We start from the raw sequence: 144,179 nt of genomic DNA, 5'->3' as shown, positions 1-144,179 counted from the left end.
ATCATTCTACTCTCTATTTCCATGAGTTCAATTGTTTTGATTTTTCGATCCCACAAATAAGTAAGAACATGCAAAGTTTGTCTTTCTGTGTCTGGCTTATTTTATTTAACATAACGATCTCTAGTTCCCATCCACGTTGTTGCAAATGACTGGTTCTCATTCTTTTTTATGGCTGAATAATACTCCATTATATATAGGTATCATTTTTTTATCCATTCATCTGTTGATGGACACCTAGATTGCCTCCAAATCTTATCTATTGTAAACAATGCTGCAACAACAAGAGTGCAGATATCTCTTTGATATACTGATTTCCTTTCCTTTGAATATATACCCAGAAGTGGGATTGCTGGATCACATGGTAGCTCAATTTTTAGTTTTTTGGGGAACTTCCAAAGTGTTCTTCATGTGGTTGTACTAATTTACATTCCTGCTTACAAGGGTCCCTTTTTTTTTTCCTTTTTCTTTCTTTTTTTTGCTTTTCTTTCTTTTCTTTCTTTTTTCTTTTCTTTTTTTTTTTTTTTGAGACAGAGTCTTGCTCTATTGCCAGACTGGAGTGCAATGGCACGATCTTGGCTCACTGCAACTTCTGACTCCTGGGTTCAAGCGATTCTCCTGCCTCAGCCTCCCAAGTAGCTGGGACTACAGGTGCGTGCCACCACGCCTGGGTAATTTTTGTATTTTTAGTAGAGACAGGGTTTCACCATGTTGGCCAGGATGATCTGGATATCCTGACCTCGTGATCTGCCCACCTCAGCCTCCCAAAGTGCTGGAATTACAGGCGTGAGCCACTGCGCCTGGCCAAGGGGGTTCCCTTTTCTCTACATCCTCAACAGCATTTGTTATTGCCTATCTTTTGGATATAAGCCATTTGAATTGGGGTGAGATATCTCATTGTAGTTTTCAATTGCATTTCTCTGATCATATGCCTGTTTGCCATTTTTATGTCTTCTTTTGAGAATGTCTATTCAAATATTTTGCTTATTTTTGATCAGATTACTGAAATTTTTCTATAGAGTTGTTTGAGCACCTTATATATTCTGCTTATTAATCTCCTCTCAAATGGGTAGTTTACAAATATTTTCTCCCATTGTATAGATTATATCTTCTCCTTGTTGATTGTATCCTTTGCTGAGAGAAAGCTTTTTAACTTTGATAATCCCAGTCATCCATTTCTCCTTTACTTGCCTATGCTTGTAGAGTATTGCTCAAGAAATTTTTGCCCAGACCAATGTCCTGAAGATTTTCCCCAATGTATTATTTTAGTAGTTTCATAGTTCAAGGTCTTAGATTTAAGCCTTTAATCCATTTTGATTTTATTTGTGTATATGGTGAGAAATAGGGGTCTAGTTTCATTCTTTTTTTTTTTTTTTTTTTTTTTTTGAGACGGAGTCTTGCTCTGTAGCCCGGGCTGGAGTGCAGTGGCCAGATCTCAGCTCACTGCAAGCTCCGCCTCCCGGGTTTACGCCATTCTCCTGCCTCAGCCTCCCGAGTAGCTGGGACTACAGGCGCCCGCCACCTCGCCCGGCTAGTTTTTTGTATTTTTAGTAGAGACGGGGTTTCACCGTGTTAGCCAGGATGGTCTCGATCTCCTGACCTCGTGATCCGCCCGTCTCGGCCTCCCAAAGTGCTGGGATTACAGGCTTGAGCCACCGCGCCCGGCCTAGTTTCATTCTTAAGATGTGGATATCCAGTTTTCCCAGCACCATTTATTGACTAGACTATCTTTCCTCCAGTGTATGTTGTTGGTACCTTTGTCAAAAGTGAGTTCACTGTAGGTGTGTGGATTTGTTTCTGGGTTCTCTATTCTGTTCCATTGGTCTATGATTTTGTTTTTATGCTAGTACCATACTGTTTTGGTTACTATTGCTTGGTAGTAAAATTTGAAGTCAGGAACAGTAATTCATCCAGTTTTGTTCTTTTTTCTTGGAATAGCTTTGGTTATTCTGGGCCTTTTGTGGTTCCATATGTATTTTAGGATTGTTTTTTCTATTCTGTGAAGAATGTCATTGGTACCTTGATAAGGATTGCATTGAATCTATAGATTGCTTTGGGTGGTATGGACATTTTAACAAGATTGATTCTTCCAATCCACGAACATGAAAATTTTTTTTTTTTCATTTTTTGGCATCCTCTTCAATTCTTTCATCAGTGTTTTATGATTTTCATTATAGACATCTTTTACTTCTTTGGTTAATTTCTGGGTATTTAATATTATGTGTTGCTCTTGTAGATGGAATTGCTTTTTTATTTCTTTTTTCACATTGTTCACTGTTGGCATATAGAAATGCTACTGATTTTTGTATGTTGATTTTGTATCCTGCAACTTTATTAAATCTGTTTATTAGTTCTAATAGTTTTCTGTCATGTCTTTAGGTTTTTCCAAATTTAAGATTCTATCATCTGCAAAAGAGGATAACTTGACTTCTTCCTGTCCAATTTGCATGCCCTTTGTATCTTTTGTCTTGCTGCTATAGCTAGGACTTACAATACCATGTTGAATAACAGTGGAGACAGTGAGAATTCTTGTCATTTTACACATCTTAGAGAAAAGGCTTTCTGTTTTTCTCCATTCAGTATGATACTAGCTGTGGGTCTGTCATATATGCCTTTTATTATGTTGAGGTATGTTCTTTCAATCCCTAGTTTTTTGAGGGTTTTTGTTTTTATCATGAAGGGATGTTGAGTTTTGTCACATGCTTTGTCAGCATCAATTGAAATGATGATATGGTTTTTATCTTTCATTCTGTTGATATAATGTATCATGTTAATTGATTTGCATATGTTGAACCATCCTTGCATCCCAGGGATAAATTCGACTTGGTCATGATGAATCATTTTTCTAATGTATTGTTGAATTCAGTTTGCTAGTTTTTTGTTGAAGATTTTTGCATCAATATTCATCAGAGATATTGGACTGTAGTTTTTAATTTAGATGTATCTCTGTCTGGTTTTGCTGTCAGGGTCATACTTGCCTCGTAGAATGAGTTTGGAAGCATTTCCTCCTATTTTTCAGAATAGTTTCAGTACAATTGTATTACCTCTTCTTTAAATGTTTGGTAGAATTCAGTGAAGTCACTGGGTCCTGGGGCTTTTCTTTACTGGGAGACTTTTTCTTATGGCTTTGATCTTGTTACTTGTTATTGGTATGTCCAGGTTTGGGATTTCTTCCTGATTCAATCTTGGTATATTGCATGTGTCTATGAATTTGTCCATTTCTTCTAGGTTTTCAAATTTATTGGCATATAGTTGCTCATAGTAGCCACTAATGATTCTTTGAGTTTCTACAGTATCAGTTGTAATGCCTCCTTCTTCATTTCTGAATTTATTTATTTGTATCTTCTGTTCATTTACTTCTGATCTGATCTTTATTATTTCTTTTCTTCTACTAATTTAGGGTTCAGTTTACACTTGCTCTTCTAGTTCTTTAAGATGCATCATTAAATTGTTTATTTGAAATTTTTCCTCTTTTTTGGTATAGACACTTATAGCTTTAAATTTTCCTCTTAGTACTGTTTTTGATGTATCCCATATGTTTCAGTATATTGTTTTTCCATTATCATTTGTTTCAGGAGATTTTTCAATTTTCTTCTTAATTTCTTCATTGACCCTGGTCATTCAGGAACATATTGTTTAATTTCCATGTATTTGTATAGTTTCTAAAATTCCTCTTATTATTAATTTCTGGTTTTATTGCAATGTGTCAGAGAAGATGCTTGACATCATTTCAATTTTTTTAATGTTTTACCACATGTTTTGTGACCTAACATGTGGTCTGTCCTTAAGAATAATCCATGCTCTGAGGAAAAGAATGTGTATTCTGCAACCATTGTGTGAAATGTTCTGTAAATACGTTTTAGATATATTTGGACTATAGCGCAGATTAAATCCAATGTTTCTGCCTGGAAAATCTGTCCAATACTGAAAGTAGGGAGTTAGTCTCCAGCTATTATTGTATTGAGGCCTCTCTCTCTCTCTTTAGCTGTAATAATGTTTCCTTTTTGTATCTGGGTGTTCCAGGGTTGGCTGCATATATATTTTAATTGTTATATATTCTTGCTAAATTGATCCCTTTATCATTATATAGTAACCTTTGTCTCTTCTTATAGTTTTTCCTTGAAATCAATTTTGTCTAAGTATAGCTACTCCTGCTCTTTTTTGGTTTCTGTTGGCATGGAATATCCTTGTTCATCCCTTTGTTTTCAATCTATGTGTGTTCTTTATGGATGAAATGTGTATCTTACATGCAGCAAATCCATGGCTCTTGTTTTGTCATCCGTCAGCCACTCTCTGTCTTGTGATTGGATAGTGTAGTCTGTTTACGTTCAATGATATTATTGACAAGTAAGGATTTACTCTTGCCATTTTGTCACTTGTTTCCTGGTTATTTTGTGATCTTCTTCCTTTCATTTCTTCCTGCCCTCCTTTAATGAAGGTGATTTTCTCTGATGATACAATTTAGTTTCTGGCTTTTTTTGTGTGTGTCCATTGTATGTTTTTTGCTTTGAGGTTACCAGGAGACTTGCAAATACTATCTTATAACTCATTATGTTAACCTGATAACAAGTTAACACTGATTGCATAAACAAGCAAACAAGTGAAAAGAAAACTAATAAAGACTCTACACCTGAACTTCATCACCCTGCTTTTTAATATTTTGTTGTTTCTGTTTATATCTTATTATGTCTCAAAATGTTGTCATAGTTATTCTTGGTTGATAAATTGTTTAGTCTTTCTATTTAGTATAAGAGTAGTTACAGTGTTATAATATTCTGCGTTTTTCTGTGTACTTACTGTTACGAGTGAGTTTTTGTATCTTCAGTTGATTACTTATTGCTCATAAATGTCCTTTTCTTTCTGATTGTAATATTTGCTTTACCATTTCTTCTAGGACAGGTCTGATGTTAATTAAATTCCTCAGCTTTTGTTTGTCTGGGAAAGTCTTTATTTCTTCTTCATGTTTGAATGATATTTTTGCCAGATAAACTATTCTGGGGTAAAAGGTTTTTTTTGTTGTTTGCTTGTTTTCATGCCACTCTTTCCTGGCCTGTAAGGATTCCACTGGAAAGTCTGCTGCCAGATGTGTTGGAGTTCCATTGTATGTTATTTGTTTATTCTTTTGCTGCTTATAGGATCCTTTCTTTATCCATGAGAGTTTGATTATTACATGTCTTGAGGTAGTCTTCTTTGGGTTAAATCTGCTTCCTTTTTTATAACATTTTTGTACTTGGATATTGACATCTTTCTCTTGGTTTGGGAAGTTCTTTGTTACAATCCTTTTGAATAAACTTTCTACCTCTGTCTCTTTTTCTATCTCCTCTTTAAGGCCAATAACTCTTAGATTTTGAGGCTATCTTCTATATCATGTAGATATGCTTCATTTTTTAAATTCTTTTTTCTTTTGTTGCCTCTGACAGTATTTTCCAATAGCCTGTCTTCAAGCTCACTAATTCTTCTGCTTAGCCAATTCTACTGTTAAAGGACTCAGATGCATTCTTCAGTATACCAATTGTATTTTTCAGCTCCAGCATTTCTTCTTGATTCTTTTTAATTTATTTCAATCTCTTTGATAAATTTATCTGCTAGAATTCTGAATTTCTTCTCTGTGTTATCTTAAATTTTTTTTTAGTTTCATCAACTTAGCTATTTCGAATTCTCGATCTGAAAGGTCACATATCTCTGACTCTCAGATATGTGACCTTTCATCTCAGACTGGTCCGTGGTGCCTTATTTAGTTCATTTGGTGAGGTCATGTTTTCCTGGATGATGCTGGTGCTAGTAGATGTTCTTCAGTGTCTGGGCATTGAAGAGTTAGGTATTTATTGTCATATTCACCCTGTGGACTTATTTGTACCTGTCCTTCTTGGGAAGGTTTTAAAGATACTTTGAAGGACTTGGGTATTGTGATGTTAGCAGGTACCCTAAGTCCAGAAACACTCTAGTTCTTGCAGACTCATGGAGGAAACACCTTGATGGTCCTCAACAAGATCTGGGAGAATTCTCTGAATTCCCAAAGACTCTTGTTCTATTCCCTTATGTTCTCCCAAACAAAGTCTCTCTGTTCTGAACCACTAAAGCTAGGGGTGAAACCACATAAGCCCCACTGTGGCCACCACCACTATGACTGTGTTGGGTCAGGCCTGAAGTCACCACAGCTCTGGGTTTCACTCAACTCCTGTTGTAACCACTCCCTGGCTACTGCCCATGTTTGATCTAGGCCCTGGGGCTCTACAATCAGCATTTGGCAAAGCCAGCCAGGCCTGTGTCCTTCCCTTCAAGGTGATGAGGTCCCTCAAGCCCCTGGGGGGTCCTAAGGTGCTACCCAGAGGTTCTGTCCGGGAGTCAGAGACTAGAGTCAAAATCTTTAGAAATATACCTGGAGTTCTCTCATACTGAGGCTGACTTGGCAGTCAAAGCACAAGATGCAGTCCCTCCCACACCCCTTTCCAAAGGCAGAGAAGCCTTATTCCATAGCCACCACCACCACAGGTCATGGGGAGTGCTCCCAGACTACCTCTGATATTCTCTTAAAGCTCAAGGGCTAAGTCAGCTTTTGGTGAATGCTATACAGCCTGGGACTTTCCCTTCAGGGCAGTGAGCTCCCCTGTGGCCCAGGGCAGGTTCAGAAATGCCATCTAAGAGTCAAGTCCTTGAATCAGGGACCCCAGGCACCCACTTAACAGTCTACCCTCTGTTGTCATCCTGGTACCTAAGGTGCAAGACAAAGTCCCCTTTACTTTTTCCTCTGATTTTCTCAAGCAGAAGGAGTTTTGCCCATAGCTACCTCAGCTGGTAATGTGCTCAGTCTCACCTAAATCTGGCAAGTCTCAGAAGCTCACCCAAGATCCTTGATGTAGTATCTCGGTATTGCTTTTGGTTATTCTGGACACAAGGGCTTTTCAGTTAGGAGGTGATGTATGCTGCCAAGACTGAATCTTTTCAAGGCAGCGGGTTTCTTTCTGGCTAAAGGTGTGTCTATAAGTAATATCTGGGAGCTAGGGCCTGGAATGGGGGCCTTACCACTCTGACCAGTGCCCTATCCTGCTGTGGCGAACCTGGTATCTAAGATGCAAGACAAAGTCCTCCCCACTTTTCCTTTTTCTTTCCTCAGGTGTCTCTTTTGGAGCCTCAAGCTGTGCAGCCTGGGGTTAGGGAAGGTGTGATGCCAGCACTCCCTTGGCTGCCCTAGCTGGTGTCTGAGTATGCTGTGTACCCCTCCTTCCCAGTCCATTGTCTCTGGGCCTAGTTCAGCACTAGGACTCATCTAAGAGTTGCAGCCCTGGCCGGGTGCAGTGACTCACACCTGTAATCCCAGCACTTTAGGAGGCCAAGGCAGGGGGATCATGAGGTCAAGAGATCGAGACCATCCTGGCCAACATGGTGAAATACCATCTCTACTAAAAACACAAAAATTAGCTGGGCATGATGGCACATGCCTGTAATCCCAGCTACTCGGGAGGCTGAGGCAGGAGAATTGCTTAAACCTGGGAGGTGGAGGTTGCAGTTAGCTGAGATTGCACCACTGCACTCCAGCCCGTGTGACAGAGTGAGAATCATCTCAAAAAAAAAAAAAAAAAAAAAAAAAGAGAATTGCAGTCCTTATGGCCTGGACTGCCTTTCAAGTTTACTTTCAGACAAAGAGCACTGTAGCCCTTGGTGGTGAGGTTTGGGGGAATTCAAGTTAGGAAGGTTGAGATTTGCAATTCTTTTCTGGGTAGGGCTGGTTTAAATGCTTTCTCTGTGGGCAGGCATCAGCTGAGTTTGGTCCAGTTTTCCTTTCTTCTCTAACAGGACAACACTGAGTTCAGTGAATCACAATTGCTGTGCTCTCCTGCCACCAGCAACCAGAGATACTCTCTGTACCACATAGCCACTGTGGAGGGTTTGGGGAGGAGTGACATTGGCAATTCAGGACTGTTGTTTTTCTATCTCTTCCATGCCTTTTGCAGTGATATGAAGTTACAACCAGGTTCTATGAGTGCTCATGTGATTTTTTGGTTCTTATGAAAGTTTTTATTTTCTGTGTATATAAAAATGGTTTCCAGACATTGTCGTTTTTTTTTTTTTTTTTTTTACAGCAGCAATCCAAGTTACTCTGGGTAATCAAAATCAATCACTCCAGCCAGTAGATTAGCTCCCTTTTGGCTCCATTTTTTTTTGTTAGTTAGCTTATTTGTTTAGTGGTGGAGGGAGCCCCATATGACCAGATCAAAACCTCATCTTTCAATTTGATGAAGCCATTGCTATGGACCTATCATGTCCCCCAGGGGAAGCATTCCCCTTGTAGGCTAAGATCTCCATCCAGCAGAGCTGAACATTGTCAAAATGAGAGGCAAAACTTTGCAGGGGGTTATTAGATAATAGAGTAGACATTTTCACTTTCACCCCTTGATTCCAGGACACACGCACTCTGACTGTAGGAAAAACAATGACATGCAGTGACCTCTGATTCAAAGCATAAATGGCACCATATAAAACAAAATCCTGTGCATTCAAAGTGTAATTTATCAATTGACACCATAACAGAGTCTTTATTAAGCCATTTTACCTTTCAATTAGGCCAACTGCTTTTGGGTAATGAGGTATATGGGAAGGCCAGTTGATTCTAAGACATGATCCCATTATTGCATCTCCTTTGCTGTGAAATGCACTTCTGGATCCAACGCAGTACTGTGAGGAATCCCATCATGGTGGGTCAGGCATTATTTGAGTCCATTTATGGTAGTACTAAGATAAATATTACCAGCAGGGAAGATAAATTCATATCCAGATCATATGTGTATTCCAATGAGGCTAAATCGGTCACTTCCTTGATGGAAGAGAGCCAATTCAATCAATCTGCCGCTAGGTGGCAGGGTGGTCCCCAGGGAACGGTGCCACAATGGAAACCCAATGTTGATACCAAAATTGGCAGATAGACAAACGGGACTTAATTAAACTAAAAAGCTTCTGCATAGAAAAAAGAATACAAACAGGCAACCTTCAGAATGGGAACAAATATTTGAAAATTATTTATCCAACAAGGACTAATATCCAGAATTTACAAGGGACTCAACAACTCAACAACAAAAACTAGTAATCCATTAAAAAGTGGGCAAAGAACATTAATAGACATTTTTCAAAAGAAGACATCCAATGGTCAACAGGTGTATGAAAAAAATGCTCAAAATCACTAATCATCAAAGAAATGCAAATTAAAACCACGATGAAATATGATCTAAGACCAGTCGGAATGGTTATTATTAAAAAGACAAAATATAACAAATGTTGGTAGAATGTGGAGGACAGAGAACTCTTATATACTCTTAGCGGGAACATAAAACAGTATGGCGATTTCTCAAAGAACTAAAAATAGAACTACTACTATTTAATCCAGCAATTCCGCTATCTGGTAACTCTCAAAGGAAAATAAATCATTATATCAAAAAGATAACCACACCTATATATTCGTGGCAGAACTACTCACAATAGCAAAGATATGGAATCAACCTAAGTGTCCATCAGTGGATAACTGGATAAAGAAAATGTGGCACATGTCCATATAGTGACACCATTTAGCAGTTAAAAAAAAAAAAAAAAAAAAGTCTTTTGAAGCAACTTTAATGGAACTGGAGGACATTAGCTTAAATGAAACAAGTGAGACACAGAAAGACAAATACTGTATATTCTCAGTTTATAAGTGGGAGCTAAATAATGTGTATGCATGGATGTAGAATGTGGAATAATAGACAAAGGAAACTCGGAAATGTGAAAGAGCGGGAGTGAGGGAAATGATGATAAATCACTTAATGAGTGTAATGTACATTATTTGAGTGATGTGATGCATGCCATAAATTTATATACATTTTTGAAAAGAAACTTTGAAGAATTAAAAGAAAGAAAAAAACATGACAGATCAGGCTACACATTAGTGGTAGCCAGGTCAACCTTAGTAAGGAGTTTCTGTGGAGCCCAGACACAACGTACGTCCCTGTTATTATGGTCACTATGTTCATCAGTCCATTGGGAAAGCACTGGGGTGGCTGGGGAAAGAAAATGACTAACATCCACAGAGATATTACTTTGTTTACTTATTTTTACCCTGCTTTATTGAGTTATTGACAAACAGAGGTCTATGTACTTAAGGTTTAAAATGTGATATTTTGACATACATATACATTGTGAAGTGATTATCACAACCAAGTTAATTAACATACTCCTCACCTTCACATAGTACTTTTTTAAGTCATGAAAACATGTAAGTTCTACTCAAATTTTAAGTATACAGTACATTATTATTAACTACAGCAGATGCCTTTTCTTGAGCATCCATATGGAACAAAAATATCTTCACAGTGTGTGTCCATTCTGAGAGGTCAATCCACATACTTCTTACCCATACACATTTGTTACAAGTCTTCTAAGTTTACTTCTTTGAAAGTCCCTAATTATTCAGCTAAACCATTAATTAGCAAGTGCTCATAAATTACTATAGATCTGCACTCTGGCCACTTCTCACTCCAGATGTAATAGACAACAAATATACTTCATGAAGGTCTGCCACTGGGGAGATTTTCCTTCATCATTGCCAAGAACCACCCCTGACTGAGGCTGTTCATTACTTAATATCAATTAATACAGTAAAATCGAGTGTTATATTGCTTCCTTTTTGGTCTAATATCCTTAAACAATATTCTCACACGTTTCCATGTTTTCTATATATATATATTAGCAAGGTCTTGCTGTTTCACCATGGGTTATACTGTCTGCCACCCCAGAGCCCACTGTGATTTGACCCTAGCTATGGGCCTAGTGACAATGGAGGTGAGGGGTTGCGATGGGTCCCAAGAAGAAGAAGCACTACTTTCCAAGGCATCCAACCCAACTTACTGTCTCAGAGGGTTTTCAGGCTGAGAAAGGCAGACTCCTGGAGTACCAGATGGCCAGCCATTTCTATTGGTAAGAGAGGTTCAGAATGAGTTGAGGGTTACAAGATGATCGGTTTTACCTGGGTTCAACCAGATGTCTTCATGCCAAATTTTAGACTCTCACTACTTTTCAATCAATAGCCTTTAATATAAGAAACTTCGAGAGACTGTGAATTGTCATAATACCCTTGTAATACAATTGTCGTTGTAGTTTTTTACAATTAAAATTTGTGTCTGATTTTCAGCAATATTGGCCCTGCACCTATTATACTAGGAAAAAAAAAAACCAACATTGTCTTAGGTATGTCATGGAGGGCTATTATGAAAGTGGTCTGATTTTCAGACCGTGACTTGAAATGGAAGATGATAGACCTTAGCTTGTCATTTTCTCTTTGTAAGCACTCAAGTGCAAAAGACAAAAACAAACAAACAAACAAACAAACAAAAACAAAAAAAGAGAAAACATTTTACACTGCAGGCTTTGTAGTCGTTACTGCTGCCAAACAGTTAAGGACAGCACCCACTTGAATTCTCAAGGTATGTGTTTCAATTGGCACTTAATTATAATCAGCCACAGATGACGACTTGATTAATTGTAATGTCATTTCATGCCATTGGTTATTAACATCCTGTGTCTCACTGTGGGGTAAAGATCATGCTCAGACCCAAGGGCATGACCAAACCAGTCCTCACACCCTATCTGAGTTAGATTGAAAAAATCCCCCCTAAAAGACCACACGTCTCTCACATCTCACATCCTAATCTCTGAAACCTGTGACTTTTATCTCATGTGGTAAAAAAGAAGCTGAGGAGTGCAAATCAGATTAAATTAAGGATTTTGAGATGGAGAGAATATCCTGAATTATTTGGGTGGTCCTTACATACAATGACATGTATCCCTAGGGGAGAGGCAGGAGAGATTTGATACATACAGAGGATAAGGCCATATAAAGATACAAGATTTCAAGGTTGGAGTGAAATAACCATTAGCCAAGGAATGCCAGAAGCCCCCAGAAGGTGGAACGGACAGGAGCAGAGCTTCCCCTGGATCCTCCAGATGGAGTGAGGCCCTGCCCACAGCTTAACGATGGCTCAGTGATACTGATTTTTAACTTCTAGCCTCAGAACTGTGAGAGCCATGAATTTCTGCTGCTTTAAGCCACTCAGTTTGGGGTAATCTGTCACAGAAGCCCAGGAAACTAATATGTCATCGTCAGGGGCTATATTTTCTGAAACTATGCCTGATAGCAATTCTGTAGCAATCTGGATAGTCAGGAGACAGACACCAGAAAATATGTTAAAAAAGGTAAGTTAAACTGTAAAATTATTAACTATAGTAAAAGACTAACTATAAAATACAAGAGAAGTCTATATAGCAACCCAGGACTGAGAGAGTGCCAAGAGAAGAACAAACTTGAAAAGGAGTTCAGACCTCATAGCACAGGTGGGTTAGCCACCAGATAGCCAAGAAGTTAAATAGTTTCACCAGTCTGGAGCTATTCTTGAGATTCTGGGCAAATAGACAACCCTCTGGATTATAGGTGCAAAAGCTGGCAATGAGTAACCCGTGGCAGCGGGAGTCCAGGTGACAATAGGGAGGGAAGACCTCAGAGTACGCAGACCACTTCAGAGGGAGTGGCAGCTCTGCCTGAATACCTAAGGCATAGGTAGGTTGTGTGCAGACCACATAGAAACTCATAGAACAAGTAGTGTTGTGTGTGTAACACTTTGTGCTATAGGCAGCTTTATGTAAGCCATGCAGGGATATTGATTTCCATGTTAAGAAGTTTGTAGAAAGGCCATTGCTAGGCAGAGGTTGGTAGCTGAGAGATTATGTTACAGGTCTTATGCTGGGGTAGGCTCCATGGCACCAACACTGATCTCTCCACCCCAGGGGCCACCCCTTGGCATGGAAATTGCAGGAGTCCCTTGCTCCTGTAAAAGTCTCTCCAGTACCCTCTACTTAGAAAGCTTAATATTGTGCTCACTTTTTAAAGGGGAAATGTTTAAAGAAATTTCACTGTTTATCACAGAGCATATATTGAAGGGTTTATTAGAAGCTGATAGGCAATGAATAAATGACACCATCGTATATATATATACTGTACAGTTCATGATCAAATTTCCCCAATTGTTCCAAATATGCTTTTTACAGCTAGGATTGTTTGTTTTCCCCTTGATTCCAGATTTAATCAAGGCACACATTACATTTTGTTGTCAAATTCTCTTTATTCTTATTTAACCTAGAATATTCCTTCATATTTTTTCATCTTTCATAATATTGACATTTTGCAGAGTCTAGACTATCATATGTGTTCCACATCTGAATCATCTGACGATTTCCATGTGATATGATTCATTGTAAGCATCTGTGGCAACAGTATCACATAGCAGATATTGCATTCTTTCTTTTGCACCCTATAAGGGGGCCTGTGATGTCAATTTGCTCCATAGATGGCAATGCTAAGTAAAATTGCTGGGTTGAGATGCTGTCTGCCAGATATCTTTACTGTAAAAGTAGATTTCCCCATTTGTATTAAAAAGTAATCTGTGGAGTGACACTTAAAAACCATGAAAATACCCTTCTTCCTTCCTCCCTCCCTCCCTTTCCTTCCTTTCTACCTCCCCTTCCCCTTCCCCCTCCCCTTCCCCTTTCCCTTCCCCTTCCCTTCCCTTCATCCTTCCTCCTTCTTCTTCCTTCCTTCCTTCTTTCCTTCCTTCCTTGCTTCCCTCCATCCCTCTACATTTTTATGAATATCACTATGGATCCAGATTTTTTAATCCAGTGAATTATAATCTTTTTCTGTCATTCTTTTACATATCTTTTTTTATTGAGGTGAAATTCACATAACACAATTAGACATTTCAATTTAGTGATATTTAGTATATTCACAATGTTGTTCAACCCACCTATATCAAGTTCCAAATCATTTTCATGACCCAAAAAGAAAAGCCCATATGCACTAAGCAGCCACTTGTATGTTCTTCCCCCATTAATTTCCTGGCAACTACCAATCTTCTTTGTGTCTCTATTATTTTATCTATTGTGGGGATTTCATATGAGTGGAATAATACAGTAAGTGATCTTTTGGGTTTGGTTTCTTTAGCTTAACGTTTTTGAGATTCACCCTTGGTCCACATATCAGTAACTCTTTTCTTTTTATGGCTGAATAATGGCCATTCTATGTACATATATGACTTTTTATTTATCCATATATTTATGGATGGATATGTGTGTAATTTCTACCCTTTGGCTATTGTGAATAATACTGCTATGAACATTCCTGTATAAGTCTTTGTTTGAATACCTATTTTCAATACTTTTGAGTATATACAAAGGAGTAGAATTACTGGGTCAAATGGTAATTTCATATTTACTTTTTTGAGAAACTGCCAAACCTTTACACAGTGGCGAAAGCATTTCAGATTTCCACTAGCAATGTATGAGGGCTCTTTTTTCTCTACATCCTTGCCAACACTTGCTATTTTCTGTGTTTATTATTGGGGCTATGTTAGTGGGCATTAGTTGGTATCTCACCATGGTTTGGATTAGCACTTTCCTGATGACTGATATTAAACTTCATTATGTGTGCTCAGTAGACATATGTATATCTACCTTGAAGGAATATCTATTCAAATTATTTTTATATTTTTAAAATTGGGTTATTTTATTTTTATTATTGAGGGTAAAATACTATGTTTTCTTATAAGAATTTTATGCTTTAGCTCTTACATTTAGGTCTTTGATCTTTTTTCAGTTAATTTGTGTTTATGCTGTGAAGTCAGTGTCCACCTTAATTCTTTTGCATGTGAAGATCTAGTTGTCCCAGCACCAATTTTTGAAGAGACTATTCTTCCCCCATTCGATGGTCTTAGAACCCTTACCAAAAATCAATTGTTCATAAAGTAAATCCATGAACTCAGAATGATCTTACATTTATTTACATTTTGCATAACTTGTTCAGAAATATTTTTAATTTTCAGTGTACAGGTCTTTCACTTTCTTGCTTAAATTTATTCCTAGGTATTTTATTATTTTGAATGTTCTCATAAATGGAATTTCTTTCTTAATTTCCTTTTTGAACTGTTCATTGCTAGTCTGTAGAAATTTCAGCAAATTTGTGTGTGCTCCTTTTGTGTCTTGCAACTTTTTTGAAATGTTTGTTAGCTCTGCTATCACCTTAGTGGATTCTGTAAGTTTTGTCTGCACATAAGAGTATGGCATATGTGAATTAGGATCATTTTGATTCTTCCTGTCCAATTTGGATATCTTTTATTTTTTTCTTGTTTCATTGATCAGAACTTCAAGCACAATATTGCACAGAAGTGATGAAATTGGGCATATTTGTCTTGTTCCTAGTATTAGGGGGGACATTTTCTGTTTTTTACCATTGTATATGATGTTAGCCTTGAGTTTTTTATAAATGTCCTTTAGCAGGTTGAGGAAATTTCCTTCTATTTCTACTTTGTTAAGTGTCTTTATGATGAAATGGGCACTCCTGTAATACTTAGCTAGGCCACTTATAACTTTAGACCTTACTTCCTGCTTGCACTGAGCCTAAAGATCAGCCAGAGATGAAAGTTTCGGGGTTTCTCAGTTCTCTTCTGAGCATGCAACCTGCTCTGGCATCTATATGTCTTCCTGAATTCTGCAGTACATAGTGCTTCTAAATGCCTCCTTTTCCCAGAGAAACGCACAGCTTTCCTCCCAGGATTTCAGTATGCCAATTTTTTTCCTTGATTTTATTATTTTGCTCCAAGCAACTGCATGTTATTTATCATTGCCTTACTATTTTTTGAATGATTCCCTCTGTGTAGCTGCTTTTTTGCTCGAAGAAAATTTCAAGTTAGGTGAAACAAAGTCAAGCATCTTGTATGAGTCTTTAGGCAGTATTGATTTGTCTCCTCAAGCCTCAGTTTTCCCATTTGTGTTACAGAACCATTTCTCTTTCAGGGATTTTGAGGATTAGAGGTTATATTTGTAAGACAGCATAATATTAGGCATGGAGAATTCGGTAGCTCTCCATTATGATGGTAATCTCAGATCTCCTTCTTGATGTGTACAGTTTCTCTTCTTCCTTAGTTATTAGACACACATTTATTTGCGACCTCTCAGAAGCCAGGCACCCTGCTAGGCATGGGAGATACACCAGGGAACAATACACACTCCTGACTCAAAGTGGTCTGTAGTCTAACGACAAAAAGTCAAGTAAATATGCAAGTACCATATTCAGGGAAGGAAGGGCAAGTATGAGGGGAGAAGTCCAGAACTAAACCTAGTGGAGTCTTGAGGGAGATTAGGGAATCCTTACCGGAGAAAATAGCATTTGAATTTGTACAGGCCATGTTTTCTACAATGGCCAGAAAGAGTAGCAGGTATTATCCATGTTAAGGTGAAGAAAGAGAACACTTCAAGAATTAAAAATTTCATGAACAAAGGCCGCAGAAGCTGTGAAAGAGCAAAAAAAAATCTCTGGAAGCTTCAAGAGGCAGTTTAGTTCTACAGTGAAATAATTGAGAATACAGAAAGTGGAGAATATTGGAGAAAACAATTGTATTTTGAATATTTGTAAGATATTTTAAAAGATCAACCATTAATTGATCCACAGAGAACACTTTTACCTAGTGCAGAATATTAGAAATTGTGGAGGCAGTGATTTTGTTTACAATGCTATAAGAGTAGAAAGTATCTTTAGAAGAAAGAGTGTGCTCCATTATACTACAAATTGTGAAAATGTTTGGCTTGAGTTTGCAATATATATATATATATATATATATATATATATATATTCATATATTTGAAAAGAAAGAAGAAAAAACAGGAAAGAAAGAGGAAGAGAGGGAAGAAGGAAGAAAATTAAGAAAGGAGAGAGGAAGGAAGATGGTAAGGAGAAAGGAAGATGGTAAGGAGAAAGGAAGAAGGAAAAAAGAAAGAAAGAAAAGAGGAATGGAAGGAGAAAGGGAGGGAAGATGAAAAGGGATGAAGAGGGGGACCCAGGAAGCGGGAAAGGCAGGGAGAGAAGGAGATAGGGTAGCGAGGAAGAAGAAAGGGAGAAAATAGAAATAGAGAAAATAGAGGTAGGGAAGGGGAAAAGGAGGAAGGAAAAGAAGGAGAGAGGAAGAGAAAAAAAGAAAAAAAAGAAGAAAGAGAAAGAAGAAAAGAAAGAAGGAAAGAAAGAAAAAACAGAGAAGAAAGAAAGAGAAAAGAAAAGAAAAGGGAAGATTCTGATGAGTTTCTCTTTGTTCACTTGATGGAATGTATTTAATCATTTTTTTCATGATATCTCCAAGATATGAAAGGTAACAGGATGTTTATACCAGAGATAAGATTGGACTGAAATCCTAGTTCACTCTGGGAGCTAATAAAAGTAAAGATTTGAATTTAAGTATCACTTTCTCCTAGAAGCACATGAACAAGGAAATGGGGGTCAAAAGGGCAGTGGCAGTGTTGTAAGCACTTTATCTGAAACATAAACATTACTGGAGTGCATTTTGGACCAAATTACCTCTCTCAGATCTGGGATGTTAGCATTCCTACCCTACTTAAGCATGGCAATTTTACTGTGGCTTTGAGGAGGGCTGAGCTGGGGGCTTGGCTGGACACTTGAGAAAAGGATCTTACCTCAAGGGCTAATATAACTCAAGCAATTAAAAGGCATCCCACCAAGGGGGATCTCATAAAACCCGAATCCATGGAACAGAGCCCTCCCCCTATAAATATCACAGGCGATTGGTGCATATATCACTTCATTCTGAAAGATAATGCAGCCACCTTTCTTTCCCTTGTAAACAGACACAGTTAGTAGATCCAGAAATACTGCACATGAATGAACCATGTCCAATTAAGTCTTGATTTTATCTTATTGAAAATACCATGGGAGCCTCTGTTTTTTTCATCACAGACTACAGAAGAATGGACAACAGAGTTGTGCTCTCTAAAACCAGAAGTAACACCCACATGGAATAGTCTATTTAAAAAAGTAATTTTTAAAAAGATGATGAAGAAAAAAACATAAGGATAGCCACCTGGAAAACTGGGCATTCTGCCTGATTTAAAGGTTCCCAGGAATATTTTATGACCAAAACACACACACACACACACACACACACACACACACACACACACACATAAAATCTATCTATCTATATATAAACATTTATATATATATAAAATCTATGATTTCAGTAAAATGTATCTGGGTCTCAGTTCTTCTAAGGAATTTGCTATCCTGAAATCCACCATGAAATACTGTGATAAAATAGTAGCTCATTGGGTGCAGAGACCATTTTTTAAAAATTAAGTTTATATAGCATTATTCACAATAACCAAAAGGTAGAAGGAATACAAATGTGCATAGATGAATGAATAGATAAATAAAATGTAGTTTATACACACAATGGAACATTATTCAGCTTTAAAAAGGAAGAAAATAGATCCATGCTGAACCTTGGATGAACATGGAGGAAACTTGAAGACATTGTGCTAAGTGAAATAAGCCAGATACAAAAGGACAAATACTATGATTCCACTAATAAGAGGTTTCTAAAGTAATCAAATTCACAGAGACAGAAAGTAGAATGATTTTGCCAGTGGCTGGGGGCAGGGGAGAATAAGAAGTTGTTGTTCAATGAGTACACAGTTGCAGCTGGAAAGAAGAAAATAATTCTGGACATGATGGTAAGGGTGTTAAAACAATGTGAATGTAATTAATGCCACTTAGCTTGCCACTTAAAAATTGTTAATTGTATGTATGTTCTACCTCAATAAAAATAAAGTTAATAATGAAATTACTTCTCTCCATGTTATTTTGGAATACCTCTACTTGCCCTCTTTCAAAAATGTTGTTATACTATTAACTTGAGAAATAGCCTATCACAACAGTCCCTGCCCCTGTATACTTCTTTTTAGAATGTCCCTCGACTAATCAGGCAGTTAGTAGCTATTACAAATTAGAAAGAAGCAAATTAAAATATCAACAGTTGCATTTTTTGTTGTTGTATTGTTGGAAGCTGCCAGCACATAGAGTCTTCCTTCTCCTGAGAAGAATCACCCAGTTGCCAACCTTACAGCCTTGCTAATGGATAAGGAGACAGGGATTGCTCTAAAACCCAAACTTTGCAAAGCTGTAAATTGGTTGTGAGTGTTGCTGCCAGCATTAATAGCCAAAACATTACTCAGCCAGTCTGAATTTTGCTCATTTTGTATGTTTCTAACTCGTTCTCGAAACGCTTCTTGTTGGAACTCTCCTTCTTGGATTAGTAGCTTTGGTTAACCAGGCATTTTACTTGCTCTAAAATATGAATGATCTAGGACAGATGTGAACAAACAAATAAGTGAGGACTTGGCTGAAGGAGGATAAAAATTACCAAGAATACAAATACAAATTAAAATTTAAAATATGCTGCACTTGGCATTTATGAAAATAGGAGAGTTAACAGTTTTTCATATGGTATAGCGTCAAATGACTCTGAGTTGTCTTTAAGATATATTCCCATTTTCAGTCTACTTGCATTTTAGCCACAAGCTTTCTATAGACACTTGTGAAATAAGAGTCATTTTTATACTGCCTTAATAATGAGGGAGTTGAGAAAGTAGTAAACATGCAGCACATTTTCATCATGATTTGATTTTGTGTAAAGATCCATCCACGTGTTAAATGGTTGAAAAATCTGGGCAGAAATATTACACTTAGACTGGTAAAAAATCTAGACCTTTGCTCTCAAACTAACATCAGTTCTTTTCTCCTGTTTTTCTTAGCCTAAAACCTTCTTGCCCACAATAAAACTATGTAGCATCTCTTGTGTGGTCACATTATCAGTCTAAGGGGAATAACAGTGTGGGTTCATCTATTGCTCTTTCTACCAGAAAGTTTCAGAGATAGGACGGCTGGAGATAGGGTACACAGGAGGTTGTCATACATAGAATATTAACTTCCATAATTCGTCATCCTAGTTAAAAACAACAATGGACACTCTGTCTGCCAGTCATCACACCACACAGAAGCAGCCACAACTCAACAAAGTGCTGGTTCTCTCAACCGTTGGGAGAACCAAGTCCCCTGGAATAGTTTCCAGGTTAATTGAAGAATAAAGACCAACACATATGAAAAAGACACGAGAATTTTTCCAAACAAAACTAACAAGTTTAAATCAATGTAAGTAAATGAGAGGGACTGTGGAGCTACAAGAACAACATCAGGGAGAAGAGTGAGGAGGATAATTTAAGACTCATTTTGCTTTGGTCACACTTCTTTCCTTTTACGTGTCTCTTCTTTGATACAGTTTACTTATTTGCATGATTCAATATTAGACAATGCAAATGCACTTGAGAGAATGAATGGTGAATAAGAAATATGACAGCAAAGACAGTTACTGAATAGGTTCATTATATAAAACACATAAAAACCCCTGCTATAACAATATAAAACTTATTTGAAAATCCATACATCTTTGATCAACTAAAAGATTATGCTTTGATATTTTTATGATTAAAATTACTTTAATAAAGTTAAATGTCTCTAATTGAAATTCAGAGAAAACAATTACTTTCTTAAAATACTATGATTCGTAAAAGTATATTTTACCCCCTCTTATGACTTTTAGCTAGCCAAGAACATTTTTAAAGACAATATAGCTTTTCTTAAGTAGTTCACTCCTGTTTTTGCTTAATTTTCTCTTAAATAATTTCTTTGTTTCTTTTCTTTTACTGGCTTGCGTAGAAACCCTTTTTCTAATGATGTTCTAAAACTAAGCCATTGCATACCGGTATCACCAAACAGCTATGATAGGTGGTGCAAATAGCCAGGAAACTAAGAGGAATAAGCTGGTAAGGCCAATATAAAGCTTCATTATTTTGCATAAATGTCAATTATTTGGCATAAGTGACCAAGCTTTATGGATCAGCCCACACATCATGCCATTTCCCAAAATTCTTTTGATGACAAGTGAATATAAGAAGACAACTGAAAGCCCCCATACAAGCACAGCAGCTTTTAAAGCACCAGGGAACCCAAAAGAGAATACGGTAGTAGTCTTGGAGAAAAAAATTATGGGTTTATTAAACTCACTAAACTCAGTAACAGGATAATTCCCAGTGATGGTGTGCACAGATGTATATTAAAACACACTTACATAAACAATATACACATATACACAAAAAGAAAATAGCCCCTTAATATAAGGTAAATACTTGAAACAATATTTTTCCAAATATTGAGAAAAAAAATTTATCTACAAAAATCTATCATTTTTCTTTGATAAGTCACCTTTTTTTGGTAAATGAAAACCCAGGATAAATTTTAATAAATTATTTTATACTATGAAAATATTGGACATTATCTAGTTATAAAATAATGTTGATGAAGATGAGAAGGATGATGATGATGTTATCTCCTAATCTTTGCATTCAAAGAAATCTTGTAAATCCAATCAAAATAAAGCAATGCTGGTTGAACATTCAAATGGCATTCATCTAACATGCATTACTGGGCTAATAAGAGGATGTATTAAAATAATCATAATATTATCTGAACATATTAAAATAATGTTTTTATTTTTTAAAATTTCTGACAGAACACTATGCAAAATTTATATTAAAATCATGTTTGGGTAAAATTTTCAACTGAAGGTAATCAGAAAATGTTTTCAAAATATGCTATTATGGCAACAAGAACATTTTTGCTTTATTTAAAAGTGCTGTTTTTCCAAATAGCATTTTGAATTATGGTATTATAAAATATTAAAACTTCAAAAAAGACTATAGTTCACAAAATATTACTTCCTTATTTTACAGAAATGGAAACTTAGGACACCTGCCCTGAGCCACACCTTTGTTAATTGACCTGTAATGAAGCAGAATAGAAACAGCTATTCAAATGTGATATTGTATGGAAATCAAACTTTGGAGTGATGGAACCCTGCACTCAATGAGGTCTGTTGGAATACTGAGCTTCTAGTTTTCTTTAAGTTTATGTTACCTGACTTCAGTTTAGTACTTTTCCACAAATCCATACGTTAAGCCGTTAGTTTACGTTTATTCATTTTAGCTGCATAACAGGAAGTCATTTTACACACTTGGACGTTAAAGTTTGCTATAAGAAAAAAATCACTAGATAGCCTCAATAGCATATTTTAGCTGAAAGAAGTAAGTATCATTAAAATTAAACATAGGTTGATTGAGATAATATAGACTGGTGAATAGATAGAAAAAAAAGCATTTTAAAAAATGTACAGAGCCTCACAGACTTATGGGACTCTATCAAGCATATCAACATATGCATAGTGTTGATATGCTATCAAGCATATCAACATACATATAGTGGGAATAGCAGAAGGACAGAAAAGAGAGAAATGAACAGAAAGTCTATTTGAAGTAATCATGGCCAAAATGTTGCTAAATTTTTAAAAAAATAAAACTGCAACCAATGCATCCAAGAAGCTCAGCGAATTTCAAGTAGAGTGAACTCTTCCACAATTAACAACTAGGTACACAATAGTCAAATTTTCAAAAACAAAATGAAATTAATAAAAGCAATACAAAAAAGTTACTCGTCAACTTCAAGGGATGCTCAATAAGATTAGCAGCTGATTTCCCATCAGAAACCACAGAGGTCAGGAAGCAGTGGGTTAACATATTCAGATACTGAAAGGCAGAATCTCTACTAAGAATTCTGTATCCAACAAAATTGCCATCACAGAGAGTAAGAGGAACTTTCATTCGTTTATGGTGGGAATAACAACAGCACACTCACTTTGAAAGACAGGTTGGCAGTATCTTATAAAGTTGAAAATTATCTTATACAATCTAGCAATCACATTTCTAGCTGTTTAGCCATCTGTCTGAAAATGTACGTCCATACATGGACTTATATTAGAATGTCTTTACAATTTCTATTCATAATAGTCAAACCTGGAAGCAACCAAGATGCTCTTAAATAGGTGAATGGATAAACGGAACGCAAACTCTGCTATAAACAAACAATGAAGTATCATTTGGTGATCAAAAGAAATGAACTGTCAAGCCACGAGAAGACATAGATTAAGCTTAAATAAATATGGTTAAATGAAAAAAAAAACACTCTGAAAGTCTTAATATTGTACTATTTGAATTCTATGACACTCTGGAAAAGGCAAAACTATAGAGACAGTAGAAAGATCAGTGGTTGCCAGGAGTTTGAGGGAAGCAAGTTGAATAGATGAAGCATAAAGGAAATTTTAGAGCAGTGAAACTATTCTATATTATAACGTACTCATGCAGACAGAACACTATGCATTTGTCAAAACACACTAAATATTAGAGCATAAAGAGTGAATATTAAAGTATGCAATAAAATAAACATTTAGGTGGTTGGAAAAATTCCAGAATAAAATGCATAATGTAACTAAATAAAACAAAACAACCTAGCTGTATTACAAATGTATAAAACAACTTCATTAAAAGAATTGAGAAAAAGGTGTTGGCCTAAGTAACTTTAGAAATACGTGGAGTCTGTGAAACTTAAGGCAAAAACAACAGGTGCAAAACACTATACTGCCGTTGATAACATTGTATTCAATGGGGGTTACAGGTTACTGATTATGACACTGCTAGGTATATACACTAGAATTGATCAATTAAGTAAATGTATGGAAAGGTAGGAGGCAGGTTTCACAACTGGAATAAAAGTTTACAGCAAAGGGAGAAAGTTAGACTGTTCCATATGTAATGGGTTAGAGTGGGAGATGTCAGTTGAAGACTTTAGTATAAACTGATGCTTAGTTTAATATATATTTTGATAGTTACATACAGAAACATTTATAGATATAGGTATATACATGGGCTGGGATACGCATATATATTTCCTGGCTTTGTCAGCTAAGATCACCTAGAAGCAACAAAACTCCAGTAGCGACCAGCACATTTAGCACTTAGATCTCAATTTCTAATTTTATTCTCCAATTAATGTCATCAAGGCTCTTTGGAAAACTGGCTGATTCGAGGATTGGGGCAGAAAATATAAAAGATGAGCCTGGGATATTTGTAGTGACAATAGGTAAGGAGGTTATGAAAAACAAAAACCAAAAATCTTCATAAGAATTGGAATTATTTCAAAGTGAAAAAAAGCCAATTGAAAGAGCTTCAAACGGCCAAAGCTGGAACGAGTGTAAGTAACAAAATAAATAAATTAGTAATGTATTCTATTAGTCAGGGTTCCCTAAAGGGACAGAAAACTAATAGGATATATGTGTATATGTAGGGGAGTTTATTAGGAGAATTGACTCATGTGATAACAAGGTGAAGTCCCACAATAGCCGTCTGCAAGCTGAAAAACAGGAAGCCAGTTGGAGTCCCAAAATCTCAAAAGTAGGGAAGCCAATAGTGCGGCTACTGTCTGTGAACGAATATCAGTCTGTGGACAAAGGCCTGAGAGCCCCTGGTGAACCACTGGTGCAAGTCCAAGAGTCCAAAAGCTGAAGAACTTGGAGTCTGATGTTTGAGGGAAGGGAGGATCCAGCATGAGAGAAAGATGAAGGCCAGAAGACTTAGCAAGTCTGCTTTCCAACTTCTGCCTGCTTTTATTCTAGCCTCACAGGCAGCTGATTAAATGGTGCCTACCCAGATTGAGGGTGAGTCTCCCTTTCCCAGTCCACTGACTCAAACAGTAATCCCTTTGGCAACATCTTCACAGACACACCCAGGAATAATACCTTGCACACTTCAGTCCAATCATGTTGACATTCAGTATTAACTGCCATATGTATTATGACCCAATGTATAAAATAAGTATCATTGTGTCTATCCTGATACAAATGGTTGAATAAATTAATAAATGGGGGAGAATAGACAAATCTCCTGTGCAAATAATTCCAAATAATTTTTATATACACACACTTCCTTTAAGGATATAGAGTAAAAGTTTCCACTCCTCAAGTGTGTGTTGTGAATAGCAATTTTTAAAAATAAATAATACAGTATGATAAAGAAGGATAAATGGCTTTACAGTGGAAAAGCCTGACAAACTCTAGCTCAGTAAGGTGATCTAGGCGGTCATCAAAACTGAAGCCATGTTGATAGCATGTATTCTCAATATTATCTTATAAAAATAGTTCTTTACTTCTGTAGTCTTCATCATAAAACCCATAACTGCCATCTACTTATGAGAAAAATATCAAACAAATCCCAATAGATGTAAATTCTGCAAATTGTACCTGACCAGTATTATTCAAAACTACTGAACTCATCAAAAACAAGAAAATCTGAGAAATTTTCACACCTATGAGGAGTCTAAGGAGACATGTTGAGTAAATGCAATGTAATATTCTGGGTGAAAAAGAATAGAGGGTATTACGTACAAACTATGAAAATCTGAATAAATCATGAACTTTACAAATAATGTATCAATATTGGTACATTAAATGTAAAAAAGGGTACCATACTAATGTAAGATGTTAATAACAGGGAAAAGTGAGTGTAGAATATATGAGAACTCCCTGCACTGTCTTCTCAATATTTTTGTATATATAAAGTTTTAAAAATAAACACAATGAAGAAACGAATGCATTCTTAGACAAACAAAAACTGAGAGAATGTGTGTCTAGTAGACCTGTTATACAAGAAATACTAAAGTGAATACTTTAGGCTTAAATGAAGTGATGCTCTACAATAATTTAAATCCATGTACAATAAAAAAAAAATCCAGTAAACTACACAGGTAGATAGGTAAGACAAGATACATGTGTAAATATATATACACACATATCTATATGTTTCTCTCTCTCTCTCTCTCTCTATACAGTAATTCTTTATCTAACTTTAAAAGGCAAATACATAAAACAATAATTAGGAAATTGTGTTGATGAGTGTGTGATATATAAAGAAGTGATTTGTATTATATTGATAGTATAATGAGGGGAAGAGAATAAAGCTATAGAAGTAAAGTTTTTGTATATTATTGAAATTAGGTTGGTAATAATCTAACAGAATCATATTAAGTCAAGACATTAATTGCAACCCCTAGGGTAACAACTAAGATAATAACTCCAAAAAACATGATAAAAATTGATGAAACAAGAGGATTAATATGACACCCAAAGCGTATCTATTTAACTCAAAGGTGGGCAGTAACGAAGATCAAGAGAAACAAAAAATGTGCAGTTACACACTGAAAATGGCAAAATGGCAGAAATTTCACTTTATCAGAAATTACATTAAATATAAATGGGTTAAATGCTCCAATTAGAGAGTAAGTATTCACATAATGAATTAAAACAACACAATATAAACATATGCTATCTACAAAAGGCACACTTTGGATTCAAAGACACAAATAGGTTGAAAATAAAAGAATGGAAAAAGCCATGCTAAGTAAGCAGTCACCAAAACAACTGAGTGGCTATCCTTATCGAACAAGACAGGTTTTTACAAAAAATTGTCCAAGAGTCATAGAGAGGCATTTTATAATGATGAAGTATCAATTCATCAGAAAAGCACATAGCAATAGTGTCCTAAAATATCTTAAGCAAAAACTGATGGAATTGAAAGCAAAAACAGACAATTCAATATTCATAGTTAGAGATTTCAATACCTAACTTTGAAGAATGAATAAATAACTAGATAGAAAATTAAGAAGGATATAGAACACTTGAACAACATTACAAACCAAAATAAACCATTAAATGTCTATAGAAAACTTCACAGCAACATGATACACTATTTTTTTTCAAGTATAGGCTGTGCACTATGACACAAAATACTTCTTAATAATTTAAAAGGATTGAAACCATACAGAGATTGACTTCTGCAATAGACTCTAAAGAAATTTGGGGAATTTCACAAAAGATATTAGAAAATACTTAGAGATGAATAAAAATACAAGACATTGATTCTAGATTACTTAGATGAAATGGACAAACCACTATAAATGTACAAACTACTAAAACTGACTCAAGAAAAAAATAATTCCAAATCTGAGTTGACATGTAAAGGGATAAAAGGATTGAATTTGTGATATATGAACTTCACACTAAGAAAAGCCCAGGGCCAAATTGCTTCACTGATGAATTTTAACAAATATTTACAGGAGAAATGCCAGGTTTTCCAATTTTTCCAAAGAAAGCAGAAGAAAAAGAATACTTCTTGACACATTCTATGTGTCTCCAAAATGAGACAAAGATATAACAAAAAAAGAAAAACTGATAAATGTTATTTATCAATATAGAAGCAAAAAAATCATCATTAAAAACACTAACTGAATCCAGCAAATATAGACAGAATTATATATCACAACAAGTGGAATTCATCTCAGGAATGCAAGGTTAGTTTAACATCCAAAAATAAATCATATGTTACATCATTTATAGATAAAGGTATATAAACCACAGGATCATGCTAATAAATTCAGAAGAAAATATTTCACCAGTAAGTATAAAAATACTGAACAAATTAAGAATTAAAGGAAACTTCCTGAACCTGCAAAAGGGCATCCTGTTTAAACTCACAGCTAACATTACACTTCATGGTGAAAGACTATATGTGTTACATCTAATATCAGAAAAACTGAATGTTTTACACTAAGATCAGGAATAATACAAGGGTGTTTGCTCTCATCACTTCTATTCAACATTGTTCTGGATGTTGATGCTGTGGAAATCGGGCGTTAAAATAATTAGGTATTTCATTAGGCATGAAATAAAAGTCAAACCAATTAAGGGGAAAAAGGACTAAATGTATTTCCACTGCAGATGGCATAGTATTGCCTATAGAAAACTTAAAATTTTACTATAAAGTTAAAATAACTAAAAAATACACTCAAGCAAGGTTGGAGGATGCAAGCATACAAAATTGCAACTGTATTTCCTGAAATAAGCAATAGATCATATAAAAATAAAATGAAGAAAACAGTTGCTTTTACAACATCATCAAAAAGAATATACCACTTAGAAATAAATTTGACAAAATAAGTTAAATATTTGTATTAAAAAACTACAAGGTATTATTGAAAGAGATAGAAGATATAAATAAATAGAAATACATCCATGTTCATGGAATGGAAGACTTAATATTGTCAAGATGGCAGTTCTCCCCAAATTAACCTAAAGATTCAATGCAATCTTATTAAAATCCCAGCTAAAGTTTTTGCAGATTTAAGAAGCTCATCCTAAAATTCAGAAGGGAATGCAAAAGTTCCAGAAGAGCTAAAATAATCATGAAGAAGATTATTTTAGAACAAGAGGAAGAAAATTGGAAGACTCACACTTCCCAATTTAAAAACTTAACTACAAAGCTACAGTAATCAAGGTAATGTGGTTGTAGCGTAAGCATATATGTATAGATCAATGGAATAGAAGTGACACTCCAGAAGTATAATTTACATTTATGGTCACTGATTTTCAGTAAGTGTAAGAGGACAATTTAGTGGAGAAAAAATAGTCTTTTCAATAAATAATTTTGGAACAATTGAATATCCCCACCTGAAAAAAATATGAATTTGAATCCCTCCCTGACATCCCATAGAAAACTAAACTCAAAATGGATCATACATTTAAAAGTAAGAGCTCACACTTTAAAACTCTTTTTAATTTTTTTTTTTTTTACTTTTTAAATTAGCCAGCCATGGTGGCACATGACTTTAGTCCCAGTACTTGGGAGGCTGAGGTGGGAGGACTGCCTGAGCCGAGGGGTTCAAGGCTGCAGTGAGCCATGATTGTGCCACTGCAGAGTCTTGCCATGTTGCCCTGGCTGGTCTTGAACTCCTGGCTTCAGGCAATTGTACCAGCACAGCCTCCCAAAGTGCGGGGATTACAGTCATGAGCCACTGTGCTTTTAAACTTTTAAACCCATAACACTTTAAAACTCTTAGATGAAACAATGAATACAAATGTTTCTGACTTTGGATTAGGCAAGAGTTTCTTAGATATGACACCTAAAGCACAAGAACCAAAGAAAGAAAAATAGATTAATTGAAATTCAAAATTAAAAACTCTGAAGTTTTAAATAACACTATCAAAAAGTGGAAAGACTACTCACAGAAAATTTGCAAATCAAATATCTTGTAAGAGTCTACTAGACAGAATATATAATGATCCTTTAGAACTCAACAACCAAAGCAAAAACCCAATTTAGAGGTGGACAAAGAATTTCAGAAGACATTTTTCAAAGAATATACACAAATGGCCAATAAGAAGACGAAAAGATGCTAAAAAATCATTAGTCATCAAGAACAATGCAGCCGGGCACGGTGGCTCACGCCTGTAATCCCAGCACTTTAGGAGGCAAATGGGGGCAGATCAACTGAGGTCAGGAGTTTGAGACCAGCCTGACCAACATGGAGAAACCCCATCTCTACTAAGAATAAAAAAATTAGCAGGTGTGGTGTTGCCTTCCTGTAATCCCAGCTACTCAGGAGGCTGAGGCAGGAGAATCACTTGAACTCGTGAGGTGGAGGTTGCGGTGAGCCAAGATCGAGCCATTGTACCCAGCCTGGGCAACAAGAACAAAACTCCATCTTAAAAAAAAAAAAAAAAAAAAAAAAAAAAGATACCATTTTATACCCATTAGGATGGCTATAACAAAAACTAAAGACAGTAACACTATTGAAGAGAATGTGGAGAAATTGTAATCCTCATACGTTGCTGCTGTGAATGTAAAATGCTGTAGTCACTTTGGCAAACAGTTTGGCACTTCCTCAGAAAACATTAAATAGATGCATCCTGTGATCCAGCAATAGCATTCCTAGGTATATACACAAGAGAAGTGGAAACATATGACTACACAAAAAATTTAACACCAATATTTATAGCAGCATTATTCGTAATAGCCACAAAGTAGAAACAATTCAAATTTCCATAAAATGATAAATGGATCAACTGTGTTATAGCCATTGAATGGAATATTGTTTGACAATTAAAAAGGAATCAAGTACGGATAGACACATCTTTAAATGATGCTAAATGTAAAAAGGTAGTCACAGAAGGTTACATATTTTGTCATTCTATTTTTATGAAATATCTAGAATAGGCAAATCCACAAAGGCAGACAGTAGACTAGTATTTGTCAGGGACTGGGTGAGAGAGAATGTGTAATTGACTGCTAATTGGTACAGGGTTTCTTTTTGGAGTGATGAAAGTGTTCTAAAATTGATTACAGTAATAGATGTGTAATCAATATACTAAATACAGTTGGCCTGTCATATGTATGGATTCCACATTCACAGATAAGACCAACTGTATATCAAAAATAGTTGAAAATAAAACAATACAAATAACAATATAACAATAAAAATTAAAATAGGGTATAGCAACTACTTTACATCGTATTTACATTGTAGTAGGTATTATAAATAAGGGAGAGATGATTTAAATTATATGAGAGGATATGTGTAAATTATATGCAATTACCATTCCATTTCACATAAGAAACTTAAGCATCCTGGGATTTTGGTATTTGCAAGGGTTCCTGGAACCAGTCCCCAGTAGTCACCAAGGAACAACTCTAAACTAAAGATCCCTGAATTATATATTTTAAATGGGAGAATTTTATGAAATGTGAACTATATCTCAATGAAGTTCTTAAAGTAAAATGAAACCTATTTATTTATTAAGTTGGCTGATCTATTTGTCTTAGTCCAGTTGTGCTGCTATAACCAAATACTTGAGATAGGGCAATTTAAAAGGAACAGAGTTCTATTTCATCACAGTTCTGGAGGTTAGGATGTCCAAGATCAACGTGCCAACAGGTTTGGTTGTCTGGTAATGTCTGCATCCTCTGGAGGGGAGGAAGACTGTGTCCTCACATGGAAGGAGGTTGAAGAAGAGAGGCAAATACTAAGAAAAACCTCTTTGATAGGGGCCTTAAACTCATTCATGTGGGAGGAGCCCTCATAGTTTAGTCACTTCTTAGTACCATCTCAATACCTGATGCTTGGAAGTGACACATCAAATCACAGCATTACTGCTGACTTTTAAAAAAAGTATTACTGAATATCTAAACTTGCTCATAAATTGTGAAACTGAGGGCATAAGAAAGGGAAATGGAAACCACTTAAACAAATAAGCTGGAATTTAGCAAATGTTCCCATTCTTAATGCATTAAGCTCAGACTACACTTTTTGTAACTATGAGATTCCTCTTCGTACCTCCTTCTCCAGTAACACTATTATGACTTCTAACTCAAGCTACAAGAATAAGAATCCCTTGGGATAATTTTTAAAAATTACCTCAAAGTGATAGTTAAAAATGTTTTGCTTCTCTCTGTGATACCAAGAGACTGAATTAGTAGTGTCAGTTCAAGGCTTGCTACTTCCTTCTGTGGTCTGGAATTAAAAATACAAGAATGGCAGCTACAGAGAGACTCTCTGAAATTACTTCATATATAGCAGAGGTTTTCAAACATGGAAACATTTCATGAAAATATAATTTACCTGTCTTAATAATGTGAGCAGGAATTAAAGAGAACGTTTTAACTTATAGCCAAAGTCCCCATTACTACCATTTCAGAACATGTGGATCTGCTTTGTGGACTTACACAGTTTCCAATTCACAGAGGACAGAAGATGAGAGGGAAAATGCATTCACAAAATGCTGTAGGAAGAACGCATTTTGTAAAAATGTCTGCTTTTCGATAATCTAGAGGAATGCATGCAATAGAATTTATTAAAGCCATACTTTAGGAATAAAACTAATTTGGCCATAAAGCACCTTGCAATGGCAAACTTTATTTAATAGTGAAACTCACTATAAACTCAGACCATTTTAATCCTAGTTAATGAATTATCAGAAAAAATTCATGTGTTTCCTCAAAATCCTGCAGCATAAAAGACATACAACATAAATGTCAATATCAAGTCAAATTGTCTCTAATTAGATGTGCCATAAAACCCCACTAAAGAAAATAACACAGTGGATTCCTGGGTTAATATTTGAGATTTCTCTAACAAATTTTAAAATCACATGACTATATTTTGTTCCAAAAAGTTTGTAACTCTATTTATTCAAATTCTCTCATTCCTTAAAGCTGAGATTTCCCAACTATCTGAGGGTCCTCCGTCCCTCCCTTCCTCTTCTGTTTCTTTCTCCAAAGTCAATCAACAATTGTGTAAGTTGGTGCTTCTCAAACTTTAAAGTGCATACGGATTACCTGAATATCTTATTCAAGTGCAGATTATGATGCAGTAGGTTTATAGAGGGTGTGAGAATCTGCATTTCTTATCAGCTTGTGATGTGACTGATGCTGGTAGTCCACAATCGACGCTTTGAATAGGAAATGTTCAAGCCACTTATTTTTCACATGGAATTATTTCTACACTATTCCTGTGCCCATTCTCAACTAGACTCAGAGTCTTCTGAATATAGAGACAATTTATTTTCCATTTTTTTAAATTTGCCTCCATCTTGTAGCATAGGGATCCTTAACATTCTCAATAAAAGATAGGTATTTGTCAGTTGACTCTGCTAAAAACAGGGCAATAGTTAGCCATTTGTCACAACATTCTCACCCGTTTTCAAGTTAATTTGCGACCAGTATAGGATCACTTGTATTTATTGTCTCAGCGGCATAATCATAGTTGCTTCAAATGTGCTCACTGACCCTCATTAATCTCTCTGAAGTGATGCTTTTAGAGGTAAATAAATTGAGTCAAAGAAAAAGGCAAACTGATGTCTAGACACAGTTGTCCTCCTACTGTTAATACTTAGAAATTATGGGTAATGTAGCCAAGCTTGAAAGAAAGAAAAGACCATTTACCTGTGCCCAGAATGAAAAGATAATTAGTGAAGTAAATATGAGTGATCCTGTGGCAGTATATTTGAGTATGAGAGCAGAGGGAGGCCTTAGTGGGTGGAGCAATGTTTTTCACACAAACCTAGTGACAGCACAAGAGACCTCTGCCACACACAGAGACGCACTCTCAACATCTCCCTTCAAAAAAGAATGTATTGCCCAGCTGCGAGGGGCGTCATTAGCTGATAGCCTTCTAGTGTTAACTCCGTCAGGTTCTCCTCAGCTTTATATCATCATAGGGGTAGCCCTGACCTATGACTAAGTCAGCCTATGGTACAAAGGTCTTACCTTATCTGTACAATGTATTTTGTGAGCCATCATTGTCCTAGGTTATTGGCTTAGCAGAGACTTTATTAGACCTGTATTGAACTCTGACAGCGCCATCTCGCAATCTGCTTCCTCCCTTTTACATTTAAAAATGTTATTCCTCAACAAATCTTTTGCACTCCTAACTTCATCTTATCATCTGCTTCCTGGAAGACCAAAATGATATGCCCGTTGGTGCCCGTGAAGTGGGAGTTAGAACCCACTCCTTGAGAGGAGTGTCTCCCGTTAGTCTAGGTGTGGTCACTCTTAATTGAATTACTCAAGTTGTATTACACTTTCACCCTAATTGGAGGTTTTTGAAAGAAAACCAAGACAAAATAAACATACCAAGAACAAAGATAAAATCAACTACATTTTCCAGACTTCCAGGCAGCTGGGGATGAGAAGAAGCAGTTTTCACCAATCCTTGCACTCACCTAACATTAGAAGGTGGAAAAGAGTTGAGGTAATTTTCAACCACTTTTGCAAGCAAGTCTGTGGAATTGTGGATGTTTCTGCAGCAGCAGTCCAGTGCCTGTCTTTTAGTTTCTTGGGAGTAGACAGATGCTAGTGGCAGTGACAATGAAGTCAGAAGTGAATTCTTGGTTCCACCATAGCACCGATGCTGGTTCCAGGGCAGTATGAGTTTGTTAATCTAGGGATAATTTCTAGAATCAGTTTCTTCAATTCTTCCAACCTAATTCAATATATTAAACATTTTCTTGTACCTTAGGTGAACCTTGACTTATATGCCAGGGAAACAGTAAGAAAACATGCAAACAACCTAGGAACATTATGTTACCCTTTGAGAAATGGAAGCCCAAGGCCAGCATCGTACTCACATGTAGGAACACCAAGTCAAATCAAGCATTGCAACTCACTCAGGACAAGTTAAACTACCCAGGCATTAGCAAAACAAATAAAACATTATTTTATTGACACCCCTCCCATCCACAACCCATAGCAGATAAATATTTCACCCACAGTAAAAGCAAACTGTGCTAAAGGCAATAGCATGTGAGAATTTCTGAATTATATTAGGAATCATATTCCCAAGAGGAAAGGCAGGGGAATGCATCAAACAGGAAAAATAGCACTGCACGAAAGAAAAATTAAGGCAATATGAAATATTTTGGGCAACAGAGAAAAACTCTGTCTCAAAAAACAAAACAATAATATGGAGAAAAAAACAGGTTCAAAAACTTAACAAACAGAATCTCTTTTTCTCTTTTTTTTTTTCCTTTTTTTGAGACAGAGTTTTGCTCTGTCACCCAGACTGGAATGCAGTGGCACGATCTCGGCTCACTGCAACCTCCCTCTCCTAGGTTCAAGTTATTCTCCTGCCTCAGCCTCCTGAGTAGCTGGGACTATAGGCATATGCCGCCATACCCGGCTAATTTTTTGTATTTTGGTAGAGACGGGCTTTCATTGTGTTACCCAGGCTGGTCTCAAACTCCTGAGCTCAGGCAATCCACCCACCTCGGCCTCCCAAAGTGCTGGGATTACAGGCGTGAGCCACCACGCCTGGCAACAAACAAAATTTCTAAGAGTGAAAACCACTAAGTTATAATGTGCCGAAAAAAGTAAAACCATGCCTCTCATACAGATGTGAAGATAAATATATGCCTGAGAGTTTATTTGATCCATTAAAGAAACAAGTAATTATAACCACTCCAAAAAAGAATGTGAAGAACAGATGTATTTAGAGATAGAAAATATTGTAATAACTGCAGAAGAGCTGGGGAAAGATTTTTCACTCTAGGGGGGAAAGTCAACTGAACCTCTACAGGATAGGATAGAATTTGTATGTCAATACACAGAATTATTTGCATTGATATAATCTACAATTCGTCAAGTTATAAAGTAACTTCCATAGAATCTGGATCAAAGAACTTGGAGGGGTGTCATCTAGAAACTAGACAATGTATAGTTTTCCACTGAAGTAACAATTTTTCCCCTACAAAAGTTAAGTCATTGAAAATAAAGCTAAACTAATATTAAAAAAATAGCTAATGAAAGATCTAATACAAACTTGTCTCAAAAATCCCCTAAATACACCATTGTGAGGTGAAGTGATGAAAAATATATAATGAAGTTTGAGAGGTGTAAAGGGTCAAATAAGCAGCTCTGTGGATTAGACCAAACTGTAAGCATTTTTCAAAATTCATAAAACTATGTACTCAAATGGGTGAATTTTAAATATGCAAAGTGTATCCCATAAAATACATAAATAAAATAATATTTAATATCTCCAGTAAGCCATGATAATCTCAAGAATTGGAGAGGATGTGAGGATCAGTGAATCTCATCATCAGCTGGTGGCCACTCAGGAAAACAATATGGAAAGATCAAGGTTAATTGAAATACATGATTACCTGTGACTCGAAAACTTCCCTGCAAGGGTATATGCTAACGAAATTTATACATGTTAACAACGAATGTTTATTACAATCTTGTTGGGTTCTTTTTTCGGGGGGGTGCCGAGGGGGTTCTGGGGAAGGGATTACTTCCAGCCTGGTGCCCTCCAGTATCTTATTCAATTGATTCACTGGTATCTAAGAAAAGAGTGTAGAATCTAAGAGAAGCGTCTTTAGTATCTTGCAGACATGGCTCCAAAGATTCCTAGCTGTGAGACTTTAGCAAATCATTGAATTTCTCAGAGCCTTGGTTTATTCCTCTTTGTTTTTATTTTATTTTTTAAAATTAATTCATTTTTAATCTTTCCATGGGTTATTGGGTTACAGGTGGTATTTGGTTACATGAGTAAGTTCTTTAGTGGTGATTAGTGAGATTTTGGTGCACTCATCACCCAAGCAGTATACACTGCACCGTATTTGTTGTCTTTTATCCCTCTCCCCCTCCCACTCTTCCCCCAAGTACCCAAAGTCATTGTATCATTCTTATGCCTTTGCACCCTCATAGCTTAGCTCCCATATATCAGTGAGAACATACGACATTTGGTTTTTCATTCCTGAGTTACTTCACTCAGAATAATAGCCTCCAATCTCATCCAGGTCACTGTAAATGCCATTAATTCATTCCTTTTTATGGCTGAGTAGTAATCCATTGTATATATATAGTACAGTTTCTTTATCCACTCTTTGGTTGATGGGCATTTCGGTTGGTTCTACCATTTTTGCAATTGTGAATTGTCCTGCTATAAACATGCGTCTGCAAGTAGCTTTTTTGAATAATGACTTCTTTTCCTCTGGGTAGATACCCGGTAGTGGGATTGCTGGATCAAATGGTAGTTCTACCTTTAGTTCTTTAAGGAATCTCCACATTGTTTTCCATAGTGGCAGTACTAGTTTACATCCCCACCAGCAGTGTAGAAGTGTTCCCTGATCACTGCATCCATGCCAACATCTACTGTTTTTTCATTTTTTGATTATGGCCATTCTTGAAGGAATAAGGTGGTATTGCATTGTGGTTTTTATTTGCATTTCCCTGAACAACATAAATGCCCATCAAAATGGAAACAACAAAAAAAGATAAATTAAGGTACAGCTACTGGAACATTCTATATCCACATCAAATGAATTAGATCCACCTACATCAAGCTGGTTAAATTTTGAAACATGGTTGAGTCAAAACCAATTATGGTTACATTTTGAAATACTGTTGAGTTAAAAAAATTATGGTTAAATTTTGAAACATTATTGTTGAGTTAAAAACAATTAAGTTGAAGATGATGATGTACACTTCCATCCTTACCTCATGTACATTTAAAACTTTCCAGGATATTACATTAATTTTAAAACCTGATTGGGAGGAACATATACATCTTGAAGACAGTGGTCAACTCACGGAAAGAGAAAAGCAAGTGGAGTTGGGGAGTGTCTCATTTGCACCTTCCTCTGTGTAGAACATTTTATTTATATTTAAAATATATCTAAAGCAAATTCAACTAAACATTATCATTTGTGTCATCTGTATCATGGCTACATGTACCGGAAGTTATATATTATTTTATGTATTTTTCTTTATATTTGAAATATTTCATGGAAGAAAGGAAGAAGAAAAAAATGAAAGAAAAAAATTTTAAAAAGAAGGGAATGTTATATTTTAGAAAATAAGTCTGAAATCAGAGGTCCTATCTAATGTTCTGGTCAGTCGGTATTTCAACCCCTTTCTCAGCAAAACACATCTCAAGAAACATAATCAGTAAGTTAAAAAATGTAGAATGAAGTGGAAACTGAATTACAGAGAAATTAACAGAAATGCAATGATCAAGGAGGAAAACGGCATAGTATGTAAATCTCCGCCCTTTGGATTTCAAAGGTCTTTAGAAACTATTAGGCAATTAGTCACTTCAAGGACCCTGGAGGCAACAAAGTTGAATCTTTCTCATTTCAGAAACTGAAGAAATAAAGTTAAAAGACTGCAGCATTTGTTCAAGTTTGCAAAGGAAGTGTCTAGTAGGCACTAGCATTAAATTTCCCTTCTTATGTTTTTGATACTTCAGTTCAAATATCTTTGAAATGGTTTCATTGCTGCCTATTTGGCTGTTCTTCCACATGAGAGGCTCATTTGACATTATTTAAGCTCCTCCTTTATTTTATCTTTTCCCAAATTCTTTCTGGAAGTCTTCCAGCTCCTTCATAAGAATACCTATTACAGCCTTCTAACCATGTAATATTTTCATTTGATGCACTGTATCCCAGGGTAAATATTGTCACTTCCCAAAGAACTGGGTTACAGTTAAATATGTAATCTTCCTATCATAAAAAATAACAATCCCCTATCAAGTATAATAAAAATTTCAGTTTCTACTTTTACTATAGTTTTATAAAGTAAACCCATATTTGTAATTTACAGCCCTACATTTGGGCAATAATAGTGAAATACGCTTACTCTTAAAAGAGAAATACGTAAAGTGAATAATTAAGGACACTGTATGTAATTTAAAAATAAAAGAAAAATCAAGAAAATACATGTAATTCACATCATATATTTGTACTACCACCTATATACATTTCGTTATTTGCAAGCTGGTTTCTCTATGGCATTTTATCCATCATGAAATTATAGCTGTAAGCCTTTTAGCCATGGGGAAATAGGAGAATGTGGTGAAATAAAAAATCTTGCCAGAGAAGAGAATATGGATTGTGAAAAAGATTAGAACATTTATACAAATAAAAAAATTGTAAAACATTTTCTTGTATATCTGAGAGGTACTGTTCAAATATGTAACCTCATCATAGTTTCAAAAAAAAGATTAATAGTATGGAATATAGAAAAAAAAAAAAAAAAAAAAAAAAACAAGGTGCAGTGGCTCTCACCTGTAATCTCAGCACTTTGGAAGGCCTAGCTGGGAGGATTGCTTGAGTCAAGGAGTTCGAGGCCAGCCTGGGCAACAGAGCAAGACCCCCATAGCAATAAAAAAAAGAAAGAAAAACAGACCAATTTCCAATAAATAACACTATTATTTAAAATATAAAATACAAATACATATATGTTCAAAATATACATATATATAAATATTTTAAAATATAAAAATACTATTTTCATATTGTCATGTTCATTATTTCAAATAAAAATTAAACATGATCAATTCAAGTAAAAAAGAAAAGTGATAAAAGACAATAAGCACACCCACACAGACATACACTCCCACAGACAATTCCATCATCCAGAATTAATCATCATGAATGTTAAAGTTGCATTATTTCAAACATTTCTTCTTATGGATCGATATATTAAAATACTATAAAATAGGATACTATAAATATCATTTTAATAAAATTCCTTAAATAAAGCTTTGCATACATTGAAGAGAATTTCCTCCCTTCCCTCTTTTTCTCTCTTTCCACCTCTCTTTTTTTCTGTTGGTCTGTCTGTCTTTCAGCATGTCTGTATTTTTCCTTTCTCCCTTTCTGAACTTCCTCTTTTCAAAGTTTATAGCATTAGGTTTTATTCCATTTCCTTTATAATTTTTGATAGTTTTTATTTTGCTGGCTTATATTATTTTTTGGTTTATTTCTCAAGTACTGAAAAAGAGACTTTTTGTAATTTGTCTTATTTCTCAATGTCAACATAAAAATACTTTCAACCTGCTTCCCTTTTATGTATTTGTTATGGTACATACTTTCTGTTTTTTTAAAATCAGTTTTTAAAACTCTCCAAAGACTTTTTGTTAAGAATAAACAAAGGAAGAATTGTAGTTTTTAAGAAAAAGGAAGGAATAGCGCAGACCACATAAACATTATAGAAAAAAATGAAAACTCTATTTTCTTTATAGATATATTTTTTAAATGCCATTTGAAAAGTACCTGGGACTTAAATTTTATTTGGAATTTTATATTTCATAGCATGAAAAGGAGGGACTGTGGAAGTCAGAGAAATGCAATTACAGTCAGCTCTCCGTATCTGTGGGTTCCACATCTGTGGACTCAACCAACCACAGATCAAAAATATTTTATTTTATGTGGACAGCTGGATCTGTCTTGAACATTTACAGGACTTTTTTTGCTCATTATTTCCTACACAATAAGATATAGCTATTATTTACATTACACTTATATTGTGCTAGGTATTATAATCTACAGATTATTTATTTAAAGTGTACAGAAGGATGTGCATAGGTTATATGCAAGTTCTACACCATTTAATGTAAAGGACTTGAACATACATGGATTTTGATATCCACGAAGGGTCTTGGAACCAGCCCCCAGGAATACCAGTGATGACTATACAGATTATTTTTTTAAGTCTCCTGGTACTGTTTGCTGAAGATCAGATGTTCTAGGACAGCTTCTTTTGAATCTCAGTGCCAAAGCTTCACAGTGCCCTCATGGATGGAACCCCAGAACTGTCCATCTTGGCCATTGTAAGCTAATGTAGACACACTATAGTGGAGAACTGATGACAAAATATAACTTGCTTTATTCTTCATTTAAGGACTATATGCCACAGACCTTGTCAAAAGCATTTTAGTTAAAGTTTTTCAAATAAAAAAAAATTAAATTGAGCCTATAGGTATGTTACCAGAAAGTGTTAAATAATCATCTAATAATAATAATTTTGCTCTTCATCAACTTAAGCAATGATTAAAGGTAGATTTGGACATTGAAAGAAACTAAAGTCCCAACATATTTAACCATAGAAAGAACCTAGTTTCATAGAGTTTATATATACATATATACAATATTTAATAAATACATACTTTAGATAAAAATAGATTAAAGTATTTTGTTATATCATTGACTCACTGCTTATATTCTATTCTATAAAATGTTCACAGGATAGGAAAGTCATCTTTTTAAAATTAAACTTGACCCAGCAGGATGTTTGAAAGCTACATGTAAGGACAAACTGTTTAAGCAATTAAAGATCTAGGCCTTGATGGTTTGGTCTGGGAATTCAACTGCCTGTTAAATAATCATCTAATTGAGAGTGTGGAGAGGACACTGAGAAGTCACGCAGGAACAACTCTCCTGCATCTGAAATTGAGATGAATTATGTGCCCGTAAAATAGGAGGTACAGATCAAGTTACCTATTATGTTACACAAAGAATTAAGGAAACAGAGTAAGCAGGGCAGTTAGTTAAGAAAATCCATAAAATTAAGGCTCATCTGTTTGAAAATCAACTTGAACTAGACAGAGAATACCTATCATTATACGTACAGTAGGTAAATTGTGATTTGAGTGGAATGTATTTGTATATAAAGCCTTAGCCAATATAATGTCTTTTCATAAATTTTCACAAATTAGACTCTCTAAACAAAGCTGATTAAGTTTATTCTCTATCATTATCTCAGTGGTATAACAACATGAGATAAATTTTTAAAATTGTGGTGGAGTGGGGTGGAGTAGAGAGGGCCACTGTTGAAGAGCCATACAGTCAGACAGGGTCAATGACTCATATACTTCTCTAGTTATGACTCAGTTTGGAAATTTGGGATACATCAGTTATAAAGAGTTAGAAGAATAAATTTATGTCTTGCCTTTCTGTTCCAATCGAGACCCTGATGCCCTCATGACCTTATCTATTTGGAAACTCCCAGAATAAAAGAGGAAACATTCCATTAACTCCCTTTTAATACAAGCCGTGTGCTTCCTCCCCTGTTCTGATGGGCTTCTGATTCTAAGAACTAATTGGGTCTGACTTATGCAACATCAATTGTTCTAGATATTTTACAGAAATTAATGTCAGCATTTCTCTCAAGACTGGAATTTCCCACCAGCTTCTGAAGACTGGCAGAGGAAACTTAAATTTGAGAAAACATTCTCATTCAAGGGTAAACTTTCAATAGAATCTCATGCAAGCTACATTTTTACACAGTCTTACTAAACCAACAAAAAGGCAATCTAGGACAATATAAGAAAATGTGCATTATATGTGCACATACCTACACATATATGTATACATTTGAAAACACAAATAACATTTTGGTTAAGAGTCATTAGAAACACGTTATTTCAATAATAAAGAACTTGTTTTGTTTTAAAATAATAATGAAGATGATGATGCCGACAGTAACAACAAAAACAAAAATAATTCAATGTTCCCCTGAGATACATATAAATTTTTGAAAAAGAATCATCACCACCAACACCCTAGGTGTTATCGCCTAGGGCTCAGAGATGCCAGTTTGTGGAAAAACCTGGAACTATCCCTTAGAGTCCCACAGCTCCTCCCCTAAAGCTAGGCTGGAGCTTCATGGGCAACTGCTCTCCCCACGGATGTAAACTTATAACCTTGAAGAAGCAATCCCCCAAAGCAATGCTGCTGAACAAGAAAAACCTATACCACAGGGTAAAGGGGCCAGTAGTAGACCTAGTCCAAATGTCCAATAGCATAGGAGCTTATTTCCTTTGTAACAAATAAAGAAGGGAGTCATTTTCCAGGTTTTTCCTGATGGGGAGATGATGCAGATTAAGTGGAGAGGAATACTACTCTAGATCAGTTCCTGGGAGCCAAGACATCTGCATGACTGCAGGCATGGCTGACATCTCAACAGTCACACGTACCATAAAGTCCAGTAGCCATAATTTACCTGTGTCATCCATGTAATGTCCCATTTCCATCGTAAAGCCCAAAATACTGCTAGGACTTGAATACTTATCTCTGAATATACTTCTAGGGGAACCAAAATTAAGAAACTTTTACTATTTTTCAAACCTGCTTGTCCTTAAAGTTTGCTACATTATTGAGGATGTCTCTAAACACCAACAGTGGTTAGAAATTCCTGTTTCAAAGCTCACAAAACTCTGTAATTTTCTTTGTATTTATTATAAGTTAATAGTGTTATTGTCTGTGTAATTATTTGTTTAATACATTAAGATCCATTGCCATATCTTAACAAATGGCTTAGCATAAGGTGAGCATTTAATAGGGCATAATATATCAACTGATTGAATAAACAAATGAACAAACCTGGGAGTTTCCATCTTCAGGTGCTGTCAGTTCTACCTCCAAAATTTGTCTTTTCCACTTGTCTCCATTCCAACATGTTCCAAACCACCATATTTTCTGAAAAATAGATGCGTTCATCAGAGTGATCTGTCTGCTTCAGCCTTGTCCTTAACCAACCCAGACGTCTCCTACAAGTGTCCTCCCATTGCATTTCAAATTAAATAAAAACTCCTTATTCCAACTAACCAGGCTCTGCATGATTTTACACTTGACCGTTCCTTTAAGCACATCTCATGCTACTTTCTCATTTGTTCCTACTGCTCGAGATCCTTGGGTTTATACTCCTTCCTAGAATGTGCCAAGCCCTTTCAAGCCTCAACACCTTGTCCTCATCTTTTTGTCTGGAATCCTTTTGTAAAACCTTCACCTGGTATTTTAAAGAGTCCTCAATTAAAAGTGATGTTGTATGGATTTGTGTCCCCTCCAAATCTCATGTTGAAATGGGATTTCCAGTGTTAGAGTGGACCTAACTCAGTGTTCCAGTGGGACCTTCTGGGAGGTATTGGATCATGGAGGAAGATCCCTCATGAGTGGTTTAGCACCATTCCCTTAGTAATAAGTGAGTTCTTGCTCAGTTAGATCATGCAAGATCTGGTGTTTAAAAAGAGTCTGGGACCTCTCCCTTCTCTGTCTTGCACCTGCTCTCGCCATCTAATGAGCCTACTCCCACTTTGCCTTCTGTCATGATTGCAAGCTACCTCAGGCCCTCACCAGAAGCAATTACCCGTAGAGCCCATGGAACCATGAGCCAATTAAACCTCCTTTCTTTATTAATTACCCAGCTTCAGGTATTCCCTTATAGTAATGCAAATGGCCTAACATAGAAAACTGGTACTGAGGAGTGGGGGGTTTCTATAAAGATGCCTGAAAATGTGGAAGTGACTTTGGAACTCTGAAATGGGTAGAAGTTAGAAGAGTTTGGAGGGCTCAGAAGAATATAGGAAGATAAGGGAAAGTCCGGAATTTATTAGAGACTGATTAAATGATTGTGACCAAAATGCTGATGGAAATATGGACAGTTCAGGCCAGGCTGATGAGGTCTCAAACAGAAATGGGAATTATTGGAAACTGGAGTAAGTGTCACCATGTTATGCCATAGAAAAGAATCTGGCTGCATTGTGTTCATGCCCTAGGAAATCTCTGGAAGTTTGAACTTAAGAGTGATGACTTAGGGTATCTGGTGAAAGAAATTTCTAAGCAGTAAAGTTTTCAAGCAGTGAAGTATTAGAGGTGGTGCTTCTAACAGCCTGCAATCAGACATGGGATCAAATAAATGACTTATAATAATGTTATAGCTTACATTTAAAAGGGAAGAAGAGCATAAATGTTTGGAAAATTTATAAGCTGTCCCTGTGGTAGAGAAAGAATCTAAGCAGACTGTGAGGTAACCACTTGCTAGAGAGTTTATCACAACTAAAAGGGAACCAAGTGCTAATATCCAAGACAATGGATAAAAAAACCACCATTCCAGAGGGCTCAAGCCGTAAGCCTTGGGACAGTGTTCCATGCATCTTGGCTGCTACAGACACAGACACAACTCGAAGGGCCCCAGGAACGGCTCAAGCCACCACTCCAGATGCCTGAAGCCATAAGCCTTGGCAGCTTTCACATGGTGTTAAGTCTGCGGGCATACAGAATGCAAGCATGAAGGTGGCTTGGCAGCTTCTCCCTAGATGTCGGAGGATGTAATAGAAAACCTATGTGCCCAAGTAGAAGCCTGCAGCAGAGGCAGAGGCAGAGCCCCTGCAGAGATACTCTGCTAGGGCAATGCTAAGAGAAAATGTGGGGTTGGGGCTCCCACACAGTCCCTGCTGGGGTACTGCCTAGTGGAGCTGTGTAAAAGAGGAAGTCACCTTTCAGACCTGAGAATGCTAGATCCACAAGCAGCTGGCACCTTGTGTGTGGAAAAGTCATAGGCACTCAACTTCAATTTGTGACAGCAGCCATAGGATCTGCAACCTGCAAAGCCACAGTGGCAGAGGTGTTAAGTCTTGGAAGCCCTCCCCTTAACAACAGTGTGCCCTGGATGTGGGACATGGAATCAAAGGCAGTTATTTGGAAATTTAAGATTTAATTATCTCCCTGCTGGTTTTCAGACTTGTGTGGGGCTTATTTATTCTTCCCTTTTGGAGTGGGAATACATTCCACTCCAAAGAGATGGTGTCCCAAGGCTTACAGTTTGAGCTCTCTGGAGTGTAGCCTTTTCCCCATTTTATTTTGGATATTAACACTTGGATCCCTTTTGAGTATGCTAATCTCTCTAGGCAGCAGCTTCTCCCTGTATTTCAGAGGATGTGAAGCAGTGTCCCAAGGCTTATGGCTTGAGCCCTCTGGAGTGGTGGCCTTTTCCCCATTGTCTTAGATATCAGCACTTGGCTCCCTTTTAGTCAAGCTAATCTCCCTAGGCAGCTTATACCACCATTGTATCTTATGAGTAAACAACTCTTTTTGATTTTATAGGTTCATAGGTGGAAGGAACTTGTCTTCAATTTCAAATGAGACCTTGTACTTGGGACTTTCGAGTTAATGCTGAAACTTGCGGGACTAGTGCAATGGGATTATTGTATTTTGAAATGTGAAAAGAACATAAGATTTAGGGGGTCTGGAGTAGAATGATATGGTTTAGATGTTTGCCCACTCTAAATGTCATGTTGAAACGTGATTCCCACGTTGGAGTCGGGACCTGGTGGGAGGTGATTGGATCATGGGGGTAGATCCCTCATGAATGGTTTAGCACCATCCTCTTCATGACAATTGAGTTCTCTCTCAGTTGGTTAATGCAAGATCTGGTTGTTTAAGAAGAATCTGAAACCTTTCCCTTCTATTCTTGCCTTCCACTCTTGCCATGTGACATTGTCTGCTCTCCCTCTGCCTTCCATGATTGTAAGATCTCTGAAGCCCTCAACAGAGTCAGATGCCAGCACTATGCTTTCTGTACAGCCTACAGAAAGAACCATGAGCCAATTAAACCTTTTTTCTTTATAAATCACCCAGCCTCGAGTATTTCTTTATGATAACACAATCAGCTTAACAGAAAAGAAATATTAATTAGGATATGGCCAATAATCAGCAAATCAGCAAAAAGATATCTGGATACCCAAGGAACTGTTACTATCCCTAGATATGAAGGGACAAAGGGAGGAACTGCTGATACCAGAGCCCACAAATATTTGAAGCTTTCTTTAAAGAGAGAGACATTATTACCAGAACTTCTGAACTGAGATAGAGAATATGCAAGGGAAGGAATACCTTGACATCCCTTCTATTTCCTACCAGCATCTCATTGGTTGAACAGATAGGAAGCCAGGAAACCAGAAACCCTAAGTGATGATTGCAAAAGTCAGTTTCACAGGCTACAAAGAAGGAAAAAGTAGGGTGGGGAAGAGTTGTAGGAGAGCAAACAGGAAGTAATTCGTGACAAAAACCACTAGACAGTACTCAAATCTTATACTCAGGTACCTGTCTTACTCTCCAGGTGTGGAGTTTGGCAATCTTTGCTGAGGTAAAAATTCTTCTGCATAATTTTTCTAAATTACTAAAACTTTAATTTTAACCTAGAGTAGGAATTTAAGTATAGTGTCAATGTCATTTTGTTCAATCCTAGGAAGTTAAAGTCTTCAAAAAAGGCACTGAAATCAAAATGTTCAAAGTTGGATTGCATGTTCATATGGAAGCAGCATTATCATCTAGTGCAGCTTTGAAGATCAGGAGTTTGTGAGTGTGGAAGAAAAATGGTAACAGATGTGATGTACTAAATGGTTTAATCAAATATAGTATACCAACAACACATGTTATGGCTTTCTAAAATATGCCCAAATCAAATGCTTACAAATAACTTGGCAGGATGCTTTACAGAGATACATAATAGGGTTTATGTTAGGGTTCTACTTATCTTTTTACAAAATTCTAAACACAATGAAGATATATTTCAGAGGATGAACAGAGGAGGGATAGTTTTGAGGGTCATAAATGGTAAATACAGGAGTGAAACATTTTCTGGAGATTAGGAGGAGACAATGTCATCTATAACTCATGATTACATTGTTATCTATGACCTAGTCTTTGATCCTAGACACTAAACACCCAAGCAGGGAGAGAATCCAGGGACAGAGAAGTCAAGAGAAAAATAGTGGCAAAATGACTGAGAAGCAAATCAATGCTTTAAGCAATCTTCCAGAGCTGGATAGAAGAATTTAGAATTCAGGACCTGCCAAGGAGAAAGAGAGCTGACGGTTCTCAGACTTTCAGATGAGATCCCTGAAGGCTTAGTTAAAACTTAGTTATTAATCCTGGTCACAAATTAGCAAACTATTATAAGAATTAAACCCAGGTTGACTCCACCCAGTCTCAGGCTAGATGAAGTTTAACCACATCTATCCAAACTATTTGAAAAAGGCAAGCATAAATCTTGTCTGCAGGATTTTCATTCACAAATTCTTGACTGCAATCAAGACTTATTTTACATATCATAAGGCAAGACAAAGTGATCAAAAATCAAGAGAAAAAATAGTTATTAGGAAATATTCTCAATAGTCCTAAATGCTAGTTAATATTTTCAAAAAATAAAATACAAAACAGAGAATTTGCAAATACATTTAGGATCTTTGAAACAAACTAAGTGGAAATCTTAGAACTGAATAACACATTTACTAAAGTAAGGAATTCAATTCAATAAATGCATTTAACAACAGATAAACATAGGTGAAGATAAACATAGAAAATTGTGCAAGAAAAGATAAGCACTAAAAAATACTCAAACTAAAGCATTTAAAAAATAGAATGAAATACATAAAAGAGTATAATGCGTATATAGAAACTTTTATGCAACTGAAATTTCAGAAAAAAGACAGGGAAAGATAATGAAGAAGTATTATATGAACATGTATTGACTAAGAGTTTTCCCCCCAAAAATGAAAAGCATCAAGCCAAAAGTTCAAAAAAGTACCATGAACACCAAGCAGGATAAATATACAAAGAGAAACACTCCTAGGCATACAATAGTAAAATTAGTCTAAAACCAAGAACCAAGATAATGTTAAAATTAGTCAGATAAAATAATTTATTAAACATAATAAATAGAAAACTTCAAAGTGATAAGGGAAAATAATTGCTAACTGAGAATTCCAAACCATGGACACTGCCACCCTGGCTGCAACACAGTGGCAAAACCACAGCTCACTCCAGCTTCAACCTCCCAGGCTCAAGTGATCCTCCCACCTCAGCCTCCTAAGTAGCTAGAACTACAGGCCCATGCCATTAAGTCTGGCTAATATTTATTTTTTTGTAGAGACGTGATCTTGCTTTGTTGCCCAGGCTGGTATTCAATTCCTGGGCTCAAGTAATCGTCCTATCCCAGCTTCCCAAAGTGTTGGGATTACAGGTGTAAGCTACTGCCACAGACAAGTATTCTTGATTTTTAAAAGTCAGACAATGCTAGAAATTATTTATCATCAGCATATCTATACAAAATGTGAAATGTCAATGTTAACAGAAGGTTTTATTAGGAAGAAAATTATCCTAGATGGAGGCAAGGAGATTAACAAAGGATTGAAAACCAATGGAAAGAGTGAATACATACATAAGCACAAATGAATATTGATAATACAAATAAAATAATAATGTCTTGTGGGTTTGAATTACACATAGAATTAAAATATTTGAAAAAAATTGCAAAAATGAGAGAAAGAAGTAATGGAATTTCAAGTGTTCTAAAGTCCTCAAATATCCGATAAGTAGCAAAGGAATAAATTTTAACAGACTCTAGTATGTCAAGAATGGATATTGTTATCTCAACAATGTATAATTAACCTTGCAAAATGGTGAAAATAATAAAACTTGCTTGATTAATCCAAAAAAGGCAACAAGAGTAGTAAAAAATTACAGACTATAGGATAGATAATACAGAATAAAAAATAAGATGGTAGATATAAAGCATATATATAAATAACTCCATTCAGTAGAGTTTGAATAAATAATTAACCAAAATTCTCAGAATGATTCTAAAAACAACTAGAGTACAACTTTGCTGTATGTTGCTCAAAAAGTTCACTTTAAATGTAAGAATAAGAACATATACAAGAAAAAATATTTTAAAAATGTATATTCTAAAAACCAAAGTTAAAAAAAAAGTGGCATGGCTATATACTAAGAGACAAAATAAAGTTTAAGGAGAAAGAAATGTTGAAGATAAAAAGGGATGTTTTATAATGTAAAAAGAGTCTGATCCTTCAAGAAAATAAAACAATTTTATTTTGTATCTAAGTATATAGCTTGAAAATACATAAAGCAGAAAAATGACAGAACATAAGAGAATAAAACAAGCAAACCAGAATCCATTTTGAGAGATTCCGACACACTTGTCTTAGTAGCTGGTACAAAAGCACACAAAAGTTACAAAGAATATAAAAATAGTTAAACAATGTGATTAACAAACTTAACCTAATTGGCATGTAGAGAATATTGCTATCAATGATTGCAGAACTTAGTTTTTTTTTTTTCCTTTTTTAAAAAATGCACATAGGAATCTTGGCTCAAATATAAATTCTCAACAAATATCATGAATTAAAATAAGACAAATATTATTCTGTGACCAAAGTGGTATTAAGTTTGAAATCAATGAAAATAAAAGCTAGAAAATATACATATCTTTGGAAATAAATTAATATGCTTCTAAATACCTTCACAAATCATATCTGGAATTAAAAAGGAAATTAGAAAGTATCATAAAATACATTATACTAAAAACAGGACATTAAGATGTTATAGTTAATGCTGTTTTGAAGTAAATTTATAGACTTTTGCATATATTTTAAAAAGAAAAATGGTTTAGAATCAATTATCTCAGTTTAGAGCTTAAAAACTTTAAAATGATACCAAATTAAACAAAAGAGAACATAGAATGTAAGATATAATAAATATAAAAGTGAAAATTAATGAAATAGAAAATGATTATACAACAAAAAAAAGTTTCTCCGAAAGGACTTATAAATTCAACAACAATTATGAGAAAATACATAAATCACCAACATCAGAAACAAAAAGGAGATATCACTATAGATTCCACACTATTGAAAGTTTTATTTTAATACATTTAAAGTTTTATAAGTTACTAAAACCTAGAAAAATGTAATATACAAAATTGCCTAAAGAGAAATTTAAAACTCTAAATATTTCTGTATCTATTACAAATGTGAAACTGTATTTTAAAACCCTACCACAAAGAAATTTCAGGGTGAGATGTTTATACCAGGAAATTTTAGAAGTATTTAATGAAGCAAGAGGTTGAATTTTACTCAACCTTTTTAAGAGAATAAATAAAGAGAGATACCGTCTTTTGAGGCCATCATAACCTTGATAACAAAACCTGCTAAGGTAAATTACAGAAAGAAAAATTTCAAACCAATCTCTCTCATAAGCATTCAAAAATTCAAATAAAACATTAAAAATCCATATTCAGTGAGATCCAAATTCAAAACATACATAATGATCAAGTTGACTTTATTCTGGGAATGTGGGTTTTACCAGTCAAAAATCAGTCAATGAACTATGTCTTAACAAAATAAGTGTAAAACATGATCATTTCAAAAGATACAGAATTTTAAAAAATAAAATCCAACATTTATCTATGATAAAACTTTTAACAAATTAGGAATACAAGGAACATGCCTAACATAATACAAAATCTCAAAACAAACATCCACTTACATACACCTAATGATAAAATAGTGATAATTTCCACCAACGCCAAAAACAACAAAAAAGTTCTATATTCACATTTCCATTCTACATTGAACTAGAGGTCTTAAAGTACAGTAAACCAAACAGACAAGGTACAAGAATTAGGGAAAAAAGAATAACGTTGTCTTTATTTAGAGACTATATGATTATTATTAAGTAAATTTATTATGACATCCAGATGTACAAAAAATTTATTGCTTTCAATTTATCAGCAAAAAATGTTAAAATGAAGTTTATAAAATATACCTTTTATAATACCCTTAAAAATCAAACAAATTAGAATAATACTAATGAAAACTGTTCAACAACTCTACACAGAAAAATAAATTAGAAGATAAGAGTAAATGGAGAAATATGCCATACTTATAATATATTAGAATATTCAAATTATTCTGCAGATTTAATTCAATTCTAATCAGAATTTCCTAATATTATTTGATTGTATGTATTTGTGTGTATATTCAAAGACTAATTCTAAAATGTATATTCAAATGTAAAAGTTCAAAGACATATAAAGCAAGAAAATTTGTAGAAGAGCAAATTTGAAACCCTTACACTACTAGATTTAAGGATATTATTAAGCTACAATACATAAAATGGTGTGGTAGTGGCATAACCATATACAAACAGGATAATATAACAGAGCACCCAGAAACAGACAGACATCTACATGGACACTTGATTAAGACAGACATCTACATGGACACTTAAGACAAAGGCAGTCCCACATAGTAGTGGGGAGAGGATAGTCTTTTCAATTAGTTGTGTTGGATTAACTATATATTTACATGAAAGAAAATGAATTTTGACCTTCATACCACACTAATTAACAAATAACTGATTTTACATCAAAATGTGAACTATAAAACAGTAACATTTTCAAAAGAAAACATGAGACTATACTTGTGATATTAAAAATATCCTAAACAAAATGCACTAACCATAAACAGAAAAACATAAATACATTTTAGACTGCATTAAAATTTAGAAGTTCCCATCATTAAAATACACCATTAGGACCATGAATAAGAAAGCTGTAGAGTAGGAAAAGACACGTACCATATGTGTAATTGACAAAGGACTTGTATACAGAATGTATAACAAGTTCCTACTGAGCTATAAGAAAAGGAGACTAGCTAATACAAAATCGGTGAGAGAGGTATTTCACAAAAGAGGATATCCAAATAAAATGGATATATAATAACATGCTCAACTTCCTTACTTATAAGGGAAATGCAAATTAAACCATAATATATAACCATCAGAATAGTTACAATTAAAAGCACTGACCATTTTTTGTGTGGGGAGCAAGTAGAACATACATCATTGGTGGAAGTATAAATTGGTATAACCACTTCAGAAAATTACTTGAATGTATACATAATATAGATATAACCTATGACCCAGCAATTACACTTGTAGGCATGTACCATAGAGAAATGTTTACCAAAATACAGGTACAAAAGTGTGCAAAGTACTATTCCTAAGACACTAAAACTGGAAACAATACACATGCCCACCTATAACAGAGTAGACATAAATTGTGACATACACAGCAGAAGATATGGCAATAAGAGATAATGAAATGACTACTATATGAAACAACTTGGAAGAATTATTAGAAACATAATGTTATATGAAGAAAGCCAGCACAAAGGGATCCATACTGTATAGTTCCACTTGTATGACATATACAATCAAGTACAACTGAATTACGTTGTCAAGAAAATAGTCATTAATAAGGAACAGGGTGGATAATTACTGGGAAAGGTCAGATATCATTCTGATGTCCTTGTAATATGACATTTCCTAATCTGGTAGATTTACGAGGGTGTATTTACCATGTAAAAATTGTATGTACATTAATTTTATATGTGAATATTATATATGATATATAAAATACACACATATATGTGTATATATATAATTTATCACTACGTAACAAATGGCTCCAAAACTTAGCTACTCACAACATCAAGTACTTAATATCTTGCACAGCATCTGGAGGGTTAAAACTCTGGTAGCAGCTTAGTTGGGTGACCATGGGAGCTCGAGATCTGTCATGAAATTTCAGGCAAGATGACACTGCAGCTGATACTGCAGCTGATACTGCAGTCATCTAAAGGTTTGACAGATAATGGAAAATCTGCTTTCAAAATGGCTCACTCATCTGGCAGTCGGTTAGAGGCTTCAACTCATTGTCTATTGGTAGGAAGCCTCAGTTCCTTACTACATGGGGCTCTGCCATAGGAATGCTTGAGTGCCTTAACAAAATGGCAGCTAAGTCTCACCAGAATGAATAATACAAGGAAGTACAGAGAGGAAACCACAGTGTGTTTTATGATCTCATCTTGAAAATCACACATTGTCAATTCTGCCTTACAAATTATTTAAAAGAGAATAAATTCAGCCCATACTTAAAGGGAGAGGAATTAAGCTCCACCTTCCAAAGGGACTGTGGAAAAAATGTATGGGTGTATTCAAAACCATAACTACACAAACACACACACACATGCACACACAAACACATTTTATTCCAACTAAAGATTATTTTAAAAGCATTCAGCAAAAATTACACTAAAATAAATTTAAGAATGACAAACTCATTTTATCCCACTACATTAACTATAAACTAAGAAATGCTAGATTGAAAAATACAAAGACTACCTGCAAATTACATATCTGATTTAAAAAAAATTGTTTCCAGAATATATAAAGAACAATTAAAACCCAACACAATTAACAACCTAATATAAAGTGAGCAAAGATTTGAAGAAACACTTCATAACATAAGGTATGTATATGGCAAATACATACATGAAGAAGTACACCATTAGTAATTAGGTAAAATTGAAACCACAATCAGAAACCACTACTTTATCAGAATGGCTAAAATAAAATCTTCAAAAATGACAATACCAAATGCCATCAAAGACACCAAACAACTGGAAAACACACATTGCTGATTGGAATGCAAAATAATACAGCCACTATGCAAAACAATTTAGATATATTTTATCAAAATAAATATACATTTACCATCTGCTCAGTAACTCCAATCCTAGGTATTTAAAAAAGTAATATGCAATCTTTTGATCACATAAAATGCTTCTACATGAATGTTTGTGGCTTCATCTGGAATCACTCAAATTGTAAACAACCAAATATCCACCAGCTGGAGAGCAAATCAACAAATTGTATATCTATACAATGAAATAATACTCAGTAATATGAAGGATGAATGATTGATAAAAAAGAATATGGCTAAATGCAGATGCAGTATGCTAAGTAAAAGAAGTCAGTCTCAAAAGGCTGGAAATCTATTGATTGCACACTCTGAAAAGCAGAAAACTGTAAGGATGAATTAAGATTACTGGTTGACAGAGTTTGGGGGTAGAGGGAAGGGGTGGGACCACAAGCGATATGAATAATTTTTGGCATGATTGAGTTGTAATAAGTCTTGACTGTGCAGTTGGTTACATGGCTATGTATGTTTGCCCAAATCCAAAGAACTATACATTAATAAGAGTAAGATTTACTGTATGTAAATTATACCTTAATAAAAATTATTGAGAATAGGAAGCTAGACAAGATTTATTAACATAATTCTATGGTTTGAATACTTGTCCCTTCCCACATTCTATTGCAATTTAATAGCCATTGTAGCAGTATTAAAAGGTGGGGCATTTAAGAGGCGATTAAATGCATGAATGATTTATGCTACTATTACATGGGTGCATTTGTTATCACAAAGGTGGGTTCCTTATAAAAGGACAAGTTCGATCCCCTGTTGTTTCTCTCTTGCCCTTTGTCTTTCCACCATCTGTTCCTGTGCCCTTCTACCATGCATCTGCCCCGCTATGATGCAGCAAGAAGGTCCCTGTCAGATGCCATCACCAGGATCTTGGACTTTCCAGACTCCATAGCTGTTCAATAGAAATAAATTTATGTTCATTATAAATGATCCAATCTGTGATATTCGGTTATAAAAACCAAAAAGAAACTAAAACATATTGTTCTTTATTTTTGGTGATTTTTATGAAAAAATATTTCCATTAATAAAACTGATGTTAAAAAGTTAAAAATACATTTTATTCATTAAGTAATATAATTTTGTACTTAATCCATATAGTAAATCTGTAGAAGACTTACTTAGTTCGATTTATTGCCTCTTCATTTTCATTTTGACTGAGAAAACTAAGATGTTGAGAGGTTAAGGGATACATTAGCTTTTGCCAAATAATAATCCATCCCAAAACTTAGTGGCTTAAAACAACACCCATTTCTTTAGTTTATAATTTCTGTGGGTGAACAATTTAGGCTGGGCTTAGCTGGATGGTTCTCCTCATCTTATCTGGGCTCACACATGTGTCTGTGATCTACAGCCAGGTTGACTGTGGGTTAGATGGTCTAGGATGGCCTGAGTTTGGATAGTTATTTTCTATTCCATATAGTCTCGTCCTCCAACAGGATGGTCTATTGGAGACAAAAATAGAAGTTTACTGGAAAGGACTGAAACATGCAAGAACTCTTAAGGTCTAGGTTCAGAAATGGCACCGTGTCACTTCTCACATATCCCTCTGATCAAAGCAAAACACAAGGTTATCCCAGTGAATGGCTGGGAAAAGAGTTCTACATCTTGATGGAAAAGGCCAGTAGCATACAAGGGTGAGAAGATGTAGGAGCTGTCCACCCTGGAGCAGGCAGAGATAAATGATATTCAGAGCACTTAAAAAGCAATAATAAAATCAAATAAGAATCTTACTGCTTTTTATTATCACCATATACCAAGAATTCTAGAGTCAGTCATATAATACTTCTCCCTGCAGGAGTGGACTTCTCTCCCAGCCTCTCTGTGTGTGGTACAGAGGAGCTGTAACAAAAGGAACATGATCAGGATTAAATGCAGGTCCTGACTTCAAGCCCAGATGCGCTTGCTGGAAGTCCTTTTCCTGCTTACTTCCCCAATCCATCTCAGAAGGATCTACTAGAATGAACCTATTAATGCAATTTAAAAGACCACTTCGTTTTCCCCTAAAGATCTTTATTTAGTTTGTCTTATCTAACTTTGAACAATCAATCAATCCTCTAACTTAAAACATTCATTAAAGTCTCTAGTTACTATAAAAATTAAACTTTATTTGGCACATGTTGGAACCCCCTTAGGCCACTTTAAATTACAAATACTTAGATACAAAAAAACTTACCAGATTTACTATCACACAGTGCAAGACCGAAAGAATAAGATTTGATCAAGACCAATAAATCAAATTAATATGAAGGAGAAGCTACAGAGAAACCACAGTCCAGGTGTTTTTGTTAGAAAGCAACTGAGATGTGACAACAAAGTGAGAGGCTAAGCTTAACTTGTATTTTGTGTAAATTACAAGTCAATCTTCCCAACTATGGGTAGATGCAGGATGATAAAACAGGCGCGTTATTCCAGGGTTTTACCTATAACAAACTAAAATATACTGTACACCTATTTCCCATGGACATGTACTGTGGGAAATTGAAAGAATACTAACCAGGAAATTTAGGCTGTGCTAAAGGAGCTAATGGCATGAGTCTGTGTGGACTGTTCAGAAAACACAAGTAAAATGCCTACCATTTATAATTTCTATATCTCCACAGTAAGCTCTGTGGTCAGTGGCTTCAAACTACTCTTTGCAATGATGATATTGTCTTTCACTCATGGCTACTTTAGCATATGTTATTCCTTCTGGCATGCACTCTCCCTTTCCCCATTTTCATCAGGTAAAATTCTGTATCTGCTTGAAGAATCATTTGAACTGATATCTCCTAAGTATACGTTTCAAGCTGAGTTTTCCTCCTTTATGTTCTCATTGTGATTTTTCTATGTCTCTATTATAGACTGCATTATCACTTCCAGATTTCTGCCAACAGGTTTATCTCTTTGACCCAGCAGCTTTGAATTTTGAAATTTTAGGAGCTCAAAAGCCATAACTTTCCCATGTAATAAAAATTTTCAATATGGAATATACCACAATAAATAACGGAAGAATGAAAAGTACAGACAATACTTTGAAGAGTGTCAACATCACATAAATGCAGTTCATAGCTGTTTTGTTTATATTGGCCTGTAGTAATATAGCAAAAGTGAAAACTGAAGTCAAAGTCACATGATTTCAGTTGCACAACAAAAGGCGAGATGAACAAGGACTCAGAAAAGAATAATAAATTATCTTTTTCTTTTTCTTTACTTTCACTGTGATTAGAGATTTACAGAAATCTTTGGAACAATGTTTGCAAGTTAAAACTGATGATTAAATATATTTCTTAAGGTAAAAGGCAAATTTAAGCTCTCTTCATTTTTAACATCTGCTTAATACTTCAACAGGTCACTGAAAATAATATCTCTTACAAATTATATCTCTTACAAATTTCAAAAGTACAGTTGTGGTCTACTTTAAATAAACCCAATAATGATAGCCCAGATTTATCCACAGAGAAAATAATATACACACAAAGTACATTATAAATGGATGATTAACAAACAATTCACCATAAGATTTTTTCATACAGCAAACTCCAGTCATCACTCTAAAATGTGGTTTTATTTATGAAAATACGATTTAACCACAACTTCTCCAGAATATAGTAATTATACAAATTTACAGATATCTTCCCAACCAACCAATCTCACCTAGAAATGAAAATATTCACTTGTGTCTAGGGTACTATTAAGCACTTAAACCTGTTCCAGCCTATTCATGTTTACCACAAGCTTGAGGAATGAAGCCACGTTATGGGGGGAAATACGCTATTTTTTTAAGAAGACTGATTGCTATATTAAAGCCTTTTGAGAAAAGTATGTGAATGTTATGTGTGGCTTGGAAAAATTGCTCTATTGAGTATTTTATGTAATACTCAAGTAAAAACCATTTTAGGTGATTCCACTAAAGGAGCAGCAAAAACAAATTGCAAAAATACAGAAAGGTTAGGTGGCCAGCTTTCAAAAATTCAAAGATTGGCCAGTGTTGATTCAAATTCACTGACATTCCACTACTGCATTACTATCTTCTTGGTTTGCACAGAAAGAGTTTACATTACTTATTATGCCCCACAAGTAGAATATATTATGTGGATAAAGAGAGAGGGAGAGAGAGAAGCAAAACATAGCATTAGGTTGGTGCAAAAGTAATTGCAGTCTTTGTAATACTAATAGAATAGATGTTAATGGAATGAGACTGAATACTAATAGGGACTGAAACAAAAAAACAGTTAAACAGATGCAGAGAATGAGAGACAAAGTAAAAGAATGAGACTGAGAAAATACATAATAGTGTGTAGAAATACACACTCATATACTCATATACACACTCATGAACCACCACTCATAGGCGGGGTGTGGTGGCTCATGCCTGTAATCCCAGCACTTTGGGAGGCCAAGGCAGGCAGATCACCCGAGGTCAGGAGTTCAAGACCAGGCTGACCAACATGGAGAAACCCCGTCTCTGCTAAAAATACAAAATTAGCCGGGCGTGGTGGAGCACACTTGTAATCCCAGCTACACAGGAGGCTGAGGCATGAGAATCACTTGAACCCGGGAGGTAGAGGTTGCAGTGACCCAAGATGGTGCCATTGCACTCCAGCCTGGGCAACAAGAGTGAAACTCCGTCAAAAAGAAAGGAAGGAAGGAAGGAAGGAAGGAAGGAAGGAAGGAAGGAAGGAAGGAAGGAAGGAAGGAAGGAGAAAGGAAGGAAGGAGAAAGGAAGGAAGGAGAAAGGAAGGAAGGAAGGGCCATAGCTCATACACATACACAGTCTTATGTATCAGTTTTCTATTGCTGTGATAAGAAATTATCACAAATTTATTGGGTTAAAACAAATGTGTTATTTTTCAGTTTTGTAGGTGAGAGGTCTGGTGTGGTATCATGGGGTTGTAATCAAGGTGTTGGCAAAGCTATGATCCTTTCTGGAGGCTCTAGGGAAGAATCTGTCTCCTTTCTCATTCAACTTGATGGCAGAAGTCTGTTCCTTGTGGTTGTAGGTCTGAGTTCCCCATTTCCTGGTTGACCATCAACCGAGGGCTATTCCTAGCTTCTTAGAGGCCCACCTGCATTATTTGGCTTGTGTCTGCCTTCATCTTCAAAGTCAGTGATGGTGGCAAGTTGATTCATTCTCCTACCTTATCTCCCTCTGACTCTTTGGCCTCTTCCTCTTCTGCTTTTAAGGGTTGAAGTAATTGCATTTTCTCTCCTGAATAATCCAGAATAATCTCCCTTTTCTGAGATGAGCTGATTAGCAAATTTAATTCCATCCTCAAAGTCTATTGCCATGGAATGTTAACATGTTCCCAGGCTCAGGATATTAAGGCATAGATATCTTTGGAGTAGGGGCATTATTCTACATAACAAGGTCTATTTAAATAGAATACTAGAATATTTATATTTAACCAATTTTTCTCAGTATATATATCATGTATTGATCTGTTTGTCATTCAATAGCTAACATAGCTCCCCAGCATCTAATGATGGCATTTTAATGCAAGTATCTGATGTCACAATGATTTCAAGAATAAAATCCTCAAAGGATCTAGGAAAATTTGACCATCGAAAGAAATAATGATAGTAAAAGGCATAATCCATAGCATAAAATAAAAAATCTATGAGTTCACACAAAAATAAATAAATAAACAAATAAATGATAGGGAAGAAAGAGCCCTTCCTTATAGTAAAATTCCAGGTAACAAATGCGGAAGATATGATAGATATAGAGACTCAAAATGTGTCAAACAATTTAGCAAAAATTGCTTCAGAAAAATATCAACAGTGAGTGCTGTCTACTGGGTGATAAATAGCTAGATATTCCTGTGATCTCAAGTCACTCCTTTCAAGACATTTAGTACCTAAAAAGGGAAAATAGTAACTTTAGTGCAAAGAAATCTGACAGTCACTACCTTAAACAAATGATGAAAGTGATCATCCCCTGGCCGGGCGCGGTGGCTCAAGCCTGTAATCCCAGCACTTTGGGAGGCCGAGACGGGCGGATCACGAGGTCAGGAGATCGAGACCATCCTGGGTAACACAGTGAAACCCCGTCTCTACTAAAAATACAAAAACTTAGCCGGGCGAGGTGGCAGGCGCCTGTAGTCCCAGCTACTCGGGAGGCTGAGGCAGGAGAATGGCGTGAACTCAGGAGGCGGAGCTTGCAGTGAGCTGAGATCCGGCCACTGCACTCCAGCCTGGGTGACAGAGCGAGACTCCGTCTCAAAAAAAAAAAAAAAAAAAAAAAAAAAAAGAAAGTGATCATCCCCAATATTTGAAAAAATAATAATAATGAGCCTGTAATATAATATACTGAGAATAACACAGCATTCTAGCTATGGAACTACTTCCACATATTATAACATAAATTTAATTAAGAGGGCACATTAGGCAAAACCAAATGGAGAGACATTATATCAAACAACTGGCTCATATTCCCCAAAGATTTCAAGGTGATTAAACAAAAATAGAATTGTTCTATATTAAAGAAAAAGAGACAGAACCAATCATTATAACGATCTCTCCTGGATTGGATTCTGGATAAGAAAAACTCATTTACTTTGCAATAAAGGATATTGTTAAAACAGATGAAAAGATTTGAATAAGGTATGTATACTAGAAACTACTATTAAATTAATACTGATTTCTTTATTTTGAATATTATACTATAATTGTGTTAAAGAATAGCCTAGTGTTAGGAAATATATGCAAATATTTAGTGGTAAAGAGATACTACGTATTCATCTCAAGTTTAGAATATCTCTCATATAAACATGTTTTTTAAAATTCCTTTAGCAGTCTCCTTCTTCGTTCATGGATACTACTGTCTTAAATGGAATGGGCACTGGAGACTTGTTAAATCACTATGTATGCCCATCAAAAAGAAATTGACAATGCCATGTGTTGGCAAAGATATGAAGCAAGTCACATTCTTCTATACTGCTGATTTGAGAATATAAAATAATGCAATCACTTCAGAAAACTGTTTGGAACTTTCTACTAATGTTAAGCATACACTCACCCTATGACCTGTCATTGCACCTCTAGGGATTTACCCTGGAGAAATGAGTACATATATTTCACAAATTGATTTGTACATGAATAATTACAGCAGCACTATTTGTAAGAGCCCCCAAACTAAACAAAACAAAACACAACAAAACAAAAAAACCCTCAAATGACCAATGGTAGGCAGAGATAAACTAATTGTGGCGTATTAGTTAAGAATATACCATTGTGTGAAATTCATGTACACAAAAATTGTATAAACTTCCCCACAAAGGGAAAATAGTAACTTTAATGCAAAGAAACATGACAGTTACCACCTTAAACAAATGATGAAAGTGATTATCACCAACATTTGAACAAACAAGCATCCAGAGCCTCTAATATGATGTACCGAGAAGGACACAACATTTTATCTGTGGAACTGCTTCCGCTGGTCATAACATAAATTTAATTAACAGGAAATTTCATTTATACAAAAATTATATACATGAATTTTACACAACGGTATATTCATACAGCAAAATTGAGTGAATAAAATCAGCAATAAACAAGGACAATCAAAACACATAGTGGCGTAGATAAATCTTACAAATGTTATGCTGAACCAAAGAACCCAGACCAAAAAAAGAAAAAAAAAAAGGTATGTAATATTTAATTCCATATGTATAAAATTCAAGAAAAATAAAAACCAATTTATGATGATAAAAATTCGGAGTCTCAGTTGACTTTGGAGGGAAAGAGGGCATGGATCAGAAAGGGTACAAAAGAAGTTTCTGGGGTTGTGAAATGTTTCTGGTGAACTGAGTGACAAAGATGTACATTTTTCAGCATCCATCAAGCTGTATATGTAAAATGTATGCATTTTACTCAATGTAAGTCAAATGTCAATAAAGTACAATTAACATGAAAAAAAACCTGTGGCTGCCTAGCCACACGCTGTTTGCTTGTGAGACTCACTCACCCTTTTGACAATTAGCAAGCAAGAGCCTTCACCACCTCAACCACTTGCCTAGTAAATTAAGGAAATGCTACATTTACAAGAAGTTTCTGTCCACTGGAATACAGTTACTATTACTTCTTAAATAACCAAAAGTTCTGCCATATGGACTAACTGAAGACTCACTGTAATGTAGCCAAATCATCTCAATTCCTTATTTTAAGAAAGAGATTGAAGAGCTATGACTCTTTTCACATCTGGGAACATATATTCCCCAAGCTGCTTTTAAAATTCATCTGGCCTGTGTGGCAGCAGGCTGTATAGGTCTCCAGAACAAGTGTCCAGCAAGGTGAGTTTCGGGAGAAAGTGAAAAACACAGGAGCTCCTTTCACAGAAATATTTGCTTAGAGATAGTTCTGTGCCTGAGAATAAAATGCAAATTTGTTTCCAGTAGCCTGAGGTGGGATAGTGGTTTTTACGGTTTTGCTTCAGAACCTGATGAAAATTGGGAGTGAGTTCATCTCTTTTTATAAGGTTATTTAGTGAGGTTTTCCAAAATGATCTAATCTTGCCCTGGAAAATGAACTAAAAGGAGTTGACTGGTTATTAGGAATGAGTTCACTAGCCCCACTTAACAGCCATCCAAGTGGATGTCTTCATGCAAGTCTCGAGGTTGCTTCTGTCCCGGCTGGGTTCAGGGACCTCCCTTTGACTTCAGAGGGACTTCCCAGGGCAGAACAGGGAAGAATCACATCCAAGGTCTTTCATATTTTAAGTGTGCTTTTCTTTCCATTACCTACTCCTACTTCCGGAGCTGTATAATTTAACTTCCCAAATTAAGACCAGGTTCCAAACCTATAACCTTTGCTCACTCTCAGACACAATCTATTGTACTTGACTTCAAAACAACATCAACACATCTATTTTTTTTTCATTGAAATGAAATAGGTGGGCTGTAATAATATTAAACCTTTCCAAAGCATACTCGACGTGAGTGAAAAGCAACCATACTGGTCTAATAAAATTAACCAACTTCCATAGTTAAAGGGGAAAAAATGGAAAGAATCTGGTTGGACAATATTTTACATGCTGGTTTATAAGTTCTCCCTCAGTGCGCTGAGCACAGATCTTTTGTGGATATTTTTACACTTAACATTTGATACTTAAATAAAGATTTGCTTCATTGCCTACCTTCTTTATAAAATTAGATAAAATGAATATTTAATAGTTCCTGACCTTCAAAAAGTTAGGAGGTCAATAGGATAAATAATATTAAATAATAATATCTAGCAACAACAATAGCCTGATAAGTATTTACATAAATGTAAAAAGAAGGTTAAAGATGCTAAATAGAGAATGAAAGAACAGTGAGTTTAGAGTTAGTCATAAAAGTCTTGGAGAAGAAAGTCAAGTTTTAAGCTGGCCTCTGACAGAGAAAATAAACTTTCTATTCTCAGACTAGTTTCTCTAAGAAGAATATCCTTTAGGACCGTGACTTTTAATGGAGGGCATTTGGCCACCCCCCCCCCATGCTGGGAATATTGACATAGTCTGAAGATAATTTTGTTTGTCAAAACTAGGAGAGGTGCTACTGGTATCAAATGGGTAGAAATCAGAAATGATGATCAACAGTATACAAAGGGCACCCCCACAGTCCCTGCTCCTCAACAAAAAATGCTGGGGCCCAAGATGTCAATAGTTAAAAAACAAAAACAACTTGAGGATTATTCAGAACTGCCCTATCCATAATGAAAGCTGTATTGGCTTTTACATCTAAGTCACCCATGGCCTCAAGAGGGAAGGAAAATAAAAACAGTACTTAGGATTTTTCAAGAGCAGATTGAAACACATTTTTAAAAGAAAACAAAAACCTCAAAAACTGCACTTAAATCACCATTTCTCAAATTGCATGCTGAGATATATTCAAAAGACAGCCAAACTCAGAAAAAGACTTTGTCAACACGAAAGTCATATTTTTCAAAGATTGTTGGTAGCAGTATAAAATATACTTTTTTATTCATAGGGTAAGTCAAATTAATTATTTAGAATTTTTTAAACAATACTAGGGTATAAACTAAAAGAAACAGAGAGAAGTTATCTTTTTTCACTACCAAAACTGGAATATTTTACACATACACACACACACACACACACACACACACACACACTACCTGTACATATGAATGGGATATATATGAGGTTTTGTTACATGCATAGAGAATGTATAATAATCTTACACTGTTGGTGGGATTGTAAACTAGTTCAACCATTATGGAAAACAGTATGGCGATTCCTCAAGGATCTAGAACTAGAAGTACCATATGACCCAGCCATCCCATTACTGGGTATATACCCAAAGGATTATAAATTATGCTGCTATAAAGACACATGCACACATATGTTTATTGCAGCACTATTCACAATAGCAAAGACTTGGAATCAACCCAAATGTCCATCAGTGACAGATTGGATTAAGAAAATGTGGCACATATACACCATGGAATACTATGCAGCCATAAAAAAGGATGAGTTTGTGTCCTTTGTAGGGACATGGATGCAGCTGGAAACCATCATTCTTAGCAAACTATCACAAGAACAGAAACATGTTCTCACTCATAGGTGGGAACTGAACAATGAGATCACTTGGACTCAGGAAGGGGAACATCACACACCGGGGCCTATCATGGGGAGGGGGGAGGGGGCAGGGATTGCATTGGGAGTTATACCTGATGTAAATGACGAGTTGATGGGTGCAGCACACCAACATGGCACAAGTATACATATGTAACAAACCTGCACGTTATGCACATGTACCCTACAACTTAAAGTATAATAATAATAAATAAATTTAAAAAAAAAATCAAGTCAGAGTATTTTTGATACCCAACACCTTGAGCATTTATCATTTCAATATATTGAGGATATTTCAAGACTTGTAACTATTTTGAAATATATGATACATTGTTGTTAACTATGGTCTCCTCACTCTGCTATGGAACATTAGAATTTATTTCTTTTTTCAATCTAACTTTATGTTTGTTCCCACTGACCAATCTTTCTTCATTCCTCCAACACACACATACCCACACCAATCCTAGCCTCTGATATTTTAAAAGAGAATTCTATATGCTTACTTAAGGGTGTGTAGTAGGAAAAAAATTAATATCAAAAACCTCCTAGATGACAGGAATTATATCTTCTAAACTAACATTCTACAATTAGTATAGGTTGCATAAAGCTTTCTATACAGGTTTATTCGAAGGTTAATTATTCTCTATTAAAAATGCACCATCTCCCATTAATCTTTTTTTTTTTTTTTTTTTTTTTTTTTGAGACTGAGTCTGGCTCTGTCGCCCAGGCTGGAGTGCAGTGGCCGGATCTCAGCTCACTGCAAGCTCCGCCTCCCGGGTTTACGCCATTCTCCTGCCTCAGCCTCTGGAGTAGCTGGGACCACAGGCGCCCGCCACCTCGCCAGGCTAGTTTTTTGTATTTTTTAGTAGAGACGGGGTTTCACCGTGTTAGCCAGGATGGTCTCGATCTCCTGACCTTGTGATCCGCCCGTCTCAGCCTCCCAATCCCATTAATCTTTATTGCTTGAACTTTAAACTTTCCATTTTCTGTTGAGTGTATTTGAAAAAATATTTCATCAGGGAAAGTTATAATCTGATTTGCCTTTTTAGAAGAACACTTTGATTTCTGGGTGGAAAATTTTGTTGGAGTAGGCAAAAGTGAAATAAGGCAGACTGATAGGAAATGACTAGAATAGTCTAGAAAAGGATGATGATGACTTGAACCAGGATAAAGAAAATGGAAATAAGAAAAGTGGTGGAATGTTAGACATCTACTGATAGGATTTGCTCACACATTGTATGAGAAAAAGGAAGGAGTCAAGGATAATGCTCAACTCTTTAACATACTAATAACATAGAAAAACAAGGGAGGTCAAAAGGAGGACCAGATTGTTTTAGAGAGAGTAGTGAGGGAAAGGATAAGAATTTCTTGAGCTATCCAAGTGAGAATGTTTGAGGACACATTTAACTAAAGAAGACTGTAAATTAATGGAAAGTTCTGTATAGTGCAAAGCTGAAAAGCTGGAAGTGAATATCTTTTTTTTTTTTTTTTTTTCCAAGATAGAGTCTTTCTCTGTTGCACAGGCTGGAGTGCAGTGGCATGAGCTTAGCTCACTGCAACCTCCGCCTCCAGGGTTCAAACGATTCTCCTGCCTCAGCGTCCCGAATAGCTGGGATTATAGGCACCTGCCACCATCCCAGCTAATTTTTCATATTTTTAGTAGAAGTGGGATTTCACCATGTTGGCCAGGCTGGTCTAGAACTTCTGACCTCATGATCTGCCTGCCTTGGCCTCCCAAAGTGTTGGGATTACAGGCATGAGCCACAGAGCCCAGCCTGGAAGTGAATGTCTTGATCAGCTCTGTGCAATAGAAACTTCTGTGATAATGGAAATGCCCTGTATCTGTGCTCTCTAATAGTGTCCACTAACCACATGTAGCTATTGAGCACATGAAGTGTGGCTACTGCAATTAAGAAATTGATTTTCAAATTTCAATTTAACTTTAATTAATTTAAATAACCAGTATTTTACTCAAAAACCTTTATGGGGAGCTGTTTTTGGACTGTTTGTGTCCCCACAAAATGTATACATTGAAGCTCTAGCCTCCAATGTGATGACATTTGGAGATCAGGCCTTTGGGAGGCAATTAGGGTTAGATGAGGTGATGAGGCCAAGACACCGACCTGACAGGATTAGTGCCCTCATATAAAAAGATACCAGATAAATTGTTCTCTTTCTCTTTGTGCCTGAACAAAGAAGTTTTGTAAGAACACAGCAAAATGGTGGCTGCCCACAAACTAGGAGAAGAGGCATCAGAATGAACGCTGTCTTCCTGGCACCTTGATATTAGACTTCACAGTCTCCAAAACTATGAGAAATAAATTCTTGTTTAAGCCACCAAATCTATGGCATTTGGTTTCAGCAGTCTGAGAAGAATAATCCAAGAACTCACTGTTTTCCAGGCATTGCATTAGACAGTGGGACATTAATAACATTAAAAGACACAAGTCTTAGCTCTTATGGCATCTACCTATACTGTTTCTTGAAACCATGAATGCGGATGAGGTTATCCTCAAATAAATTTTGAGAATTTGAGAATATAGGAGAAGAGGAGAGGACAAAAAACAAAAAAAGAGAGGAGAGGAGAATGGGAAAGGAGAAGAGAAGAGAAAAAAATGGGAAAGGAGAGAAGAGAAGAGAAGAGAAGAAAAGAAGAAAGGTCTCAAAAAATCTTCAAAGTTTAAAGTTCAAGCAAATAAGAAGAGCCAACAAAGGATTTATCTGTGATAGGTGTATAATGTCAGGGGATATTAAAGAGAAGAAAGATAGAAATGAAAAACTAGATTAATTGCTGATGTGAGATCAAGTAACTGGAAGGCAGAAAAGGGTTATTTGATGTGGCCGTTGGGGATCATCAGTAACCTTGACAAGAGCAGTTCTAGTGGAGACAGAGAATGGGCCCCAGATCAAAGTGGACTTAAGTATAAAAGGTGGTGAAGAAGTGGAGACGTAGTGGCCACATTGTCCTTTAGAGAACTATTGACGGAAAGGGTAGCAAGAAATGGTTGGGGGGGATAAAATGAGATGGAAGAGATATAGCAGAAGGGATTTAAAGAAATATTTAATTTCTTGTTTATTTGTAGGATGGAATCACATTTGCACACAAATGGAAAAAAATATCCATTGAAGAGAGATAATTTACTTGATCTTGATTGTGCAGAAAACAGAGGAAATAATTGAAGGACTAAGTCTTTGTATTTGTCTGTTCTCACACTGCTAATAAAGACATATGAGAGACTGATTAATTTATAAAGAAAAAGAGGTTTAATGGATGCACAGTTTTACATGGCTGGGGAAACCTCACAATCATGGCAGAAAGGGAAGGAGGAGCCAAAGCCATTATGTGGTGTCAGGCAAGAGAGCATGTGCAGGGAAACTCACCTTTATAAAACCATCAGATCTCATGAGATTTATTCACTATCATGAGAACTACATGGGAAAGACCCACACCCATGAGTCAATTACCTCCCACTGGGTCCCTCCCACGACACATAGGAATTATGGGAGCTACAATTCAAGATGAGATTTGGGTGGGGACACAGCCAAAGCATATCAGTCTTTGAGTAAACAAAAGCAGAAAGATAAAACCTACCTTTGGTAGGAAGTAGAGTGTCTTTAAAATATATTTATAGAAAGGAAGCCAGTAGAAGCAGATATAGATAAGCATATAAGTTTGATGGAGGGGTAAGAAGAGGCAGTTTCTAACTAATGGCTTTTGTTTCTTTAATAAAATATAGCAATTTAATATCTGTTTTCATTATTTTTACTCCTTATTCCTTTGCATATAAACCTCTTAGTCATCCATTAGCAACCATAGTATCATAAATGTAGGATTGTTACAGCTGCAAAGAGGGTAAGTGAATACTTAAATTTTTTAATATCCAAAAATGATTCTTGAAGCCTTCATGAGAAAAAAGGCAATATATTTGAAACCCACAGATTTTGCTTTTAAAGGTGCAAAACTTACTGAGATAAGAAGAGAAAAAAGGGCCGGGCATGGTGGCTCAGGCCTGTAATCCCTGCACTTTGGGAGGCTGAGGTGTGCAGATCATCTGAGGTCAGGAGTTCGAGACCAGCCTGACCAACATGGTGAAATCACGTCTCTACTAAAAATACAAAATTAGCCGGGTGTTGTGGTGCCTGCCTGTAATCCCAGGTTCTCGGGAGGCTGAGGCAGGAGAATTGCTTGAACCTGGGAGGCAGAGGTCACAGTGAGCCAAGATCGTGCCATTGCACTCCAGCCTGGGCAACAGAACAAAACTCCATCTCAAAAAAAAAAAAGAGAAAAAAAAAAAAAAAAAAAGGTAGAGGAAAAAGGAAGAGGAGGAGGGAAAGAAGAAAATCAGAAAAGGAAGTTCTAAAGAAAGCAGAATAAAAACTTTACAACATTAATGATAGACTGAAAAGACAGCAGAAGAAAGCATCGGTTCTCTCCCCAAGATGAGACTAAATGAGAATGCCCTGGACAATGAGAGAACAGCGAGGGGTGGAGATGTGACCTTAGAGTGGATCAGTAGAGACTGTGTTCCGAGAAATAGCCCTGGCAGGTGAAAGGGGATGAGAGAGGCATGTATACGTAAGCACTCTCTTTGCTAATCCTGAGGACACTAGGAGTTCTGTGGAACACACATGCTATAGTTTCTCTTAACCAGCCACTGAGTTAGATATGAGCACAGGGATGTAAGTTTAGATCAAATTGACTTCCCAAGAAAGCCGAGAATTCCTGTATTTACCAAGGAAAAGCACAAGACCGGCCAGATAATAATCATGCTTCACAAGTGTCTTAAAGGAAGGTGGGTAAAAGATTTTAACAAAGCAGTCACAGAAATGTTAAGAAACTTTTGAGGTAGCTAGTCCCTTAGCCTACTGAAGGAGTGGGAGAATAATAAGGCTGAATAACTAACCGTCCAACTGAAGCCAAAAGGAAAAGTCATAACAGCCTGGGATTGCAACTGCCTTAGAGGTTGTATATTGAACGAGCAAAAGTCTTGATGTGAGTCCCATACTTTTTCCAGTGGCTGGGCATCCTTTAGATAAGATCCTGAACAATTTAGTAGGGTACAACACACCTCCACTCCAACCCCTTATCTGGAAGGTATATGCACTTCTAGATGGGGAGTCTGGCTAAAATGTTGTTATGAAGGAAATAGATGGCAAAGTCCTTTAAATAGTTAGAATTGTGCACTTGAGTTTCTTCATTTGCACATCCTTGTAGACACATTTCCTTATTCAATGAAAGGAAGATAATTTTCTTTCAATTCCTGTTTACCTTTGGTGCACTTGGCATTTGACTAGACATGTCTAAATATTTAATCACAGTTTTTTAGGGATTTGATGTTAACCACTAAAAGGCTAAGAAATGGTAGACTAATTACAATTATGCTCCTTAATACTGGTATTAATGCTATAAATAAAGAGGAGAAAAGAAAAATATGAACTAAGTAACTCTTTTAACGAATTCTTTTTGAAGACATGACACAATATATGTATTCTGTATACACAAACCACTTGAGTAATTTTTCAAACCTCAATTATTTTCAAACTTTATTTCAATCAGAATGAAGCTTCTTGAGTTGGATAAAATATTGTGTAAACAAATGCCTTCATCATTCTCTTAATTTCAACTTCAGAACAATTTGTTAATAATAACCATTGTTCTTTATGGTTGGGCAGGGTGGCTCACACCTGTAATCCCAACAGTTTGGGAGGCCAAGGCAGACAGATCATCTGAGGTCAGGAGTTCAAGACCAGCCTGGTCAAAATGGCGAAACCCCCTCTCTACTAAAAATACAAAAATTAGCCAGGCATGGTGGAACACACTTGTAGTCTGAGCTACTCAGGAGGCTGAGGCAGGAGAATTGCCTGAACTTGGGAAGTGGAGGTTGCAGTGAACCGAGATCACACCACTGCACTCTAGCCTAGGTGACAGAGAGAGACTCTGTCTAGAAAAAAAAAAAAAAAAAGAAAGAAAGAAAATTAATATCTTTAATTACTGATAATGAACTATAAGTTAAAAAAATATAGGGCAAAGAAATAAGAGGGATAGTAAACATAAAATTATTTAGGAAAGGAAATTAATATTAAACACAGATATCTAAAGTTTCCTGGAGATAAAAGAACTAGAGACTACTTAAAAAGCATTCCTTCTTTTTTTATTTTTTTGTCACTTAATGTGTTTAGAGAACCTTATGTAGGCTCCTTAGGGCAAGACCTTTAAAATCTGAGTCAAAAGCCATATATTCTCTTTCTGGATCAAGTTGATAAGAAGACCTAGAATCTATTATTTTATTTACAGAGCAAAATCATCAAGTTAGAACAGTTTGTGATGAAAATCCAGGGGTCTAGATACAGGCAAAGTCATAGCCAAATATCACTATTGAAAAGCAAATATTAAAAGCAGAATAACAAAAACAAAAAAACATGTAACATTCACTGAAATACAGTGAGCTCTACAAAGCCACCTTTCCATTTGGGAGTCAGTCATCTAGTTTGCATGAAGGGTGACTGCAAAAAAAAAAAAAAAAAACAAGACATTACATTGATGCTTCACCTTATAATATAAGGCTATCAGTGTTTTTTTGTTGCTGTTGTTGTTTTGTTTTGTTTTGAGACAGAGACTTTCTCTGTCGCCCAGGCTGGAGTGCAGTGGCATGAGCTCAGCTCACTGCAACCTCTACCTCCTGGGTTCAAGCAATCATCATGCCTCAGCTTCCCCAGTAGCAGGTGTGCCATCAGGCCCGGCTAATTTTTGTAGAGATGGGGTTTCATCTGGCCATGCTGGTCGCCAACTCCTGACCTCGTGCGATCTGCTCACCTCAGCCTCCCAAAGTGCTGGGATTACAGGCGTGAGCCACTGCACCTGGCTGACTTTCAGCGTTTGACAGCATTCTTTTCCACTTGTTTGTCAGGATTATAAAAAGCTATTCCCTTAATATTAAGCGTATTTACATTGATCTGAGCATGAATCTCTTGAGTTCCAACTGCCTGTGTTTCCTTTAATAATTCCAAAAACATTTATTGGACACCTACTGGGTGAGAAACACCATGCCAGGTTGGTGTTGTAAGGTACATCAGAGTATTTCATGAAGTGTATATCACCAGGCTCTAATAAGTAAATTGCTTGAAATGCAACCACTTTAAGACTAAGGTGTGTGCAAAAGTGAGAATTTCATTTTGGCTTTGTCTTCAGGAGGAGTGACCCCTGTGGGCAGACACAGGAACTAAAACTTTCTAAGTAAAGGAAGTGGCAAGAGCCACAGGGTGGAAAAGGTCAAGGAGAATTTTACTGGGTGACTAGGGTGGAGGGTTCACGAGGAGGATTATGGACTCTGAGGTTGAAAAACTAGAGAGGAAACAGCAAGGAGCTTTGAATGGCCCATTGATGGATTTAATAATTTGTCTTTTTTTTTTTTTTTATTTTAACTGCAGTACTTTTCAGAGCCTCTATCTAACATGCTAACATGCTTTTTGACTATGCAAGAAATAATGTAGCATGCCCTAATCTAATTTTTTTTTCTCATGGAATTTGAGTGTGAAGAACAAAGAGATCCTGCCCGACTGTGACATCTACTTAGGGAAATCCTATCTTAGGGAATTTGAAACTACTTCGTAAAGTAATAGCATTAACATATATTGACAGAATCAGACCACCCTAAAAATTATTTTAGGTTTATATCTGTTATGAATGATCTAAAAATCACCAAATCCTAAATTGGAAGATAATGTAGCATCTTCCTGGTACTGATAGTTGAATAGCTTCTTAAAAATATTACACCATTTAATTGTTAGGCTCTGGTGACACAGAACTTGCTGGAAAGCACCAATTCCATTTTCAAACAGCTTAATATTTTGCGTTCAAATTTGCTTTCTGGAGCTCATTAGGCTTTTCTTTTGGGGCAGTCACTAAAACCCAAACCTTATTTTACCCAACAGTCTTTTATGTACTTTGGAACAATTATCTCATTTCTCCTGGTCTCTGTTTTCCTAGCATTTCCAATAGTTGGTCATGTGGCAGTTCCCAGCTTAGCCATTCCCCTCTGGATACTCCAGTTTGTCAATGTTTTTCCTGACATAAGACAGTAGACATTGAGATGGTTATATAAACAAAAGTCATATGGGTTAATCTGGACTCAATATGAAGCTGCAGTTCACTAAATTACTGAAACAATTTTCATGTGAATTTCTACTTACTCTCAACTCCTCCAGCCTCCTCCTGTGTTACTAGTTTTAGGAACTTACATTAAAGTTCATCTCATTATTATTGGCATAATCTTCTTATTTTGTTATCATCTTTTTGATCTTGATTCTGCAATCCTCCCAGTTTCATATTCAATTTGATCAGTAATCTCTACTGTAACAAATACTAGATCAGAAAAGAATAAATACAAAGCCCTACAACTGGAAACAGACATTACTGTTCAAGTTGTAATTAATCCATTGACCACTCAAATGTTACTTATTTACAAAGAGTGATCCCCCCTGCCCCAGCCTACTGAGTTATAAGAAACCAAGGCTTACTCAAATCCACTTACACTACCTCTGCTCCACTGGACAAAGAAAAGAAAGATAAAGGTCATAACAAATACATCATGTCAGCTACTTGTTACTACTCAGCTTCCAACAGGTCTCAGAATTTTCCTTTTCCTTTTTGAAAACTGGCACATCTATCTGTAAAATTCTAACTTTTTTTCTATTATCCAAGATTTGGTAAAATTTAATGATAATATTTATGGTCTCTTGTTTCCTTATTCTCTTAATATCCTGGATTTTTTCTCACATAGAGCAACCAAGCCATTATTCCTAATAATAACTTTTTCTTTAAGTTGGAGCATGAGATTTTAGTTGAACACATCATTTAAACAAATGCAACTCATTCCAAAAGAAAGTAAAGCTTCACTCCTTCATTTTTTTTTCTGCTCTGAGACAGGATTTCTTAATCTCAGCACTATTGACATTGTGGATCTATAATCCAATAATTCTTTGTTGTGAGGGAGCTATCCTGTTCTACATAAGATGTGTAGAATATTACTGTCTATTCTCCCCACTAGATACCAGTGGCAACACGTCCCCCTTCACATACACTAGGTCATGGCAATTAAAAATGTCTCTAGACGTTGTCAAATGTCCATCGTGGAGTAGAGGTAGGCTGGGAATATTGCCCTGGTTGAGAATTACTGCTTTGAACAGAAATAAGGACATGAAAAAAGAATAATGATTTTGAGTATGTTTTTTCTTCTCTTTTCATTTAATTCTATTGAAAATACTTAGTTCCATTCAGTCAATGAACAGGGCACAATTAAACTAGGGAAATGTGCCTGGAATTCTTAGTTACATCAGAAACAAAAACCTGCTTATGGCCTTAGAGCAGAGATCCTCAACCCCTGGGCTGCGGACCAGTACCCCTCACATTCCCTGGTGTGTAGAAACATCGTCTTCCACAAAAATGGTCCCTGGTGCCAAAAAGGTTGGGGACAGGGGCCTTAGACCACAAAATGAGAAGGCAAGTGCTACATATCCAAATTACAGATAGTGAAACTAAAGCTCAAGAAGTGTCAGTAATAACAAGAATGATCACTATAAAAGAACTAAAATATGCTTTTCTCTCATACACATTTAAGTCTCACATATAGTTTTCAAAGTTCACAATCTACAAAACTAACTGCTTAAATTCCCAAACCCTCTCACTTGTGTGACCAACCTTCTCTGTTTCCCTCCCTTTCAATCCCAAAGACTTTTTTATTGCTGTTTATGGCTCTTTCCAATACCATTCCATGAGAAAGGGCAACACTACCCTGTGGTTACAAAATGTTCTAATGGTACCAAGAAAAAGGATACAAGAGACATGGCCAGCCACACATCCAATCATTTTCTTTGGGGTTGTCTCGATTAGAGTATCTATTGTCCGCTGGTGGAAGGAGAGTCTATTTCTTTTTGCTTTTATTGTGGGTTTATACTTAGGGGCTAGGGCCTATTTTCAAGGCTGTTATATATCAACTCTGTCAAGGAGCCAGCAGGAAGATGTCTTGTATTTTCCCCCACCCCTGGGGAAAAAAAAAAATGTCGGGCCATACAGAGAGGGAGGCCTTGCTTATTTTGGCAAATGGTCACATCAGTTTTCTGCAGTTAAAAGGTGGCATGCTGAACATGTTTGTGTCTCTTGAGGCAAAAATTAAGGTCAGCTTTTGATCCAATGTCTAGGTTCTCATTTTGTAATTACCAAGTTAAAATTCAAATACACTCACAAGAAACAGACAGGAGTCTTACTAACCATATCTCATGTGTTACCTCAGAGAGTTCAAAAATTTCCTGGGTCTCATTAGGCCAACTTTATTATCTTTCTTTTTCTAAAAAAAAAAAAAAAAAAAAATTGGAAAACAGAAAAGGCTACTGTTCTCATTGTATAAAGCCGAGCTTATCACATATATTAGATTCAATGAAAAATTCTTGGAGAACTTAAAGCCAGCTGACTCTTCCGTGGCTGTGCATGCAAGGATTCTGCTCATGAAATAGAACTTGACATCTATATATTGATAGGTTAATGTGGGAGGGAAAAAAATGCTTGCTTTGTAAGATTTTAATTTTTATGGCTTCTAATTCTTTTAATATAAACTTGGCAAAAAATGAGAAAATTGTAAATCAGAGAAAACAACCTGGTTGAGTTATATATATTGGCCTGGGTCAATGGGAGTTTTAATGCCTGCCAAAATTGATTTTCAGCAACATGTAGCATGTTCAGTGAGAAAAGGGTGGTGTTATTGAACGTATTTAGTAATATTTTAAAGCTTATTCTAGAAAAACTAGATGACTTATAAGCATTATTTTGTTTCCTTGTGTTTAAATACATTGATCCATAAGAGAAGTATATTATCCTTAAATCTCTTATGTCTAAGGCTCTGTGTTAGACACAGAAAGTAACCTCAACAGCCATCCCTCCCTTTAGAGATATAACAAAAGCTCTCATAATAAATAACAAGTGCATCTCTTGAGGGAATAAGTTCTTCTTTAAAACAAGTCTATCCTATTGGGAGGCAACCTAAGAGATGAACTTTGCATTGACCTAAAAGAGTTAATTCACTATAATTCTAGATTGGCCAAGGAACACTTTGGCAACATAGAAGAAAGACAGTGGATAAATCAGAATAATGAATATGACTATGAACCAGATCAGAACCATACAAACATGTCCCTTACACGAAGGCCAAGTTTTGATGTATGAATCCCCACCTCCTTCTTTGCCAGGGGATAATTCAAAGAACACTGACACCAGAAGCCTCTGATTGCATGTGTATGAAGCCTTGGTCTCCAAATCCCTTAAATAAATGTCACACCCTCACACATGTGTTGGCTGGCTTTGAGGCACCAAGCTCTACTCAATTTCAAGGTGGAATGGAAGTCCCACCCTGCAAGGTGTATTGGAACTCCCATGAACCACTTGCCTCATCCTGGCTCAGGGGTTTAGAGGAAATTCAGCAAGCATCAAAGGAGGTGCAACACTATCCTCTGAAGTCTATGGTCTGGGGTGGGGCAATCATGCTCAAGATAATTCTTTTGTATAACTTTTATGGGTCTAGGAGGACTCTTTGTAAGTACCTCTTCCACCTAAGGTAGAGGCAGGTTCACACACTAAGCAGTTGTCCTATAGAGTCCTCTGTCTTTCACTCTTTATCTTTTGGTATATTTAAGTTGAAGGAGAAACAGGACCAAGAGTTACTTAGATTGAAAATTATGAGATTCCAGGGTAGAGCCTTAAGGTACATGCTAAAGAAATGAATACCTGGAGACACTGAAGACCCATCTTCCTTTAAACAACAGACTATTCAGGAAAGAGGGTATTGAGTTCAGGGGACTAATTTGACATCTGTAAGGCTATCAAGCAAGAATTGAATCCATTTTTTGTACCACTTTTTGCAGAAACTGGTCCAAAGTAAATAAGCAGCACAGCTGTGGTGCAGAAAGCCTCCTGTGTAAATTATTTTCATGTGTGTGGCTTTTTAAAAATGAATTTCCATCAATCTTTCCATGGGTTTTGGTCCACATTAGCCCTGACTATAACTGTATTTTTCCAAAAAGTTAAGGGAGGTGACTATCTATCAGGGACCATCTCTATTATAGCTTCTTTTTTTTTTTTCAGGTTGGGTTTGAGGCTGGCCACATATTTACTCGATACTCTTAATATACTACAGAAGTCGGTTTGGTTTGAAGCAATGCAAATGATTACATTTGAGTAGCCTCCTATCCCCCTCACCCTGCTATCTCCCTCCACCTCCCCTCCTCCAACACTCAGAATTCTTGGCTTTACTATTTATAGTTCACAGGGCAGCTCTTGCTTCTCCCACCCACCATCGCTCCAATTTGAAACACATGCGGGGGGAAAGAGAGGAAGGGGAGTTTGTGGGAGGAGAGGTGGAAGAACCACACCCTTGTGAAGCCACCATCCCATCCTGTTTGTATGTGGTTAAACACCCAGAAACAGAGAGTTTGCTGGGACTCATTTCAATACATCCTTGCTCCCTGGTCCAAATACACTTTGGTTTCTTATTGTCTGACTCATTCTGACTTTGGCATAAATCACTTTCTTGATCATGATGGAGGAAAAAGTCAATAAAAGAAAATGCCTCAAGTCACAACCTCTAATGATTGAAAATAAAGTGAAGAGGAGGGGAAGAATAAAACCTTCTCACCACTTTTTCAGGAGTTATCACATACTGAAAGTCCTGCAACTGGCCTATTAAAACTGAATTCGTAAACGCTGTACCTCATGGTAAACACTGGCCCCCGCCCCACCACACACACACACACACGAATAGGAAAGGAGGTCAGTTGGTCTGTGCTTTAAGGTCACTTAGACATGTTTCTGGAAGGTGACAAGGTAAAGGATCTGAAAGAGAGAGAAAGGGAGAAAGCGGTAACAAGATTTGGCAAACTCCCCATGCTATAAACTGTCCTTAGGCAAGAGCTGGAGTGTGCCAATTTTATTTAACTAAAAATGATTCAGATTAAATGTTAGGATTGAATGTTTAGTGATATTCTTTTTATCTTTTACAAAGAATCCTACTGCTTTGCCTCTGTGTAACATGCATTCAGTAGCTGCCCTGGCTCCCTTTCTATTTGTTATCTCACTGACATTTTGAGGTTTTACACCTGTGTCTACAACTGACTTGTCCTTCATGTAAATAAGTGGCTGGAGTAACAATCGTTTGTAGAAAACTTATGAAAAAAAAAGCCCCAAATAATTGGTGACATTCTTGCCATTTATGGCAGGTGAAAATGGGGGAGGATAGCTACACTTGACTTCAAAATGAGAGGCAGAAACATAGGGTCAAACAGACCTGGGTTTAAATGCTGACTCTTCTCATTTCTAGCTGTGTAACCTTGAGAAAGTCATTCAAATAATTTTTCTAAGATTCAGCTGCAAAATCATATAGATAAGAGTATGTACTAAGAGTACTATAATAATCAAATCAAATAGCATTTACAGGTTTAATACAGTACAAGGTACATAAATGACAGCTATAAAAGTTTTTTGTAAGACTTCCCCCAAAACCCAACATTTAGTTTTAAACTCAAAGGAAAATTCAACCATGAAACTCTAAACTGGTTGTGAATGACTTCTCTCATTCTACTTTTTTAATTCAAGAAGATGGATCTTGAATTCAATGGAGTAATTTAGTGATGGTATAAATTTTCACATTGTGTTCCACTCATTCAGACTATGCTGTGTGAAACAAAATCTAATAAATGTTAATGACTACTGCCGTCCTTAGATTTCAGTCCAGTCTTTAGGAGAGACACGGTTATAAACATCTAGCCAATCAATAAGCTTCATCCAAGAATAATAAAGATGAAAAATACCATGTGAATTTCTGTTTGTCAGGAATTGCTATTGAAACAAAGAGCCCTCCAATGGCGATTGGATGATTTCCAATAGGAAGACCAGGCCAGTCCTCAGAAATGCCAAACCACAAGGGAGTTTCCAAACTTGATTGATAACAGCTGATCACACATCCTACCCATCTATACTCCCTTTTCCTCCACCCACACACACAACAGAAAACAACAATTAAAAAAAAAAATAAGAAAGCACAAAATGCAAAAGGTTTCACTGGATATACCTTTTGTCCAATCATTGTGCTATCTTCTCCAGTCCTCCAAGTCCCATTTGGAATGCTAGGTTTCTTAACCTTCTAAGCACTCTCTAGAAGCTAAGTCAAGAAGCATATTACATGGAAAATCTGGAAGATTGTTTCCTCTTAGGAGAAAGCAACAAATTGAATCCTAATCTTCAATTTAGTGTTATTTGCCTCTGAAAAGTCTTTAACACTTGCTTGTGGTTTTTAAAAGTGTGGCCAATAATGTATCGTCCATATTTTTAATATGATGAGTTAAGAAAATTGTGTTGAGAAAAATATAAATTTGTAGGAACCTGGCCACTTTCATCAGTATTCAATATTCTTAAGAAAACCTGATATTTTTTAAAAAGTCATAATATTTTGGCCCTGGTTCCAGTTCAGGCTGTGACAGTCATTTGATCATATCCCCATTCTATTTCCACATTCAGCTATTTTCTGCAATGATAAATTAAAAGAGCAAAAGGCATATTATTGAAAGTGATGGATTGACAAGAAATCAGAGATGCTTTTTGTTTTGATTTTGTTTTTCCAGATACTCAGTATGTCTTTCTCATTTCATACATCATCAGTGCCTCTCAGGATATATATCAATCTTCATCATGGCTCTTAAAAAGAATCTAGTAGAATCATTTTAAAAACCCTTCTTCCATAAAATGGATTTTTGGTGCATCATTTTGCCCTCATGTATTTAACCAGTTATATTAGTCTGTTCTCATGTTGCTATGAAGAAATATCTGAGATTGGGTACTTTATAAAGGAAAAAGGTTTAATTGACTCACAGTACTTCAAGGCTGGAGAGGCCTCAAGAAACTAACAAAAATGGCAGAAGGGGAAGCAAACGTGTCCTTCTTCACATGGTGGCAACAAGAAGTTCCAAACAAAAGGGGGAAAGGGCCCTTATAAAACCATCAGATCTTGTGAGAACTCACACACTATCATGAGAACAGCATGAAGGTAACTGCCCCCATGATTAAATTATCTCCTAGTGGGTCCCTCCCATGACAAGTGGGGGATTATGGGAACTACAATTCAAGATGAGATTTGGGTGGGGAAATAGCCAAACCATATAATTCCATCTTGACCCCTCCCAAATCTCATGTCCTCACATTTCAAAACACAATCATACCATTCCAACAGTCCCCAAAAGTCTTAACTCATTCCAGCATTAACTCAAAAGTTTAAGTGCAAAGTCTAATCCAAGACAAGGCAAGTCCCCTTTGCCTATGAGCCTGTAAAATCAAAAGTAAGTTAGTTACTTCCTACATAAAATGGGTGTACAGGCATTGGGTAAATATACCCATTCCAAATGGGAGAAATTAGCCAAAATAAATGAGCTACAGGCCCCATGCAACTCTGAAATCCAACAGGGTGGTCATTAAAACTTAATGTTCCAAAGTGATCTCCTTGGACTCCATGTCTCACATCCAGATCATGCTAATACAAGAAGTAGGCTCCCACAGCCTTGGGCAGATCTGCCCCTGTGACTTTGCAGGGTACAGCCCTGCTCCCTGATGCTTTCATGGGCTGGTATTGAGCATCTGTGGCTTTTCCAGGCACACAGGGCAAGCTGTCAGTGAATCTATTTAACACCATTCTGAGATCTGGAGGACAGTGACTCTCTTTCACAGCTCCTCTAGGCAGTGCCCCAGTGGACACTCTGTGTGGGTGCTCTAACCCCACATTTCCCTTCTGCACTGGCCTAGCAGAGGTCCTCCATCAGGGCTCCACCCCTGTAGCAAACTTCTGCCTGGACATCCAGGCATTTCTCTACAACTCCTGAAATCTAGGTGGAGGTTCCCAAACCTTGATTCCACCTGCAGGCTCAACACTACGTGGAAGCTGCCAAATCTTGGGGCTTGCACTCTCTGAATCCACAGCCTGAGCTGTACCTTTGCCCCTTTTAGCCATAGCTGGAACAACTGGGATGCAGGGCATCATTTCCCTAGGCTGCACACAGCAGGGAAGCCCTGGGCCTGGCCCACAAAATCATTTTTCCCTCCTAGACCTTCTAGGTCTGTGATGGGAGGGGCTTCTGTGAAGGTCTCTGACATGCCCTAGAGACATTTTCCCCATTGTCTTGGTGATTAACCTTTGGTTCTTTGTCAGTTATGCAAATTTCTTCAGTCTTGAAGAATTTCTGGCTTGAATTTCTCCCCAGAAATTTGGTTTTTCTTTTCTATTACATCACCAGGCTACAAGTTTTCCAAACTTTTATGCTTTGCTTCCTCTTGATTGCTTTGCTGCTTAGAAATTTTTTCCACCAAGTACCCTAAATCATCTCTCTCAAGTTCAAAGTTTCACAGATTTCTAGGGCAGGGGCAAAATTTTGCCAGTCTCTTTGCTAAAGCATAGCAAGGATCACCTTTATTTCAGTTCCCAAAAAATTCCTCATCTCCATCTGAGACCACTTCAGCCTAGACTTTATTGTCCATATCACTATCAACATTTTAGTCAAACTCATTCAATAAGTCTCTAGGAAGTTCCAACCTTTCCCACACTTTCCTGTCTTCTGAGCCCTCCAAGTCTCTAGGAAGTTCTGAACTTTCCCATATTCTCCTGTCTTCTCCTGAGCCCTCCAAACTGTTCCAACCTCTGCCTATTACCCAGTTCCAAAGTTTCTTCCACATTTTTGGGTATCTCTATGGCAGTACCCCACTCTCTGTAGTACTGATTTACTGTTTCAGTCCATTCTCCTGCTGCTATGAAGAAATACTCAAGACTGGGTAATTTATAAAGGAAGGAGATTTAATTGATTCACAGTTCTGTGGGATAGAGAGGCCTCAGGAAACTTACAATCATGGCAGAAGGGGAAGCAAACATGTCCTTCTTCACATAGTGGCAACAAGGAGAAGTACTGAGCAAAAGGGAAAAAAATCCTTATAAATCCATCAGATCTCATGAGAACCCACTCCCTATCATGAGAATAGCATGAGGGTGACCACCCTCCATGATTAAATTACTTTCAACCGGGTCCCTTCCATGACATGCGACGATTATGGGAACTACAATTCAAGATGGGATTTGGGTGGGGACATAGCCAAACCATATCACCACACACATGCAAAGAGCTGAACCAGCCCTACAATCTGAGCAAGCTCAAGTGTTCATTGCCTTTCCATGTGTGTACCATTGATTTGGAGTGATGTCCATTTGATAAAATACTTTTCCAATTGCTTTTTGTGGTATGTTACCAATGATCTTATCACACTGAACATTGGTACTGAAGACTGGACTAACCTAAAGCAATTATGGAATTGTTTCTCTTAGTATTTACAAGTTAAAGAGTGATACTGATCAAATACCTTTTAATTTTATTAGATTCAGTTTATGTTCTATATATTTTTGCATTATTTGAAAATTTTAAAATAAGTATGCAATCATATTATTTAGTAAAGGTATGTAAAATTATTACAAATACTATTATTACAAACCATATATATACATATTATCAATTTACAAAATATCAAAGAGGGATGTATGTTTCTGCTAATGGGAGACAGGAGTCTGATTCCTAGCAAGTTTACTTTCTGCTTATGAGATCTCTTGCAAACTGATATAAATGAGTGCATTTTACTCTTTTCATCTGTAAAATGAGGATAGTAACAGAAAACCTTGTCATAAAAATAAGCAGAGGTCAAGAAGGGTGCAGTTCTGGGTCTTGCTGTGCAATCAGTAGCTGCTATACAAACGCCATTGCTTCCAGTTGTCTCTTATTCCCTAATAGCAATTTGTACAGTGATTAATTTTTAAAATCAATGTAAAACTTGCTAGTTCAACACTTGAACCTTTACAGTACAGACTCAATCATTTACGACCATTTCTTTGATCTCTAATTCTCCAAAGATTCTAACTGCTATTAAGTGATCCTGTCCACAGATCTAGTCAGGTCAGCACCTTTGGATTTAATTTTCCTTGGACAGAAAAGCCTTTGTTGTTCTTTTTCTATATGGTACATACATTGAATGAAAGTCGTTCAACATTGGATAATTGTTTGAATACATTCTTGTTGTCCTTTTTTTGAGGGGTAGAGGACAGGGTCTCACTCTGTCATTAAAGCTGGAGTGTAGTGATGTGATTATGGCTCACTGCAGGTTCGACTTCCTGGGATCAAGACATCCTCCCACCTCAATCTCCAGAGTAGCTCAGATCACAGGAGTATACCATCTAACCTGGCTATTTTTTAAAAAAATAGAGACAGGAGTCTCTCTATTGTTGACCAGACTGGTCCAGAACTCCTGGGCTCAAGCAATCCTCCTGCCGTGGCCTCCCAAAGTGCTGGGATTACAAGTGTGAGCCACCATACCCAGCCACACTCCTATCCTTATAAATTAAGTTGAAAATAAGAAATACGGACAAAAATACCTATCAATTGAGTTCTACATGACTAAGTTCTAATAATCTTCACTAATAAATATTATTTGACCTGTGTCTTGAAATGGATTCTCCCAATTATTGTTTGTGTTAATGTCCAGAGAGTCTAGTCAATAATATCAATCTTTTATCAATAATTATACAATATGGCCACACTCAAAGTTTGTTTTCATGACCAGCATTAGGCCTTAACATATACTTCAAATAAGTTAAATTTTTCCTTAAAATATATCGTTAGGCAAAAGGTTTTGAGGAAACAATTAATTAAATGAAATACCTTGGCAGATGCCTGCATTTCTCTGCTAAAGGATATGCAGTAGCATGCCCAGAAAAATGAATAAGCTTCACCCAACAGGCAAGAGTTTATGCACATTTAATGCTTAATTTAAAAGACAACAATTAAGTTGTGAATGTGTCTGGAGCTTTGATATGTACTCACTTGAGGAAAAGGAGAAAAATGCTCAGAAACTTCAACAGAAAAAAGAACAATTGGAATAGTACAACAATAGCACAATAACAAGAAAATGGAGATCTCTTCAAGAAAAACAGAAAGAACAATAGTGGTTCCTAATAGAAACCTCAGAGGAAAGAACCTTAGATAAAAATGCCTGTAATAATGGTATAATTATAGCAATAGGCATTTTCAAAGGAGTCCAACTCTTTTTAAGGTGTCAAATTATTTGTATGGTATTTTTATTTCTTATTTTCAGAATAATTATCATCTAAACACTACTGTATGTGTTTGTAGGGCAAGTAGATACTTTGCACAATGCAACATATTCTCCTTTTAAAAGCTTCTTTAAATATGAGAAGAAAATACAAACTGTGGATCAAAATTTATATTCAGAATCTTAGGAGGAAGTGTTCACATCAGACTTTACTGGAAGTATTAAAAGAAGAATATCGTTCTTAAGGCTCATTGTCTAAAGTAGACATTGACCCATATTGATGATTTGGCAGGTTTTTCAGCAGTTTTGAATTTATGCTTATAGTTTATGCCTTTTGAATTCTTTCACTTTTTTCTATATAGGTACACACACGCATATATACACACACACATATATTTATGTAGATATAACTTTTTGCTTAATCATACATTTGGTATATCAATGATAATGACATACTTATGTGAATATCTATGTATATGTAGGTGTATTTATGTGTATATATACATACACTTATACATACACATCAATATACATATATATGTTCATTTATAATACACTTAATGAGTTGTTTTGGTGCTTTAAAAATGTTTTTAGATACATATTAATAAAATTTTTATGTAAGCTTTCAATTTGTCCATGTATTAGCTATGAATTATAACCTCAGACATATAATTTATTTACTTTTGACAGAAGACAACATTTAATAAAGATGAAAACTATTTCAATGTTAATTATTATTTATATGACACAAAACCCAGTATATTCCGTGGGTCAATTGGGTGACCTGCACACTAAAGTGGCATTTTACAAAGTCTACTCTAACTTCCAGGTACATTAAATATTGCCCATATAGAGCTGAAGAGCAGTTGTTTTTTCCTAAATGAAACTGAAAAACAGAGAAAAACCAATGGACCGCTAACATCTCATAAAACTCTAATAAACCATGAACTACTATTTTTCATTTCTGAGCTTATGTGGTGACCCTTCCTTATCATTTCTTTGGGAAAATGAGAATTATTTGATTCTCAAATTTTCACTAAGGCAAGTTCAGTCCTCATCAGGTTAATGTGAAAGCAAGAGAGCCTTCTGCTCAATGAGACCAGTTCTCTTCCAAAACACATGTATACACACACAGCCATGATCCTCTAGCACTGGAAACATTGCAGATGAAAAAATTCCAGGTAGAATAGAAGTGAATAAAGTGTAGATTGTTTAAATAAGCTATTTTTTTTTTCGCTCTACAGATAGGCAAGGGCCAGTGCTTATTTCTAGGGTGAATGTTTTTTCTAAGTATTTAGGTGGTGAGAGGCTGAAAGAAGGTAAGCCAGGCCTGAGTGAAATGTTTAAAATAAGAGTTGTGGGTTGAGCCTTAGAAATCACTTGCCCTTAGGAAGTAGAAGCATCAGTGTTGTTTATATCAAACCTAAAGCCAAGACATAGAAGAGTCAAGCATCTTTAATAGAGGAGTTTCATATAAGCCTGAGAACAGTCACACATGCACTGTTGAGTGCTGTAGTCTGTACTTGTTCTATCTCCAATTCACCAATTCACAGTATCTGATATAGAAAATCATTCTTAAATAATGTCAAGCTACATTATAGAGACTTTCATAAATGCAGTTTTGTTAATTTTTAAATACTAGTAATAATTAAACTTAAATAACTAAAAACATTGCCTAGTAATTATCCTAATTTAGGTAAGAGTAGTTACTAATTATTCTAACATATAAAAATGATACCTCAAAGCATGTGAGTGTGCTTGAGAACTGTTTGTTCTCTTTTCCTGGTTTATTAACTCTTGGAGTGTTTCATTCATTCTTTCGATTAATAAAAAGTTAATGTAAAGTCAATCTCTTACTATGTATTAGAGGCAGAAAGACAAAATATGAACTTTCTAAACTTTCATTTAATATTCCTCATTTGTACATGGTAATTTAAAATATTTCAAAGCTCAATTGTTAGACATTTAAAATGAGATCATTTGAATGTATGAGGTTGGTGACAGTTTTCAAATGCGGCAGTAGAGTCTGAGGCATGGAGTGAAAGTAAACATATGGCGAGGATTTGGCTCTTGGCTCCTGGTCCCTAAGGCTATTCCACTTCTGTGTATCGACAACAATTTGAAACCAATCAACCAGTTTAGATGTATCTGAGACATCCCTACCATGTTATGCAGTCATGCATTGATTTATTCAACAAATACTTGTAAAGTACCTATCATGATCCTGTTACTAGTTAGACAATGAGGTTTTTAAAAAGAATCAGTATTTGTAAAGTCTGCATGGGTGTATACGGAGTGACAGGGTATGCAGACAGGTAAGCCCTGCCCATAGTGTGACATATACAGAGGCATTTCAGGAACTCAACAAGGGTAGCTATGGCTCTCTGAATTAACTATGTCAACTTTCCCTACAGGAACCACCTATGATACATCTGCAGCTGTGTATTCCCTGTGACCTGTGCTCCTTCATCTCTAGCTTACCATTCACTCAATTGGAGAGGTTTGTGGGGATGAACGAGATAGAAACCACTTTTTTATTATTTATTTTGACTCATAAATGAGACAGGAGAACAAGGGCAATACCAGGAGGGCCCAACCCTTCTAAGTAACATATTGGGAGTTGGCTTTCCACTTGGCCTACCCTAAGTGAACTCTTCATGGATGAATTCTGAGACCTGATCACTCCTCAACCTTAATCTCTGAAAAGCAATCAGTCCTGTTCTTGCATGAGACATTATACTAGAGAATAAAAGACCAGCACATCCCTGGCAGGGAATCAGGAATTAGAAAATAACCCCTAAGTGTCCAAGGTCATACCATCAAGTCAACTGATAGATCCTTCAGGGTGGAAAGCACTGCAGGTAATGGCCTGTCTGTACGTGGGAACGGCCTTTGAGAAGGACTGAATTCTTTGCAACTATTGGAAAATCTCCACACACCAAGCACGTGCTTATCTCCCAAGGGGAAAGCATACCACTAATGAACCAGAATACAACTTCTATTCCCTATCACTATTCATAGTTTCTACCATAAGACCTCCATAATTCAGGAACTTTTTGACTCAGAACAGAAAAAATTTAAGGGAAACATTTTCAAAGCCAAAATGAATTATGATAGATATTTTGTTGGCTAGTGAGAGAGAAAAGTCTGTTAAAAATAAATGACCTAGGGAATATTTCTTCACAGTAATCAGTTGCATAAGTTAAATAGAGTTCGATGTTATTTTTTAAACTTAAATAATAAAACGATCTGTCACATGGAGAATTTCATCAGAAGATACATTGATGAAGAGGCTTTTAGTTTGCCTTCAAATCTATTGATAAAAATATGACTTTAAAAAAATCTAAAGAAAAATGCTACCATTTATGTACATTAGAAAAGTGGCCTCATCCAATTTGTTCTCAGAAAAATTGCTCATCTGTTAAGTTGGAAATTTGAGTTATCTCTCTTTGCAGTGGGAAGGCACACAGACTTTCAGAGCTGGTTAAAAATAATAGATCAACGGCTATTTGTGATTTCTATGATGATAGAGAGCATGCAAATGAATACAAACAGTGAGCGGGGGGTAAAAGCAAATGTAGTTTTTACCAGACTACAAACATATATTTCACTTAACTCATCAACAAAGTGGGTAAGTGACGACCCAAGGCATAAAGGTTGGGAAGTGAAGGACTAAGAAAGATTAGGACATGAAGTAGTAAAGCATGAAGGGCCCTGCTTCATGTTGTTGACCTCTGGAGAGTTTAGAGTGGTGGTAATGAGTACTCTTGACTCCATGGTGTTAGTATAAATAATCCCCTGGGCTCAAGTACCAGCCACTTAAATAAATTCAGGAGACAGCAGAAGTGATGTTTATGGGCTAGATGCTCCTTTTTTAAACAATCATGGATACACAGATCACAAATGGAAATCTGACAAAATGGGAAGAAAACAAGACAAAATGACATGGGCTAAACGAGAGAATGGGTTAGAAATCTTGGAATCTAGTTCTCAGAAAGAAAACAGCTTTATTCGTTTGATACTAAATTGATAAGTCTTACCTTAAAAAGTGTGTATATTGTTGTTTACTTGAGGCTATCAAAAATCTATTTCTTTGTGAGACATTTTTATTTTTCAGTTATAATCAATTTTCATTTATCTATGTAAATAATTGGAAATTTTGTTTAAAATTTGCTCTACTGAAGCAAATTTATAAAACAAGTTACCTTTTAAATATTAAAAATAGTATATACGTTTATTATATTAAATGCTACAGAATAATTGATAGTGTAAGATAAGAGCATGTAAATATCCTTCATGTCAAGAGTGACTACGACAAGATTTTAACCATACTGTTGTTAATTTCCTAAGTGAATAGATTAAAAGGAGATCGATGGAAACAAATGAGAAGAAGACTTGAATGAGAGCTAATACCTCTGAAGAAGCATGCTAAATTTCCAGGGAGCTATAAAAACACATTCATTCGTGCATACTAAGAAGGAAGACACAAGGATTTTTTTTTTTATCCTCATTAATCTGTATCTGTAATTTGGGGCATCATTCTTGCCATCGGTTTAATGTAAATTGTTATTGGCCTCTAAATTCTAATCAGAATGTTTGTGTTCTTTTCATACACAGGCTCTGAAATATATTCTGAGCCCTAACTGAAAGGCATATTTGAACTGAGTAAGTCACCTGCACAACTTGAGGTCTGAGAGCTGAGGTAACTAATGCTCCAATTTCCATCAGATTTGGTCTCAACTCCCTTTCTATATGTCTAGTTTTTCAACATCTCTATTTTCTGTCAGTTCAAATTCAATAAAACTAGAATCTAAATCAACATCTTCTCTTCCACCACAGAGCTTGACCCAGGGACTCTTCTGTTTCTTGCTAATGCTGCCCTCTTGTAACTAGTAGCAACACACACACACACACATGCACACGCACACACACAAATATTCTGTTAAATTCCATGTGTGCTTCCTTTGTTATATCTTCTATATTGAACTTTATATCCTGTTCTCAATGCCATCACTCTATTGTTAACAGTCACACGGCTGCTTTCTTTGTCTCTTCTCTCTCCGGTTCGCTGTGAGATTCTCTTAGTAAATTATTCTTTCTACATCACTTGAGATATGCCATTCTTGTGATCTGATAATTTAGTAGTTCTCCATTATTTACAAAGCTTCAAAGCCTTTAACTAGGTTTTCCCACTAATTACTAATGAATAATAATTAATAATAGGGTTATGCCTCCTTCTTATTCAACTCTCTGCTCTAGACTGCTGATACTTTCCTTTCCAAGACTTTTTTGTGTTCCCTCCTTTATGCTATGGCTTTAGCTATAATTGTGGCTGAAGTGCCTGGGACATCACCTCTACTTGATTGAAATCCAGGCCGTCTTCCACTATCCCCTGCTCTTTGGAGTTCTACTCTGGTAACCCAGGCTGGTCTGCCTTCTCAAGACTCGGTTAATATTTTATTTGTGTCTTGTCTATGGGACGAATCACATATTTCCCTATGTTATGTTTGTGAATGTTCTTTATCATCCTTTCTCTCTAACGAGGTAGTAAGATTAGATCCTGCCTTACTCATTGACTTTTGAAACTCCTCCCTCCCCCCTCCTCATACGCAGTGTTTGTGCATAGTAGGAACACAGTAAATATTTGTTCGACAAATAACAAGCAGCTCCACATAGAGCCTAGAGCTGGAAGATCTTTTATAAATTTCCTGTTATAGACTGATCACCAAAAGTTTGACTTCTACTGGTGAAATTTTAAATAATCACACGATAAAGTTTCCTATTCATTCCAAATTACCTTTTTGTTCACTTGAAATATAAATGAAACAAGAGTAAACACAGGTAACTAATGTTTCCATGATAAAAAATTAACAGGGCTCAGTCTAGTAGATGTGACTAAAAGCAATGTTTTAAAGTGGGAATATCAAAATTCACAGTGTGATTGAAATCTACCAAAATAAAAAATGATCTAATTTTCCTCAAAATATTAAAATGAATCTCAAATATAAAGAAGAAATTTTATGTTTGGATAAATGCATATAATTAAATCTGCATTTAAAACTCCATTTTAAGTGGGCCATATCTGTGAAACTGTACTGAGTTAATTAAGTTTAAACTGCATATTTATTTAGCCATATAAACACTATTTTTATAAAATATAAACTTATGGACCAGTTTTCAAAATTTATGATTATAGAAAGGGTGAGTTTATAGATGTTCTCTTTTATATTCAAATAAAACGTGAATTGCTTATCTAGATTATTAACTATGCTGCCTTTACAATACTAGAACCGTATTTTCAGTTATCAGACTGAAGTTTCTGTTCCTTCTGGGAATTATGAGAGAAAGATTTCAAAATGTGTATTTGGATAGTGCTGTAATTTATATCAGTTTTCCTTTTATTTTCAAAACCACAGTTAAATAGCAATCCAGTTGGAACCACTTATAAAGAAAAAAAAAATCCTGAAAAATAAAATTGCTGTCTAAGGTTTTCTGAAGACTTGATAAAGGTTCAAAGGTTAAGTGTCAAACTTCCATTAAACTGACAGCCTAACGAATCTATCTTCCATGTGGTGAGAAGCAGCTCGGTGTAGTTTGCCAACCCCATCTCTGATTATCTCTCATTGTAGCTGCTTTCTATTTCTAATATCTTAATTTTGGATAAATGGCCCAGAAGGGAATGCTGCTTCCATCTTTAGAAAGATATTCATAACTGCTTGAACCCGGGAGGCAGAGCTGGCAGTGAGCTGAGATGGCGCCACTGCACTCCAGCCTGGACGACAGAGCGAGACTCCATCTCAAAAAAAATAAAATAGAAAATAAAAGAAAGAAAAAAGATATTCATAACTAAGGGTTTAAATCTACATATATTAATTGTGGTAAAAGTTGTACTAATAGGAAATGACTAATCTAGAGCTTTTATTTTTTGCCTCCATAGAAAAATGAACACCTGGATTTCAATCTTGATGCTACCACTTATTTGCTGTGTAATATTTAGCAAGTCACATTTCTGCAGTACTATAAAATACAGATAATAATGGTTCTTCCCACATAGAATGTGAAAAAAAAGTACATATGCTATATGAAAAAAAGCACATGCCAAGCATATGGCCCAGATTTTAACCCATAGTAAGAACTCAGCCAATTTTGTCATTACTGGTATATTTGTTGTAATGTTGTTGGTGGTGGTCCAACTCCTTGATTTTACAAAAGATTAAACAGTCATAGTGTCTAGTAGTTATAGCTTAATGGCTAAGAACATCTTTTATGGTGTATCACTGCTTAAGTTTGAATTCCAAACTTTCTATCAGCTGCATGGCATTGATTAACTTATTTAATATTATCAGCCCGGTTTCCCAATTGTTCTGACAGGCATAATGGTAGTTACCATCTATTAGCACTACCAGGCAGATCAAATGGCTTAATATTTAGAAAGCAAATAGAATAGTGTAAGTGTTCCATCACTGCTGGCTGTTAATAAAATATCATTATATCACCACCACCATCATTGTTATTATTAACAGACCTACACTGCATATCGGAGTAGTGGTTAGCATACTGGGTAACATATTAAGTTCTTAATAAGCTATCTAAAGGTGGCCAGAAAGGAAAAGGGCCATTCTTACTGTAGCACAAAGGCAGAATCACAATGATCTAAACTTTCATTTAAGTTCTTATATTTTTAAAAAACCCAGGTCTTTGTTTTCATGTGCTCTAGAAAGAAGGCAAACCTCAACCTCATCCTCTACTCTATGCCGAGTCCATTGGGCTCCTATGGTGCTTTGCATTTCTTCACCTGCAGGGGCTTCTATCTTGCAACAGGCTCATACTCATCCACTCAGCCAGTCCTCTCCTGCCACTCAAGGCTGTGTGTGCATCCTCACTTATCAAACAAGCTGACTTTTGGAGTTCTTCCTGATAAGAAACTGCTGCACTGAGATTAGGAGCATCGGAAAACGAAAATGAGAGATACCGTAACAAAGAAAGGATCAAAATCAGATCACACTTTATTTTTGGCCAAAGGCTTTGTCAGTGGCTGGGAGTTTGCCTTTCAGTCCACATAGACTGTGAAGAGCATCATCTATGCATTTGAAGTCTGGAAAGGAAAAATGTAAGAAGACTATTGATGGGATTTTTTTTTTTTCTATTTCCTTCTTTTCAAAAGTGGTGTCATACTATGATGCAAATTGAGAGATAAATTGAATAGCCTAAATATGCATCTGATGTGTAACTTTAATTAATATTCAAAAGAGACTTCTGAAAAATTAAGAGAGAGAGAAAAAAACTTGAAAATTTCCAGAGAAACAATGCATTAACTATAGGAAACACAGATCTGAATAACAGTGTATTTCTTATATAAAATGATGGAGCCCAGAAAGAAATGATACAATATTTTTCAAATGCTGAAAGTGTTACCAGAAAGGTGTGGCAATCCATACCCCAAGGGAAGGTTTTCGGATCTTGCTCAAGAAAGAATTTGAGACGAATTCATAGAGTAAAGTGAAAACAAATGTGTTAAGAAAGTAACGAAAGAAAGAGTGGCTACTCCATAGGCAGAGCAGCGGCTTGAGCTGCTCAACCAAGGATACTTATTGTTACTTCCTGATTATATGCTAAACAAGGGGTGGATTATTCATGATTTTTTTGGGAAAGGAGTGGGCGATTCCCAGAACCGAGGGTACCTCCCCTTTATAGACCATATAGGGTAACTTCCTGATGTTGCCATGGCATTTGTAAACTGTCTTGGTGCTGGTGGGAGTGTCTTTTAGCATGCTAATGCATTATAATTACCATATAATGAGCAGTGAGACAACCAGAGGTCACTCTCATCACCATCTTGGTTTTGGTGGGTTTTAGCCAGCTTCTTTACTGCAGTCTGCTTTATCACTAAGGTCTTTATGACTTGGATCTCATGCTGACCTCCTATCTCTTCCTGTGATGAGAATGCCTAACCTCCTGGGAATGCAGCCCAGTAGATATCAGCTTCATTTTACTCAGACTCTATACAAAATGGAGCTACTCTGGTTTAAATGCCCCTGATAAAAGGAAAGAACTATCAACCACAGATTCCATAATCATTGCAATCGTTCTTCAGAAATTAAGGGAAAACAAAAACATTCTCAGGTGAAGGAAATTTTTTTTAAAAAAATTGTCACTAGAGACATACTCTTAATCACTGGCTAACAGAAGGTTTTCAAGAAGAAAGAGCAATAGAATGAATAGGAACCTGGGCATATACAATACACTATGCTTCTGTTCATGAGTTTTATAAGTCATATTTGATGACTGAATCAAAATCCATAAAACCCACTTGATACTCAAGACAATAATGTTTCAAGTAGGGAAAGTAAAGAGAACTAAACACAAGAGACATTCTCACACTTTACTTGAAATGGTAAAATGTTGGTATCAGTAGACTGTGATAAGCCATATGTGCGTGTTGCAATTTGCAGAGTAAACTCTAAGACAGCTATACAAAGATATAAACTCAAACTGGAAAACACTATAAGTAAAAATGAAATCCTGAAAAATGTTTAACCCACAGGAAGGCAACAATTAAGAGTAGAAGAACAATTCTAAATGCGAAGCCACCAAATAACTGCTTCAAAATACATGAATCAAAAACTGGTATAGCTAAAAAATAGACAAATTAACAATTATAACTGGGACTTCAACATCTTACTTTCAGCAAGTGGTAGAAATACTAGACCAAAAAATCAGTAAGAATATAGAAGACGTGAACAACAAAATCAACCAACAGGATCTAATGAAGGTATACATAATATCCCACCCAACAAAAGCAAAATGCACATTTTCACAATGCACAATATTCACCAAGACAGTTAATATCCTGGATCATAGATTACACCTGAAAACATTAAAAGAAATTGAAATCATACAATGTTTTGGTTCAATGGTAAATACCAGAAATACCACAGAAACATTTATAAACAGAAATTGAATTACATACTTCTAAATAATCCATGGATCAGAGAGGAAGCCTCAAAAAATTAAAAATATATGGAAATAAAGTAACAGAAAAATAAAACATAAAAAATGTGGGATGCTGTTAATACAGTTCTGTGAGGCAAATTTATAGCACTAGACATTTACATTAACAAAGAGAAAAAAATCTCGAATCATTATGCTTCTACATCAAGAAACTAGTGAAAGAAAAAAAATTATACCCAAAGCAGCGTAAGGAACGAAAATAATGACTATTAACACAGAAATTAAAGAAATTGAAAATAAGGAAAATAATAGAAAAGTGAAATCAAAGATAGTTATTTTAAAAATTAACAATTTGATAAAACGCTATAAGGACTGCAAAAATAAAGTGAGAAAAGACACACACACAACTAATATTAGAAATGAAATAGGAGTTATCATTGAAAGCTCTGTCAGCATCTGTAGTAATCCTGCAGCCATTAAAGAATAATAGAAGACTATAAGAAACTTTGCCCTGATAAAGTTGTCAACTTAAAAGAAATTGGTGACCGGGCACAGTGGCTCATGCCTGTAATCCTAACACTTTGGGAGGCCGAGGTGAGTGGATCACTTGAAATCAGGAGATTGAGACCAGACTGACCAACATGATGAAACCCCGTCTCTACTAAAAATACCAAAATTAGCTGTGTGTGGTGTCGGGCACCTATAATCCCAGCTACTTCGGAGGCTGAGGCAGGAGAATCACTTGAACCCGGGAGGTGGAGGTTGCAGTGAGCCAAGATCGTACCACTTCACTCCAGCCTGGGCAAAAGAGCAAAATTCCATCTCAGAAAAAGAAAAAAAAAAAAAAGGGAATTGGTCAATTCTTCAAAAAACCACCAAGTATTAAAATGTAACCAAAACAGAGTAAATCATCTTAATACCATTATAACTATTAAATCAATTGAATTTCTTTTTTAAAATCTCCTGAACAAAATCTTCAGTGCCAGATGGAAAGTGCTACCATTCACAGGAAAATGTTACCATTAAAAAATTATCACCAATTTTATGCAATCTCTTCCAGAAAACAAAAGAAAAACCACTTTTCAAATTTCATAAGGCCAGTACCACTCAAGTTGTTATGTCAACAAGACAAAAACGGTAGCAAAACCAAAACAAAACAAAATGAAACACTACGGACCAATATCTCTCATGAATATGGCCGTGAAAATTCTCAACAAAGTATCAGCAAATTAAACTCAACAATGTATAAAAAGAATTATACTCCATGACCAAGTAAACTTTATTTTAGGTATTCAAGGTTGTTTCAACATCCCTTCAAAATCCAGTGTAGTCCATCACATGAATACACTAACAAGCAAAAAGCATATGAGATTATGGCAATTGACACAGAAAACGCATTTGACAACATTTAAGAGTTTTATTGTGAGCACTCATTCACAATAAAAATTATCAGCAAAATAGGAATAAGAAGGAAATGCCTCAATTTGAAAAAAAAAATCTATAAAACAACCTGTAGCTTAATACTCAAATATTTACTGGCAAAAGGTTAAATGCTTTCCCCATAAGATCAAGAATAAGATAAGAATGTCAGCTCTCCTCCTCTTTTGCTCTAACCTCTCTTACTCTTACTAGTACTGTAAGTTCTAGCCAGTGAGATAAGGTAAGAAAAGATAAGAAAAAGAAATAAAAGCATACAGATGGAAAAGAAAGAAAGAAACCCATTCCTGCTTACAAATGACATAATTATTTACATATAAAATCAGAAAGAATCTACAAAACTTTTCTAGAATAATTGAACTTCAACAAGATTATAGGATATAAATATGCAAAAATTAATCTTATTTCTGTACACTAACAATGAATATGTAGAAACAGAAATTTAAAACAATATTATTTGCAATCACTATAAAGAAAAGTAAATACTCAGATATAAAGTTAACAAAACATATACATGACAAATACGCTGAAAATTATAAAATGCTGATGAAAGAAGTCAAAGACAAAAATGTTCATGGATTTTATTACTCAATATAATAAAGAGGTCAATTCTTCCCAAATGATATATAGGTTTTCAGAAATTCCTATCAAAATTCCAGCAGCTTTTAAGAAATTGACAAATAGTAATTGTATATATTTATGAGGTAGAATGTGATGTTGTGACGTATGTATACACTGTGGAATGATGAAATCAAGCCAATTAACATATCTATCAACTCGCATAATAATCATTTATTTGTGGTGAGAACATTTAAAATCTACTCTTTCAGTAATTTTGAAATATACAATATTGTTAACTATAGTCACTATGGTGTGCCATAGTTCAATAAAACTTATTTCTCTTAATCGAAACTTTGTACTCTTAACCAACATCTTTCCTTTCCTCATCTACCACCTTCCCCCAACCCTGCCAGCCTCTGCTAACAACCAGTCTACTCGCTACTTCTATTAGTTTGACATTTAAAACTTTAATATATATATATGAGACCATGCAGTGTTTATCTTTATGTGCCTGGTTTATTTCACTTAACATAGTGGCCTTCAGGTTCAACCATGTTGTCAAAAATAACAGGATTTTTTTTTCTTTTAAGGTTGAATAGTGTTCCATTGTGTATATCTGTTAAATAAATTCTTTTTCCCCCATTGAATTGCTTTTCCATGTTTGTCAAAATTAAGTTATACTTACTTGTATGTGTCTATTTCGGGGTTTTTCATTTTATTTCATTGATTTATGTAGCTATCCCTCTGCTGATACCACATCACCTTCATTACTGTGACTATAGGGTAAGCCTAAACACTGGGTTCAGTGATTCCTTCCACTTTACTTTCCTTTGCCAAGATTGTTTTAGATAGTCTAGGACTGTATTTTCACATATATCTATTGGTCATTTATATGTCTTCTTTTGAGAAATATCTATTCAGGTCCTTTGATCATTTTTAGATAGGGTTGTTGGTTCTCTTGCTGTTAAGTTGTTTGAGTTCCTTACATATTTTGGATGTTATTCCCTTATCAGAGCTATGATTTGCAAATATGTTCTGTCAATCCATGGCTTCTGTCTTTATTGTTTCCTTTGCTGTGCAGAAGCTTTTTAGTTTGATGTAATCTCATTTGTCTATTTTTGCTTGTTGCCTATGCTTTTGGGGTCATATCAAAGAAATTATTGCTCAGACCTATGTCTTGGAGATTTTCCTCCATGTTTTCTTGTAGTAGTTTTAGAGATTCATATCTTACATTTAAGTCTTTAATCCATTTTGAGTTAATTTTTATATATGGTAAAAAAGGGGTCTAGTTTCATTCTTCTGCATGTGGATATCCAGTTTTTCTAACATGATTTATTGAAGAGATTTCCCTTTCCCCATTGTGTATTGTTGGCACCTTTGTCAAAAATCGATTGAGGGTAAATGTGTAAATTTATTTCCAGGCTGTCTCTCCAGTTACTTTTATCAACATGTCTGTTTTTATGCCAGTATCATTTTTTAAATTAATATAGCTTTGTAATATTTTTGAGATTAGGTAATGTACTGCCCCCAACTCTGTTCCTTTGGCTAAAGATTTCTTTGGCTATTTGGGGTTTTTTGTAGTTCTATATGAATTGTTGAGATTATTTTGTCTATTTCTACAAAAAGAACATTGGAATTTTATAGAGTTTTCATTGAAATTTTTAAATCACTTCAGGTAGTATTTTTTTAAATCCATGAACATGAAATATATTTCTATTTATTTGTGTTGTCTTCATTTATTTTCACCAATATTTTATAGTTTTCAGCATACAAATCTTTCATTTTCCTTTTTTTTTTTTTTGAGACACAGTTTTACTGTGTCACCCAGGCTGGAGAGCAGTGGTGCAATCGTGGCTCACTGCAACCTCTGCCTCCCAGGTTCAAGCGATTATCGTGCCTCAGCCTCCCAAGTAGGTGGGATTAGAAGCGTGTGCTACCATGCCCAGCTAATTTTTGTATTATTAATAGAGATGGGCTTTCATCATTTTGGCCAGACTGGTCTCAAATTCCTGACCTCAAGTGATACACCTGCCTCGTCCACCCAAACTGCTGGGATCACAGGCAAGAGCTACCGTGTCCAGCACACTTTCTTGGTTAAATCTACTCTTCAGTAATTTTAATGCTATTGTTAATAGGATTGTTGTCTTAACTTATTTTTCATACTGTTTGTTGTTCCAGTAACGTTTTCTAGAGACATGGGGCAAGGCTTTTCTAAAATGCAGAGAGAAAAATGCAGATCATAGAACAGTTAAAAAACAATCTTGACAAAGGAGAGTAAAGTGGGAAGAATCACAGGGCCTGGTGTTTACACTTACTCTGTAGTCACAACAAGACAACGTGGCAGAGGGATAGATACATAGTTTAATATGACAAAACAGAAAACCCAGAATAGACTCACATACATAAATCTAACTTAATTTGATGAACATACAAAAGCAATTCAATGGGAGACAGATAGCTTTTTTAACATATGGTAATCAACTGAACATCTGTTGGCAACAAATGAACTTCAACTTAAACTCCAAAACTCACATAAAAATTAACTAAAGTGAATTGTGAACTTAAATGTCAAACATATAACTATAAGGCTTTGAGAAAAAGACAGAAGAAATGTTTCAGGATTTAGGACTAAGCAGAGTACTTAGGCAGCACCAAAACAACTGTCTGTCAAAGAAAAAAATTGATAAATTGGACCTCATCAAAATTAAAAACATTTGCTCTACAGAAGGCCCTATGGAAAGGATGAAAGCAAGCAACAGAGCTGGAGAAAATGTCTGTAGACTACATATGCCACAAAAGGCTAGTATCTTAAAATATATAAAGTACACTCAAAACTTAACACTAAAAGCAAACAATTAGCTAGAACATGAATAACAACACAAGAAATTATTTTGGAAATAGAATTCACCACTGTGGTGGTGAATACACAAATTTTCACATGTGATAAAATCACACAGACATGGATGTGCATGGATGTGTATGCATGTACACATGTACACACACTTTGCTACACATTATTACAAGTAATACTGAAGAGTCAATAAATTCAGTGGATTGCATCAATGTCAGTATCCTTGTTGTGGTATTATATTATAGTCTTGCTAGATATCACTACTGACAGAAACTAGGTAAAGGGTACACAGTACTTTTCTGCATTATATTTTACAATGGAATGTGAATCTACGACTAACTTGAAACAAGACATTTAATTTTTAAAAAAGTCACAGATGCAGGACAATGTTAAGAACAGCATTAATTATCTACCTGGAAATAGAACCTTTAGAAACATCTGGCTATTTGCATTGATAATTCCTTCACATCCTTTCAACACAGAAAATATTAAGTCATTGAGTTTATAACTTCTTAAACAAAACCGATACCAGAGTTGTTGGCATTATTGTAGTACTGCCTATATGTACTTAAAACATAGAGCCCTATAAAGACATTCATTATAAACCACAAAATGGCATTTCATCTTATACTCTCAGTCACATCACCTAAATATTAAGGGAACATAACCTGTGATGTAATACAAAACAGGGATGTCATATAAGGTACCATTTACCCAGGGTAAAGGAGTCCTGGTGATGTAACTAAAGAAGCCTAAAGTGAAGGAAATGGCAAGTCAAGTCTGCAGGAAGTGCTGGGTCACAGTTGGAGTCATTCCATTTGTCTAGTATGAGTTGTGTGGTCAGGAAATTCAAGAGCTCTTATGTTTCCTATCTAATTTTCAGCAGCAACATCTTGGGATGTTCAGAGTGTCTAACAGATCTTGGCTTAGGGCTAGAAGCAAGAACATCAGAAGTCTGAAAATTCTACAGGTTGGGTAGCTTTTCCCAGCACTTTAAACATACAACTGGAAGATAAAGTAGATACATGTGCTTATCTCACTCTACCAATACAGGAATAGTGCTAAATACTGTAGTAGAGGGTAGATTTACTCTGGGGTCAACGTACTTTCCAAATGTATGGTTATTTGGAACTGCTTAACAATTTAAAAGGCCCTTTTTTCTCATCTGTATGTAATGACCTGTTAATTTATCTGACTTCCAGTGGGTCAATTATTTCAATATTTTGATGGATCCCCAAAATAACTTGAAAAGCACAATTCAAAAGTAAGTATCTATACCTGCATCTGCAAAGATGTTGGCTAGTGAGGCAAGGAATGTTGTTTGTAGGGACTCAATACTTATTTCTTAAATGAATGAATGAATTGAATGGAGATATACATAACAACACATATCTCTATGCTTTATTCCATCTCTAATGGCCATCTGTTTACTCATTCCAAAACTCTTCACTGTTACATTGTCTAAGATCCTATGTGGATTATTAGCATAAAAAGCATATTCTAGGAACTTATAGTTTAAATAACCCCATTGTTATATTAGATGTATTATATTATAAGAAAGCCACAGAGCAAATGCATTAGTAATTTAGAAGACAAACAGATTACTTTATTCTAGGGAAGCCACGAGAGACTTTAGGAATCTTAAGGTAAAAATTGCATCTGCAAAATTTACAGTAAAAAATTATACTGCAAAGAAGAGGGGTGACATAATTTGGGTGGATGAAGGAGTGGTGTCACAGAAAAAAATTAATAAATGAAACTAATACTGACTGTTTAAAATGTACTAGATATTGGGCTGAAGGATTTATATGCATTATCTCATTTACTCTTCACTAAACCTACACATCATTCTGTTTTATCAAAGAGTTGACTGAGCATCAGACAGGTGAAGCACTGTGCCTCAGTCACACAGCATGGTGTGTAGTTGATATTTAAATTCAGGTCCACATAGGTCCATGTCATAACTTCTGAGGCTCACTGTCTCCCAAATAAAGAAATCAGACTAGGTATTTTAAGATCCATGATAGAACCAACATTCTATAATTCTCAATGTTATATAAAAGAATCATAATCTGCAAAAAAATTATCTTTTAAATAGAACAGATTATACACAGATACTAGACATTTGATTACCTGCCCCTTTCTCCTCCAAATATGTCAACTTTTACTTTCTTGTTTATGTTTTGTTTTTGTTTTTTGAGTGAGAAGGTAGAGAATCACAAGCAGAGCTATGGTGTTACTTATGATGTATTTTAGAATTAAAAAAAACCAAAAACCCTCTCTTCAGTGGCATTGATGCAGGGGCAGAATCTGACTGGTGAATTACAGCACATTATAATATGGTGGAAGAGAATGAGAATATTTTACCTTTTTTCTTACTAAATAATATGAAAACTTCATTTTAACATAAAATGAACACATCTCTTTTTTCCTCTCTCTGCCTTTCTTCCCATAAGAAATGGAGAGGAAAAGAATAGTCTACTACCTTATTTAGGTAGTGTATTAGTCCGTTTTCACACTGCTGATAAAGACATACCCGAGACTGGGTAATTTATACAGCAAAAGAGATTTAATGGGCTGACAGTTCCACGTGGCTGGGGAGGCCTCGCAATCATGGTGGAAGCAGAAAGACATGCTTACAAGGCCGCAGGCGACAGAATGAGAGCCTAGCGAAAGGGGTTACCCTTTATAAAATCATCAGAACTCGTGAGACTTATTCATTACCACGAGAACAGTATGGGGGAAACCGCCCCCATGATTCAATTATCTCCCACCAGGTCCCTCCCACAACTCGTGGGAATTACGGGAGCTGCAATTCAAGATGAGATTTGAGTGGAGACACAGCCAAACCATATCAGGTAGCTGCTCTTTCTCCTTTTCCTTTGCAACATCTTCAACATTATAATAATTACCATTTTATCCATGCATCACTGCATATATTATTCAAGTTTTGGTTGCCTTCTCTTTCGCCTGAACCATACTTTATTTCACCTTGAAGATGTCATATGAAGTAAAGGGTATTTCAGGAGATGATTACTTTTCATCATTATCTTCCAGAGTTGCAATAAAACATCCAAGTTTTTAAGACCATCCATGATTGAGAAAAACAGAATTCTACAATGCTTTCAGAAAGTGCATGATTCCTTTAAAGTATTTTCAGTTTGTTCTTATTCTCGTTAAAGTGAACTGAAAACAAATCTATTCTTTTATTAACTCAGTTATGTATTCAACATTTATTCATTGTTTATCCAATTCATAAAATATCTGATGAATAAATGAGTGAAGAATTGAATAAAATACTGTTGTATTTAACCAATTGTCCATTGACTGGAACCTTCAAGATTCAATAATAATCTCAAGAGATGTGAGTAGAATCACACAATGTAGACGCTGTTAATTTTGTTTTTTTAAAAAAGAATATTATTGTCCATATACAAATAATGTAGGAGCAAACCGACATTGGTTTCAGCAGATTCCTTGATTACAAAATCAAAATTCTATGAATATGTTCATTTCATTGAAATGATATACTGTGTTCTGGGCATTAATAAAATATTGCTAAACAAATTTGATTTCCCCATTCCAGTAAAGGAAAGATATAATTTAGCAAAATAATTTTAAAGAGTACAAGTATATCAATACATTATAATTGAGGCCAGGCTTGGTGGCTCATACCTGTAATCCCAGCACTTTGGGAGGCCGAGGTGGGAGGATTATTGAAGCCCAGGAGTTTGAGACTAGCCTGGGCAACATAAAGGTTCCCCATCTCCACAATAAATAAATAAATAAGCAGGGCTTGGTGCCACGTGCCTGTGGTCCCAGCTACTTAAGAGGCTAAGGTGGGTGGATCACTTGAGCCCAGGAGGTTGAGGCTGCAGTGAGCCATGAACGTACCACTGCACTCCAGCCTGAGTGACAGAGTGAGACCCCATCTCAAGAGAAATTATAATTGAGTTGTTGAATAGCCAATGACAAAGGAGCCTGATTTCACCACAGAGAGATCAGATAAGTCCTTTCTTTGTGGAAGGTATTCGAAACAAAAACTCAATAACAAGAAAGAGTAAGCTTTGTAAATCATATATCTGATAAGGATCCAAAATACACACACGCACACACGTATGCACACACATACACCTCTTAAAACTCAACGAGAAAAAGACAAACAACCCAATTTTAAAATGGGCAAGAACTTAATGACCTCTTGCCAGTTATTCTTTAATGGTTTCTAAGAAACAACAGTTAAGGTTTTGGCAGGAAGGGTAATAGATTAGCTGACTATCACACTAGCATGGCTAAGTTTATCTAAGAAATCTTTGATGAACCCATTGCCAAAAACTTGGAGGAACGGGCAATGGAGAGGAACTGCTTAATGGATAAGGGGTTTTACTTTGGAGTGATGGAATATTTTGGAGTTAGATAGAGGTAGTAATTGTAACAACATTGCAAATGTACTAAATGCCATGGAATTGGTCACTTTAAAATGGAATAAGTGATGAGAATTAAGAAGAAAGAAAGAATGCTAGCTTTCCATTTTCCATGAAGATTGTGAAAGCGCCTTGACAGGACGTGCCAGTAAAGCACCTCCTCTCTGGGCTACAATTTGCTCACATTGGGGCTCACTCAGGGTCACCTGCGGCAGGAGGCACTCCTTTCCACTCTCAGTTCAGAACCAAATAAACAAATAGTGCACCAACTTTGGAGAGACACACGTCAGAGCTAAACATATAATTTGGAAAATTATATGAGGCTAATTGCCCAGAAAAGACCTCTTAGCTTTTCACAAAGATTCATAGGGAAGATGTTGGAAGCCTCATCAGAAAGGCTTAGAACATTAATTTTCCCAGGACAAGAGTGAGAAAAAAAATTCTGGGAAACACAGGAGAGATGAGGCACAGAGGTATTTGTGTTTACCCAAGGGAACACCACCAAAGGATAAACAAAAAATGTTGCCATAAGCCCCTAAGACTCCATGGACAGCTCAAAAGTCAAGTCTCCCAAGGCAATGTCCTCTTCTTAATCTTAGACTTTGCATATAGTCACCCAGTTTTGCTACATAAATCTCTTTGAGGGGACTTTTTAGGCATATATATATATATGTGTGTGTACATGTATATTCATATATATGTACATACATATGTATACTTTTGCATATATATAGCAAAAGTCACTTACTTACCTAACTTCAGATTATTCAAGGAATTATACCTGTGCATGATGAATGTGGCATTATTCTGGCTGAGGCCTTTTATTACCATAAATATCTAATGAATCCTTATTATAAAATCAGAATATCAAAGTTAGAGATTCAAGCCCTAAGGTTTGTAGTCTGTCTTACCAGGAAGCATGAAAGTGTCCTGAGGTCTTCCCAGTAATTCAAGGTTTATTGTCTTAGGTTTGACTTCCACACCTTCAGGTGGTAGCAGTTTCAAGCTTCAAATCAATAATTTTTGTCTGTTTTTATCTTTCTTTTTCGGACATGCTTTGTCTAACCAAAGTAAAGGTACCTAACAAGGCCCTCAAAGAGATTTATGTAGCAAAATTGGGTGAATACTCTTCTCTTTCTAGACTGCTTTCATGAAAGTCGGGTTAAAAATAACTGAAAATTTGCAGGGGCCTCAAACCAAGTCTGAAAAGTCAGCCTCTGCCAGGCACCAGAATCTGCTGGCTACTCATCAGAGTCATGGTTTAAAATTCATTTGTCTTGTTTGGTTTCCAATAAAAAATATAAACAAACAAATAAATAAATACTAAGTACAGCCACCTTTTCTATAACAGGCCTTGGCAAAAACAAAGCAAAACAAAACCGTGCAAATAAAATTATAAAGAGAGTCCTGGAATGTCAATCAAAGTCACCTTGTGGGTGATTTCTGTGTCCTTCCTGTGCAATAGCAAAAATAAAGAAGAAAATGAATAAAATACTGTCATCCCCTGACCCCCTAAAATGTCTCCACATCCTAGTAGTTGAGGTGTTTTCTAGAAAACATTTGTACACTCAGAGCAGGTGGAAATGGCGAGCATTTAGGACCCCCAACCCAACCCTTTTCACGAATGGGATCTGCTGTTAGCCCTGCTATAAAGCATCTCCTTGGTAAGCCTGATTCGGACAAAGCTTGCATTGTGAATTTTGAATCACAAGCTCAATCCCTGTGCAACAGAGCTTTCTGTGATGGTGGAAATGTTCTGTAAACCTCGCTGCTCGATATGGCAGCTAATTGGATAAGTGACTATTGACCACATGGAATGTGGCAGGTCTAAGGAATTCTTAATGAAATTTAATTTTTATTAATTAAAATGTAAATGGCCACACAGTACTAACTGGGGCTACTACACGGGACATGGGCACAGAGGACACCTGCTGGCTTTCCTCACTAGTGGCAGCTCCAAAGATACTTCTGTCCCACAGCACCATTTTAGCTACCTTTGGATTGGGGTGGAAGTCCTCTCTGGTAGTAGATGATAGAGAAGTTAGAACTGCAAACAATTTTCTAAAACAATATAATCACTTTCCTTTCAGATATGTGTGATTACTGACAAAAAGGGAACCAGCTTGCTAAAGTGGCAGTCCTGCTTGGCTTACAGAAATATCACTATTTTCAGTTAGCCTGTAAATACCCCAAACTAGACTTGGCTTGCTTACTTTGCAATTTCATTGGCTATATGTATGTAAATGGTGTTTTACTGTATGTTTTAACCTTTTCATCACCCAGTTTCTCTTAAACTCATGCACTCCCTCAAGTAAAGGCTTTGCCTACCTACTAATCATGAAAAAATCACCCAGACAGCTGCTTGCTGTGTCTACAATGCCAAACAGCCTCCTCCACCTTGGTTGATTTAGCTAAGCTCTTGGTAGTATAAAGTAATGTTGATGGCTTTTACTTTTTTATTTTTTTGCATTTTGAACTTTTAACACCCTTCTGCCTCCAACCTTTTAAGCTAAATTTCTTCACCTTTTACACCTGTTTATGATCTATGTATGCACACTTTACCAGTATTATCTAGAATGTCATTCTTAAAATTTAGGGAACATAGGAATCACCTGAACGGCTTGTTAAACACATATTCATGTGCCCTACACCCAAAGTTTCTGATTCAGTAGATCTGGAGCAGGGACAGAGAATCTGCATTTTCAGTAAGTTCTGAGGTGTTGAAGGTAGCTTATCTGGAGGTAGCTCCAGATAAGTTGAGGTAGCTTATCTGGAGACCGTGCCTTAAGAAACACTGACATAAGTATTCTTCTCTATTTCTGGGACTCCTCCCTGCATCTACTTAAACCCTGTGGTTGGTCATTTTATTGAGGACCCCCGCAATGCTCTTTACAAAACTGAATGTGCACATGATTCCATTGGGGCACTGTTCAAATAAAGAGTTGGTGTCAGTGAGTCCGGAGTGGAGCCTGAGGAGCTGCATTTTGACAAGCCCCTCCGTGACACTGAGGCTGCTGGAACACCCTAAACTTCCCACTTCAACTTTTCACCTTGTGTATTTTCACCCCTGTGCCATTCTGAGAAACACAAGTTTCCTGAACCCTGCTATGGAGCTGGGTTCTTTGACACTCATTGGTGCCTGAGAGTTCCTCCTGCTGGCTAACACTGCAGCTGCCACTCCCCAGTCCCATGCTCAGGGCAACCATCGTTGATTCATCCCGGCAATTGAGTCTGAATGCCCCCAGAAAACCCTTCTCAAAACAGTGTGCTCCAGGCCACCATGAGCAAATCCCGATAGAATAAGAGGAAACTGATGAACTCTCCCAATTAAAAATATATCTCCTGGCTGAGAGTGCAGTGGCTCACACCTGTAATCCCAGAACTTTGGGAGGCCAAGGTGGGCGGATCACTTGAGGTCAGGACTTCGAGGCCAGCCTGGCTAATGTGGTGAAACCCCATTTCTACTAAAAATACAAAAATTAGCCAGGCATGGTGGTGGGCACCTGTAATTCCAGCCACTCGGGAGGCTGAGGCAGGAGAATTGCTTGAGCTGGGGGAGGTTGGGGCTGCAATGAGCCAAGATTGCACCACTGCACTCCAGCCTGGGCGACAGTGAGACTCTATCTCAAAAAACAAAACAAAACAAAACAAAAAACAAAATAAAACTCCCAAAATAGTTCTACAAAACTTCACTAGGGGTTAAATTTCTTTCCCACCTTGTAGTGCCAATAGACAATCGTACTTTCTATATAACTGAGAATATTTACTTCATATGGTTATTCAGTTTCCACTTTCAAATACTTCCAGTAATATTGATATACATTTCTCCCTGTCGTTTTCAGCCATCATCTCTAATTATCTCCTGCCTCGGTAGAAGTCATGATCTGCTTCATAAGTACTCGATTTTTTACCTTCCATGATGATACACACTCTACTTAGTGTCTTTGATATGTTCTTCTTTTAAATTTCTTCCTTATCTAAGTTAAGCTCTTGTTTCTTATCTCAAAAACGTGTACTCTTGATGCTTCTGTTAGACAAAAATGCCTGTCTTGTTTCTCTGCTCTAACTTTCATCTCTCCAAAAGTGGAGTCTATTCATGGCTTCCATCTTCAAAGCAGCCACTTATTCCTTAACCTACAGAAATGGTTTTCCCCCAGCACCCCACCTACCTAGCAATAGTGCATAGCCGTTTACTCAGGAAACCCAATGACTTTTTCTCAATCCTCAATGCAGTAATTTTTATTGACTAGGTGCTTTGAAACAAAAGGTTTCATTTTCCATTACATCCTGGCCCATTCTTTAACACCCCTGGCTTCACTTCCGCTTCTATCACTAAATATCTAGAAGCCAAAAAGGGATTCTGTCTCTGTTCTGCTCCAGCTCTCTAGTCTTCCTCAGAAATCTCACTGACTGATCTCATCTTTTCCTCCCCAAGCCAGTTTACTCTTTGAGTTTTCTTATTTTGTTGTTTAAGCAGCCTGGGCTCAAAGTCCCAGAATCCGCCTGAACCTGCCCACACGTCACTCTCTACACCAAGTGAGTTCTCAGGTCCTATAAATACTTCCTTCAAAATGTTTCTCTTTCAAATGATTCTTTAAAACATTCCATTCCTTTTTATCACTGCCAATTCCAACTCGTGCGGGTCTGTCATTACTCAATCCTCTAAGCACACTGGGCATTTCTCAATTCTCTCCACGTCAATTAATCTAAGAGGTTGCTGTAATGGAATTTCCCAAAACCCTTCCTTCTTATGTCATACTCATGTTCCCAAACCCCTCATCACCCCACATTTCCTATAGTTAAAAAAAAAAAAATCTGCATCCTATCCTGGTGTTCAAGAGCCTCTGTAATGGGACCATTCAATGTATCTACATTTCTCTCCTTCTACTTGCCTCCATGGACTTTTCATGAACTCTCCACTTTAGCCATATTGGTCCACTTTTTCTTAAAATATGTTATGTTGTGTGCACAGAGCCACCCCACCCCATCCCTAGCCCCTGCCAGTTGCCTATGTCCTCTCCTCCTCCCTTATTCATCCCAAACTCCAACAGCTGGGTCCACCTCCCCTGACTTTAGTCCCAGTGTGCTTTGCATGCTGCAAGCCTGGTTTGAACAACTCAATTAGCACCTACCCTTTCTTGTCTTATATATCTTTTTCCTATAAATCCTAAATTCCTGCGTAGATTTGAAGCTCCCTGTACAAGGAGCTCTGTCTGACGTTCGTGATACGTAGGATAGCAGCATGTAGATCAGCCGTACCACCGGACAGCTGAGTTTAAAAGTAAAGACTTGATTCTAATTTTGTCCACTTATAGATCAACGTTAGAATTTCTGTGCAGTTTAAACTTAGCTTTGCCCTCAGGGTGATAATTTTACACAGTGTCCTGCAAAAGATATACACACCCGAACAGATAGCATTTCTTATAATAACAAGACCTCCACACAGTCAAAAGCTGTAGTTAAACTAAATCTTGTTTCATGTTCTAGTTAATAAATGCTCCTAAATATTTTCAAGCTTCTCCACCGTCGCTAAGGCTTAGAGAGGCTATTTGTCATACTTGCAAAGGCTTCAAATGAGGCATGATTTCCAGAAGAAAGCAGCTGTGTAAAATTGGCCTGCAAACAGAAAGACGGCATGGCTGTGGGACACCTAGCCTGCTGTCAACAACCAAAACTCTCACCGGCACTGGTAATGTTTTATTGGTTTAATATTAAATAACTGCCCCTGCATACGGAGTGTATTATATTTAATGGTACTCTGATACTTGGAACTGCAGTTTTCTTTTATGCACCTGTAAAATTAGTATTTCCAAATATTTCACTAAGTTAATAAAGCTTAATTTGTTTTATGTGCAGTGTCCAAAAGCCTGACATAGGCAGTGGAACTCTTGACTTGGAGAAGATCTGATGGGTAAACAGTTATTCACCACCTAAGAGGAACTGTTTTTTTTTTTTTTCTCTCTCTCTCTCTCTCTCTCTCTCTATCTCAATGTACACTATTTGAAACAAAGATTATAAGGTTTTTGTTTATCTTGAGTCATCAGTGAGCGATTAATGCACTTTGGTTACCCTTTGCTTTGTTCAGGTTAAGTCTGGATGGGGAGATGAGTAATTGCAGGTTTGCTAAGACCAATCCTGAGGATGATTCTTCAGCCTGCTCCTGTTTGAATGCCTTAACTATTACTAAACCTTGGGTAGGGAGTCATTTTTAGTTTTGCCCAGACATTTTAAGCCTTCAATTAGAGAGGATTATTTACCAATAGTATTCATTTGAGGGCAAAATTTCCCAATTATAAAACAGTTAAAACAAAAACTCAAAACAATGACATTTGGATTCTGTGCTTTTCTTACTGAAAGTTATTATCTGGCTCACTAAGAATTCACCTTTCATATTAATCAATCTTGTTTCCAGAAACCATTGTGCTCTTCTGATTCTGCCTTTGGCACTGAGAACAGTCTGAACTAAGGTACAAAATAAAAACAGGTTTTAATAAATTCAATGGGCATTGTGTCCACCCAGCCTGTTCTTTATAGACTCACTTTCTAAGTTTAACTGGTCTACAGACTGATTTTTTTCAAAGTTTCCCATTTAAAATTGGATCTTCATTCACATGCAAGTATTTGTATGAATACCTGTTTTCAATTATTTGGGGGTATATATCCAGATACATCCATAGCAACAGACAGCAAATTATCTGTTGCCAGGTGCTTGGGGCAGGGGAGAGTGCAAGTGACTACTTAATAGGTACAGGGTTTCATTTTGGGGGTGATGAAATGTTTTGGACCTATAACAGATAGCGGTAATAATTGCATTGCATGCTAAATGCACTGAATAAATGCAACTGAGTTATACATTTTACAATGGTTCATTTTATGTTATGTGAATTTCACCTCAATTAATAAACAAAAAACTGGAACTTCAGCATGGGCTTGCTGAATGTTTAGTTTGCAAGCCAGCCCCCTTCCGCACAAGCTTGTAAGTGGTATTGAGCTACCCTTACAAATAAGCCCCAGAGCCTAGCTTCTGAAAGAAACACATGGCTTTCGACTATTTCTTACATATCCTATGTGATCAAACTTGCCTACTTCTATTTAGATCTACTGCAGCTGTTGCTATTAAAAGGACTATGTAGAGACCCAACGCCCAACCCTGCACTTTCCCGAAGATCTTTCCTCCAGTCTCTGATTGTCTTTCCACATGATACTGGTTTCCTTCATTTGTTTTTATTTTCTGATTACATCTAAGGAGACAACAATTTTTAGGGGCTCCACGTTAGCCTTCTCTCTTCTCTGCCCTGTGGGATTTCAGATGATTGAAATCACCTGGCTGCTGGGGACTCCCAAATCTGGACCTGCTGCCCTGTTGCCTCCCCTGGTTCCAGACCTGTGTGGCATTAACCACCTGCATGTCCAAAAGATGATCATTTCCCAAATAGAGGCCATTATAAATTAGCTCACCTTCATATACTTTTAAAAAATGGTTTAGAAAGTACTTTCACAGATGTTATCTCTTTAAATCTTCACATCGTCCTTGCGAGACAAATAATATTGCAATGCCTCTACTCTCTGCCTTGTGGATAAGAAGGCTGAAGCAGAGAGAGGTGCAGTGGTCAAGGTCACTGGGCTGATTAAATACCCACTGTATTAGTCAATTTTCATACTGCTATAAAGAACTGCTGGAGACTGGGCAATTTACAAAGGAAAGTTTAATTGACTTACAGTTCATCACAGCTGGGGAGGACTCAGGAAACTTACACTCATGGTGGACGGGGAAGGCGAAGCAAGGCACCTTCTTCACAAGGTGGCAGGAAGGAGAGTTGCTGAGTGAAGAGGGGAAGAGCCCTTTATAAAACCATCAGGTCTTGTGGGAACTCACTCACTAGCACCAGAACAGCATGGGGGAACCATCCGCCATAATGTTCAATTACCTGCACCTGGTCTCTCTCCCTTGACATGTGGGGATTATGAGGATTGTAATTCAAGATGAGATTTGGGTAAGGATGCAAAGCTGACCACATCACCTATCCTGTCATATAATAGGGTGTCTTTATATTCCTTCAAAAAAGGTTCCTCTACTGCATTTGCATTCTTTTTTGTCAATGCCACTTTCTTCCCACCCAGATCTGGAACTAGACTCTTCCAAGTTATTCTCAACTTTCTTCCTCCTTACTACCCATATATATGCAGGTCTGTCACCTTGAATCCTATTCTACAGCCATGGCCACCTGTGGATTCCCTCTTCTCCCTCTCATCAGACTATTGCAAAATTCTCTTAGCTGATCTCCTAGTTCCCACTTCTATGGGGCTCCAAATGATTATATCTTATCATTACTTTTGTCCTAAGAGCCTTGATTAATCTTCACTGTCTATCAGATCACCACCATGTCAAAAGCTTTAGCTTGCCATTCAAGGCCTCTTCACATGTTCCCACTTACCAGGCCCAGCTCTCAGGACTCCTTCCCATGTCTCTAATCCAGAGTCACTGAACCACCTTCTGTCCAGAAGCCATTGCATTCCACTTTCCTATGCCTTCACTTGTGCTATTTCTCCTTCTTGAATGTCCTTTTCGTTTATTTTCTAACCAAGGGAACCCTTCAAAACTCAATTTTAAAATCATTCTTCTTGAGAAATATTTCCTGCATCCTTTGTACTTGGCCCATGGAGGATTAGTCAATCCTTATTTGATGTTCAATGGAAAATATTATGCATAACGTGTATAAATTTCCTAGGGCCACTGTAACAAATAATCACAACTTTAGTTTCTTAAAACAATAGACATTGATTTTCTCACACTTCTAGAGGCAGAAAGTACAAAATTAAGGTGTCAGCAGGGTTGCCCTCCTTCTGGAGGCTCTGGGGAGAATCCTGTCCTTGCTTCTAGTTTTTGGTGGCTGTGGTCATCCCTTGTCTTATGGCTGCACCTCTCTTTGCTCTGGCCTCCCCTTGCATTCTCCTCCATGTGTCTACCTCAAAACTCCATATGCCTCTCTCTCTTGAGGACATATATGATTACATTGAAGTTCCACCCATAAAATCCAGGATAAATGCCTCTTCTTACGATCCTTAACCACATCTTTTGCCATCTAAGGTAATATTTACTCTTTGGCATGTAGGGCAAAATTCACAGGTCCCAAGGATTAAGATGTAGACATCTGTTTGGAAGTTACCTTGAAACCCAATACACCATGACTATAGTTGGTGATACACTAAGTTATAGCCCCTCAGAGTGTATCCCCATTATCAGCTACTGATGCATGAGGACCAGCTCTTCTATATACCCAAGAGCAGCTGTTACTGTATTAACACCATTACTTTCACACTCTCCTGAGAAAAAATAATGTTCAGAATGAAAATATTTCAAAGCCTGTTGAAAGTCTTTAACCATTAAAGCCTCATATATGTGGATTTTAGAAGGAGACCTTAGTATAGTGTTTAAGAAGCAGCTAATGGAATGTTTAAGAACAGACCTGCAAGCAGGTTTCATGGATTCAATCTAGTGTGCAACCTTGCGGAAATCATTGAACCTGTGTGTGTGCTTCAGTTTTCTTATTCTAGGATGAGGAAAATAATAACACTATCTGCCTTGTAGGGTAAATATGATGAATTATATGTGAGTTTTTATGAGAAAAGCACCAGAAAATGTGTATTATAATTAAGACAAAATGTGGTTTCTGAATATTACGGTTCTATCCACCATAATGAATTTACAACAGATGCTAGGTTTGTCAGCCATATCCTCTGAAGAAGAGACACTGAGATAGAAACACATGTGGATAGTATTTTAAGGGAAAGTGCTTGTGCAAAAGAAAATGAAGAGGATCCAGGTGAGGCCAGAGAGCCACTAGACCATGGAGGAAACCTGACCCCTGACCCTGAATGAAGGAAGAGGGAAGAGATGTCAACAGAAAACATCCTAGGCCACTGTGCAGACTTAGGATTGGTAAGGCTATTCAAGAAACTATGAGCTAAAGTCAGTATATATTTTTGCATGCTGGAGAAAATTTTTACACTTACTTAAGTTTAATGCTTCTCATATTCTCCAGTTCTGATAATGCATCCTGGAAAACAGCCTGTCAACCAGGGCAGTCCTGTCTGATCACTTGTCAGTGTGTCTCTTGTCTTAGAGGCATTTTTCCTGGCGCCCTTCATCATCCTGTTTCATTCTGGGCTATTTGCTCTCTAGGCCAAAACACCTGCCCTGCAGAAAGTTCCTTTTTCCTCATGTTGTAAATTCTATTTGCTTCTCTTACATATGATTCCTTGGATCCAAATATGCCTCTGTCTCATTTGTTTATTTTGTTGAAATATATTTTCCGGGAGTTTCCTGAGATTGAGTGCTTGGTTGGGTGAGGGAGGATTATTTTGGGACACTGTATGTCTAAAAATGACTTTACTCTGTCCTAACACTGGAACAAAAGTTTTGCTAGGTATACAATTATGGTTTGAGGAATCATTTTCATGAACAGTTTTGAAGACCTATTCCAGTGCATTCTAGTTGCTCTCTGATACCATTCCTACACTTTATTCTTTGTTATGTTCTCATTTCTTCAACCCCTGGAGGTTATCACAATTTTCTCTTTATCACTTGTTTCATAAAATTATCATGATAAAGTTGCCTTGGTGTGAGTCATTTTTTTAATTCATTAGAGTGAATACTTGGTGGAAAAGTTCAATGCCCTTAGAACTGACAAATTTTCTTTATTTTTTAATTTAATTTCGTATTTTTGAGAGACAGATTCTTGCTATTGTTGCTAGGCTGGCTTCTTGAACTCCTGGACTCAGGCAATTCTCTCACTTCAGCCTCGTGAGTAGCTGGAACTATAGGTCTGCGCTACCACTCATGGCTAGTACCTGACAAATTTTGTTACATTATTTGGTTGATAATGTCCTCCTCGCTATTTTTTCTATTCTCATCTTTTTGAACACTTATTAACTACATATTAGGTCCCCTAGAATCATCTGATAGTATTCTTATAACTGCTGTCACACATCTCATTTTCTTTTTATTTCTATATTTTGGACATCTCCCTCAAATTTGTTTTCCAACACTTTTTTGTTAAATTTTAATCCTATTATTAATTTACAAGATGTCTTTCTATTCTTTGTTCCATTTTTGACAACATTTTAATATGCAATGGTTATAATATCTCCATCTATCTTTTTAACTTGATTAATAAGAATTTCTTTAAAGCAGTCTTTTCTTCCCTAGATTACATCTTCTTTTTCAGACTTCTTCGTTCTTGTTTGCTATATTCCATATCTTCCCTGTAGTAGGATTTCCTCAAATGGCTAATGTTGCTTGTTCATCCATTTACTTAACAGTAAAACACCAAATAGTTGAATGGAAGCTTTATTTATGTTTGTGGGGTTTGTAGAGAGAGGAGGCTGATTCTCAGGTGATTAGATGAAAAGATGGCTGCATCTTTGCATAGAACCAAGCAGAGAAGCTAGCATCTTTGCAGGTAGCTCAAAACTATGAATCTCCTGGTATTCTTTCTGTGGATCATTTTGGAGCTTCACAAAATTAACCTCCAATGTTATGTCTGGGAAGAGGTATGTCTAAAGGCAGGACTACAGGCAGGAAAGGTGGTTCTCACCTTTTGATTTTCGGACTTTTACTTAGTGGTATTATAAGCAATACAAAACCTCCACCTTATCCTCTTCGGGGCTCCTCATTCCTAATCACTGAGATTTTTCTAGTTCAATTTCTCTAGAGAATGAACTTCCAAGGCTCTTGCAGGTATTAGCAGTGGGAAGTGTTTGGATCACAAGGGTGGATCCCTCATGTCTAGCTGCTGTCTTTGTGATAGTGAGTTCTCATGATGTCTAGTGGTTTAAAAGTGTGTGGCACCTACTGGGCCCCCACTGCTATTCTTGCCATATGATGTGCTTGCTCCTGCTTTCCCTTTTGCCATGACTGAAATCTCCCTGAGGCTTCACCAGAAGCTGAGCAGATGCCAGCACCATACTCCCTGTAAAGCCTGAAGAACTGTAAGACAGTTAAATCTCTTTGCTTAATAAGTTACCCAGTCTCAGGTATTTCATTAAAGCAATGCAATAATGAACTAATACACAAAATTTTCCACTCTCTCTCTCTCTCTCTTTTTTCTTTTACTTTTTGACAACCTGTGGAGAAGGTGTCAAAAAATGCTTTATCTATTCTACCATTTTGAAATAAAAGCATTCATTTTCTGTTAATGCCATTACCCTTTTTGCTCTTATAGTTCAAGCTGTACTTTTTACTTTCCTTCTCCTAGCAAGATAGCCTTGCTCACCGCCATCATTAAACGTTTAAAGGTCCAGGTTTTTTCTCAAAATTTTATCTTTAACCTGAACTTCTTTTTTTTTCTTTAACTTTGGTGACTGGCTTGTTTTGATTTTAACTTTTATTTTAGGTTCAAGTGTACCTGTGCAGATCTCCTATATAGGTAAACTGCATGTCACAGGGGTTTGCTGTGCAGATTATTTCATCACCCAGGTAATAAGCATAGTGCTGGTGTTTGTTTGTTTGTTTGTTTGTTTGTTTTGAGACGGAGTCTCGCTCTGTCACCCAGGCTGGAGTGCAGTGGCGCGATCTTGGCTCACTGCAAGCTCCGCCTCCCGGGTTCACGCCATTCTCCTGCCTCAGCCTCCCGAGTAGCTGAGACTATAGGCACCCGCCACCACGCCCGGCTAATTTTTTTTTTTTTTTTTTTGTATTTTTTTTACTAGAGACAGGGTTTCACCGTGTTAGCCAGGATGGTCTCGATTTCCTGACCTCGTGATCTGCCCGCCTTGGCCTCCCAAAGTGCTGGGATTACAGGCATGAGCCACCGCGCCCGGCCGTGGTGGTGGTTTTTTGATCCTCACCCTCTTCCCAACCTCCACCCTTAAGTAAGCCCTAGTGTCTGTTGTTCCTGTCTTTGTGTCCCAGGATACTCAATGTTTAGCTCCCACTTACAAGTGAGAATATGTGGTATTTGGTTTTCTCTTCCTGTGTTAGTTTGCTTAGGATAATGGCCTCTCACTGCATCCATTTTCCTAGAAAGGTCAAGATCTTGTTGTTTCTTTACGGCTGTGTAGTATTTCACGGTGTTTATGTACACATTTTCTTTATCCAGTCCACTGTTGATGGGCACCTTCGTTGATTCCATGTCTTTGCTCTTTGCTCCTCTGAATAGTGCTGCAATGAACACACAAGCACATGTGTCTTATTGGTAAAACAATGTATTTTCTTTTGAATATACACCCAGTAATGAAATTGATGGGTCAAATAGTAATTGTTTTTCTTTGTTTTTGTTTGTTTGTTTGTTTTTGAGACAGAGTTTCACTCTTGTTGTCCAGGCTGGAGTGCAATGGCACGATCTTGGCTCACTGCAACCTCCGCCTCCCGAGTTGAAGCGATTCTCCTGCCTCAGCTTCCCTAGTAGCTGGGATTACAGGCATGCACCACCACGCCCAGCTAATTTTGTATTTTTAGTAGAGACGGTGTGTCCCCATGTTGGTCAGGCTGGTCTCGAACTCCTGATCTCAGGTGACCCACCACCTCGGCCTCCCAAAGTGCTGGGATTACAGGCGTGAGCCACCGCACCCAGCCAATTGTTAGAAGTTCTTTGAGAAAAACCTCAAAACTGCTTTCCACAAGCTTTGGGTTTGGTTTTCTCTTGTTTCTCCAGTTTCTCTAGATGTGATGTTAGGTTGTTAATTTGAGATCTTTCTAATTTTTTGGTGTAAGTGTTTAGCCATATTTATTTATAAAAGTGTTCCCTCTTGACACTGCTTTAGCATCCCAGAGATTCTGGTATGTTATATCTTTGTTCTCATTAGTTTCTAAGAATTTTCTCTTCCTGCATTAGTTTGGTTTCTACCTTAATTTTATTGTTTACACAAAAGTCATTCAGGAGCTGGTTAATTTCTATGTAATTATGTTGTTTTGAGCTATTCGTTAGTAGTGATCTCTATTTTTAATGTGTTGTTGTCTGAGAGCATGGTTAATATAATTTCATTTTTTAAAAATTTGCTGAGGATTATTTTACGAACAATTGTGTGGTCGATTTTAGAGTATGTGCCATGTACAGATGAGAAGAATGAATATTCTGGAATTTGAGGGTAGAGAGTTCTGTAGATGTCTGTTAGGTCCATTTGGTTAAATGTCAAATTCGGGTCCTAAATGTCTGTTAATTTTCTGCCTCAATAATCTGTCTAATGCTATCAGTGAGATGCCGAAGTGTTCCACTATTTTTGTGTGATTATCTAAGTCTCTTTGTAGGTCTCTAAGAACTTGTTTTATGAATCTGGGCACTCCTGTGTTGGGTAATATGTATTTAAGATAGTTAGGTCTTCTTGTTGAATTGAACCCTTTACCATTATGTCATGTCCTTCTTTGTCTTTTTAAATCATTGCTGGTTTAAAGTCTGGTCTGAAGTTAGAATAGCAACTCCTGCTTTTATCTGTTTTCCATTTGCTTCGATTTTTTTTCCATCCCTTTCCTTTGAGACTGTGAATGTCATTGCATGTATGATGGGTCAATTGAAGACAACATACAGTTGAGTCTTGCTTCTTTATCCAACTTGCCACTCTGTGCCTTTTAATTGGGGCATTTAGTCAGTTTACTTTCAAGGTTAATATTGATATGTTCAGGTTTGATCCTTTCATTATGCACTTATTATGCAGACTTGATTGTGTGGTTGCTTTATAGTGTTAATGGTCTATGTACTTAAGTGTGTTTCTGTCGTGGCTGGTAATGGTCTTCCATTTCTATATTTAGCACTCCTTTAAGGACCTCTTAGAAGGCAGGTCTGGTGGTCATGGATTTCTTTAACATTTACTTTTCTGAAAAGGATCTTATTTCTCCTTCACTTGTGAGTTAGTTTGTCTGGATATGAAACTTTTGGTTGGAATTTCTTTTCTTTAAGACTGCTGAATATAGGCCCCCTATCTTTTCTGGCTAAAAGTTCTGCTGTTAGCCTAAGGGAGTTCCCTCTGTATGTGAACTATCCCCTTTGTATATGACCTGTCCCCTTTCTTTCTAGATGCCTTTAACCTGTTTTTTTTTTTTCTTTTTTCTTTTTTTTTTTTTCATTTCAACCTTGGCGAATCTAATGACTATGCGTCTTTGAGTTCTTATATAGTATCTCATGGGGGGTGGGGAGGGTCTCTGCATTTCCTGAATTTGAATGTTGGCCCCTCTAACAAGGATGGGGAAATATTCATGGACAATATCCTCAAATATGTTTCCTAAGTTGTGTACTTTCTTGCCTTCTTTTTCAGGGACACCAGTAAATTGTAGATCAGGTCTCTTTACATAATCTCATATTTCTCGGAGACTTTGTTTATTCTTATTTATTATTATTTGTCCTTATTTTTGAGTGACAGTTATTTTGGAGAACTGGTCTTCAAGCCCTGAGAATTTTTTCCTCATCTTGGTCAATTCTGCTATTAATACTTGTGATTGTATTATGAAATTCTTGAAGTGAGTTTTTCAGCTCCATGAGATCAATTTGATTCTTTCTTAAAATGGTCATTTAGTCTTTCATCTCCTGTATCATTTTATTGTGTTCCTTAGATTTCTTGGATTGAGTCTGAGCTTTCTCCTGAATGTTGATGATATTTGTTCCTATCTGTATTCCAAATTCTATTTCTGTCATTTCAGTCATTTCAACCAGGTTAAGAACCATTGCTGGGAAAATAGTATGGCCATTTGGAGGTGAGAATACACTCTGGCTTTTTGAGTTGCTGAATTCTTGTGCTGGTTCTTTCTCTATATGGGCTGATGTTCCTTCAATCTTTGAAGTTGCTGTCCCTTGGATGGGCTTTACTTTATTTTTTGCATTCATTTTCTTTAATGCCACTGGGAGTTTGAGTGTGGTATAAGGTGGGTTGCATTGACTGGCTTCGTTTCCCTTCCTCAGGAGTCACTGAAGGCCAGAAATGAATCCTGGTGATCAGTAGCCCTGTGCAGGGTCCCTACTTCCTTCCCGATCAGCCCAGTGGTCTGAGTTGCACTTTTCCATCTGCTCCAAATTACCTTCTTTCCCCGCAACTTTAAAAATTATGTGTATTTCTTTACTTTGAGGTAAATAATTGTGTATATAGAATTCAAAATAGGAAGACACAAAACACTACCAATAACAAATTACTCAAAGAAAGGATGGGGAGAAATCCCTGGACATCAGGTCTACCAGTTACTCATTTAAACATCAAACTGATTCTCATGTATTTTTGCCTTGGCATTTTAAGCTTCTAGAAATGCCTTGCGGAACATTATAGTATGGATGCTCAGTGAATTCTAGCGAACTGAGCAGGCCTCAATTGGTCTGAGTAGAAGTCTCTGGGATAAGTTTAACAACAACAATTATGCATTTTATTCATTGGTTTGGGAATGTTAGCAGACAAATTAAAAGTTTCACAGTGTCAGTAATAAAACAAAGGCAATTAAAATATATCTTATGTTATTAAATAGTTCTGACGGTTGCTTAAATTACTTCATAGATTTGTAATTACCCCGAGAATACCACTATGCAATCATTTTAGTTTTTTGAATGAGCAAACAGAGGCATGAGATAATAAATTATGTTTTTTAAAAATTGCTTGCAGAAAGGACAGGGAGAATTAAGAAGCTATTAACTGGGCTCGGCCTAACGTCTTGTTTGTTAGCCACATGATCTCTCATGTAGTATACTCTTCATGACACTATTGGGCTTAAAACGTCAAGTTTTTACGCTAAACTAGACACTGAAAGGTAGAAATTGTATGAGTTTTCTTACACCTACAACTCCCACTCTATAACATTAAATAAATTGTAATTAAAACTATTTTAATTGTAAAACTTCTAATAGCTAAAATGTTATATATTTAAACTCATTGGAATTATAACATTGCTGGAGAAATGTAATTAAACTTAGTTCCTGGTCATGTATATTTTTTAAACTTGTGCCTATTTTAAAGAATCCTTACAATTCTGATGATTCAAATCCAAAGAATAATTTGTTGAGTGTGAAACTATATCATGAACTTCACAGTTGGATAAAAATCATTGGATTCAAAATCATTCAATTGTCTGCATGAGCCAGAATTTGGATCAGGTTTTTGGAAAATGTGGTCTACTATTAAGGCTCTGAATTGGAACTTTGCAAAGGAAATGTAGAGCAACTATAAAAGAAAAATCAATGTAAAGAAGAGAGGAAGAACTGTATTTTCAAATTATAAAGGGATTGTGTTACAATAGATATTTGTGTTCCTATGGCATGGGTAGCTCTTGATTGTACTATAAAATATCTCTCTCTAATACTAACAGTCACACAGTAATAGCTTCCCCAGTACACAGGAGAAGCATGGAGCAACCTGTTGCTTCAGAAAGACTCTTACACAGGGAGTGAGAAGAGCAAATCACATTGCTCCCGTGCTTGCCTGTCCCAGACTGAGACCCTGAAAGCCTTTCTCTCATTTCAAGTCAAGAAGAATCTATAAGAGCCCTCATGGTAAGTCAAGAGTCTCTTCTCCCACCAGTGGTCACAACCTGGAATTTGTCTCTTGTGCAAGAGACACCTAGAGCAACTTAGCCAACCCTAAGTCTTTTCACTGAACTCACACTGTGAGGAAGGGGCTTCATACCCAGATCTTGGTTCCCCTCTGAAACTTACTGAGAACACTGATTATTCCCTTTTGCTCTTTGAAGTCCCCTTTCTTCTGGGGATGGAACTGTGCTCCCTGTACTAACTAAGGTGCACTTTCGAAGAGAGTCCTATTTCTTGGTAGATTTGTTAGGCAATCAGTGGAGATCCCATTTCAGTCTGAATGGATTCCTTTGGACTGCTTTCGAATAGATTCCTTTGGACTGCTTTTGTCAGAGCCGCTGCCACATGATCAATTACAAAAGTTTGCACACAGCTCTTGTCTCTATACTTGCTTCTACAGTTCAGTATCCACACTACAGCCATTCATCTTGGCCATTTATATGCCTAAAACTCCTCAGGGGATCCCCCATTCTCCTTATAATGAATTCCAACTTCTTAACCTGTCCTTTCTCATTTAACTTCCTGTCCTGTTGCAACCCAGTTTCTCTGTTTGACTCCTGTTTGGCTATTTCCAGATTCCTCCTGCTTTCTGGCCTATATAGAATTCCCACAAGCTATGAAGTCCTGAAGCCTGGAGTGCCCTTCACCCTGATTGTTGATTGGTTTTTCTAAATATCACCTTTCCTAATGCTAATTCAGTTAAAGGTCAATACCTTTAATATAATAATTTTTTAATAATTCCTATTCTTTTTAAGCCAAATTTCGTATTGCTCCATGTGGTCTTAGAACTCATGTGAATTACTTTTGCATTTCTAATAATTGTTTAGATTGCAGGATTTTGTGAAATATTAGATGTTTTTGAGACAGGGTCTGGCTCTGTCACCCAGGCTGGAGTGTAGCGGCTCCATCTCTGCTCACTGCAACCTCTGCCTCCTGGGCTCAAGCCATCCTCTTCCCTCAGCCTCCCAAGTAGCTGGGACTACAGATGCATAATACCATGACTAATTTTTATATTATAGTTTTTATATTTTTTGTAAAAACAGGGTTTTGTCATGTTCCTCAAGCTGGTCTCGAACTCCTGGGCTCCAAGAGATCTTCCTATCTCGGACTCTCAAAGTGCTGGGATTATAGGCATGAGCTACCTTGTCCAGCCAAAATTAGATTTTTAATTTTTATGCAGATGTCTCTTACTGTTCTCATATTTACTTTTGAACACCTGAAGAACATTTAGCATAGAAAAGAATGCTTTAAACCAGTAATGCACACTTCTCAGCATATAAAGGCAAGAATCACCATAAAATTGTCTTTTATACTATTTAGATTTTGTCACTAGAAACAGGTCAATTACGGACAGCCAAAGTTTCACCAATATTTTCGCAGGTCAGTATCCTAGAATAAACCTAAGGCAAAGTCTTTAGATCTAACGGAGTCATTGGGACAGTCCTTAAAAAAAGAAAAAAATAAGTAAGTGAATAATTTAACCTATTTTGCAAATATGTAAATGTCCTAAGCACCCGTTATTACTAAATACCAAGTTTTTCACAGAAAGCATATTTGGACGCGTTGACTAGCATTTAAGAGTGCTTTTTGTATATCTTATATTTTGATTTTCACCATAGCCCCATGAGATAAGGCTTTTATTACCTTCACTTTAGAGAGAAGAAACTAAAATTCAGATACATTAAGTGAAATGTTAAGTGTCACAGAACTACAGTGGGCAGACGCAATATTTAAACCAATATCTTTCCAGAAACTTGTTGTCTTTCCACTGAGCAGTTCATGAGATCTTGATATCCAAATGATGTCATAAGTCCCTGAGTCCAAAAGACAGAGCAGAAAAGGTGACCACTGGACTTTACGGAGCTTTTTTATAGTTGGGTAGCTCTGAAGAAAAACAGAGAGTTGTCTATAGCCATGGGAACATTTCATCAGAAAAGTGACAATAATATTGCATAAACCACCCCAAAGCTCAGTTAACTTAAAGCAGCAATAAACTTTCATAGCTCACACATGATTACAGGTCAGCTGAGGCTTCATCAATCTATACTGGACTCTTGGGGCAGTTTAGCTTGTGGAGTCCACGGAGGATTCTGATTCATGAGACAGGTTGGTGAGAGAATTTAGATGTAGCTTGCAGATATAGCTTGGTCATGTCTTTTTCCATGTTTCCTTCTGCAGCTCAGACTAACAGGCAGTTATGGCTTGGGGAATATGCTTCTCCTGACAATGGCAAAAACATAAAGCAAATGAAAACCTATGAAACTAGGCTACAAATGGCAAGTTGGCATTTCTACATGACATCGGACAAAGCCAGGGCTGAGTCCCAAATCAAAGGGAGGAAAGATGAAATATGCCCTCCATGAGGCAACCACAAGGTAAAGATGTAGAAGAGGATGGATTAATGGAGCCAGCAATCAATCTGCTTTCTAAGTAACTCCTGGCTTAAAAAACTGAGATCAGGAACACTGCCCTGACAATAAAAATAAGTTCACCTTTCTTCCTCTACTGCTACAGGAGCTGGAAATGCAAAATGAATAAAAAATGTTCCTCTTCCCTTCAACTAAGACAGAAACATAAACAATATCTCCACCGCGCATGAGAACTTTCATTCACTAGACAGAGAGTAATCAGAATAACATTTCAAGATGTCAGTTTGGAATATAAATCAGAATGGTTAAAAAAAATCATATCATTTGATTCAGCAGCTTTCCATCTCAACATTTAGCTGAAGAAAACAACTAAATAAGTATGCTTGGGTGCACGTACAAAGATATTAATCAAATATTGTTTAAAAGAGCAAATATCTGAAAAAAAAGTCTAAACTCAAAAGAACCAGATGAATTTCTGGAAGGAAATACACTATGTATCTATTATATTTAGTTATCTATGGTTGATGGGGTTATGGGTGTATTTTTCTTTTTGTTTCTGTTTAGTTTCTATTTTGTCTACAGTGAGCAGGGTTACTTACATGAAGATGAATTAAATTAACATATAACTTAGACAGAACTTGAAATCATTATCTTACTAAAACAGAGGAATTGGGATTCATACATAAAGAAATAATTAAAATACAATGTAATTTGTTTCATAACAGTTTGCTATATAGCAAGTACAAAGAAGGTAACTCTATCAGATGTGGGTGAGTCCCAGGGAAACTTTACAGAGAAGATACTATTAGATCTAAATCCTATAAGATGTGTGGGAGCTTACTAGAGGGAGGAAGAACAGTGAGACCAGTGGATGTTCCAGGTAGAGGACAGTACTTTGTAGAGATAATTGATAATTAAGGATATTTTGTAGAAAGAAGCACTAGTGACATTTCCATTAGTCAAAAACCCTCAAGAGGATTGAGAGGTCAGAGTATAATTTAATACATTTATCAAATTCTCCCTACCAAAGTCATTAATCAATACATTTTCATAATCGATAAGGCACTGGTGAGAAAGGATGGCATGTTTATAGTGAAAGAAGAGGATCTTAGATTTGCGATATTAAGAAAATGCTTGTAAATCAAGTGACCACTTTCTCATGGTCCCTAATTAAATTTTTGAGTATTCAAAAGCTTAGGTAGTTAGTGAAAAGACTGTTGATTTGAATTATGTTGTAGAGTTGAAAATGATAGATCACTCATAATCAGACATTTCTTCCTGAGAAAGGCAGAATCGAGCTTTTCAAAACCATTTGGAGGATGTGGTCCATTTGCTGATTTCCATTTCTGGACTTGATTTATAACCATATGATTTCATCAAACTCAGGCTTGAAAGAAGAATTTCTGCCTGGCAGATATTTTAGACAGGACCAGATTGCCCAACATCATCAAATTTCAGGATTGTTACATTTTCCAGCAACTATTCTATTCATCCATGCTCTGCATGTGCTCACTTCTTTTTTCTTTTCTTAGAGCTTTTATATGGTGATTATTTTCTTCTGTTACTAATAAATAAATAATAATCTTGAACTTTCTAAACTTCCAGTTTTTCATAGAGTCAACATATTTTGTTTCTTTCCTCAATCAATAACACTAATGAAAAGAGTATGAGATCAAGGGAAAACTTGAGTTCACTTGTGTTGCAAATTTTGGCACAACTTTATTTCTATTCCAGACTATTTATATTTGACTTCTGTGTAATTATTTTATGTATATATCTTATCTCCATCTTGCAAAAGATTAATCATTTTTTCCAGTGCAGCAACTACAGCACATACTTCGTTTATATTTTTGTCCAAATCCCTACCCCTACTAACAGACATGTATAGTGTTAAGTTATGAAATTTGCTGAAACTAGTGAAGTTAGATAAATTCACACTATTCTTCTTGCTGTTCTAAAATATGCATATGTACATACCCTGGATTTCAGACTATTTGATGAAGTTTTAAAATTAAATTCCTAGAAGAAAACAATTTTCCAGGTATATTTGCACGTAGACCTTATGATATTAATATTTCTTGATAGAAAGGTGACTTCTTGGGGATAAAAAGTTAAGTATATAAACAAGCATAAAAATTAAGTAAAAAATTTATGTGTAAGATAAAAATTAAGTATATACACAAGCATACACACAAAATTAGTTAAAATTCTTTATTTCAATTGCCTTTCAATTACATCAATATTTCAGTTGTTTCAGATTTCTTTTAGAGTAGCAATTTCCAATATTTGCTAGACATTAGAGCCATTTGAGATGCTAATAAAGAATTGATAAACAGGCCTCACCCCAAAATGATTGAATCTAAGTCTCTGTGTGACTCCAGTATGAATGTTTCATACATGTTAAAAGACAAAACTTTTGAGAAATTAAGTTTAGCAGCATATTTTTTTTTTGAGCAAAGAAAAATTCATGAATTGGGCAGCACCCTTAACCAGTAGAATTTCAGAGAGCTCTACCTAGCAGTAGAAGCAGGCAAGTATGTATGGACAAAAAAAGGAAGTAAAATGTGGAAACAGCTTGCTTGGTTACAGTTTGGCATTAGCCTTATTTGGACATGGTATGATGAGGCATTTGTCATCTAGGGACATAGTCTGATTAGTTGGCACTCTGTGATTGGATGCAACTCCATTGCTGTGATTGTTTGAGACTCAGCTACTTGTCACAAGAAGGTACTCTTAAGTAATGTCACAGTTCATTTACATACCAAGTTAGGTTGCAATTTGCTATGTACAGAGCCAGGATAAAGGGGAAGATGTAGGCCAAATTTAATTTAATTTAACACACATCTCCTCAGACAATTCTAAAGTACAGGCCAAGTTGAACACGACTACTCTATGGCCAAAGTCATAGTTACCAACTTGAACGTCTTGACAAGTGGAGAAGCTTTTGATTGTTTCAAAGAAAGTGAACTGAGAGTGAAATTAATGTTAGAATCAAATCTATCCAACAAATATGTTGAGACTGCCAATTTGGTACAAGGTTATGAGGTGAGTCAACAGAGATTTTAAGACACAAGGGTCAAAAGTTGCCATTCCAAAGAGTCTTTCAGTTCAGCCATATTAGCCATATTAGTTCATGTTTTTTTTGTTTTTGTTTTTGTTTTTGTTTTTGTTTTTTGAGACAGAGTCTTGCTCTGTCGCCCAGGCTGGAGTGCAGTGGTGCAATCTTGTCTCACTGCAAGCTCCACCTCCTGGGGTCAAGCAATTCTCCTGCCTCAACCTCCTGAGTAGCTGGGACTACAGACGCCTGCTACCATGCCTGGCTAATTTTTTTGTATTTTTAGTAGAGATAGGGTTTCACCATGTTAGCCAGGATGGTCTCGATCTCCTGACCTCGTGATCCACCCGCCTCAGACTCCCAAAGTGCTGGGATTACAGGTGTGAGCCACTGCGCCTGGCCTGTGTGGTTTTTTTTTTTTTTTTAAACTTAAGGCCATAGGAATGCTGAGACTGCCTTGATTGTCCATGTATCTTCTGACTCCTTTTATTTGGAACATAATGGCTGGATTAATCATATGTTCTTTTTTTTTTTTTTTCTTAGATGAAGTCTCACACTGTCGCCTGGGCTGGTGTGCAGTGGGGTGATCTCAGTTCGCTGCAGCCTCCACCTCCCAGGTTCAAGCGATTCTCCTGCCTCAGCTTCCCGAGTGGCTGGGACTACAGGCATGCGCCACCACACCCGACTAACTTTTGTATTTTTAGTAGAGATGGGGGTTTCACTATGTTGGCCAGGCTGGTCTCGAACTCCTGACCTCATGATCTGCCCACCTTGGCCTCCCAAAGTGCTGAGATTACAGGCGTGAGCCACTACGCCTGGCTTCATCATATGTTCTGTTCTTAGACTAACCAGGTGATCTGGCTTCAAACTCAGCCTACACTTTGAGATGGACACTGGAAGCCTGCCACAGTGTCTTCCCCAACAGAATCCTTTGCCAAAGGTTAATCTCAATGCAGAGCTGAAATGACACTGCTAATTCTAAGAACACAGGCCAGACATAAGCCAAAGAAGGAAATTGGATTCCTCACTTCAAATCTTGACCTCTGTACCTTTCTGTTAAGTGTGAGCACTTTTTCTTTTTCTAATACTCTCTCTCATGAGATGATATGCCCTCTGGCTTCAGACTACAATGAATTGTTTTTTGACAAACTGCTTTCCATAAAATTGTCATCTATTTCTTTAGAATACCTGAGATATTATGGTCATTTCAACTAGTAATTGTGTTTACATCATCTCTGAGAATGGCACACAATTAAGAGAAAAACAGCCAAAGCAGTTCGGTGTTTTGGGCTTATTGTTTGATGATCTGAAAACATTGCAGCTGGAAAGAATTCCATTAATTTGTGGCTAGCACTGATGCATCAGCCTCAAGATCTTCCAAATAAACAGAGGGAAATTGGCATTGCTATCTTGTGGCAAGAAGCAAAAAACAGACTGGTACAGAGTTCTCCAAGAAGGAAACATTAACCCAGATGTGAACAAGACAATGAATGAATTGTTCACTGGGACTTTTCAACCTTTCAGCTGTGAGCAGTAATTACAATCACCAATGCATCCAAATACTCAAAGGAGGCTTAAACCTGAAAATTACCCATCGTGTCCCAGGCACAATTGTGTCTCCATAGGTCCATGAAGTGCAGGCATCCCAATTTAACTTAGACACTTAACAAATTAAACTTCTCTTTAGGGGAAACCCAGAAAATCATGCTATTCTTAATGCGTGAACACACACACACACACACACACGCACACACACACACACACCCCATATTAAAAAGCAATTGGCATTTATCTTCAAGAGTCAACTCTTCATACTCATCGCATAACTGTCCTTTCACTTCTAATCAGAAAGGCAATCTTTTTTCTAATATGGTAAATATAATTTACTTGCAAGTCTACCAGAAAGGATTATAGTTGGCTATTTTAGGCCTCTGACTTCAGTGAGTGGTGTACTACCATAATTTTTTTTTTTTTTTGGTCCTGCCAGGGAGCAGAAGTATTTGTATGTTTTTTTTTTTTTTGCTTAGATGGTAAAGTTCTGAATCATGTTTAATAAGTAGCTGAAATAATTTTAAACTATGACTAGATATACAGAAGATCACCTGTATTTTGGAATATATGATTACCCTTTTGCTCCCTTAAGAATTTCTCCATCACGTAAAGCCCAAATCAGATTGTTTTAATGCTCCTCTTCTTAAACTGTTGTGTTTCTGCACTTATTCATAGTTTTTAGCCAGTGTTCATTCCCATGTGCCATAAAGAAAATTTCTTTCAGTAGAAGTTAGTTTAACCAGCAAATATAAATTGAAACAATTTTAACATCATTTGTATGCATCTTCCATAGAAGTTTCTCTGATGTCACCTTGATACATAGAATGCAAAATCATCTAGACTATATTATCTACCTATCCTCTGGAAACTTTTCTGAAGTTATTAGCTGTTAAAAAATCAAGCATAGCAAACATCTGTACTGATTTTGCCTAATTAACGGCATGTACAGATTATTTTCAGAATTTAAATTGAATTAAGAATCAAGTTAAATATGTATGAGGACATAAGTAAAATGTATGAATACATATTAATCTAGAATGTTTACTGAAAAGCAAGCATTGAACTTTTAGAGAAGAAAATAAAATGACTCTTCCAAATACTATAGATTAAGAAAATCCGATGAATCTTAATTTATTTAAATGAGTACTTACTAAACTGGTTCCGATACTACTTTATTTTTTAAAACAACTTTTTATACATAAGCTCCTAGTTATAAACATAGTACCATATTGACTCTGAGCTCATAAATATTTCTGTAAAATAGCTCTTTTAAAGAGAACAGAGTGAAAATCTGAATTCCACGTGTTAGGGCATTTGGTACATGAATTCAAAGCTGTAGGCATAAATGATTCCCCTTTACTTTTATGAGAAGGAACTTCTCCGTGGTAAAAGGGAATTCTCTGTGCTGTTCTCTACAAATTTTCTTTTAAAAAATTCAGAATACTTCTTGCCATTAAATTACCTCATGTGAACCTGATGGCAAGTCAAATAAGCATCTTTTCAATGCTTTTACACTCAATTAATAAAATCTTGAGTTTAGAAGAGATTTCATGCTCAACGAGTTTTATGGAGGGGTCTTTAAATCTGGCTTTCTTCTTAGAAATTGGACATGATACTTTTGTCAGAAGAATGTCCAAATAATGAATGGCTATTGCAATTGAGGAATCATGAGCACCAACATTTCCAAAATTCTGTTTCATACTCAAACCCCATATTTCCAAAATTAAACTAGGCACCCATGTGTCTGAGGAAACATTATGCTAATGATGAATTTATTTTTATGATCTTTGTATAAACTGTGAATATTAATTTTGGTGAAAAATCACAAAACATATTATAGATTTTCATCTAAAAATTGTAATATAAAATATATCCTATAAATATTGGAAATTAAGCCTTTTTTCCCTTAATATTTCAGAGAGTGAACCTTTCTAATATGTTTCTCCATAAGAGTGTATTCAAAAGTATATTCTAAGGCAAGGTTACCACAATTTAGACTGGTGCCCAGTGAAAGAAAACTGTGTTACATTGAGACTCGGTACATGCATACACATATATGTATAATTGGAACATTAAATTTAACAAAAACCTTTCCTTGCTGTAAGTCTTGCTCTTATATTTTCTATTTTACTTCGTTTCTCTCTGTTCTTGGCTATTCTGTTTTATTTTTCCATGTTGGTTATGGCCCACAATATTAATTTTATGTCCCATCTATGGTTTTCCATCTAGAATTTTAAAAACACTTTTCTAAGAAGAGCTTTGGCCCTGCCTACTTCAGTGCTAGAGGCTGAAAGAACTTCTGCATATACCCATGTCCCCATCAGGCTCCCTAGGTTGTTCAAGACCCCGAAAATATAAGTCAGTCCAGTCCAGTCTCTTGGCTGAGAAAATTATAATTCTTCAAGATATAAGATCTTGCCTGTGAGAAGCTACATTTGTGGAGATTGTCTAAAGGACGGACAGGTTGTCTACACAAATGGATAATCTCTGACATCTACCTCTGGATTAAGTCACATCAACAAGACTCATAGAATGATTGTGTCAAGGATCCATCACCATATCTTCCAGATACAGTGAATGAATTGGAGAATCATGCTTCCAGAAGTATGTCAAATCTAAAGATGTTGTGGTCCAAGGCATCTCAAACTTCAGTGTGCACAAATCCCCTGGGGAATATATTAAAATGCTGATTCTCATTAAGTAAAGATGGGATGAGCCCTGAGATCCTGCATTTCTAACAAGCTCTAAGGTGAGGTCACTGTTGTTGGTATAAGAACCACATTTTTGGCAATAAGCGTCTATATGAGATGATAAATTGAGCATTTTAATTGTCTTGAGAGTTCTTGAGATAATTCTTGAATGTTTATTTGGAAGAGTTCTTTTCTCAATCAGTTTCTTTGCATTTGAGAAAAATGATATGTTTTTGTTAAACTAGATCCATTCCTGTATCCGTTATATACATTCATTAATTTCTCTTTTATTTTGCTTTTTCAAATATTACTAATTTGCATTCTGATTATCCTTCTCATTTGTGTATATTATTAAGAAATGTTTCATATATCTTAAAATAAGACATCAATGAGAGAGCATTGTTCAAGAGTACAGGATCTATGGAAGAGCTGAATCAGTGTCCCCAGACCCATGGCCTGTGCTCCAGCACATCTGTGAGTGGTGCCTCTCACCCACATCTAGTCTTGCTGAACTTTTCATGATTGCCAAATGAGAACTTCTCTTTGGCAGCAAGCCACCTGGTCTATACTCAGTAATAGATTCTTAAGCTTCTAGAATGAGAGAGGAAATATGGAAGGAAAAAGCCAGCCTCTTCATTCATTTGAGGACATTGGGAAATCAATGAATTTAGCTTGGGATCTCTATTTTCCAAACCCCATGGTGGAAAAACACCACTCCCTCTGTTACATTTTTTAATGAAAGCATGGTCACAATTAGGCAAAACTATGCATGCATTTGGTTCAAGCCATGAAAATAAAGAATCAATGTATTTCTTGCTATTACAGTGGTAATTGCTTTGTTTATAATTCTCTGCTGTGGTTTTATCTGCACAAAGAATTAGATTTGAAATGGCTTTCAATTAAGTCTAAATTGATGGTGGACATCAAAAGCTCGTAACTTTTTATTTTAACAAAAAATAAGATGTGTGCGGGAAAAGAACTAGTTGAAAAGAACCGAGAAATGAATTATTGCTAGACATAAACTTCAATAATGTCTTAAATTTGATCAGTCTGCCTTTTCATGGAGCTATCTTTTAGGAACAAAACTTAAAAATATTTCTATAAGTTAAACGTATGTCAGCTAAGTTTCTGCTTAAAAAAAAATGACATATTAGAATGCATATAGGGGACTCATAAGACAGTCCTCCAAATGTATTTAATCAGATTATTATCAATTTTGGCTAATTCCCACTAAGATAAACATTAGAAAGATACTATCAAGAATGAGACTTTAGAGAAGGGAGAATAACATGAACATCTTGTTCTTTTTAGCTTGGAGAAGAGAATAGATTAGCAAGCAGCTGATCCTGTTTCCATCGGAAGAAGAATTGGGAAACAGTTTTTGAAACAAAAAATAATTTATCACAATGGAAGAGAATGGAAATTGGAACTGCTAGACTGTAGTATCTTCTGTGAATGGGTGGTACACAGGTTGCACCAGTTTCTCGATATCATTGTGAGGTTATGCCCTTAACAACCTGAGTGCCTTGGGCACAACCTTCCATTTCTATTTTTGTCAACAAAAGAGGTTAGACTCAGTAACTAAGACTACACATATATATCACCTGATGTATCAATACTCTCAAAATACTAGGGTTTTATTTCTATCATTTTAATCTAGCAACATCTCATACTTCATATCACACACACATATACACACATATACACACACACATATACACACACACACACAAACACAGAGGCACAGGCATGTGCACTGTCATAGCCACAATAAAACAACAGCACTTTCCATGTGAATTTAAGAAAGCCTTATAAATGTTCTCCATCTATTTTCTCAACTGTAAAATGAGGGTGTTAGGTTAGACTAGATTATCTTTATGATCTCTTCCAGCTCTAATGATGTATCAACTAAGTGACATCAGAACAGGAAGGGAGCATGTGGGAAAGGTGCCTGTGGCTTGTAAACACAGGACACCATGAGCCCCATGAAATTATCCTGGCTCTATGTTCAGATCTCTAAGATTCTCTGTGGCCCATAAATCCAGTGAGTACTGTGTTGTAAGCCTTTTGTAAGTGTTTTCATATATACAAAAAAACCATACTCTCAAAGTTTAGCAATATTGAAAGTGAACCACCTGTTTCCATTTGCAGTTACTTGTGGCAGACAAATCATCAGTTCAGATGCACAACAAGAAAGACTGAAGAAGTCTAAGAAAAATAACACATTTGGCCAAAAAAAGATCTTGTCTAAGAATGTTTGAAAGACAAAGAGAATAAGCAGCCAGAAATCAGGCATCTAGTACTTCTTGGTTTTTAAAATTCATACCATTCATTTATTCAAGTATTTATTCAGAACTTCCTAGGTTCCAGGCACTGTTTTAGGCCTTAGAGATATAGAAGTGAACAAAGCCGGGCGCGGTGGCTCAAGCCTGTAATCCCAGCATTTTGGGAGGCCGAGATGGGCGGATCACAAGGTCAGGAGATCGAGACCATCCTGGCTAACATGGTGAAACCCCGTCTCTACTAAACAATACAAAAAACTAGCCGGGCGAAGTGGCGGGTGCCTGTAGTCCCAGCTACTCGGGAGACTGAGGCAGGAGAATGGCGTGAACCCGAGAGGAGGAGCTTGCAGTGAGCTGAGATCCGGCCACTGCACTCCAGCCTGGGTGACAGAGCAAGACTCCGTCTCAAAAAAACAAAAAACAAAAAACAAAAAAACCAGAAGTGAACAAAACAGAGCCTCTGCTCATAAGCTTACATTTCATTTTTTGTGCACATACATGAATGTCTGCATGAAACCTAGCATAAACATACAGAAAATGATGGAGATAAGAGGTCCCTCCGATAAGATGACATTTGAGCAGAGTCCTGATTCCTAGTGAAGGATCCAACCAAGCCAATATTTTCAGAAGAATATTTCAGGCAGAATACTGTTTAAAAGCTTGAGGTAAGAAGGTTCTTTGTGTGCTTGAGATCAGTGGGGCTGCCTTGTCCTGGATGAAACAGAGTATGTTGACATCAACAGCGTGTTGGCCCTGGGACAAAAAATGTGTAGCCTATTTTTTAAGTGTAAAAAGAATTGTATTCTTTCATTTAATAGTACTAATCTTTAGGGAAAAAAACTTAATTCTTAACTATCATATATATTTACATCTCTTTGTAGATCTATGAACACTGGCATATTCAAACTCTGAAATCCACATACTTCTACTTCCCTCTGTGAAGTCATTTTGCTATTTCCACCTCAGAAGTAATAACCTGGCTTTGTCAAATGGCCTCTGGCCTAGTAGTCCCTTAGTCTGGTATCTTGGGTCTATATCTTATTTATAAACAAAGAAAACTCTATGGTAGCTCAAATGAAATCAGATGATTTAAAAATACATGTTGTAGACATCAGCAATTGTGTAAGATCAGATCTGTAAGTCTGTTAACCTATCTGATGATTCATGCATAAAAATTATCTACTTAATGATAAACAATCAGATAATGTATCTTGTAAGTTGAAAGAAATTATTTCACTCATGCAGCCACATAGTCCTTGGACATTAGAAATTGTTTTATAATTTAAATGTGAGCTGCCGATTCCTCCATTGCCCCTCCATTTTCCTAGGAGTACCATAACAAAGTAGCAAAAACTAGGTGGCATAAAACAATCGACGTTTATCTTCTCATATCTTTGGAGGCTAGAAACCCAAAATTAAGGTGTTGGCAGGGCCATGCTCTGTCTGGTAGTTCTAGGGGAGAGCCTTTCCTTGCCTCTTTTAGCTTCTGGTGTTTTCCTGCAATCTTTGTCATTCCTTGGCTTATGGATGCATAGCCCCAGTCACATGGCCATCTTCTCCCTGTGTAATTTTATATCATCTTTCCTGTGTCTCTGGTTTTGTGTTCAAATCGTGCTTGTTTATAAGGCAGCCAGTCATATTGATTAGGGTCTACCTTAATGACCTCATTTTAATTTGATTACCTCTGTAAAGCCCTATTTCCAAATAAGGTTATACTCTGAGGTACTGAGGGTCAGAATTTCACCATCTCGGCATTTCAACTTATAATATCAATGTGATCCCATAAGGGTGTCATTCAGCACAGAGTAGAAAACATGTTTAGCTCATCACTTTATACCTACTTAGTGCTCAATCAGTAAATGGTAGTTTTTATATTATTAATTCTTAGTATCTAGAATCCAGAAATCAGCTCTGATGTTAGTTCCTAAACGTATGACTCATACATTGTATCAGTTAGCTCTTTCTGTGTAACAAACCACCCCCAGATTCAGTGGTTTAAAACCATCAGTGTTTATCATTGGGCACAGGTCTACCAGTCAGCAAGGTAATTCTTGTCTTGACTGCTTTCACTCATTTGTCCATGGCCAACTACTCAGTTGGTTGGAACCTGGCTAGTCTAGGATGCCCTCAGCTAGGAAAATTGATTTCTGCTGAATGCGGTTTCTCATCTTCCACAAGCCTAGTTTAGACTTGTTTAACAGTGGCTGGGCAGGGTTCTGCCACATGGTATAAAAATGTACAAGGCCCTTTGAAGCCTAGGCTTGGCATTGGCACACAGTCACTTCTCCTATATTCTTCTCTTGGCCAAACAAGTCACAAGGTCAATTCAGATTCAAGGGCTGGGGAGATAGATTTTCCTCTTGATGGGCAGAGCTGAAAGTTTACTTTGCACAGAGCTCGGATATAGAGAGGGCAAAAAATCAGGATATTTTTGTGACCAATCTAATGTATTTATTACATAACCATTACCAAAAAAGAAAAAAATCTGCATGTTACCAATAAATGTCTTCATCTTCATTAGTTGGACTTTTAGCCTCATTTCTTAAGTCCATGAGGACTCACATTCTATTTTAACACTGGTGTATGTATGGTTGTAAATTAAACCCATAGTCAAACTCATAGACTCACTTCCTTTTATTGTCTGACATTTGTAAGCCAACCATAATATTCTCCACCCCTGAATACTCTTGACTGTAGACCAAATCTTACTGTCCCATATCTCTTTCAGCAATCTAGGAAAAAGGTCTACATATTGACCATTTCAAGAACTCATTCCCCTGAAAATTAATGGTGAGCTAAAGGATATGGGAAGAAGTGATAAGGGAATTGTTCTAAACCCCACTTTGATTTCTGTAAAGGGTTTTGTGCTTTCCTTAACCCCACACATTCATTGGCATCTGTACGACAAATCTTCCACTTTCTTTTTGAATTAAAAATTAAGATTCTCAGGGGAAATTATGCAATGGGAAGTTAACACCTCAATAAACTTGGCTCACACATTTTATTGATTATCATAAATTGAATTATTGCAATTAAACTTAGGAAAACAAAAAAAAATCCTTTTAAGCTCTAGTGGTATATATTTCTTTCGATTAGGGTAATACCTGCTTGATTACATTGTACTTTCTGAAAAGTAATAAATAAATCAGGGAACCATTCCAAAGTAAGTTTCCCTCAATTGTCTCACAAAATCTTTGATGGCTTTTTAAGCATTTTCACAAATTGATGGACACTGAATATGAGAGCAATACTTAAAGTACACACTCAAATGAACATTAAACTTAAAATACAAGGCATAACAATTTTGAACAAAAAAAATTCAAATGACACACTTGCTGCTACAAAAACTCTGAATTCTGGACTCTTTTTCTTTTACTGACTTTTTAAAATTAAAAATACTTAAGTTGTGCCTAATGGGGATCTTTTTTTTTCCCTTTTTGGCAATTGACCTAAGCCTGATGAGCTGTAAAAAGCAGGCCCTTGGACTTAGAAAGCTTCCTTTCACTTCTCTTCTTGAGACTGGCTGGTGTATAGTTTCTCTGCCCTCTGGCCTATCTCCTTCCCTCAGCCACTTACCTTCAGTAGGTTATGTCAAGAGGCCATGCCCCAAGGTTGGAAGTAAGGCTGACAAACAAGGTCCACTAAAGTTCAGGAGATCCCTTTCTTTCAACAGGGTTGGAGTTTCAATCCACAGCATGATCAAAATTCTTATTTATCTTTGAAACACAAATCATTTTTTTTTCCTTTCTGAAATACTTTTCTGGAATAAAATTAAAACCACAATGGAATGTAATTTTATTGACTTTGTAACAAATAAAAGAAAGAAAATCTTTCAAACTACTCTAGATATTTAGATGTGAAATGTCAAAAAATAAGTTTTTAAATTTTGAAATATTTTCCAAGGAAAATAACCATGTAGTACAGGTCATCTATTCAAGATTTGGTTAAGATACATTTGTCATTACTTCTCTAGTCCCTCAAACTTTCTACCCACAATATGCCTTTCTCCTGTTTCTCAATGAGGCATTTTTCAATAAGGTAAATAATGAGAAATCAGTGACAGCAAACTGGGGCAGGAGGTAAGGTATGAAGTATGTTTGTATTACTTGCACACTGTTGAGGTGCAATAGAAAGTCCAAGCATAAATAGACTCCATTCCTAGGTCTACCACCTATTCATTGTGAATCCTTAAGGAAGTTACTTACCATTTCTTTCTTTTTTTTTTTTTTTTTGAGATGGAGTCTCGCTCTGTAGCCCAGGCTGGGGTGCAGTGGCCCGATCTCAGCTCACTGCAAGCTCCGCCTCCCGGGTTCACGCCATTCTCCTGCCTCAGCCTCCCGAGTAGCTGGGACTACAGGCGCCCGCCACCACGCCCGGCTAGTTTTTTGTATTGTTTAGTAGAGACGGGAGTTCACCGGGTTAGCCAGGATGGTCTCGATCTCCTGACCTTGTGATCCGCCCGTCTTGGCCTCCCAAAGTGCTGGGATTACAGGCTTGAGCCACCGCGCCCGGCTGTTACTTAGCATTTCTAAACTTCAATTTAACTCATCCATAACAAGCGAATAATGAGTGAGTATAAAATAATTTGAAAAGCATTTTGCATGTGATAAAGCAGTATGAAACTATTATTTGCTGAAACTATAAACTGTTGTGAGCTCAGAAGATAGACTGACAATGGAGGATCATTTACCACGGCAGAACAGAAATTATGCACATGGAAGCACGCTTCACTCTCCAAAGTCAAGACAAAACAGAGCCTTCTTGTGCTTATCGTAAAAATACTGAAATGGGTTGGATTCTTCAAGGAAATTATAAAGTCACTCAATACTTAGTTTGGTTTTGGAGGCTCCTTAGAGGCAAATGAATATAACTTGGTCTGTATCATTCTAATTAAAAGAAAACCAAAATTGGCAATAGGCTGAGGTTCTCAAATACTGGTTTCGGTTGCTTCTGCTTGGCATCCATCACCTGATATGTGAAAAGGTTCTTAATAAATATTTTGGACAAATTAAGATCCAATACTAAGTACTTTATCTTTTAACAGTAGTTTCTATTAATTCAAGTCATCTTTTGTTCTCTCTCTCCTCTACTTTCAATTTTGATATTCTTAAGTGGGGGATCATATTTGAGATTGTCATGATTCCTACAGGTTAAAAGTTTTGCAACATGCATTCCTTTTCAGGGTGCTACAAACAGAACTGTGAAAATACTGTTGTTTTCATAATCAGAATTCCAGAATGCTTCCTGGATAAGGTACAGTGCTAGTGAAATATTCTGCCTTTGTCAGAATAGGATGTTGGCTTTGAAGAGGACATTGAATATGTCTCTTTGAAGTTTAAGATGAGGCAACAATCAAAAGTCAATGTCGAATCGATTTTTAAATTTTTTTATACTCCAATATGAATTTTAAAAGAAATTCCATTAATTTCATTGGAGATTCAAATGAAAAACAAACCACAACTTTATAATAATATTTAAAATCAGAAGAAACTGCTCTAGTCTTTGTGCCCATCACTGAATCTTTCTCCTCAGTTGCCTTGCTAACCACATATACCATTAGTGCTATTTAAATTTTATATTTCTCTTCTTTATTTTGGTGAAGTCATGAACTCTGCCTATTGGGTTCAAGTGATTCTCCTTCCTCAGCCTCCTGAGTAGCTGAGACTACAGGTGTGCGCCACGATGCCCAGCTCATTTTTGTATTTTTGGTAGAGATGAGGTTTTGCTATGTTGGCCAGGCTGCTCTTGAACACCTGACCTCAGGTGATCCACCCACCTCGAACTCCCAAAGTGCTGAGATTACAGGCGTGAGCCACCATGCCATCTTCTCCTACTACATTTGTCCTCCTTTTTGGATAACTGGTCACTGCAGCAAATCCCATGCTTCTCATTGCTTGTCCACACAGAAGAAGAAACTAATAAAAAAAAATCCCTACTCCCTCTCAGCAAACCAATGAGTGTTCTTATTCTTATTATCTAGAAGACCAAGAATCGCAATGTAAAGGTGGAGCAGCACCATCCCTTTTTTCCCTACCTAAGACATTGTCCCACCTTACCGTAAGATACCATTAAAACTTGCCTACTTACATATCATGAAACATGTAACTCAGAAATGAGTAGCACATAAGTCTAGACTAAAATGCATCACAACTGAGCTATGAAGACACCACTGACCTCCTTTTCTTAGGACTTCTTGCAATGAATCAAAGTAAAATGACTTTATAAAACTTTCACGGTAGAATCAGACAAAATTATAAGCAGAGCATTTCAGCTAAATTGCTCTAATGGTATTACTGTCAAGAACCCTATTAGTCTTCAAATCCAAAGTATCTGTTCAAATCCAGTTGCTCCTCTTTATGCAGAGTTCTTTTCAAAGTTTCTTAGAGGTCTGGGGGACACGGAGGAGTAGAATAATCAATCTCTAAAAAAGCAATGACATTTCTGGTCTTGTTGAAATACATGATTTTGTGGTGAAGACTAAATACCATGTGATGGTGTTAATGAGATGTTTCTGTCCCATGAGCCATATAAAGGACATGCCCTGGTGCCCCTTCTACTAGACACTGACACTCAGGTTCAACACCATTTTCATGGCGGGTCTTCTTTTGTAGCTCTATTGTGTTGCTTTCACATTAACTGTGTTTCGTCTTGGAGCAAGTTGAGAAAAACAAAAACCATCACATTCCCTGTGGTGCTCTCTCTGCATGTGTGGAGCTGCTTTGAGTTAAGTGTCTCCAGTTGGTATGTTGGATTGGCCATGGGCCACTCAGTACCTCCACCATGCCTGAGGAAATGGTGATTTTTCTCATCCCCTTTGGATGAGGAAAGACAGTCTATGACCTCCCCCATGAATTCCTTCCAAGACCTGAAAGTGATTGTTTTACTTCTAAGGCTCTTACTTTCTACCTTTAAAAAATAAAACAGACAAACAAACATCTCTCTTCTAGCTCATGTACTGGACTATTCTTAAGTTTGATTAAGTTATGAGAAGTGTTTTGGAAATCATAAAGATGTAAATAAATGCAAGATATAATCATATCACCCGGTCATATTCACTTCCTGTCAATGTTATATTATTTAGTCTTATTATAAGGGATTAGCCACGTTCTGTGTGGTATTAAAATCTTGTGGTGTCTATCATCATCTGTTGAAAAGAATTAAACTCTTTCAACATAATAAAATTTCAATTGGTTTTGTGTAGTTTACCTACTTTTAAACCAGTTCACCTACGTTATACTTCTTTACATATTTCCAAAGTAAATATTGTAACCCTACTTTGTCTTTCTCTTCAATGTATGTAGACTAATTTCTATTAGTCTGAGAACCCATTTACTTCCCTTGGATTAGAACCACTTTCAACTGCTTATTCATATTCTGATGAAAGTTTGGTAGATGGTATTTCTACATCCTACTGCCTCTTTCCCTGTGTGCTCGTCATCCTATTTTCTCATTTTCCTTCAAATTCTCACACATCTACAGGATCGCTCCAGAATTTTCTCATCTACATCCTGAAGCTCACTTCCTGGTAAGAGGTTCAGGGACTCATTTCAGGTCCTATACCTCAACCTTTTAGCCACTTAACAACTCCAGCTCCCCAGCTGTCTAACTCATCTTTGTAGTTATATACAATAGATTATTCACAACTTCATAGGGAAGGTATTTCTGTCCCATATTTTAACATTTAGGGACCTCATTTGAGTCATATTGCTCGCTAATTAGTGAAATAAGACAAGGGATAAGTCTAGATAAGGGACTGATGTGGAAGATCAGGTACAAATATTTTCCTGGATGTCAGAGTGCAGATATGTATACTTCTCCCGTCATTACAACAAAAATAAATTACACTAATGGTTATTTCAGGTGTAAATTTGCCTCTCAAATTCTCCAACCCATAAGGATATTGACACATATGCCTCGTATTAGTTACTCGAGTCACCTCCAATAAGAGGAATTTATTGGAGTATACTAACTAAACACATAGGATCTTTTATACTCCTTGGATAGGAAACAGAGTATTGAGTCATCCAAGCTGCTTGATTTTGCAGTTATAGGCATCAGTTACTAAAGTGCTGTGATATCAAGCACGTGCACATGGAGAGAATATTGTTGAGTATTTTTATAAGGAATTAGTCAATGTAATTGCAGGCTGTAAAGAGATTGTTACACAACCTCATTAAAGGTTGTAAACACTTCATCACATGACATCTTTCCATGTCATAAATACATCATCAGGGACCATTATGTTCTCTAATGATGACTTCTTGCATCCATTCATCACACAAAAATTAGTAAATACCATAAGGAGAGTATAATCTGTGCAGTTTTTCACTGCTGTGATAACTCCATCTGTAGAATTTCTTGTGACTGTATATTTACATAGGCTGTCAAACAGCACAAGGATAAGGATACTTGCTCTTTGCTCTTTATTCTTAAAACCACCTTTGGCTAGAGGTAATAAAATCTGACCTGACCTGTATGGTTTAGAAAATTATTTTTAAAAGAAGGAGGAAGAGAAAAAGACAAAAAATAGGGGTGGTAGGGGGAGAAGGAGGAGAAAAAAATGGAAAAGAGAAAACAACCTAAAGCTATTTAAAATAATTCTGTGATATAGACCTTTTTATGTTTGTGTGCATATGAGTTAATTCTTTTAGACATGTTTGACTTTAGACATGCCTGGCAATTAGTTTACATAAAGTAGTAGAACTGACAGCTCCCTGTGCCCAGTGTTAATTTCAACTTCTTGAAAATTAAAATGTTAATATCAGTTTATTTCTCCAGGGTCACATGTTGTATATTTTCACTAATTAACAGTTTTCACCTTTGTGTACCACTCCTCCCTAATACTCACGTCTGAGATTATAGAATAGAGGAGGACATCTATAAAATTAAACTAAAGCAATCATTTCTAAACTTGTTTTATGAAGCCATGGGTTATGTTTGTGTCCCCAACGTCTCTAACAGAAATAGGTTGGTGGGTCAGGCAGCCTCTACAACCCATTCTACCTTAACCATGGAAGCTCCGCTTTCATATGTTTTTAAAATTTGGGCATCGGAGTATGAAATCCACTAGAGTAAATGATATGCATGTTTATCTGAGCCCTAATCTCCCATCGTGTCTTATTTTTGTGTGACTGCCAGGGTTTATCATGGGATAGTGGTGGTAGGCAGCAGGAGATTGGCCTAGGCCTCTTATTGATTAAAGCATATGAGTTTAGACTTTTGATCTTATCACCAAGTTAAGTCATATACAGTCAATGTGTTTGTGTGTTCCCATGTATATATGTGTTAACTGTTAATTTGTTAGACACAGGCATTTAAAATACACCACATTTTAATAACCCTGAGTTGGCATTTCCTTATTTTAAAATGTGCTTGGGCTCTCAAGCTATAAGAATTTCTTGTTCATTTCTTGACCTCTGTGGAGTTCTGATGATTACCCTGCAATACAGTGGTAAAATCTATGCCACGGCTTCTACCTGCAGGTCTAGGAAAGCATCACTGGGGGTTATGAACTTCCTCTGTTATTAGAGGATTCTCTAGCACCAAGTGGGTTCTTTCCAAGTAATAACTGTAGAGATCACTTCACTAGGTTTCTTCATTTAATTCTCACAATAGTCCTATGTAACTATGATTATCTAAACTTTCATATGAGGAAGGTGAGGCTTAGAGAGACTAAACAAGCCAGTAAGTGACAGAATGTTATTCCAACTCAGGTAGGCTACCCCCAGAGACCAAGATCTTAACTATTAAGTTCCACTTACATTAATGGCAATGCAAATTACTGCTTATTTCACTTTGAAACATATTAGAAATGACCAAGAATTAAATAACTCTTTAATTTATTTAATTTAGTAAAGATTCAAATGGATACTTGCATGTCAATGCTCATAGCAGCATTATTCATAATAGTCAAAAAATGAAAACAACTCAACTGTCCATCAACAGATGAATATGTTTTTGAAAAAATCCAGGGGTATATACATACAATGGAATATTATTGAGCCATGAACAGGAATGAAATTCTGACACATGGTACAGAATGCTAGAGGATGAATGAACCTTGAAAACATTATGCTAAGTGAAATAAGCCACACATAAAAGGACAAATATTTTGTGAATTGACTTATATGAGGAACCTAAAATAGTCAGATTCATAGAGACAGAAATTAGCACTGTGATTGCAAAGGGCTGAAGGAAGGGAAGAATAGGACTTATTGCTTAATACATAGAAAGCCTCTGTTTGGAAATAATTAAAAAGTTCTGGAAAACAATAGTAGTGACAGCTGCACAACATTGTGAATGTGTTTTAACGCTACTGAAGTGTACACTTAAAAGTAGTAAAAATGATACATTTTATGTTATATATATTTCACTACAATAAAAATTAATGAAATTATAGTTCTATTAAAGATTCCTTTTGAAATAGTAAAAATAATATCCTCCAATTTGTAAAATATTTTTATTAAATTCTGGCCATATCATTGGCCAGGATACTTCTAATTGGGAAGTTCAGCTCTTCACTGAATAAAGAGATCTTGATCTACCTCACATGGTCTACTTGCTTGTTCTCTGTACATTTAAATTATAGTGTTACCAAGAAGAGGGAAAATTATACCCTAAGAATAGGTTCATTCACTATGTACTGTCTATAACACATTTATAGCTGCATTCTTCCCCCACAGTACATTGAAAAGAGAGGAAAAGAGAGAGAGAGAGATTGAAAAGAATTTAGAAATGAATCATATTGAAAGTCAATAGCCTTTCTTATTTTTCATGCATCCTTAAACTTGAAGAGGTAAACCTGAAGGACTGTATCATAGCTCTACATTTCCCAATGGTGACAGACGAAAATAAAGTTTGACTCAGCCTAACAGGAAAAGTCTGACTCATTAAATTCAAAGCCCTGACTCTCTGCGGAAGGTGTTTGGCGCAAACCCTTGATGTGTTGATCCCTAAAAGAGAAGACTAGCAGGGGAATGATCTCACTCATCCACCACACACTGAAGGAAAAGATGAATGAACCCATCACTATGATGATATTTCGATGATCTGAAAACATGTCTGTTGATATTTAAGGAATATGTTTTGAAATAATCCCCATTTAGAATTTATAAGATCCAAAGGTAATTCTGTCATACGTAGATTTCTTAGCTTGCTTTCTCTAAATAACACTGCCCAAATACCCCAAATATTCTTGACTGTACATGTAGACAATTACGGGAGAAAATAATTTACTAAAAATGGTCTAAGTACTGTTCTATCTCCCCATGCCTTTTTGTGTCTACATTAAGGGGAATAAGAACTATCCATTCCTGTAGCTTCTTTCACAATAAGGGAAAGAAATGGGGGGGGGGGGGGAAGTAAATAAAAAGCTTTTCTCTATCTTACGTAACTTGAGGGAATTTGCTTAAGAGAAGGCTTCTCTGTTAACCCTGGTGAGTTTTGCAGTCTAAGGAATGGATAGATGTAACAAGCCAGCACAAGAAAAAGAAGTTCAGCTCTCCACTCACACACACGCTTTCTCTTTCCAGCTTCTCCTTTCTTTTTGCCACCTGGCTTTTCCTGTCTGAATCCACTGACTGCCGGCTTCCGTGTGTAGGGAAAATGTACCCTCTCTCATAAAACCACCTCATTCTTTCACCAGAAGAATCCTTCTGAAAGTACTAGGAGTTCTCACCAAAGTTTTCAGAAGTATAACAAGTTAGAATTATCATGGCAACTACAGTCAAACAAAATGGACTATTTAGCTTCAGTTCCAGGCCAAGTCAAAGAGAAGAGGTTTGCAGGGCCCCAGGCTAACTACATTCTCTGCTTTCCTTTCCACGTACACCTCAAATTAGAGAGTGGCTAAAGGAGCCTCCCTCCCAGGGAAGAGGAGATGGTGGTGCTATAGGCATTGCTGGAATGTTTCAGGAGGACCGACTTGGAGTAGGGGTATGCTTTGGGGGGGGGGGGATGGGGGCGCTTGAGCAAAAGGAACAGTGCATGTTTAATGAGTTCAAACCTCTTCCACACATTAAGTAAAATATTTTAAAAGGAAACAATATTACTTAAGTTTTATTTGTTTCAGCTACTTGGTTACAACTCCACACGGACACAATTAATGGAGGAAATAGAGTATTTTATAAGCCCAAGACTCTCCCTCAATCTGTGACCAAGAGAATTTCTTTGCCTTAATCACTAGGCATTTTTTTTGGGATGGCTGTATATTGCCAAAATAATTATATACTAAGCTTCAGAAAAGATTTTGTCTAGTCACTCCCTAAAAAGTTATAATGGTTGTTCCTGTGAGTAAATTAATAATAAACTCGGTGCTCTTTTGTGGTATTTGCATGTGTGTTTTAGCAACTCTTAATATTGCACTATTTCGTGTGTGCATGCACACACACATGCACACACACACACAGGTCATGGAAAGCAATGTTTCCTGTTAATCCAAGAATTGACGGGCGGACAGAATGCCCTGAAAGCTTGGTTCCCAGGAAGTGAATCCCTTTCTCCAGCCTAGATGCTGTGGCTCACCAATGAAAAACAAATGGCTTTTAATTGATTGTGCAAATAATGAAATGTCCTGGATACTGAACACATTAAAAAGTAAAAGAAAGAAAGCAAAAGCAGCAAACAAATTCATTCATT

The sequence above is a fragment of the Macaca nemestrina genome, chromosome 15 (assembly GCF_043159975.1).
Source record: "Macaca nemestrina isolate mMacNem1 chromosome 15, mMacNem.hap1, whole genome shotgun sequence".
In the NCBI taxonomy this organism is placed as follows: domain Eukaryota; kingdom Metazoa; phylum Chordata; class Mammalia; order Primates; family Cercopithecidae; genus Macaca; species Macaca nemestrina.
This window is presented reverse-complemented; position numbering follows the sequence as displayed.